At 43.4% G+C, this 144,179-nt stretch overlaps 6 protein-coding genes and 2 pseudogenes across 12 annotated transcripts; 4 read left to right on the forward strand and 4 right to left on the reverse strand.

Annotated features, from left to right (window-relative positions):
• The first annotated feature begins 1,577 nt into the window (after positions 1 to 1,577).
• On the forward strand, positions 1,578 to 17,199 carry LOC136508450 (TNF receptor-associated factor homolog 1a-like). Of its 5 annotated transcripts, none has more exons than XM_066503127.1 (12): positions 5,942 to 6,157; positions 6,686 to 6,863; positions 8,021 to 8,251; positions 9,596 to 9,707; positions 12,817 to 12,905; positions 12,993 to 13,061; positions 13,166 to 13,295; positions 13,421 to 13,579; positions 13,674 to 14,037; positions 14,471 to 14,583; positions 14,991 to 16,150; positions 16,982 to 17,199. In XM_066503127.1, the coding sequence occupies exons 3-11, from the start codon at positions 8,077 to 8,079 to the stop codon at positions 15,133 to 15,135; spliced, it is 1,356 nt and encodes a 451-aa protein (XP_066359224.1). In that variant the 5' UTR covers positions 5,942 to 6,157; positions 6,686 to 6,863; positions 8,021 to 8,076; the 3' UTR covers positions 15,136 to 16,150; positions 16,982 to 17,199. The 5 variants fall into 5 exon arrangements, with proteins under 5 accessions (XP_066359227.1, XP_066359224.1, XP_066359225.1 ...); XM_066503128.1 differs by having other exon boundaries at positions 6,750 to 6,863; XM_066503130.1 differs by lacking the exons at positions 5,942 to 6,157; positions 6,686 to 6,863 and adding an exon at positions 1,578 to 2,041.
• A 13,066-nt stretch (positions 17,200 to 30,265) lies between these two features.
• LOC136509553 (TNF receptor-associated factor homolog 1a-like) lies at positions 30,266 to 42,567 on the forward strand. Of its 3 annotated transcripts, XM_066504320.1 has the most exons (14): positions 30,266 to 30,538; positions 31,256 to 31,355; positions 31,485 to 31,719; positions 36,272 to 36,383; positions 37,535 to 37,623; positions 37,715 to 37,783; positions 37,889 to 38,018; positions 38,130 to 38,288; positions 38,374 to 38,737; positions 39,323 to 39,435; positions 39,776 to 39,923; positions 40,155 to 40,594; positions 40,694 to 40,829; positions 41,033 to 42,567. In XM_066504320.1, the coding sequence occupies exons 3-14, from the start codon at positions 31,536 to 31,538 to the stop codon at positions 42,437 to 42,439; spliced, it is 3,351 nt and encodes a 1,116-aa protein (XP_066360417.1). In that variant the 5' UTR covers positions 30,266 to 30,538; positions 31,256 to 31,355; positions 31,485 to 31,535; the 3' UTR covers positions 42,440 to 42,567. The 3 variants fall into 3 exon arrangements, with proteins under 3 accessions (XP_066360417.1, XP_066360416.1, XP_066360415.1); XM_066504319.1 differs by lacking the exon at positions 31,256 to 31,355 and having other exon boundaries at positions 30,267 to 30,538; XM_066504318.1 differs by lacking the exons at positions 30,266 to 30,538; positions 31,256 to 31,355 and adding an exon at positions 30,658 to 30,775.
• Positions 42,568 to 44,253: 1,686 nt separating this feature from the next.
• On the reverse strand, positions 44,254 to 45,465 carry LOC136507680 (protein ALP1-like). The gene is made up of 2 exons (XM_066502332.1): positions 44,883 to 45,465; positions 44,254 to 44,705 (listed from the first exon to the last, which is right to left on the reverse strand). Exons 1-2 carry the CDS (start codon positions 45,463 to 45,465, stop codon positions 44,254 to 44,256), a joined length of 1,035 nt encoding a protein of 344 aa, XP_066358429.1.
• Positions 45,466 to 49,124: 3,659 nt separating this feature from the next.
• LOC136506476 (L10-interacting MYB domain-containing protein-like) lies at positions 49,125 to 50,123 on the reverse strand. The gene is made up of 2 exons (XM_066501404.1): positions 49,795 to 50,123; positions 49,125 to 49,717 (listed from the first exon to the last, which is right to left on the reverse strand). Exons 1-2 carry the CDS (start codon positions 50,101 to 50,103, stop codon positions 49,145 to 49,147), a joined length of 882 nt encoding a protein of 293 aa, XP_066357501.1. The 5' UTR covers positions 50,104 to 50,123; the 3' UTR covers positions 49,125 to 49,144.
• A 1,343-nt stretch (positions 50,124 to 51,466) lies between these two features.
• LOC136506743 (uncharacterized) lies at positions 51,467 to 54,757 on the forward strand. The gene is made up of 2 exons (XM_066501633.1): positions 51,467 to 51,881; positions 51,999 to 54,757. The coding sequence occupies exon 2, from the start codon at positions 52,032 to 52,034 to the stop codon at positions 54,330 to 54,332; it is 2,301 nt and encodes a 766-aa protein (XP_066357730.1). The 5' UTR covers positions 51,467 to 51,881; positions 51,999 to 52,031; the 3' UTR covers positions 54,333 to 54,757.
• A 424-nt stretch (positions 54,758 to 55,181) lies between these two features.
• Positions 55,182 to 75,005, reverse strand: LOC136506414 (uncharacterized; annotated as a pseudogene).
• Positions 75,006 to 78,791: 3,786 nt separating this feature from the next.
• LOC136507682 (E3 ubiquitin-protein ligase ATL4-like) lies at positions 78,792 to 79,832 on the reverse strand. The gene is made up of 2 exons (XM_066502333.1): positions 79,025 to 79,832; positions 78,792 to 78,937 (listed from the first exon to the last, which is right to left on the reverse strand). The coding sequence occupies exons 1-2, from the start codon at positions 79,830 to 79,832 to the stop codon at positions 78,792 to 78,794; spliced, it is 954 nt and encodes a 317-aa protein (XP_066358430.1).
• A 31,449-nt stretch (positions 79,833 to 111,281) lies between these two features.
• On the forward strand, positions 111,282 to 117,289 carry LOC136506807 (flowering locus K homology domain-like; annotated as a pseudogene).
• The last annotated feature ends 26,890 nt before the right edge of the window (positions 117,290 to 144,179 follow it).

Genomic DNA, 144,179 nt, shown 5'->3' on the forward strand with positions numbered 1-144,179 from the left:
GTGGAGCTGACACTTGTGTGTGGAAACCTCCTGGTGGGCTCAGTGAGGTTTTCCTTAACGTTGTGGGCAATAGAGTTTATTTGAAACTTCCACCCAAAATATTTTACAATGGAAAAACTTATAATCTGTTATGATGTATATAACGGATCATTATGTTAATGTTTAACTTGTCATTTAATGATTTTATTTCCATTAAAACTCTGATAACATGGTTATATTCCACTGTTATAAACAATAAATATTATACTCTGATGTTGCATGAAAAGTGATGTAAGAATTCGCTAAAATGTTGTAAGATTTATTCTCCCATTTATGATCCTGTTGAAAAATATGGATTTTTTTGTTCTCCCATGGGGTGTGCTCGACAGAACTGTATAGTTTAGTGTCCTCCCTCGGGTATTTAGTGTCTAATGGAAGACAAGTAATCTTGGAAGGCATTAAATTAGGTGGTTCTGCCACACGGTCTCTGGGCCGAATAATTCAAGATGAATTAAGCGCAGCCAATACCTAGGACTCCATTACTTGTGTTAGGATCCTAAATGTATCTAAGATATGAATATAACAATTTTGCATAATCCATCATTAATTAAGAAACGTTTAATTAAGATGATCTACTGTTATTAAAACGCAATTTATTGAAAATTGCTAAATTAACAAGGTTAACAAAGTATAGATGTACTAACAATGTTAAAGTCATAAACTAAAATAGAAAACTTACTAAGCACATAGTGCTATAGTTGGCTAGTGGCATAACTATGTAAAATCTCGTAGGATCACAGAAAAACCACTTCCTATATTAGCCTCACTAGCAAAAATGGTTTGGCTGCCATTTTACTTTTCCAAACTAGGCCAATATGGGCCTAAACTCATCCATCATTAATTAACTATCTAATTAAGAGGATCCGATTTTGTTGCAAATAAAATCAATTGCCAAAAACAAAATCGACAAACTATGCATGTTTAGATATGAACAATTTTTTGGTCTTAAAAATAAATAATGTATGTAGGAGTAAAAACTCTATCATACCGACACAGAAAACATATCTAAACATTACAATAGTAAATTTATCTGCAATAGTAGTAATCACGATGCAAAATCTTAATGATCAATTGGTCTAAAAAATCTATTTATACTAGATAAATAATTTGCATCATAATTTGTTTAGACATGAGGTCTAAAACTAGCATTTATATGAGGTATAAATGCAATATATTGCAGTACAAAAATTTATGTTAAACAAGGTAGTTAAAACATAAAAGCATGCCCATAATTGATCAACAAAGACGTATTATGTGATTTGAATAAAATGATAAGGCTCTTTATGCAAAAAGGCATTGGCCTTATCCTCTCCCAAGGTGGAAACGGACGGTTCCAGAGTCCAGACTACGTCGTGAGTGCCGCCGCTCGGGGGCACGGGAGGCCGGCCACCGGGCGCTCACCAGCCAGCCACCGCCGTGAACCAGCCGGCCCCCGTAGGGGCGTGACACAGGGGCCGCTGCCGCGAGCATGTACGCCCCCCCCCCCCCCCCCCCCCCCCCCCCCCCCCCCCCCCCCCCCCCCCGCCGCCGCAGGCGCAGAGGCCGCCGGCCACGGGCGCGAGGCGGCGTGCGTGCCCAGCCGCGGGACACGAAGACGAGGCCGCCGGCCGTCGGCACAAGACTGCCGCAGTGGCTGCTAGCCGTGGCGTGAGGCCACAGGCAAAGGGGCCACGGCGCGGAGGCCGCCTTCCGCTGCACAAGGCCGCACGGGAGGCCATCTCCGGGCCGCTGCGGGTCCGTCGGCCGCGGCTCAGGGCCACGGCGCGGAGGGCGCGTGTCCTTCGAGCATAGGCCGTGCGGGGTCACGGTGAGGAGGCAGCCGGCCGCGGAGTCGCCAGCCGCGGGCTCTGCTGATTTCGGCCTTGGCCGTGGCTGTGGCTGCGTTCGTCGTGCTGCTTCGAATCAGCGAGCACGCGGCCACATATGGGTGTGCAACTGCCATCAAACCACAGCCACTGGGACTGGGACACCACTGCGCAGCGGCATCCATGACCGTAGAGAGGTAAAATCATGATAAACTGAAGAAGATCATACGATGGTTACCGTCCTTTATCTTCCTCCCGCTTGAGTTCGTTCTTTTCCTTGCCGGAGCCCATGACGGACGCCGATGTCTCCAGCGATTCCAGTGGCGAACTCGATCCATTGTTTGTTCCTTCTATCTCGATTCAGTGGAGGCCAATTCTTCGTCCTCCCGTCACAGCAACAGTGCCATCGAACTCGTCTCAGCGGAGAAGCAGCGTGCATTGCGGGGGAGACAGCGATGCCGGCGATCTTATCTCCGGTGAGTCCTTCAACAGCAACGCCGGCGAACTTCTCCGGCCTTGCTCATTGGTGGAGATAACGCCGACGGTCTTGCAGTGAAGACAACGTGCAACTGCATCACCAGCCGTCGACGTCTTCTTTCTTTCTGGCCCGTAACCAGCGGAGAGCAAACGTGCGTGATAACGTGTTAGAATTGAGAGAGCGAGAGACAGCGAGTTAGATGCAAATGATTCTCTAAAGCCCATGTGGGCGGTTACAAGGGTGAGAGAGAGAGGGATGAAAAGATACCCCTTGCATTAATCCTTAATTGATCACTAAATACTAATTCTCAACAGTAACATAACTCTAACACCAGACGATATTAACACTTCGCATCCCATTTTAACATTTTCAGCCACATCTAACTAAGCCGACTCTTTCTTTCAAAGCGAGCTAGATCTACAATAAATAAAGAGGTATAGATGCATTTTGTTAAATAAAACGCTAAAGCATCTCTAAGAGGTTCTTTATGTGATTTTTTATCATAAAATTTAGAAAACAAACAAAAATACATGCTCCAATAAACTCTAAAATCACGCTCTATTTTTTCGCTCTTCAAAATTACCCTTCTCGATCTACACTTTTGGTGAGGCTACGTGGCTTCTAAATGCAATATATGTTGTTTTGCATAACTTTTTCACACAAGAAAAATTGTAATAACCTATTGGAGTGTATAAAGAACAATAATTAGAATAAATTCCACCGACCACAATAGATAATAACCAGAAGCCTTGTTATCAAAATCACATAAGGTCTAATGCAAAAATACCTAGCACTTCCCAGCCACTGCCCACACCAAGGACACCGCTCGGTCCCCCTCTCTTCTAACCAGCGATCTCGTTGGCAGAGGAGCAAGGACCCAATTCCCTTCCCCTTCGTAGTTTTTTATTGGTTCGTGAATCCTTGTTGATCTAGGATTTGGTTTCTGATTTTATAGACGAGATGGTGGCGACGATGATACATTGGAATAATGTCTCTCCGGCCTCTCCCTACCTCGACGACGTTCGATCTAGCGGCGGCGAAAGGCCAATGAGAGTTTGGTATATCAGATATGTTGTTCTTCAAATTTGGCATTTGTTGTGGTTATCAGAGGGAGCAGTTGGTTGGCTTTCGACACAACGATGATGACCTCTTCTTTTGGTCGGTCCTACAGCAATGTCTGACATCTTCAACACATTGTTTTGATGGCGAAGGATTGTAAACTTGCGTTCTTTGGAGGATTCCTCTAGTCAATGTTATTTCAGTGGATACTAGATCTCGTTGTCAGTGGCGAATGGCTATTTCGGTCTTCAAAGCCTTATGTTGGTGAGGGTCTTTGCAGGTGTCCCTCTTCTTTGTTGTCTTCACAGTGTGATCTTCAAACTCCGGCAGGCAGTGGAAGTTCTAAGGAAGAAGACGACCGATTTGGTCTTTGATGTACTCTTGTTTTTTAAGGTCATTTTGTGTCTTTTTATTTATTTTTTTACCAGCCTTTATTTTTCTTGAGATATATTAGATGTGACATTGCAGCCTCTCCGCAGATTTTGCGGGGGAAAGGCTTGTCTCGGTTTATCCTTTCCCCAGACCCTACTCATGTGGAAGCCTCCGGCACTGGATCTGCCCCTTTTTATATTAGATGTGACATTCTTTTGAGTGTCTTTATAGAAAGAACAATAATTTGTGATTCCGTTTGAGATGAGACATGCAAAGAAACCATTACTTGAATGTCAACGCGAGATATATATATATATATATATATATATATATATATATATAGAGAGAGAGAGAGAGAGAGAGAGAGAGAGAGATTAAATTAAAATTTATATATTTTTGGAGTTACTCTAAGATCATTTTTAAAACTAAGAAGGTAGACTTCGGTGTCGCTATTCTCCGTTAAACACAATGCAGATAGACATATACAAAGAAACCATTCATTGAATGCCTCTTTATCAGAGATAGATAGAGAATAAAATTTATATATTTTTGAAGTTGCTCTAAGATCATTTTAAAACTAAGAAGGTAGACTTCGGTGTCGTTATTCTCTGTTAAATGCAATGCAGATAGACACGTACAAAGAAACCATTCATTGAATGCCTCTTTATTGGAGACATGAGAGATACATAGAGATTAAAATTTATATATTTTTGGAGTTGCTCTAAGAGCATCTCTAAGAGTTCCCTAAATCCCCTCATAATCCTTAGTTTTTAGAAAGATTAGAAAAATACCCTATCCAACAACTCCTAATACTTCTTCCTAAAATTTAGGCACTTGAGAAATCTTCCCCCGTTCTGCGTAACTTTACGCGGACGCGACCTCGCGCGGATACGGCTTCCCGCGCGGCGTCCTTCTTCCAGCGATTTCTTTTGCCGCGAGTCTCTCCTTCCCGCCGCCGCCGCCGCCGCCGCGGAGCCTCGTGAAGTACACGAACGATCTTGCACTCTTGCCCACGTCGCGGAGGCTCGTGAGGTACACCACCGCCTTCCGCTCGCCTCCCGGCGGCCACAGGGGCGACAACTTGGCGTCGCGGCCCTTGATTCGCGTCCATTTGATCTTCTCTTGGAACGCGATGATGTGGGCACGGACAAGGCCGGAAAGCTCTGGAACGTCGCCGGTGGCATGTCACATGCATCTGCGTCCTCCCGCAGCTGCTGCCTGGGTGTCTCGTTTTCGGCGGCGTGGTTGTTGTAGCTCTTCATCTACTCCACCGACAACGTCGCGTGCCTGCACGAGCCCGAGTGGCGGGCGCTGCCGGCGAGGCTGAGGGTGCCGAGAATAGATACGGTCCTCAGCCGCAGCCACTGGCGGTCGAAGGAGGGCAGCGGGAAGCTCCGGCGCGATACGAAACTATATTCAAGTACCATTTGCTCTTGTGTATATGTGTATATTCAAGTAATGCTTTTGGCCGGCTACACGCCTGCTTGCGTGCTCCTGTTTGCATGGCACTGTTTGCTGGCTTCAAGGTGAAGCTGCTGCTTGCTTGGTGCCGTCTCTGCTTGACTAGGCGGCAGCAAGCTGGCCGGGGTGGCCCGGTGGCGGCGGCGGCGGCTGGGAGTTGGCGGCGACGGCAGGGAGGTTGCGGCGTGAGAAAGGGTTTGGCGTACCCCTTGCAGTCCCGTGATAAAAAAAAGTCGGGAAAATTGATGTGGGACTCAAATTTATTTTTTTAGAAGTTATTTATTGGAAACTGTTGAAGATGCCCTTCTTTTTTCCTCCCAATACCTTCTTAGAAGTTTGAAAACTATATGTTTTTAGAAGAAAAAAATAAGGAACTGTTGGAGATTATCTAAGATCATTTCTAAAACAAGGTAGACTTTGTTCTCCGTTAAACACAATGCAGATACACACATATAAAAAAAGCCATTCATTGAATGCCTCTTTATCAGAGGAAGGAGAGATATATAGAGATTAAAATTTATATATTTTTGAAGTTGGTCTAAGATTATTTCTAAACAAGGTAGACTTTGGTATCGCTATTCTCCGTTAAACGTAATGCGGATATATAGTATGTTATAGAAACCAAATGCGGTGTGGGTAGATAATTGCCGAATATATAGCTGCACAATAACTGCCAAATTTTATATACTACTACTCCTATAAATAACCTCAACAGCTGACACGAGAGAACGAATTAGGCTTTAGGCTCGATCCGATTTGTTCGCCTCGACTAGGCGCTCACGCGTACGCCGCCGCGGCGCCGCCCCCTCCACCGCCGTCGTGCGGGAAGGAGGAGGGAGCTCTTGATCTCCGTGGGGCGTGTGGGACGCACGCACGACGAGCGGGGCGGCCTCCCCGGTCGGTTGTTGTATCCAACCTGAATCGGGGGAATTCCAGGAGACAGGTGAGCATTGCGCCGCGGTTCTTCCGTTTAGTCGTCACTGGGGTCGGGTTCCGGACTCCCTGTTAATTATTTCGTCCCGTGATGGTTTCGGTAGGCCTTTGCGTAGTAGGAAAATAATCCAGCGGTTTGGTTTTGTCCTGCGGAGGCTTACAGTTCTTCCGACACTGGACTATTGCCAGTGGCGGATCTAGGATTTCAATCATGGGGGTACGGATGAAAACGATATAGTCAACGAACATGGATACGACATAATTAGATCACTAAACGATGATAAAATAGTTGTGATAAGTTACATGTTTTCAACTTTCCATAATTCTAATATACTAATACAAGTTTCCAGCTAAAGCTTCACACGCCGTTCCGCCATGGCTTGAAAGCGTTTAATGATATCTTCATTGCTTACATGTCGAAAAAAGTCACGCTCAATAAATGTGACCAAACAATCATTTAAGTATTGATCACCCATCTTATTCCGAAGCTTGGTCTTCACATAGTTCATTCCTGAAAAGACTCTCTCAACACTTGCAGTAGCTACGGGAAGACGATCAACATCATAAATTCCCTCTTCTCACTGCATCTTGCTCATTGGCAGAATATTGGATGATGGGGATCCTCTTTCCAGGATCATGGGGAAGACGATCAACATCATAAATTCCCTCTTCTGTCTCTTGTTCCTCATGTATTTCTTCGTCACTAGGATTTTCAGGTTTTGCTTCTTGATCTTCCATTTCCATCTCCTGTGTCTCATGTATTTCTTCCTCACGAGGAATTTCAGGTCCTACTTGCTGATCATGAATAATTAGTTGATTTGGAGTGGAAGAAGACACCTTTTGTGCTTTCTGTTTCTGAGCATGAGCATTCCATAGAGATGCTGTTATTCCTCTTCATGCTACTTGATCCTTGATGTTCTGCAGTCTGCAATAATCGGTCAAATTAGAAGATAGAAGAGGGATTCCACAAACTAGAACTCATTATTGATGGGAATATTCCGGTAAAAAAATGATTGATCAGTGATCGCAATAGAACAAGATTGAATTTTTACCCTTTGCAACTTGTCAGTTTGGCAGTTCCTTGGCATATTGGCGTATCGTGTAGGACGGGCAGACGGCCGGAGGAAAGGTCGGAAATCGAAAGCAGGCAAGCAGCGCCTCAGCTAGCCAGCCGGCCGTCAGACAACGACCGAACGACGACGACGAGGGTTTCCGTCTTTGCAGCGGCGGCGGGCGGGGTTGAGGAAGGAGTTGTATCGCTATGAGCTGTGACGCGTCGTTTCGTATTCGACAGATCGGCAAAGTGCTTATTATACGTCAATATGTTTGGAAATGGGCTGATGTACGTTTGAAAATGGGCTGCAGCTGGGCCTAGAAAGAGCATTATACATATACAAGATATTAAAGAATATATATACTTGATTTTTTTCAGAAATTTTGGGGGGACAGCTGTACCCTCATGCTACTACTGTAGATCCGCCCCTGACTATTGCTTTGGGATTAGTTTGTTACTTTAGCTGGGAATCAGAGGTTTTACGGAAGGAATGGTGTTACTAAGATTCTAGTCTAGACAGTATTCCTGGTACCATGTGAACATATATAGTTCTCTGTTCTGGATGTTAGTTGATTGCGACACTGGAATATGTATGTTTCTTTTGTTCTGCAATGCCTGCCTGGTACCATGCATGTCTTACAGCCACTAGGCACTAGATGCCTGCAGCATGTACTCTACAGACTAGGGATTATGCGCACTGTCCACAAGACCACAAAACCCTTTGGAATTGTGTAGCCTTACTTTGGATGTCTCTTTTTTTTGTAACTCTGGCCCACTACTGAAACAGAGACTTATTATTCCAGTTTCTTGTCACCGCAGGAAGGAAAGGAAAAGTTGGGAGTGCTACAGAGCTGACTTCTGCAGGTGATAGAATAATGGCCAGCGCTTACAATCCTGGGGATGGTAGATCCTCATCAACTGAAGAGATGCCAAGTGGTCAACAGAATTATTCCGAGAATTCTCTATCTGAGTGGAGGTCCAGTCAGCAAGTTGAGAATAGAGTACCATCCACCTCACCAGCTTACTCGGACACTGATGATGATGATTGTGGTATGTTTTCTAGCTCTTCTCACATTTGTCTGTGTTTTACTTTGCAAATGCTTTTAGCTAGATCTTTGTAATCTTCCTTCTGATGTTATGACCTAAGTAGGCCAGCTAGATCTCTCCATTCCTAATTAAACCGTTCCATGAAGTTTCTAATTAAACTGATTTTAGTTATGCTAATACTTAACCCAAACCTGGCTGGAACCTTGTTCCATATCTAAAAAAACTTAACCCAAACCCATGTATGATTCAGCGGCTCAGGAAGTCTTAATAACAATTGCAAAATGCAATAAGATGGATGCCGACTTAGATATGTTACCTTCAGGGAGTTTAGTAGGTCACTGCAGTTTGTTTGGGTTACTTATATTAGGCTTAGGGTTATTATATAATGAGCTGCCTGATGAACCTGGGCCATTGTTGGAGCTTGTACCAATGGGCATTCACTGGTTTGGTGTGGGCAAGAACAGTGTGACTAGATATGCACTAAGAAGGTGATAACTGAAGGGTGTGTTTGGTTTGAGGAATTAACTTATCCTAGATGGAGTGATGCATCTGGTCCATTCCTCAAATTTGGTGGAATGTCCTCATTCCTCATACTAGTACTAATTATTAGCTTGTGAGGGATGGGGTGGCCATGGATCAACCCATTCTATTCCACAAACCAAACAAAAAACTAGAGAGTGAGATGGTGATCGACCACATCATTCAACCAACCAAACACCTCAGAAGTGCCCTGTATGATGAAGGTCCAAGAAAGTGGAACTGTTGGAGTGCATATGGACGTTGTTCTGACTTTTTGGTCGTGGGGTTTCTCCCCATATTTTGTCATTTAGATCAATTACGGTTACACCAGTTAAAACTTATGGGGTTCTCTTTTGGGCCTCGGTAACTAAGTAGTTAAGCTGCTTGGATATATGTCATATGTTAAACTTTTTTAGAGTACAAGAAGCATTACTCTTCCAAGGACTGGTGGAATACTAAATATGCAGCCCTATTTCATTTGTTACACTGGCAGCTTGTTCTGTTGCATTCAAGAACCTTTAGCATTATAATTTGCTGTCCTAAAAGGCTTCGACTTAGGCGATGCTTATTCTAAAAAGGTTTTTACATTATAAACTATGTAGCTTCTTGTATGGTGTGTGAACATGACTGAGTTGGACATTTCTTCAAATTTGCTTGTAATTGTGTGGAGATGATGATTACTTTTGCTTTCTTAATATTCTGCTGAATTACATGTTTCTGACAAGCTGATTTGTGTCATTTTTGCATTTCAATCATTCGCAATATTTAAGTCTTTGCCATCAGTTGGTGCTTGACCTGTTAATTCCATTGTCTTGTATTATTGTATAGGACCTAGGCCTTCTGAACTTTATGGAAAGTTTACATGGAGAATTGATAATTTCTCCCAAATCAACAGGAGTGAGCTAAGGAGTAATTCCTTTGATGTCGGCGGATATAAGTGGTATGGTCTTTTTGTTTGCATTAATTGGACTCACCATCTACTTTTTATATTTTTTCTACTACCAGCATGTTTCTACTATGCTGTATCTGGGCTTCTTACTTGCCTGCTGGGTGTGATTTGGCTATTAGTTTTCAGTGACTTTACAAGGAATAGCTGTTAAGTAGGGAAGTTGTAAACACAACAAGGTTTTAATATTCAGCACCGGTTCCACTATTTGCATTATTGCATATATTATTTGAACTACAAATTATGAAAGCTGACCACGCATTTGACAAGTGATTGAACAACTTAGGTGAAAATAATATGTAGCCTTGAGCACAGATGACCCTGTGAGTTGCCTGGTTGTTGAAAATAGGTTCATTAGGTATCACAAACTCACAGGGACCTTGCATCTGTTAACAATTTAACTTACTGGTACTACAAAACTTCCTAGCAATGAGATGCAACAAGTTCGGATGTCCTTGGAAGAGTCTGAGGAGAAGGTTACCAAACTTAAGAAGGACCGGTACAATATGGATTTAAAGATATAGCTTGAGCGTACCAAAGCTGCAATCAGCAAGAGAGAAGAGCAACATCAAAATGACAAGTACATATCGCTTCAGCGTGCCCTACTGGAGGCAAAAGAACGGAGAAAGCACAGATTGCCGTGCTGAACAAAGCGTTATCTGATCAGCGTGTTCTCTATGCCCAGAAGATAGAACAGGAACGTGATCTCGCAAATGAAGTCTTACAAAAGGCCTGTGAAGAAAAATTATGACAACATAAAGAACGAACGACAAAAAAATGACTCCATGATTAATCAGGCAAGGGCACAATTGGTTGAGTTGGAGAATGAGCGCTCAAAGTTGAAGTCTCTGATTGAGTCCTTGATCCAAAAATAGGAGGTCTGTGGCAAGATGAATGTCGAGGTAACTATGGTACTCTATTAATTTATATTTTGCATTATATAGACAGCCATCTGAACGCCTCGAATGTTTGGACTTTAAGGTACAAGATGGGATGATTTATATGCCATGGACGTACTTCACGATAGTAGTGGACAACTACAGTCGCCCAATATACGAAATTTTCGTATAATTTTTATGTAAGAACTCGTTGTGCTCAAATGATCCTTATTCGTGTAATCCCTACATGCAGGATGTGGTTATGAAATTTAAGTTTCACAAAGTGAAGGAACTTTATTCTAATCTATAGAAGTACGACCTTCGTGGTGAATTGAGAGAGTTTTCAATTGTAAGGTCAGCCATTACTGTTAAGTTCGCCACCTTCACAGAGGCCTTGAGATGGCATGGATACATAAGAGACGTAGAGGTATACTTCCTCAATCCTGCTCCTTGGAGTGAGCCATCAACTGGATTGGTAAAGATTGTCGGACCAGAAGAGGTAAACCAAATAGTGCATGCTCATGCTCAAGAGGGGACTAAGATTTGTCATCTGTACCTAGTGAGTAGATATGAAGATGGTGACCCGGACGTGAGTATTTGTTCCTCATGACAAATATCTACTAAACACAACCATTCATCAAGCACTGATGTTATAACATCTCATCGGACTCCTATGAAAGCGTTGATTCCATACCACACTCGTCCTGCATTACAAGTCATTAGATGTTATAACATCAGTGTTTGATGAATGGTTGTGTGTAGTAGATATTTGTCACAAGGAACCAATACTCACGTCGGGGTCACTATCTTCGTATCTGCTCACTAGTACAGATGACAAATCTTAGTCCCCTCTTGAGCATGAGCATGCACCATTTGGTTTACCTCTTCTGGTCCGACAATCTTTACCAATCCAGTTGATGGCTCACTCCAAGGAGCAGGATTGAGGTAGTATACCTCTACGTCTCTTATGTATCCATGCCATCTCAAGGCCTCTGTGAAGGTGGCGAACTTAACAGTAATGGCTGGCCTTACAATTGAAAACTCTCTCAATTCACCTCGAAGGCCGTACTTCTGTAGATCAGAATAAAGTTCCTTCACTTTGTGAACCTTAAATTTCATAACCACATCCTGCATGTAGGGATTACACGAATAAGGATCATTTGAGCACAACGAGTTCTTACACAAAAACTATATGAAAATTTCATATACCGGGCGACATTAGTTGTCCACTGCTATCGTGAAGTAGGTCCATGGCATATAAATCATCCCATCTTGTACCTTAAAGTCCAAACATTCGAGGCGTTCAAATGATTGTCTATATAATGCAAAATATAAATTAATATAGTACCGTAGTTACCTCGACATTCATCTTGCCCTGTTGTTGGATCAAGGACTCAATTAGGGAATTCAACTTTGAGCGCTCATTCTCCAACTCAACCAATTGTGCCCTTGCCTGATTAGTCATGCAGTCAAATTTTTGTCACTCGTTCTATATGTTGTCATAATTTTCTTCACAGGCCTTTCGTAAGACTTCATTTGCGAGATCACGTTCCCGTTCTATCTTCTGGGCATAGAGAACACGCTGATCAGATAACGCTTTGTTCAGCACGGCAATATGTGCTTTCTCCATTCTTTTGCCTAAGTCAGAATGCTCTTTCTGTACCGCTTTGTCCAGCAGGGCACGCTAAAGCGATATGTACTCGTCATTTTGATGTTGCTCTTCTCTCTTGCTGATTGCAGCTTTGGTACGCTCAAGCTGTATCTTTAAATCCATATCGTACCGGTCCTTCTTAAGTTTGGTAACCTTCTCCTCGGACTCTTCCAGGGACCTCCGAACTGGTAGTGGGTCAATGAAGGCGGTAATGGTTGTAATGTCTGCCATTGGCAATCCATATTTTGGGGAGAAAATTTGTAGGTTTTGCATTTATTGCATGGGAAAGGCTATTGTAATGGTAAAATGATGTATTTAATTTTGTGCCATATGTTGTTTGTTATATGGCCTTTCTTGGTCTGATATAATTTTAACATTTTTTCTCGAACGATGTTATTTGAACATTTACTGCCATGGAGAAGAAAAGCTATTGTAATGCTAAAATTATGCATTTAATTTTATATCCCTTTTTTGTTTATTATGTCCTTTTCGATCTATATATTTTAATTTGCTTTTAGTTTTATCGGCTGATACTTGTTGCATCATATTTTGAGATCTATCAGTTGAGTTTCAGGTATATCTTAATTTACCCACAAGGATGTGATGTCTGCAATCACCTCTCACTCTTTCTTTGTGTTGCCAACCATGATAAGCTACTCCCAGGTAGATGCATAATTTGATGCATTGTATTCGACTCACTTCAGTTTGTGACTCCTCTATATATCTTCAATATGATTTGCTTTTGTTCAGGATGGAATCACTTTGTGCAATTTACAATAGCTGTAATTAATAGAGACCCTAAGAAATCTAAGTATTCTGGTGAGTTCAATGAACTACTATCTGGCTTTCCTAGTGCCTACAGCTAAAATAGCTAGCTTTTGCTTGCCTTCTACAACTGTAGTTTACGGAAAGTAGCATTTCAGATACACTGCATCGGTTTTGGAAGAAAGAGCATGATTGGGGGTGGAAAAAGTTTATGGAACTGTCAAAATTACATGATGGCTTTATTGTTGAGGATGTTCTTACCATCAAAGTCCAAATTCAAGTTGTCAGGTATCTGTTTTCTTTGCATCTTACTCTTACATTCAATGGTAGCATCAATGTTTTTCAAGTGGGATTCTGGGAAGTATCTGTTAACTTTGCATAACCATGTCTGCTTCTGCATTCTAATATTTGAGGGAGAAGACAGACCGTCCATTTCGTTCCCTTGATGGCCAGTACCGAAGGGAACTAATTAGGGTGTATCTATCAAATGTGGAACAAATTTGCCGGCGCTTTATTGATGAAAGAAGAAGCAAGCTTAGCAGGTTGATTGAGGATAAACTGGGTTGGTCCAGGTTAGATAAACTTATGAACGGCGCATTAGTGTTTTATGACCAGTCTCATTTCCAAGCCATTTTTTATTTTTGATTTTTTTTTGGTGTATTGCAGTTTCAGTGGATTCTGGCTAGCAATGGATCCAAGTGTGCGTCGGCACATGACAACGGAAAAGACTGAAACTATATTGAAAGTTCTAGTGAAACAATTCTTTTTAGAGAAAGAAGTTACATCAACCTTGGTAATTGACTCACTGTATAGCGGACTTAAGGCACTAGAATACCAGAGCAAGAACAAAAAGGGGATACCTAAACTAACAGAGACAGATGCTCGGAGCACTCCAATGGTGCTTATTGATCAGGACATGTTTATTTTGGCTGATGATGTGATACTTTTGCTTGAAAGAGCTGTGTTGGACACACTACCACACCAACCATTGCCCACAAAAGATGATGAAGGAACACAGTACCACACAAAGGTATGCATGTTTCTTTGATCCCTTACACATTGCTTTATAAGGTAACGTGCATCCTAGATGATTCCATCTTGTGGGCGGTTGACTAGAACAGCTATTTGCAGATGTACTTTTTTTACATGTTCAATATCAAAACTGAAAGCATTTTCATCATGGTGTGCAAAGGCCCACAAATTTTGAAATTTTATTCGTATTACATTCAAAATTACTTTCACAAAATGAACTCAGCCGTGAAGCTATGGAGGAAATAAATGTTTATATGTACCATTTTGCTTTGGAATTGGGCCTGAACCTATGAGTCGTTTATGATTATTATCTTTCGTAGTTACAAAATGAGATATACTTATTCATCATTCATGTTTCCCTATCCAATTTATCTCTTTATGTGTTTTATTCTACTGTATGTATGGATCCCTAACAAATCCCCTTATTGTAGGATGACAACTCAAGTGACGAGTTCGACAAAGATTCTATCGAGCGTGATGATAGATGGCTTACAGAGTTAGGCTGGAAGACACTGGAACTTTTTGCCTTAGCTCATATATTCAGGTAAGCAAACTTTTCTAGTTGTTTGTTCCAATATTTTGCTTCATGAATAGATATTAGGTCAGCCACCCAAATTGTTGATTCATGGTTCACTTGAGGTGCGTGCCTTTTTTATGTTGCTTATTTTAATACTCCCTCGATACATTGCTTTTAATATGCAGATACATTGTAAAACTAGAAAAGACATGGAGGGGGTATATGCTAGTGCAGAGTTGCAGAAATTCTATGTCCTGTTTGTTTTGTGTCTAATTGTTTCAATTCATCAGGTTTTGGAAAAAATATGTTTCAAAAATCTTTTACTTGGATAAACATAAATCTTCTGATGAAATTCATAATTCAAATCCCACTTCAATTATGGTTATTTTGCATGCTCATCCTACTTTATTAAAGTCTCGAAACTCTTGAAACAGCCGAACAGAAGTGGCATACCAAGAGGCGATGGCTTTGAAGCGCCAAGAGGAACTCATTCGTGAAGAAGCATCTGAGCGAGCTGGAATTGGACTTAAGGCAAAGCGTAGTGCTGCTGATAAGAAAAGGCGTGGCAAGAACATGTGAAGTGCTATATTTTCTAAAAGAACACAGCAATATATAATTCATCAGATGCTATGCTATTGCCATATGCTGTAATCCCTCATTTGCCGTGAATAGACTTATATGCCACCGTTCTTAGATTCTAATCTCGTGCATTCTCTTTGAGAATTAATGTAAGAACCAGAACAAGAAAGATTGAAGTGTGTTTTTCCGTTGATTGATCGGGTTTATATACATGTTAAATCGCTGCCATGGTATGAATGACGTCGGCTCGGTAAAGCCTATCCCTGAACGGATGTAATCCTTGCTGGCGGCGTCGGTGATTACAATATCCTGATGGCTGGATCAATCTCTTAAAAGACGAAATCTGCACCAACAACTCTGGCCTATCATTTTGCCACGTTTCTGCACCCAAAGCAGGCTAAAACCTCGGGAATCTTCTCGACGCGTCCGCTCGCTCGGCTCGATGAGAAGGGCCGAGAAGGGCGGCAGCACGGGTAACCGCGCAGGCCACCGGCGAGGCGGGCGAGCTCACTGGCGAAGCGGCGAGGCGAGCCGAATGCGACCTTGGCCGCGGGACACCGGATGCCCGCAGAGCATCATCGAGCTGTGAAGCCGTGGACGAGCTGTGGGGGAGTCACGTGCGCCTGGAGCCGGCCGGGGCCACCTCGCCGCCACGCCGGTGGCCGAGTGGCCACCGTGCCGCGTTAGGGAGCGTGTCCGCCCCGCCATGGCCGGGGGCCTGGGCCACCGCACCGCCGCACCGTAGGGGCAGACCCTCCTTGTAGGTTTGTCTGCCGGATCGGCCGACGCGCACGCGGACACCACGAGGCAAGCGCCAGCGCCGGCGTGGCGTTGCGCTCTCTAACCTGCGGTTAGCTTTGCGCCGGCAGCTTCCTCGTGTCCTTCTCCTTCCACGAGCCCAACGCCGAGGAGGACAGCAGCAAGGTCCAGGCCTTCCTCGGAGATGGAGAGCGCCATCAGGGACCATCTGCTTTGGGCCAACGCCACCAACCAGGAGATCGACCACGCGCTCAAGGTGAAGCCCTGCCACACTGATCACATGTTTGTGTTTCAGACGCCCTGATGAGTTTTTTTTTCTGTTATCAATTGTTGTCATTGTACTGTCGTATATTCAAGAGTTGCTTGTTTTAATCATGTAATATCCAAATTTGAAATTATCCAAAATTCCCATAAAAGAAAACATTCCAGTGATCCAGCCAAAGCTTATGCTAACTATGACCATTCATTTTCTGCACATGCCACTCTAGCTTGCAGTGAAAGAATTGCAGAAGATTAATTCCTTCAAAGCACCACGCGAGAAGCTTCTATGCATCATGAGCTGTTGTTAAGTCATCAATAACTTGCTTCTGAACATATCAATGTCAAATGATCGAACATTATCTGAGGCTGATGAATTCCTTCCTATTCTTATCTATATTACTATCAAGATAAGGCCAATCCTCGGCTGCACTCAAATCTGAAGTTTGTTCAGATCTATTAGAAGAGAAACAAAGCTAATTCGGGAAGTCGAATATTGGCCCCGTTCGCTGGTCTGAAACTTGGCTGAAACTGACTGAAAAACACTGTTCCGGCTGAATTGTTGTGAGAGAAAAATACTGTTCCGGCTGAAAAAAGAAGCCGAACAAGCCATTTTTAAGACAAGCGAACGGGGCCAGACAAACCTCATTTCAGCAAAGATGTTTATAATAGATATCAATGCTCGCTCACTATCAGTAGTGGAAATCGAGTTTCAGAAACATATGGAATCACCAAGACTAGCTACTCAAACAGTTTCTAGCGGAGTATTTTTTATATTTTTATCTTTTTTATTCAATATTTTTATAATAACCACATTTTTTTTTTGCAGAGATGCTTTCCATCAGAGCCTTAAAAACGTTATCTCATCATGTAAAGTACCTAAGAGCCCAAGCGGTGAATTCAGGTCCATTCAAAACAAAATAAAATTTTCAGGCAAAAACATTATTAGTAGCACTGTTCATATTTGTTTTTTCTATATTAATTATCTTGTAATACTGCTATTTATTCTCCACAGAAGCTAAGTAACACTAAAGGCAATATAACGTACTCTTTCACTGCCACTTTTATCTATACAGCTAGCTCCATGATGCAAGCATCCCACGGGACCGCGCTTTCTAGTCTGTATGGATCTTGATCGGAGGGAAGAGATCACCCTCCTGTGGTTGGTTACTTGACATTAATCAATTGCATTTAATCCTCCAAAAACCTTATATGAAAGATATGATGCAATAATGTTGATATGACATTAAGCTTCTTAAAAACCCAGTGGAAAAATAGGGATAAATAATATAACACATTTATGGATTTGTATAAAAATAGGGAGAAATGATATAACACATTTATGGATTTGTATTGTTGTAATAAACTTATATGAGAAAACTTTATTAGGAAAAAAAACCACAAGCAAGTTCAACATTACATGTCTTAGATATTCCCTAAAAAAACTCTTAAGAGAATAAGTAAATGTAAGGCATTCTTGAGTTCATATTGTCTCAGCAAAAACCTTATATTGTACTAGTACATGTTATTATTTTTAGAGAGCATCTACCCCTGTGTTTACTGTGACAGAACCGTCCAATTTATACAAGATCAAGTACGGTTATCCCCGCTAACATGTTGACACACCGATACTTTCACTCATATAAACCCGGTAGTCCGCCGAGTGTCCCGAAAGACCTCGGTAAATCAACATCACAACCAAGATCGCGTGATTAAGCAAATACACATCACATACACCGGGTTGCAGCGAAAATAATATTACAAATGGGTTCATAAATAATAGTACAAGTTTGGGCTTCAAAACCATTTAGTGAAAACAACATAGCTTTCAAATGAATACATTAATATAAGTTCCAAATATATTGCTAGCATAGTGACATTATCCGACAAAAGCATATAGATGAGAAGTAAGTATAGAATCACCGAGCCCACCGGTGGTTAGCCACTATCATCAACAGGTCGAGAACATCACCTGCAACAAGGTGGGATAAACCCTGAGTACTCGAATGTACTCAGCCAGACTTACCCGTCTTAAACCAAAATAAAGCGACACCAAGGATTATGCACGGCTTTCTTTAGTGGGCTAGCTGACTTGTTTGCGAAAAGCATAAGCTATCATGAAGAAACCATTTTAAGTATTTTGCATCATCTTTATTATGACCTATCCATCTAGGTAAGCACCTGTACTATAGCAATCACTTGATTAACCAATAACATCCAGTTACCAATTTAGATTTAGCATATCCCATACCATCCAGATAACCATCATTGCTCCATAATAATTACTATGATGCCGTAACTCGAGTCAAGTGCTCACTATCCAGGAGCGATGGCGATTCGAATCGATTCCTAACTAGCTGGTGATTTATTCCTTACACAAACCTCACTCACCCGCTAAAGTGAGGTATCGATCACCGAGTCAACTATCCAGGAATCTCGAGTTTGCCAGGAACCACATGTACCCGGGGGCCGACCGACTGCCCTTTGGTCTTATCATCGCGCCCCCGTGTCCTACCACACCTGCTCCGGTACAGTGCGCTACGGGCAATTTACTCGGCCCGAATAATCTCCCAGCTTCGCGGTCGAATGGTACTTTCTTCGGCCAGCTAAATATAAGGCATGCGTTCAACATGACCCGAGGCCCAACAACGGTCGGTCCTTAATCGACACAGACGTAAACTAACAGCACCCCTAGAACCCTGTCTGGTTGCCTCCAACTTTTTCCGTCCGGTCTCCAATTATCCATCACACATGGTTCATTCTAGGATATCATTCTTTCCATAGCTAAACTCTTCCAGTAACCACCTATAATGTAGGTGACCGGATATCACCGATCGCTACCGGTCTAAGCAAGGCTAAGCAGTTATTCGATCCCGACCTAACAGGATAATAAGGTAATAAGATAGGCAAGGATAGTAATAAATGCATCAACAGTTTTAATCAACTACTACAACTTAATGCAACAATATATAACTCATATATAGAAAGAATTGCTTTTATAAAGTAGGAGACTTAGAATGCTCCAGGGCTTGCCTGGGATCCGACACAAGTCAGTTCAGTTAGCTTGCACCGTCCTGGGGATATCTCAGGTCCTAGCACTCGCTTAGTCCTTCCATCTTCGGGATAGATCCTCCATACATCGTCTTCGGGTTCGGCTCCAACATCATGTTCTTCACGTGGTTCATCTAGCGCACCTAGATGAGATGCAAGATGCATGTGTATGAATGTGATGAATTGTAACACAAGATGCATCACATAAACATTCCAGACAAACACAAGATTATGCGAGACATAGACACCAATAGATATTTAACTAACCTCACACAACTAACTATAGAGAGCAAGCTACTCACATCAACTCATATCAAGCAAACAAGTTATTCACAGCAATCACAGAGTCAAGGCTGCAACAACGGCAGCTAATTTTACTCATAACAGGAGTTGTACTAATCCAAAAGACATGCAACAAGACAATATGGAAAACTTATGGAATTTTCTACAATTCATCTTTAATTCTCTTAGCATGATTCTCAAGTTAACCAAGTCAATTATACCCATTTACAGAAACTGGTCCACAATTGACAGAAAGCAGCCATTTCTGAAACCCAACTTTAAACAGGCATAACTCACAAACCACAAGGCCAAATACCATCAAATTTTAACAGAAGCTAGATACATGAATTATCTACAGCTTTGTTATTCTCATATTAAGATGATTTTACAGTTAGAAGGGTCAACTAATGTAATAATTGCATCTCTATCCAAAACATAGATAGAAACTGTCATGCCACTTTAAACAGCTATAAATGGAGTTATATATGTCCAATAAATATGGTTCTAGACTTTTTAGAAATATTAGCAAATTCTAAACAACTTTGTTGTAAACACCTAAAGCTAATTATACTACCAAGAAGGCCCCACAATAAGAACAAGGAAACCCTCTCTGGTTTTGGGCAGAAACAGCTACAGAGATTTAAGCAAGTATAACTCAAGATCTACTTAGCCAAAAATCATGATATTTAACTTTTTGGAAAGCTTAAGAAAAGTACCACAACTTATGTATTTTCACCAAGTCATGATTCATAACTTAACTGAGTCAATTAATTCAAACATGCAGAACTGTTCAGAGTAGAAGCAAAGCAATACAGGGCATTTGTTATTTTTATAACTCTTAAACTATAAATCCGAAACTCCTGAAATTTTTACCAGACAACAACAATCACCTTAGTAGCACTCCACAAAAATTTCACATTTATTTGAGCATAAAAACTGCAGTTATGAAAAAGACAAGACATGGCAAGTAACAGGAACCTAGATGCATAGATCTATTTTTATAGCAAAATATTTAAACTAAAACATACCCTATTATAGATCTAGTGCATAGAAAATTTCACAAGGATTCCAAAAAGTCCTCATTTATTATTTTACGATTTTTCTACAAATTACTATGAATTTTCAAAGTAGAGCATTCAAATCTGCCAAAATCAAAAGAAAAGGAATCTAAATCTTGCACTGGGGTCCCTGAAGTTTCCACAAATAAAACCTGAACGAACAGATCCTTTACTGCACTATTCATATGAGTCTATAACATTGCAAATAGGACCCTCCCTTTCTCCTAATTGTTGCGCGAAGCCCTCCACGTGAATCAAAGCAGAGGAGGCACTGGAGCTTGTCGATGTCGGCCGGAGGAGACTCGTCGGCGGCGGGGGAGTGGAGGAGGAGCACTAGTAGCCTAACGCGCATCCATAGGGCTGCCTAGCTCGGCCCAAGGCGGCTTGTGGTGGTACGGCCACGGCAGCCAATGGCGGCGACGGCAGCAGCTCCGAGGACGAGCAGCACGGCGAGGGAGGGAGGTGGCTAAGGGGTTCGACGTGCACGGTAGGTGAAGGCGAGGGCGCTGAGGCTCATGGCTCTAGCCGAGGAAGGGTGGAGCGGCAGAACGCGGTGGCGGCAGAGCTCGGCCGGCCGACCATGGTGGCTTCGCTCTGGTGCGGCCAGAGCGCGAGCGAGAGAGCGAGAAGGGACGGGTGAGGGATGGGGCAGCTCTGGCACTCGATTATGGAGGAGTAGGGCGTTCAGCAGCGTGTGGCACGAGGTAGGACGCGCGTCGGCCATGGCGGGACACGCTCCGGTGCATGGCGTCCACGAAGACAAACTGTCGAGCACGTGGCGCGCGCCGGAGTTGACATGGTGGGGAGCCAATTTGGGCCGGCTCGGGTGTGAATTGGACATTGGGCCTAAAACGAAGTTTGAAGCCCACGAACTGCTCTTCATTTTTCATTTAGAGACCAAGGTCATTAGAGCTCTTCAACAGCGGGTAATTAAGCCACAAACTGCTAGTGTCAGCGTATTGACAGCGACAAGCAAACATTCAAATTGATGGTGAAAACGAGGTCAAACTGGTGCCATCTTTTTACATGCCCTTCTCCATGAACTTAGCTCCAACTTACATTTTGGGTTCAAGTCAAGTTACTTAACGAAATTTGGAGAACGCGAGACGTCAATGCCGATGTCGATGAATTTCTAGACTTAGAATATTTCTAAGTGCTGAAATCAGCAGCAGGTTCCAACTTCGAGCCTCTGTTTGACTTATTTCCAAGTTGATCTAGCTCTTGGTCCAAAAACAAAGTTTGTTCTACATGATATGGACTACAACTTTCATTTAAGGTCCAACCTCAAAACTAGTATAGAACCTGCTGTTCTACTTTGACCAAAGTAGGATCATGATGAAGCTTAAATTATCCTTTTTTATCCATTGGAGCATTTTCTTGGCATTTTCCCAATATGAACCTCTCATGACTTTTGTTGTAGAGTTCATCTAGAGTCATTTGGGCATGGCTGCAAGATTTGGTTGACGATCGAGAATTCCCTTCACTTTATAAAATAATTCAAGCAAGGACAGAACTCGTCATTTCATGTGACTTCTTGATTCCAAACTTCATGAAACTTTTCCATGAATCAATATAGATGGGTATTGATGTGAGACACATGAAGATATTTCAATAACACCAGCCAAGCATATATCTTGAAAAGGGCCTATATGTAAAGCAAGGGTGCAATATCCAAGTTTAGGTTAGGGCTCGTTTCTATAGGTTGGACCTTGACATCTTCATCATCACTTAATATGCCATGTTTGAGCTCAAACCCATTGCTTAACTGGTGGCAAACACCTGGGGTGTTACATTTACAAGTCTCAAAGTCGTGGCATACTAATACTATGAACAATTAAACTGCGGTAAAGACTTCATGAATAAATCTGCAAGAATATCACAAGACTTTATTGTAAAATGTTAATTCCCCACTTGGTTACAATTCATTTAACATATTTACACATGTGTAACACAAACAACATTATACGTAGATAATTCTTGGCGATTTAACAGAACCAATACCACTTTGTTGTATGTGGCTAATCATTCTTCGAAGCCATACACATTCGTGTTATGCTACATATAGTGCAATAATTTCAGAATGATTTGTAGAGGTTGTCACTAGAGTATGTTTACATGACTTTTATGTGATGGTTGTTTCTCCATATAAAAATACAAAGATTGTTTGGGATCTAGTATACTATGAAGATTTGACATATAGCCAGCATCAATATATCTATGTCTAATCGTAGTTGGGTATTAGTTTCTTTGGAAGAATAATCCAAAATCTTTTCTACCATTGACATATCTTAATATACGTTTATCTCTTGTCCAATGATGTTTTGTTGGAACAACACTATGTATAGCTAGCAGATTCACTGCAAATGCAGTATCAAGACTGGTGCAATTTTCAAGATACAAAGTGTTCCAATGACATCGAGATATGGAACCTTGGGTCCTAGTATCTCTGTCCTTATACCTTAGTCTAATTGGATCTTTCTCCATGTCTAGAGATTGAACAATCTGATTTAGATGTATATGATTTATCCATACTAAATTTTGTTAGTATTTTCTAGATGTAGGCAAATTGATACACTAAAACTCATGAGGGGAGGTGCTCAATTTGTGAATGTAAGGAAATGGCACCTACCTAGGGCCATATAGTTGATTTTGCTGATTGTCTGACAACATGATCAAATGGACTAATGTTGTTTTGCTAGTATACAAGGTATTTAATCTATTAGATGCAAGGATGGCTCTTGGACAAAGGCAACATGAAGACCAAGTGATCAACACCTTAAGAAAGAACAATGAGCTATTGTTAAAGACTTAGAGGACATGCAAGAAGTCCAAGACATCAAGTAGAAGAAGCTCGGACGAGAAGACACGAAGAAACGAAGCCAAATCGGCCGATCTACTATGCTTAGATTCACCAAAATTCTCCAGTTGTGCCTTGATAGAGGCACCGGAGCTTAGGCTCGGGCAAAGATAGTTTTGAAGAGGGTTTACAGACCCACCAAAATTCTCTGGTGGTATATAGGGGGAAGCATTGGAGAAAGCAGTGCAACCATGGAAGATTCTGTAGAGAAGTTGGAGGCCTCAGTGAAGGCACTGGAGGAATTTGGTGCTAGGCACTAGAGAAAAGATGGAGCTTACTGTGCTAAAAAAGAGCTCCTAGAGTCACCGAAAAACTCCAGAGGTCCCAAAGAGACCCTACTAAAGTTTAGACTACTCTGATTGTCGATAACGGCTAGTCCAACGACTAGCTGATCCAACAGGCGCTGAAATTCTTCGATGACCTCACCGGAGCTTTCTGATAGGTACTGCCTGAGGTCAATCCTTTTGCCAATGCCTCTTTAAGGGGTGGAGGCTATATATATACCTCCTTTGGCCGGTCATTTGAGTGTTGTTAGAGCTAGCTAAGTTTTGTTACCTATGAGTTGAGGCTCATCTCTGGTGCTCTAGTCACTAAAAGTGTTTAAGGAGAGATTAGGTAATTAGTGTAGTGCTCTATGGAGTGTTTAGGCTAGTTAGACAACCATATTAGTGATTTGCTCTAGGCTTAGCTTTAGTGTTTAGTGAGCTTTGCATACCTCTTGCCACTCAATGCTTGCATGCACCATTATTGTATACTAGGGACTTTTGTAATCTTGCAAGATCACAAAAATCACATTTGTGGTGTGGTCTCCTAGCTTGTAATGAAGGGAACAAGGCCTCAAAGCATTTGAGTCGAAAGCCTGATAGTGAAGATATATTAACGGGAGCATTCCAGCAGAAGACCCTACAAAGACCTACTTGCGTGTGGGGAAGGCTCATGGTCTCCATCGAGTTAACTGACCAGGAGCTTGACCCATGCGAGGGGCTCTAACGAGGATTAGGGAGAAGCTCGAGCTTCTTGATACCTCGAGTAAAATATATAGTCGTCAACAGAAGTTTGCATCTCTATCCCATTTAAGCTTCTGCACTTACATGCTTTTCTAGGTTGTGTGCTTTACATTCCTAGTTTAGCTTGCTAGGTTAGTGATAGGAATCAAACCTAGGATGTAAAACTCTTTTGTGGTAGAGATATCAACTCTTAGCAAAACCATAATGCACATTTAGATGGATATCTTGCATAGGTTTTAATAAGTAGAAAATAGAGTCCTATAGTTTAGTTTTAAGTTGCCTAATTCACCTCTCCTCATAGATGTCACAATCCTCACAGTGGACCTAAACAAAATTTGGTTTGTTCCAAATTCTTCACCTCAAACTGTCTTTAAAGGATCACATGCTTTGTTGATATCCCATGGGTTTACAATGGTATTTAAATCATACACATATCGTAATGCAAATTTGTGTTTGAGATTTCTTTACGAAAACACATGGGTAGTCATCATTATCAGTGTGTTCCTTTGGTAAAAGGAATTCAATTAGTCGATTGTGCTACATTTGTCCTAACTCAATTAAGCCATATAGTGACTTATTCAATTTTACATAATATGTGGTGCTAGTTGCATTATGGTCGCAATAGAGATTCCATTAGGAACCTTCACGTTAATATCCAAATCAAATGGCCCATATAAGTATGTCATCAATACATCCATCAACTGTACAGATAAATGATTCTAAAATAATAGTTGTATTGAATATAAGAATGTTATTCCACTCGTAACTGGAGAATAGGTTTGATTGAAATCAAACTCGAGTTTCTAGGCGAACCCTTGTGCTACTAGTCTTACTTTATATCTCACCACTTCATTGTTTTCATTCAATTTTCACATGAAACCCATCTGAATCCCACATGAAAGACTTTTAGAGGTGTATGTAATACCCTAGATTTTATTTTCCTAATTAGCAAATAATTTTCCTTTTTTATTCATTTTTTCATGTTTTAACATAGGCCAAATAATATGTTTTTATGAAATTAAAATTAAATATATGGCTTGGAAATATTTTTGTTGCATACATGAAGGTGCATGTTTGATTGCTCTGATAGGCTAGTTTTGCATGAAATTCAACTTGAAAACCGGTAAAAAGAAAAGGAGTTTTCTTTATCTTCCTTCCCTTTTTTGCTTTTCAAACCAACAACTAATCTAGCCCAACTTGCTTTTTTCTTTTACTTTCTCTAGTGTTCAGCTCTACCTGCTAGCTTAACCCATTCACTGGACCATCTTTTTTGTTTTTCCTTGCACTCCTTAGCTTGGCATGCCTTCTTGGTCCCGCCCACGCACTCTCCACCTCGGCCTAGCAGTGGCCCAACAAGCTAGCAGTTTCCTACGCTCCTCAGCTTGGCCTGCCTTTTTAGCTTGGTCCCGCCAGCACGCTCTCCTCCTCAACCTAGCAGTGGCCCAACAAGCTAGCTAGCTCCACATCTTCATTGCCCCGCTGGTAGCCTAGCCACACCCATCAGCATCCACGCCACTTCATCTTCCACCTCCCGTCCCTCCCTTAGTCAAAGCTGCAGTGATGGCGTCATCATAATAGAGCCTTATGTTTTTTCTCGGAGGATGCAATAGTAATGACAGTGCACCCCGCGATCTCTCTCCTCCTCTCCGTTGACCTATATAGGGCCATAGCCCCATGTCGTGTTGTTCCTTTTCATGAACCCTAGTAGCATTGTCACCATAGCACTCCACCGCCTCCTATGCTTAATTGACACCAATAACCCTTTCCAGAGCTACGCGGTTGAAAGGTCCTAATGGCTAGAGGGGGGTGAATAGCCTATTAAAATTTCTACAACAACACTTAGCAAACCGGTTAGACAAATATGAGGCGACACGAGTGTTGCACTAGCCTACTAAAAATGCAAGCCACCTACCACAATTCTAGTTTCCATAATCTCTATCCACACAATGGCTATGTCACTACACTAAGTTAATGTGCTCTCAAAGTCTAACTAAAGAGCCACACTAACCAAACTAACAAGCTCTCACTACTAGCTACACTAAAGAGCTTGACAACTAGTTTGCGGTAATATAAAGAGAGAGAGCAAGATGGTTATACCGCCGAGTCGAGGAATGAACCAATCAATCATAAGAATGAATATCAGTAAAGACCAATCACATCGGAATCAAATGAAGACATAATGATTTTTTATCGGGGTTCACTTGCTTGCCGACAAGCTAGTCCTCATTGTGGTGATTCACTCACTTGGAGGTTCACGCGCTAATTGACATCACACGCCAAACCCTCAATAGGGTGCCGCACAACCAACACAAGATGATGATCACACAAGTCACGAGCAATTTACTAGAGTACCTTTTGGCTCTCCGCCAAGGAAAGGTCATGAACCCCTCACAATCACCACGATCGGAGCCGGAAACAATCACCAACCTCCGCTCGATGATCCTCGCTGCTCTAAGCCATCTAGGTGGCGGCAACCATCAAGAGTAATAAGTGAATCCTGCAGCGAAACACGAACACCAAGTGCCTCTAAATGCAAACACTCAAGCGATGCACTTGGATTCTCTCTTAATCTCACAAAGATGATGAATCAATGATGTAGATAAGTGGGAGAGCTTTGGCTAAGCTCACAAGGTTGCTATGTCAATACAAATGGCCAAGAGAGTGAGCTAGAGCCGGCCAAATGATATTTATAGACACTCCCAAACAATAGAGCCGTTGGCTCAATTATTGGGCTAACTGCGGGACGACTGGACGCGTAGGTCGTGTGCACCGGACGTGTCCGATGTGGCGACCAGACTCATCCGGTCGCTCCATCCGGTCACTGCTTGACCACCACGTGTCCCATTCAAATGAAGTAACCATTGCCGCCCAACGGCCCTCTCTGACATGCTCCGATGCGATGCATCGGACGCACTGCAGTGCCCGACCGGACACAGGAGGGGCAGCGTCCGGTTGAGTCCAGCGAGCTTCTAGAGCTGCTCAACTACGACCGGATGCATCTGGTGTGGTCGACTGAACATAGGAGGGGCAGTGTCCGGTCGAGTCCAAAGAGCTCCCAGAGCCGCTCAACTATGACCGGACGCGTTCGGTGTGGCCGACTAGACGCACCCCTGTGTCCGATCCTCTCTAGACCAACACCTGCGCCCCACATCACCACAACCTGACGCTAAACAGTGATTGCTCAGCGTCCGGTCACTGCTATGAGCTAGAGTCCGGTCACCTCGGCAACTCTGCCCGTGCCTGGCCAGAATACTGGACGTGTCCGGTATTGATATCGGACGTGTCCAGTCACGTCAGGAACACTGTCGCCTGAGATAGTACCGGACACGTCCGGTATTTATGTCGGACGCGTCCGGTCATCCCGTGACCAGCGCATTCAACTCCTTTTCTTCACCAACTTCTTCTCCTTTGCAAATGTGCCAACACCACCAAGTGTACACCTTGTGCACATGTGTTAGCCTATTTTTACAAATGTTTTCAAGGGTGTTAGCACTCCACTAGATCCTAAATGCATATGCAATGAGTTAGAGCATCTAGTGGCACTTTGATAACCATATTTTGATACGAGTTTCACCCCTCTTAATAGTATGGCTATCGATCCTAAATGTGATCACACTCACTAAGTGTCTCGATAACCAAAATAAAAAAGCTCCTATCAAGTTTCACCTTTGCCTTGAACTTTTTGTTTTTCTTTCTTCTTTTCTAAGTCAAAGCATTTGATCATCACCATCATCATGTCATGATCTTCATTTGCTTCATCACTTGGAGTAGTGCTACCTATCTCATAATTATTTTGATAAATTAGGTTAGCACTTAGGGTTTCATTAATTCACTAAAACCAAACTAGAGCTTTCAGCGGTGAGGTAAGGAGTGGGTTGAGGCCAATCTTGTTTAGTTTCATCTTGTTTAGCGTGCACTATTGCTCGTCAGACCTCCTTAGTTTGAGCCGGGCCACCTCTACATACTAGTGGCCACCGTCGACCTTCTACTCTCGTCGTGAACAAGTTTGCACAATCATGTACACCTTCTTGGGCATCTCGCAAGTGTCATCGAGAGTTCACCAAGCCACACCACCACCAAAGCCATCTAGGTGATGTCGATCACAACAAACACAAACTCTCACTTGACCCAACCAAGCTTAATGAGAAGAGTAGATGCACACTTTTTGCTCTCTAAGCATTAATCCTTAATCTTCAATTAAGACTTCCTAATCATTCCAATAGGGCAAATCACTCTTGTGGACTCAAGTATGTGTAGCTATTTGCCCTGGCTTCCAAGAGAGCTTCAATGCACAAGAGGATGGAGTATATATAAGCCAAGCGCCCAAAACTAGCGGTTGGAACTCCACTCAGCTGAAAAACAAACACTAGTTTTCTCCAGTGAAGTACGCTAGAGAATTCAGGTGGCATCTAATAGACACAAATCCAAACCGTTACTATACGGACATTATCTGGCGAGAACTCCAGTGGGCAGTGGTACACTAGAGAATTCGGGAGACATTGTTTCACCTTGGCCTTAAATGGAAAATTATAATATGCGAGCATTGCTACGGGCATCACTATGGTAGTATTTTTGGAGGTCGTAAATGTTTCAAGTGTGGTCTATCGTGTTGCCGTCAACTTCAAGGCATTAGAGGTGGAATGATCTAAGTCTTGTTGACTTGAAGACTATATGTGGCACTAACTACTTCGGTTGTAGTTTGTGCATTGTTCTTGCATTTGCTTTGCGAAGGATGACAAACTCATGTGGAGTGATTTCTCTTGGTGCCACCTTTTGGTTCCACCACCTTCGGGTTTCATTCTGGTTTTTGTGAAGGTTCTGTACCGCTTCACACTAGATAGCTTTGATTGTGTCCTTGCTGATGGATTCATTCTAAGGAGGGTTTGGAAACTAAGTTCTTGGTAACTAATGCGATGAATGATTTCCTCTGTAAGATTGCTTCTTCACCGAACAAAAGAATGAATGGTGTGAACTTGGTGGCTCTTGACTCGGAGATATTGTGTGCCCAAACAGCAACTATGAGTTCTTCTGGCCATTTTCCCTTTGGTAGCTTCGACAATTTTTGTGGCAATGCCTAAGAGAATGACGTTGTTTGCCCCGTCTACTAAGGCGTTTGACTCTGGATCGCTTAAAGATTATGATGTTCTAGATTCTAGATAGTATTTGTAGAATCTAGCTATAGATAAAAAAAATAGACCCCCTAGAATAGTGGCCGAAGATGTTTAACGCCCAATATCTCTAAATAGTAGAGTGGAGGTCAGTTAACTGGATTCTCATAGTTTAGTGGTTAGGTTATAAGAATCCTCTCAATCCATATGTTTGGATTTTTAAAAAAAATTCACCTCAGTACCATAACTTTAGGAGATCTAAATAAGCCCTATCGTAGTAGCGATGGTTATCTTACTTTGCAACCATAGGTACTAAATAACTTGTTGCACGATTACCTCTGATAACTGCTCTCTTATTGCCACTACATTCCACAACAATGCGAGCCAACACATGGTGGCAGTAACGCTCTACAACCATATGACATTAACGCTCTAGAACCATTCGTTTTGATCCGTAATATCAGTATATACAATAGTCTATTTTCATTTTGGATATACCTATTCATCGCTGACTCGCTGTAAAAGGAGTAATCTATCACCACAAATAACTTCTAAAAATACAACCATCATCATAAATCATGTACAACCATCATAATAAATCATGGCCAAACCGCGAGATAAATAATTATCGATGGCCGTAAATGACTGTGAAAAAAAATGTAAATAACCGTGGAATATAGCCAAGACACAGAAACGAGCCAAACGTAGGCTAGGCTAGAGAGACGGAAGAAGGAAAGCAGAGGGGAGGGGAGGGGAGGGGGGCTAAACCTAAACCCGATCCGATTATTCAACAGCCACCCTCCCCCGACTCCATTTCACCACACCTCATCCCCCCCTCCCCCCTCTCCGACTCGACTAGGGCGCTCGCGCACGCCGCCGCCGCAGCCGACGACGACGAGCGGACGGGAAACAGGGAGAGCTCTCGATCTCCGCGCGGGCCGTGGGGGCGCACGCACGGCGCGCGTGGCGGCCTCCCCGGTCGGGGGTCAGATCCGAGCTGAATCGGGGAGATTTCCCGGCCAGGTGAGCATTGCGGCGCGGCGCCTCCCGATCTAGAGACGGCTCGTTCGGTCTCGTAGGCTGCGAGAACGGGTCCGGCGCGCGCTTGGATTGGATTGGATTGGATTGGGCTGGGTTACTCGGACCCTGTTCCTCACTCCCAGTCAATTCGTTCGTTCGTTCGGTGGTGGTTTCGGAGGCAGCTGCGGTATATAATTCTTGCGGTTTCGGAAAGTAATCCAGCTCCGATTCATGATTTATGTATGGTTTGATCCCGTGGAGGCTTTCAGTTTTTATGTATTGTTTGATCCCGTGGAGGCTTTCTGCTCTTTTGACGCTAGATTATTGCTTTCGGATAAGACTAGTTACTTCCTCTTGAAATTTGAGGAGTTTTTGCGGTCAGGAATGGTGTTACGGGGATTAGAAAGCATTCCTGATATCATGAGACATGACTTCACTCTTTTGGATGTGACTTTTGCTCCGGTTGTGTCTTGAATATGGATGTGATTCCAGGGGTTCGATTGCCATTTCCTTTTGTTGTCTCATTGTCTGCAATGCCTGCTTGGTACCATGCATGCTTTTGCGGCCACTAGGCACGAGATGCATGCGGGCATGCGGCATGAGTTATGTAGACTGGCTAGTTAGCAATTGTTTGTACTGTCTACAAAGCTTGTTACTTTTGCGACCTATCTCTGTAGCCTCACTTTTGGATTTCTCCTTTTTTTCTCTCTGGTCGTCTAGCGAACGAAGGGCGGGCCTGGTGCAAGCGGTAGAGTCTTACTGCCTGTGCCCGGAAGGTCCCGGGTTCGAGTCGCGGTCTCCTCGCATTGCACAGGCGAGGGTAAGGCTTGCCACTGACACCCTTCCCCAGACCCCGCACACAGCAGGAGCTCTCTGCACTGGGTACACCCTTTTTTTCTGGTCGTCTAGCGAAATAGAAACTTACCATTCTAGTTTCTTGAAACTGCAGGAAGGAAAACGACAAGTGCAACGAAGCTGTACTTGTTCAGGCGATAGGATAATGGCTGGCATTTTGACTGAGGACAATGGTGGGGATGCTAGATCCTCATCAACTGAAGAGATGCCGAGTGACCAACAGAGTCATTCTGGGGATTCTTTAGCTGAGTGGAGGTCGAGTGAGCAAGTTGAGAATGGAACACCATCCACTTCACCAGCGTACTCAGACACTGACGATGATGACTGTGGTATGTTTTCCAACTCTTCTCACATTTGTCAGTATCTCTTTCTTGCAAATTCTTTTAGCTAGATCTTTCTAATCTTCCTTCTGGCGGGCCTCGTGCAAGCGGTAGAGTCTTACCGCCTGTGACCGGAAGGTCCCGGGTTCGAGTCGCAGTCTCCTCGCATTGCACAGGCGAGGGTAAGGCTTGCCACTAACACCCTTCCCCAGACCCCGCACAGAGCGGGAGCTCTCTGCACTGGGTACGCCCTTTTTTTTCTAATCTTCCTTCTGATGTTATGATATTATGTGGACCAGCTAGATTTATCTATTCCTAGGTAATTTGTTCCATGAGGAGTCCCAACTAAATTGGTTAAGGTACTACTTAACCCATTTAGGTATGATTCAGTGCAGTCTAAATGTCTAATAACTTGCCCATGCAATAAGATGATACCTTTAGATACTTGTATCACCTTTAGGAAGTTTAGTTTTTCACTGCAGTTGTTTGGGTCAATCTTTTAGGTTTAGGATAACTAGCTTCTTGAGGAATCAGGAGCATTGTTGAAGCCTTGTACCAATGGATCATTCATTGGTTTCGCACAGGCAAGAACAGCAGATGTAGAGATGTACTAAAAAGATGATAGCTGTGATACTTGTCATGAATGGTCTTAAAAAGTGAGTGTTTATAGGGAGATTGTCCTGACTTGTGACTTGTTTGGTCGTGGGGTCTGTCTGTGGTAGATAAATCTTGATCACTAAATGCTTTTTCTTACCTATTAAAATAGTCCTGCTGCAGGAGACTATGAAGTCAAGTTGATTTTTTTTCCTGTTATCCTGTAAGTCAGTAGCAGGTGTTGACAGGAGCAGGCTAAGTACAATCCACTGAACTATTGTGGCAAAGTTAGGTTTGTAGTATCAAGTCGATTTGTCAAACCGACTTAATCCTCTGCACTATAACTATAAGCTAGTGTAACATAAAAGGCTGCCTTGTGAGTTGCAGGACCAAAAGCTATGTCTAGTGTGCAAGAGATTTCCAACAATCCCAATGTTCAGTTATTTAGATCAACTACACTCAAGCTTGAGGTCCCTTTTGGGCCTAAGTAGTTAAGCTGCTTTGAAATTTCTTACATGTAACTTTTTTAGAGCACCAGAAGTTGCATTCAAGAACATTTATCGTTGCAGTTCACTGTTCTAAAAGGTTGGCACCTGGTGCTTGTACTAGAAAACTATAGGGTTTCATTATATAACAACTCCCTACAGTCACAAATAAGTGACATTTTTGTGTTGTCCTAAGTCAACTATTCCAAACTTAGTTCTACTTTCTGTTATAATGCACAACAACAACAACAACAAAAACAAAGCCTTTAAGTCCCAAACAAGTTGGGGTAGGCTAGAGTTGAAACCCATCAGAAGCAATCAAGGTTCAGGCACGTGAATAACTGTCTTCCAAGCACTCCTATCTAAGGCTAAGTCTTTGGGTATATTCCATCCTTTCAAGTCTCCTTTTATTGCCTCTACCCAAGTCAACTTCGGTCTTCCTCTGCCTCTCTTCACGTTACTATCCTGACTTAGGATTCCACTGCGCACCGGTGCATCTAGAGGTCTTCGTTGCACATGTCCAAACCATCTCAACCGGTGTTAGAGAAGCTTTTCTTCAATTGGCGCTACCCCTAATCTCTCACGTATATCATCGTTCCGAACTCGATCCCTTCTTGTATGACCGCAAATCCAACGCAACATACGCATTTCCGCGACACTTAGCTGTTGAACATGTCGTCTTTTCGTAGGCCAACATTCTGCACCATACAACATAGCAGGTCTAATCGCCGTCCTATAAAACTTGCCTTTTAGCTTTTGTGGTACCCTTTTGTCACATAGGACACCAGACGCTTGCCGCCACTTCATCCACCCTGCTTTGATTCTATGGCTAACATCTTCATCAATATCCCCGTCCCTCTGTAGCATTGATCCTAAATATCGAAAGGTATCCTTCCTAGGCACTACTTGACCTTCCAAACTAACATCTTCCTCCTCCCGAGTAGTAGTGCCGAAGTCACATCTCATATACTCAGTTTTAGTTCTACTGAGTCTAAAACCTTTGGACTCCAAAGTCTCCCGCCATAACTCCAGTTTCTGATTCACTCCTGTCTGGCTTTCATCAACTAGCACTACATCGTCCGCGAAAAGCATACACCAAGGGATGTCCCCTTGTATGTCCCTTGTGACCTCATCCATCACTAAAGCAAACAAATAAGGTCTCAAAGCTGACCCTTGATGTAGTCCTATCCTAATCGGGAAGTCATCCGTGTCTCCATCACTTGTTCGAACTCTAGTCACAACATTGTTGTACATGTCCTTAATGAGCCCGACGTACTTCGTTGGGACTTTATGTTTGTCCAAAGCCCACCACATAACATTCCTTGGTATTTTATCATAAGCCTTCTCCAAGTCAATAAAAACCATGTGTAGGTCCTTCTTCTTCTCCCTATACCGCTCCATAACTTGTCTTACTAAGAAAATGGCTTCCATGGTTGACCTTCCGGGCATGAAACCAAATTGGTTCATAAAGACCCGCGTTATTGCTCTCAAGCGATGCTCGATAACTCTCTCCCATAGCTTCATAGTATGGCTCATCAACTTAATTCCCCGGTAATTCGTACAACTTTGAATATCCCCTTTATTCTTGTAGATCGGTACCAATATACTTCTCCGCCACTCATCAGGCATTTTGTTCGATCGAAAAATATGGTTGAACAGCTTGGTTAGCCATACTATCGCTATGTCCCCGAGGCATCTCCACACCTCGATTGGGATACCATCCGGTCCCATCGCCTTACCTCCTTTCATCCTTTTCAACGCCTCTCTGACCTCAGATTCTTGGATTCTCCGCACAAAGCGCCTATTGGTGTCATCAAAAGAGTCATCCAACTGAAAGGTTGTGTCCATATTCTCACCATTGAACAATTTGTCAAAATACTCTTGCCATCGATGTCGGATCTCATCCTCCTTCATCAAGAGATGCTCCCTTTCATCCTTAATGCACTTAACTTGGTTGAAGTCCCGTGTCTTTCTCTCACGAACCCTAGCCATCCTATAAATGTCCTTCTCTTATTTCTTCGTACTCAAATGTTGGTAAAGATCCTCGTATGCTCTACCCTTTGCCACACTTACAGCTCGCTTTGCAGTCTTCTTTGCCACCTTGTACTTCTCTATGTTGTCCACACTCCTGTCATGGTACAAGCGTCTATAACATTCTTTCTTCTCCTTAATAGCCCTTTGGACTTCCTCGTTTCACCACCAAGTATCTTTAGCCTCGCGTCCCTTTCCTTTGGTTACTCTACACACCTCTGAGGCTACCTTCCGAATGTTGGTTGCCATCTTGTCCCACATGTTGTTTGTCGTCTTCTTCCTTCCAAGAGCCCTCTTTGATAACCCTTTCCCTAAATACCTCTGACGTCTCCCCTTTCAGTTTCCACCACTTTGTTCTTTCAATCTTAGCTTGTTTATCCCTACGGGCACGCACCTGAAAACGAAAATCTGCCACCAAAAGCTTATGTTGAGAAACAACACACTCCCCTGGTATCACCTTGCAATCCAAGCATGCTCGTTTGTCCTTTCTTCTTGCGAGGACAAAGTCAATCTGGCTACAGTGTTGTCCGCTACTGAAGGTCACTAGATGAGATTCTCTCTTTCTAAAGAAAGTGTTGGCTATCATCAGGTCAAAAGCTACCGCGAAGTCCAGAACTTCCTCCCCCTCCTGATTCCTACTACCATACCCAAAACCTCCATGAACCGCCTCGAAACCTGCGCTTGTAGTGCCTACATGCCCATTAAGATCTCCTATAAAAAGCTTCTCACTACTAGGTATAGCTCTAACCAGGCCATCTAAGTCTTCCCAGAACTGTCTCTTAGCACTCTCGTCGAGGCCTACTTGGGGGGCATACGCACTAATTACGTTCAAGACCATATCACCAACGACAAGCTTGACTAAGATAATCCTATCTCCTTGCCTTCTCACTCCCACCACACCATTCTTGAGGCTCTTATCAATTAAAACTCCTACTCCATTTCTATTCGCGACTGTCCCTGTGTACCAAAGCTTGAAACCTGTATTGTCCACCTCCTTCGCCTTCTGACTCTTCCATTTAGTCTCTTGAACGCATAATATATTTACACGTCTCCTAGTCGCGGTATCAACTAATTCTCTTAACTTATTGGAAATGCATATTCAAATCTACTCATATCACTTCCAAACATTCAAATCCAACCTGGAAAATGTATTTTGTAGTCAAAGTTTGGAATGATTAACTTGAGACAACCCCAAAGGCACCCCTTATTTGTAACTGGAGTATTTAGCTTTTTGTGTTTTGTGTGAACATTACTGAGTTGGACATGTTTTTTTCTTAAAATTGGCTTGTAATTATGAGATGATGATTATCCTAGTTTTTATTTTACTGGATTACATGTTTCTGATAAGCTGATTTATATGGTCTGTGCATTTCAACCTTTTGCAATATTAAAGATTTTGGCATCAGTTGGTGCTTGACCTGGTAATTCCATTGTCTATTTGTCTTGTATAGGACCTAGGCCTTCTGAGCTTTATGGGAAGTTTACATGGAAAATTGATAATTTCTCCCAAATCAACAAGAGAGAGCTAAGAAGTAATTCCTTTGATGTTGGTGGATTTAAGTGGTATGGGTCTTATTGTCATTAATTGGACCGTTTCCTTTTTAGATTTTATTGTACCACAGACATGTTTCTACTGTGCTGTATCTGGTCTTCTTACTTGCCTGCTATTTGTGATTTGGCTATTACTCCCACTGTACCTAAAAGAAAGTCATTCTAGATTGTCTTAAGTAAAATATCCTATTGACCAAGTTTGTAGAGAAGTGTATCGACATTTATGACACCAAATAGGCATACACGAAAATATATTCCATGATATATCTAATAATACTTATTTGGTACCATAAATATTGATATTTTTCTGTTGTATAAATTTGGTCAAACTTAAGATGATTTGGTTTAGGACAAAATAGAATGACTATCTTATAGGGACGGAGGGATTAGTTTTTAGTGTCTTTGCAAGGATATAGCTGTTAACTAGAGAAGGTGTGAACACAACCAGTATGTTTAATTTTCAGCACAGGTTCCACTGTTTGCATGTTTTATTTGAACTATTCTGAAGGTTGACCATCCATTTGAAAAGTGATTGAACAGCTTATGTTGAAAAGAAACTAGTCCTGAACACAGGTAACCTTGTGAGTTGCCTGATTGTTGAATAGGCTCATTTGGTATCACAGACTGCATCTGTCAACAGTTGAACTCACTGGCAGCTGGTCAATTAAGCTGTAATTGGTGTTTGGCCTGCTCATGGTGATATGCGTTTTGCCAGCAAATCGTAATTTTAGCATTTATAGACATGGAGAAGGAATACCATTGTGATAGTAAAAGTAGCATTTTCTCTACTGGTATCCATCTCTGTTGACATGTTTCCTATGTCAATATTTTTTGGTTAACCGAAGCAAAAGTTACTTTCCTTGGAGTCTTGAGCATACTGTATTCTGTTTCCTTTTCAGTTTTTGTTTACCAAGTTCTTTTTCATGTTGCCCTTGTTCTTACATACTGAAGAACAAGAAGAAGAAAGTGCTGTTCTTGTCCTATTTTTATATTTAAGTACGCATAGAATAAGCTAATCGGGGACATGAGCAGTTATGCATATATTTTTGTAGCCATTTTTTTGTTTGTTACATCTTTTTCTTTTTGATATTTTAATTTGCTTTAGGTTTTTATGCTTATATAGTTTCTGCATCATATTTTGAGATATATCAGCTGATTTTCAGGTATATCTTAATTTACCCACAAGGATGTGATGTCTGCAATCACCTCTCACTCTTTCTTTGTGTTGCCAACCATGATAAGTTACTCCCAGGTAGATGCATAATTTGATGCATTGTATTTGATTGACTCACTTCAGTTTGTGACTCCTCTGTATATCTTCAATATGATTTGCTTTTATTCAGGATGGAGTCACTTTGCGCAATTTACAATAGCTGTAATTAATAGAGACCCTAAGAAATCTAAGTATTCTGGTGAGTTCAATGTGACTACTGTCTCGCTTTCCTAGTGCCTAGAGCTAAAACAGCAAGCTTTTGCTTGCCTTCTGCAACTGTAGTTTATGGAAAGTAGCATTTCAGATACACTGCATCGGTTTTGGAAGAAAGAGCATGATTGGGGGTGGAAAAAGTTTATGGAGCTGTCAAAATTACACGATGGCTTTATTGTTGACGATGTTCTTACCATCAAAGCCCAAGTTCAAGTTATCAGGTATCTGTTTTCTTTGCGTCTTACATTCAACGCTAGCATCAATTATTTTCAAGTGGGAAGTATCTGTCTACTTTGCATAACCATGTCTGCTTCTGCATTCTAATATTTGAGGGAGAAGACAGACCGTCCATTTCGTTGCCTTGATGGCCAGTACCGAAGGGAACTAATTAGGGTGTATCTATCAAATGTGGAACAAATTTGCCGGCGCTTTATTGATGAAAGAAGAAGCAAGCTTAGCAGGATGATTGAGGATAAACTGGGGTGGTCCAGGTTAGATAAACTTCTGAACGGCACGTTAGTGTTTTATGGCAAGTCTCATTTCCAAGCCTTTTTTATTTTTTTTGGCATATTGCAGTTTCAGTGGATTCTGGTTAGCAATGGATCCAAGTGTGCGTCGACACATGACAAGGGAAAAGACTGAAACCATATTGAAAGTTCTAGTGAAACAATTCTTTATAGAGAAAGAAGTTACATCAACCTTGGTAATTGACTCACTATATAGCGGGCTCAAGGCACTTGAATACCAGAGCAAGAACAAAAAGGGGATACCTAAACTAACAGAGACAGATGCTCGCAGCACTCCAATGGTACTTATTGATCAGGACATGTTTGTTTTGGCTGATGATGTGATACTTTTGCTTGAAAGAGCTGCATTGGACACACTGCCACACCAACCATTGCCCACAAAGGATGATAAAAGTTCACAAAACCGCACGAAGGTAGACATGTTTCTTTGATCCCTTACACATTGGTTTATAAGGTATTAAGGTTAACGTCCATCCTTGGTGTTTCCAACTTGTAAGCAGTGGACTAGCACAGCTATTTACTGATGTACCTGTTTTACATGTTCAATATCAAAATTGAAAGCATTTTCATCATGGTGTACATTTTATGTTGTGCAGACTGCAAAGGCCCACAGTTTTCAGACAGTTCATATTAAATTGAAAATTACTTTCAGCCATGGTGTGTATCTGCACTTTACTTATTGGGTTACTGCTGCTGCTGCTGCTGTGTGTGTGTGTGTGTGTGTGTGTGTGTGTTTCCTGCTTTGTTTTTGTATTAGTGTTTTCTTCCTTGATATAATGACAGGCAGCTCTTCTGCCTATTCGAGAAAAAAAACACACTCCTATGCAGTATTGCTCTGAAATGGGACCAGGACTTAGGAATCGTCTATGATTTGTATCTTAACGAGTTATGAACTAAACAAAAAAAGTATGCATAATCTCCATTTCCTTATCCAATTTATCTCTCCATGAATTTCATCCTACTGATGTATGGAGCCCTAACAGATGCTCTTGTTATAGGATGGCAACTCAGGTGAGGAGTTCAGCAAAGATTCTATTGAGCGTGATGATAGACGGCTTATAGAGCTAGGCTGGAAGACATTGGAGCTTTTTGCCTTAGCTCATATATTCAGGTAAGCAAACTTTTCTAGATGATTGTTCCAATATTTGGTCCACAAATACATACTCAAGTCATATATTAATGTCAGCAACATAAATTGTTGATTCTCAGTGATACATGGTTTGTTTGAGATTCCTTTTTTCTGATGTTGCTTGTTTTATATGTTAGCACATAGCTGCAGAAGTTCTATCTCCCGTTTATGTAAAGTAAATTGTTGTATCTGGTTATGATAGTATGTTTTAAAATTATTTTTCTTGGGTAAACATAAATCTTCTTGATGAAATCTGTGAATTCAAATCCCGCTCCAGTTATGGTTATGCATGCTCATCTTACTTTATGAAGTTTTGAAACAGCCGAATAGAAGTGGCACATCAAGAGGCTGTGGCTTTGAAGCGCCAAGAGGAACTCATTCGTGAAGAGGAAGCAGCTGGGCTAGCTGAAATTGAACTTAAGGCAAAGCGTAGTGCTGCTGAAAAGGAAAAACGTGCCAAGAAAAAACAGGTTAACATTTATTTTCTGGTGCAAGCATATCATGCCCATCCTATTAATAATACTATTTTTCTGCTTTCTTTTCTGGCATGTTTCATTTATTTTGTATGTGAAATTAGTGATTGCACTGTTCCTACTCCTCACTGTTGTCTTTAGTTTGTTTTTTGAATGTACTATGATAAGTTATGTAGTATCCTTTTTTATATTTGTTGAGGAGTTTTATAATGTTCTGTATCTCTCTAGGCAAAACAGAAGAAAAATAGTCGAAAAAGTAATAAGGGGAAAAGTGGCAAGTCCGACATCAATAAGGAAATACTTATGGACAGCAGTCCTGATGATAGAATCCTGGATGATTTTTCTGGACAAACGGAAGAAATGTCCTCAAATGCTGACAACCCTGAAGAAGTTTCTGATATATCTGACAGCAGAGACGATAATTCAGATGTGCTTCATGTTGATATTGAAGACCGGGAATCTAGCCCTGTTAATTGGGAGACAGATGCTTCAGAAACTCAAGCTACTGTTCCTGGAAGTAGTGAGGTGCAAAATGACCATGCAGGGAAGAGGACCTCTACTGTGGATGATAGCTCATCAACTTGTTCATCAGATTCAGTCCCTTCAGTTACCGTGAACGGATCATATACAGGCGGTGCCTGGACAAGCGTCAGATCCTCATCCAATAGGTTGGTATTGGTCATATACCATCTTCATGAACTCCTCTATCTTACTATAGGTTGGTATTGGTCATGCTGTAGTATTGATCATGCTGTATTGTGATTCAGAGGAAACAACCGGAGGAATAAGGATACTGAAGCAAGGGCAGGATTTGCACAAGGTGGATCAAGTTCAGCGCATAATGGTTTTATAGGATCTGGCAGCAATGCCTCTAGCCACTCAAAGGAAAGACACGAACCTGAGGTATACATCCCTTGGATATCTCAGATAATGCTTGTTATTCATCAAGGATTTATAATGTGCCATGAAGCAATCCTTTTTTTTCCCTAATTCTTCCTCAAGAAAAATTTGTGTTGTAGAAAAGTTTTCTCTTCCAGTTTTTTTTTCTTTAATCATCTATTGGTGTTCAACTTGGTTCAATAACCATAAAAATTAATTCCTTGCAGGATGATAAAGTTGTCTTGCAGAGGAAACAACATGCACAACGGCACATTGATGTCATTAGCCCCTCCAAGTCAAGGATGGCGGAGTCTTCATTTTCTTCTGTGAGCCCTATTAAGAAGCAACCTAACTTGTCTCATCAACCAAAATTTTTGCTAGAAAGCACCAATAGTTTGAATCACCGTGCAAGCGAAGTTTCAGGCCCGGCAGCAGGTGCCTCTTCAACCCCGGCAGCTCAGTTAGTTTCGAATAAAGGACCTGTATCCAGTGCTGCAACCCAGAATGAGAAGCCAGTTCCAGTTACAAGTAGACCCCTGCAGGTGCTTGTACCATCCAAATCTGAAGCGCAGAAACAGGCTTCCCTAACTGGCAGTGCAACTACTCAGGTTGTTTCAGTATCAAGGCCCTTGAGTGCCCCACAAGTCCCTGCAGCGAAACAAAGTGCACCAGTCACTTCAACAGCTCCGAATGCACCTCTTCTTTCTCGTTCAATGAGTGCTGTTGGGCGGTTGGGAACTGAACCCTCTGCCAGTGCTCCTAGTTTCATTCCCCTTTCACGAACATATCGCAATGCCATGATGGAGAAAAGTTCTGGTGGCGGAAGCAGTTTCACACATCAGCAAGGTTCATCTGAGCAAGCAGTTGCACCATCGCAATCGATGTTCACATCGCAACCTTCCATTCCGTTATCAGAGACCTTGTCTAGGAAAGAGGAAACATCATTGAGACCTGGGTTTACATTTGGAACCGTAAAGCCCGAGTCACTGAACCCATATCAGGGCAGAGAAGAGAACTCACAGCAAGCTAGCAGCAGCAGCAACAGTGGTGATTGTACACCATCGAGTTCGAACATCAGAAGCGAGATTGCGAAGCTCAGTTTGAATGGAAGATCACGAAGCAAGCAACTGTTGTCAGAAATTTCTACCAGATTTACTCCCTATCAGCCACAAGGCTTGGTCGCTGATGAGTTCCCACACCTAGACATCATCAACGACTTGTTGGATGAGGAGCAGAGTGACAGGAGAAGGGTTCTTCAACCTGGTTTTGTTCAACAATTCTCTATGCCTAATGGTGCCAGCACACCTGAGTATGGCTTGTTTGGTGAGCCATACCTGTTTGACCAGTCCGAGCAATACTTTGACGAGGAGCCACCAAGGTTTTATAGTCCATTGAGCAGTGCTCCTCGGAGGCTGAGGGACCGGAGCTATTCACACTTTGATCTCCCTTCATACTCCAGCAGCAGCCATTTTGATGATCTGATGATGAGTCAGTGGCCATACAGCCGCACTGACATCTCCATGCCTAGTTTTGGGTCAGATACAAGTGGCTACCCCTATCAGGCGCAGGATTTCCCGAGTTCAGCTAATGGAGCAAGCAGGTACCCATCGTATCGCCCTGCCAATGGGCATTGAGAGTTCTAGTGACTGCATTGATAATAATGTGTGGTCGAGTCCATGCTGTTCGTTTCTGAGCTGAGCGTAATTGTAATAGTTCCCCATAGCAGTGATATAAAGAATGGTTCCTCAGTTTCCTTGTTCAATCAATAGTTATATCCTTCTCGCCCCCCCCCCCGCCCCCCCCCCCCCCCCCCCCCCCCCCCCCCTTTCTATAGTTCAGTTTTGCCCAATGGTAATAAATCTAAGTTGGTTAAAATGATCTGGCTAATCTAGTCAATCGTGTTCTGAAATGTGTATGATGCAAGCAAATGGTATAGGGTGTTTTTAAGCCATGCCAGTGCTTCAGCTGATGCTTCATTGACTGGGAGTATTTCTTGTTTCTTCCTCTGACGAGTGGCAAGGTGTTATTGATCGTCTCATGTTCTATATCAGAGTAAATTCTGGGAATAGCCCATGGACATAAACTAATTATCTGCTGCACATTCTGAACTTTTTGGAGGTATGGTTGATTATTCCATGGATGGATAAGCTAGTGTAAAATGCGATAAGGTCAACTGCGTTTTGTGCCATCTTTTTATCTTCTTGAACTGTTTTGTGCCATCTTTTTTTCTGAATGATCATGCTATCTTTTTTTTGTACAATTTTTTTTTCGCTGTAACAAGCAGGACACGTAAATTCATAATTTCTGTTCCAATTTAGAAAGAATTATTATTGCATGCATATCTAAATGTTCTGTAGGGTACAATTGGTGTTGCTGATGCTTTGTGTGTTCCACGTCCACGAAATGAGAGCAACACCAGCCACATAATTTTTGTTCCAATTTAGAGAAGACTCATTATTGCTTGCATATCCAAATCTGGTGTACGGTACAATTGGTGTTGCTGATGCTGTGTGTTCCACATAAACTGAGAGCAACACCAGCCACCCAGGAATAGCGGAGAAATTCCCATTATCGGGCATAAAATAGTGATTGTAATTGATTCTTGTAACTAGATTGGCAAGACGGGGGAAATGACCTACATTGAGTTTGAAAGAAAGGATCTGCAGCGGATATAAAAAGAACGCTTGGTGAATCTAAAGAAGAAAAAAGTACTGCAGCAGGCTGCTCTTTTGCTAGTAGCAAATGGATTAGAGTTAGAGACCTAGCACGACACTCGTCAAATTGCCTGTCAATCCGATCGACTTCCATCTCGCATCGTGTTCGTGTCCTCACAACTGCAGTCGTCTACTGAGTCTTGTGCATTGTGAAAGTGGAGAGCCAATCCAAGGATAGGTCTTGACTCACTGGCAATGAGGGCCTTGCATTGTACTTGAGCACAATAATATCCAATGGAATTTTTTCTATAGTGAAATTCTTTACATGCAATTGGCATGAACCTAAATCTCTTATTATTGACCACTAAAAAAACGTGATTCCCATTGGCGCTAAACTTTAATCCTTTCCCTACCAAGATAATTGATTAAGGGCCTGTTTGGTTGAGCTGTGGATTTTAAAAAAGCTGCTGTGAGCTGTGGGCTGTGAAAAAGCTGCTGTGGGCTGAGAGCTATGGGAAAAGCTGAAAGCCGTTTGGTTAGAGCAGCTGTGAAACTGCAGGATGTGTAGAAATGTCTGTAATGCCCTTAAAGGCCTGAGGGACTATTTATATTCAAATTGCTTGTAAATAAATATTGTACTCACTTATTTGTATGTAAATGACTATTTTGGTAAGGAAAAATAAATTTGTTCTAAGTTTTTTAGTATTCAAAGTGATTTGGTCCATACAAATATAATAATATTAGCATTTTACAAAAGATAAGGGCTCATCAAATCATGTCATCCCTCAACATAACTATCTCACACTAAACAAAGCATCGGCTATTCTACTACGAATGATATTCATGGCATCCTCATTCTCCACATCTTCAATCTCATCTTCCGGTGTCGTGTCATCCTCTTGTACCAAGTATTCATCATCAGCATCGCATCTTTCGAACTCCTTATCATGCAAATTGCTATCACGAATAAAATTATGCAATGCCAAACAAGCAAGAATGATGTGCTTCTGAGTACGAGTTGAGAAACTTGGTATGCCCTTCAAAATACGCCACTTCTCCTTCAATACTCCAAAGGCCCGCTCAATGACATTTCGAAGGGATGAATGATTGAAATTGAACACCTCATATTTCCCTTGGGGTGGTCCAGAACGATTACGAAATTCTGGAATATGGTATGTGCTTCCTTTGAAAGGGGCCAGATACCCTGTTCGGTTTGGATATCCAGAGTCCACAAGATAATATTTCCCTACAAAGTAAAATCAATGTAAGCAAATAAATAATACAAGTACCTCACGTACTGCTGGTCCAACCATTAGGAAGCAAATACATAATACGTGTGATATGTGTATACCTTTAGGAGGCACAGGAAAATCATCAAAATTTGCCAAAGCATGATTGAGGATACGTGTGTCATGGGCACAACCGGGCCAACCAGCAACCGCAAAGATAAACCTCATGTTAAAGTCGCAAACAGCTAGCAAATTCTGAGATGTATATCCATGACGGCATGTGTGATTAACCGTATCCTCAGCTGGCACAACCACTGGAACATGTGAACCGTCTATTGCTCCAATAGCGCCTTTGAAGTATGGCCAGAAACGATCTTCTTTGATTCTTTCATGTTCCGAAGAAAAAGTAGCATCTTTTGGCTTAATATTGTCTTTACCTAACTTGCGCAAACACTTCAGCACCTCATGAAACTTAGTGTGGACTGTCCACAGTGAACGAGTGAAGCGATTTTCCACTTGTGAAAATGACTGCGGTCCTCCGACAATCCACAAGAACATCGCCAATGACTCAATGGATGAAACATTGTTAGTGGAGGTCAAACCATAGTTCAAGACTAGCAACTCATGCAGTGCCATGAAGACATCGGTGCTCATTCGAAACATCTTATAGAAGTACCTTGGACGAGAAAAGCACCTCATCACCCATTGCAGTCCAGTTTCTGGTGTTTCCCTATACTCTCCTTTGTTCCAATAACGATCAGTGTATTGTGCACCCATTTGACCAATAATGGCAGCATGCTGGGAAAGCTCAGCTAGGAGTAGCAATCTCTTCTGTCCTTGGGCTACACCTTCCAGGTTCTCATCCAACAACAACAACAAAGCCTTTAAGTCCCAAACAAGTTGGGGTAGGCTAGAGTTGAAACCCAACAGAAGCAATCAAGGTTCAGGCATGTGAATAGCTGTCTTCCAAGCACTCCTATCTAAGGCTAAGTCTTTGGGTATATTCCATCCTTTCAAGTCTCCTTTTATTGCCTCTACCCAAGTCAACTTCGGTCTTCCTCGGCCTCTCTTCACGTTACTATCCTGACTTAGGATTCCACCACGCACCGGTGCATCTGGAGGTCTCCGTTGCACATGTCCAAACCATCTCAACCGGTGTTGGACAAGCTTTTCTTCAATTGGTGCTACCCCTAATCTCTCACGTATATCATCGTTCCGAACTCGATCCCTTCTTGTATGACCGCAAATCCAACGCAACATACGCATTTCCGCGACACTTAGCTGTTGAATATGTCGTCTTTTCGTAGGCCAACATTCTGCACCATACAACATAGCAGGTCTAATCGCCGTCCTATAAAACTTGCCTTTTAGCTTCTGTGGTACCCTTTTGTCACATAGGACACCAGACGCTTGCCGCCACTTCATCCACCCTGCTTTGATTCTATGGCTAACATCTTCATCAATATCCCCGTCCCTCTGTAGCATTGATCCTAAATATCGAAAGGTATCCTTCCTAGGCACTACTTGACCTTCCAAACTAACATCTTCCTCCTCCCGAGTAGTAGTGCCGAAGTCACATCTCATATACTCAGTTTTAGTTCTACTAAGTCTAAAACCCTTGGACTCCAAGGTCTCCCGCCATAACTCCAGTTTCTGATTCACTCCTGTCCGGCTTTCATCAACTAGCACTACATCGTCCGCGAAAAGCATACACCAAGGGATGTCCCCTTGTATGTCCCTTGTGACCTCATCCATCACTAAAGCAAACAAATAAGGGCTCAAAGCTGACCCTTGATGTAGTCCTATCTTAATCGGGAAGTCATCCGTGTCTCCATCGCTTGTTCGAACTCTAGTCACAACATTGCTGTACATGTCCTTAATGAGCCCGACGTACTTCGTTGGGACTTTATGTTTGTCCAAAGCCCACCACATAACATTCCTTGGTATTTTATCATAAGCCTTCTCCAAGTCAATAAAAACCATATGTAGGTCCTTCTTCTTCTCCCTATACCGCTCCATAACTTGTCTTATTAAGAAAATGGCTTCCATGGTTGACCTTCCGGGCATGAAACCAAATTGGTTCATAGAGACCCGCGTTATTGCTCTTAAGCGATGCTCGATAACTCTCTCCCATAGCTTCATAGTATGGCTCATTAACTTAATTCCCCGGTAATTTGTACAACTTTGAATATCTCCTTTATTCTTGTAGATCGGTACCAATATACTTCTCCTCCACTCATCAGGCATCTTGTTCGATCGAAAAATATGGTTGAACAGCTTGGTTAACCATACTACAGCTATGTCCCCGAGGCATCTCCACACCTCGATTGGGATACCATCCGGTCCCATCGCCTTACCTCCTTTCATCCTTTTCAACGCCTCTCTGACCTCAGATTCTTGGATTCTCCGCACAAAACACCTATTGGTGTCATCAAAAGAGTCATCCAACTGAAAGGTTGTGTCCATATTCTCACCATTGAACAATTTGTCAAAATACTCTTGCCATCGATGTCGGATCTCATCCTCCTTTACCAAGAGATGCTCTCTTTCATCCTTAATGCACTTAACTTGGTTGAAGTCTCGTGTCTTTCTCTCACGAACCCTAGCCATCCTATAAATGTCCTTCTCTCCTTCCTTCGTACTCAAATGTTGGTAAAGATCCTCGTACGCTCTACCCTTTGCCACACTTACAGCTCGCTTTGCAGTCTTCTTTGCCACCTTGTACTTCTCTATGTTGTCCATACTCCTGTCATGGTACAAGCGTCTATAGCATTCTTTCTTCTCCTTAATAGCCCTTTGGACTTCCTCGTTCCACCACCAAGTATCTTTAGCCTCGCGTCCCCTTCCTTTGGTTACTCCACACACCTCTGAGGCTACCTTCCGAATGTTGGTTGCCATCTTGTCCCACATATTGTTTATGTCGTCTTCTTCCTTCCAAGAGCCCTCTTTGATAACCCTTTCCCTAAATACCTCTGACGTCTCCCCTTTCAGTTTCCACCACTTTGTTCTTTCAATCTTAGCTTGTTTATCCTTACGGGCACGCACCTGAAAACGAAAATCTGCCACCAAAAGCTTATGTTGAGAAACAACACACTCCCCTGGTATCACCTTGCAATCCAAGCATGCTCGTTTGTCCTTTCTTCTTGCGAGGACAAAGTCAATCTGGCTACAGTGTTGTCCGCTACTGAAGGTCACTAGATGAGATTCTCTCTTTCTAAAGAAAGTGTTGGCTATCATTAAGTCAAAAGCTACCGCGAAGTCCAAAACTTCCTCCCCCTCCTGATTCCTACTACCATACCCAAAACCTCCATGAACTGCCTCGAAACCTGCGCTTGTAGTACCTACATGCCCATTAAGATCTCCTCCTATAAAAAGCTTCTCACTACTAGGTATAGCTCTAACCAGACCATCTAAGTCTTCCCAGAACTGTCTCTTAGCACTCTCGTCGAGGCCTACTTGGGGGGCATACGCACTAATTACGTTCAAGACCATATCACCAACGACAAGCTTGACTAAGATAATCCTATCTCCTTGCCTTCTCACTCCCACCACACCATTCTTGAGGCTCTTATCAATCAAAACTCCTACTCCATTTCTATTCGCAACTGTCCCTGTGTACCAAAGCTTGAAACCTGTATTGTCCACCTCCTTCGCCTTCTGACCCTTCCATTTAGTCTCTTGAACGCATAATATATTTACACGCCTCCTAGTCGCGGTATCAACTAATTCTCTTAACTTACCTGTAAGTGACCCTACATTCCAACTACCTAAACGGATCCTAGTTGGTTCGACTAGCTTCCTTACCCTTCGCACCCGTCGACTCTGATGCAAAGACCCTTGCTCATTTTTCACTACACCCGGGCGCCGATGTAGCGCGCCACTAAGGAAGCGACGACCCGATCCTTGGTTACTTGACACCATGCCCAGATCACGACACGGCGCGTCACGGGGGTGACGACCCGGCCCTTGCCCATTTAACACCATACCCGGGTTCCGATATGGCGCGTCGCTAAGAGGGTTACGCCCCAACGATTTTCTTTCGGGTTTCATCTCCATTTAAATGGCTAGGTTTTTACATTGGCTCGCCACGCCTAACACAACCCTCCTCCTTTACCAGGGCTTGGGACCTGCTATGCTGGGACACCAAAGGCGCCCATCCATCTACAAAAAATATTAACATTTATTAAGCTCAGTACAAGGATATATATCTGACACAATGATAATAAGCTCACAGTACAAGGACAAAAATATATGTATACATGCACATTGATACTAATCTGACAGAAGGATAATAAGCTCACAATACAAATAATTTTAGTACAAATTATTCTCAGTACAAGCAAATTGTTCTCAGAGTACAATTTAAAATTGGTTCAGGTAGCCATACAACTAATAGTGCTCACAATACAAATTCTTAATGGTTCATACAGCAACAATAGAAATAAAAATTGGTTCACTAGCGCCTCATCTCCTTCTCATGCTCTCTCTCAAGGACATCCAGCCTTCCTTTATTTGTTTTCAGATGGCTGAAGACCTCTCTAAATTCAGGCTTCATGATCAGCATGGTGGCAGTGTGCATTAGAGGAGTTCCTTCTTCCACCCCACACTCTTCGACCATCTTCATAGCCTCTCCAATAGTGGGGACAACATTAGTGGGAGAAGCTGAGGTGGCAGATGCACTAGAGATCCTTTCTGCTGCACTTTCTATCTTCAAACATGTGTTTTTGTACATTCGATAAAATGGACTCTTTTCTTCTTTGCTTTCAGCAATAGTACAGGAGCTCTTGCGGTTCTTTTTCCCTTTTTGCTTCAAATCAGCCAGCTTGACATCATCTTTAGGTGGAGGTTTTGGCACCTCGGCCACGCAATCATCACTCTCATCCGAAGATATATCACCAGGACAAGCTGCAGTGGCCCCAGTCACATGTACCTTGCCGAAAATCAGATCAAGATCATCAAGGTACTTCGGTCCTTGTTTTCTGAACCTCACATGATTGCATTTAAGCCCTTTTTCACGATTATTGTACCTCTGAAATTGAATAAAAAATTTTAGCACGACACACCATATCATACTATGGACAAAATATCAACAGAAATAGTGCTTACAGCAAGGTGTTCATCCCACCAATCCTGGGGGCAATCAACAGTTCCCTTAGCCGCATCCCATCCAAGTCCAGTGGCATAATTTTTTAACTCCATGAACCAAACATATTCTTTTTTTAAGTTATCTAATTTGTTCTTCAATTGTATCTTTGTTCGCTTGTCACCAGTTTTGGCTTCAAACTTGGCTACAATATTTTTCCAACCAGTGCTAGTCCAAAGCCCCTGGGGCCTATTCCCAGCTTCTATCTCCCCTTTGCATACATCAATCAAATGCTTCAAAAAGAAATCACCCCAATCTGCCTTGTCACCCATTCTTGAATCAAACAAAACAAAATTTTCAGACATTCTAATTACCATAATATCATGCCATTATTTCTATCAAATACACAGTACACTGAACTGAGAATAAATAACATGTATCTGGAAGCGTAGATCGATGGAGCTTGGACTTGGTTTGCCAATGTCGTTGATTAACAGGCTTCTTATACAGTTAAACAGCTTATAGTTCCGTTTACAATAGGAATACCTGGATGACGGTCTTGGAGCCAACAAAAGCCTCTATCTTCTTCCAGTCACGGTGAAAGCTGAAAAGAAAAGAAACATAGTTGACACACGAATATTACATGCAAGATGTGGTCTTATATTTCACTGACAATTTTTTGGGCCAGGTGTATGGATTCAAGAACAGTAAATGGTGTGCTCTTGGGGCAACAAGGCACGTTATCATCACAATCATATGCAAAAGGCAGCGATCATACGCACCGAAAAGAAAGTTGTGCAGAGATAACGATAGTGTGAGCACATGAGGCTATGGGAGTTTGGGACCAAGAGTGGCATCATGACAACAAATCCTCGTGCCCGCAAGTCGGCTATGTGGGTTGCTCAGTGTAACGGGCGATGTGGGCCACGCGGTTGCTGGCTGGTACTGCTCGGTGAGCTAGCTTGCTGCGCACGTGCTACTGCTCGACTACGAATGTGGCAACGGTTGTGGAGGGCAAGTCTGCCAAATACTCCTCATACGTAACTAGGTCTCAAGTGAATACATCTTTCTGAAGTTCCAACTTCCAAAGTTGCATATTAGTGCACTAATCTTGTGTTTAGTTGGAAGGAAAAATGATATTTTTGATATATCTATTAGCCAAGACTATCAATATATGGGCCCGTTCGGATGGTATAGTTCTGGAGGAATTTGGATGGTTTGGAGGAATTTGTGAGAGAAAAACACTGTTTCGGATGAAAAAAGAAGCAGATCAAGCCGGGTTTAAGAGCACGCGAACGGGGCCATGATTAACCACCGTGTGAAAGAGATTAAAATATACATATAGTGGCATTGACAGGATTTGAGTTTTTATTAGGCGGTAGATAAGAATAGAAGTTTTAGTCAATGCCATATATACAAAAAATTGGAATAGATAAACCAACCAAAGTTCTATTTTTTTTTAAAAAAAGAGCAAAAATCAACCGAAGTTTAGTTTGAGCCGAGAACCAGATTTTGATGCTTGGCACGGAGCGACGGTTACTACCCAACGCAAGTTAGGTACCCAAAAAGCCCAATTCCATCGATGGCAAATCGGGAAATGACCCAGCGATCCGCAGCCCGGAGGCCCTGGCTTTGACCTAAATGCCCCTCCCCCGTCCGGGTCTCATCTCCTCCTCCCCCGCCGCCCCCCCGTCTTCCACCATTGCCCCTCGCGGCCTCGCCTCGCTTTCCCCCAATTTCTTTCCACGCCTCTTCCTCTCTTTGCCCTCGAGCCGCTCCCCCTCCCTGCCCCTGCGCGGCCTTCAAATCCACCCGCTGTTTCCCCGCCCTCCCCTTGGCGCGCAGCTCCGGAGCGCGGGGCGCCGCGGCGCCGTGCGGTGGGTGGGCTCTGCTTCTTGGATCTCGGGCGGGACTGACTGGCCCGTCGGTCCCGGCGCTCTCGCGGCGATTCCGAATTTCCGATTGCTTGCTTGCTGATGGCTGTGGCTACTCCCGGTGCGATGGCTGCGTGAAGGTTGGATTGGGTCTGTCGGCGACGGGATTGGATCTTAGCGATTTTCGCTGTTTCTGTCGGCACTGGACAGCCGCCGCCGCTGCGATTTCCTTCCCGGTGAGCTTTCGCGATGCTCCTGCCTTTGTTCTAGTCACGTGATTCGCTGCTTGTCCATGGGTTTCATCACTGATTCCTTTCGATTCGACTCATTTGGTTGATGCTCTGTCATGCCAGGCACTCTGTTTCTTGGCGCGGTGATACGCGGCGATGGCGAGCCACGAGCTGGTCCTTGGGCACGGGCAGGACGCGGAGCTGGCGCTGGGACCGAACCACCACGACTTCGGCCAGGACCACGGGCTGGGTCTCGGCCACACGCATGACCTCGACCTCGGCGGCCACGCGCACGACCACGAGCTCGTCCTGGGCCAGTCGCACGAGCACGACCACCAGCTGGTCCTCGGGCACCACCACAATGACGACCACCAGCTGGTCCTCGGGCACGACCATCACCACCACCACCACGGCCACCACGCCGGCGAGCTGGCTCTGAGGCAGGGCCATGAGGGGGACTCTGGGGCACTGGAACTGGAAGTGCAGGGCCACCGCCATGACGAGCTTGACTTGTCGGAGAGTCACGAGCTGACACTTGCCGAGACGCATCACCTGGGTGTTGATCAGAATCTCGACCAGCTCTCGCTCGAGCAGGCTCATGAGCTCGCGCTGCAGCCACACGATCTCTCCCAGGGTCCTCTTGCCGTCGCTCCTGTTGTCCAGTCACGGACCATGGTTGTGAGCCCTGAGTTTCAGCTCACAGTGGGGCAGGAGTTTCCAGACGTTATGAGCTGCCGCAGGGCCATCCGCAACACAGCCATCGCCTGCCATTTTGAGATACAGACAGTGAAGTCTGACAAGTCCCGGTTCACTGCTAAGTGTGCTGCCGAGGGCTGTCCGTGGCGCATACATGCAGCAAAGCTCCCTGGTGTGCCCACCTTCTCCATCAGAACTATACATGACAACCACAGCTGTGTGGGGATCAACCATCTTGGTCATCAGCAGGCATCTGTTCAGTGGATTGCAAACACTGTCAAAGAGAGGCTACGTGAGAACCCACAATGCAAGCCCAAGGAAATTTTGGAAGAAATCCACAAGGCCCATGGGATCACCCTATCCTACAAACAAGCTTGGAGAGGTAAGGAGCGGATCATGGCTACGGTTCGAGGGTCTTTTGAGGAAGGATACCGTCTCTTGCCGGAGTACTGTAGACAGGTGGAAAGAACAAATCCAGGAAGTATAGCTCGAGTGTACGGAAACCCAGATGACAATTGCTTTCGGCGACTCTTCATATCATTCAATGCATCAATATTTGGTTTCGTCAATGCATGCAGGCCACTTATTGGGCTTGATAGGACCCTTCTGAAAAACAAGTATCTTGGCACCTTGTTTCTTGCCACTGGTTTTGATGGGGATGGTGCTCTCTTTCCTTTGGCATTTGGCGTGGTTGATGAGGAAACTGATGAGAACTGGGTATGGTTCTTGTCTGAGTTACATGAGTTGCTGGAGAAGAACACAGAGAACATGCCAAGGCTCACCATCCTGTCAGATAGACGGAAGGGCATTACTGATGGAGTTGAATTCAACTTCCCAACTGCATTCCATGGGTACTGTATGCGTCATGTTAGTGAAACCTTCAAAAAGGAGTTCAACAATCCAGTGCTTGTCAACCTTCTCTGGGAAGCTGCTCATGCACTGACTGTGATAGAGTTTGAAACTAAGCTGCTGGAGATAGAGGACACGTCACCAGAAGCTGTTGTCTGGATAAGGCACCTGCCTCCACGTCTTTGGGCCACGGCTTACTTTGAGGGGACAAGGTACGGTCATCTAACAGCAAACATCACGGAGTCGCTAAATTCCTGGATACTGGATGCGTCTGGCCTTCCTATAATTCAGATGATGGAATGCATCCGTCGCCAGCTGATGACTTGGTTCAACGAGCGTCGCGAAGCTAGCATGCAGTGGAACACAATCCTCGTGCCCGCAGCCGAGCGTTGTGTGCAAGAGGCCATCGAGCGTGCACGGGGCTACCAGGTGGCCCGAGCCAACGAGGCGGAATTCGAGGTCATCTCAGCTCACGAGGGAACAAACATTGTGGACATTCGCAACAGGTGCTGTTTGTGCCGTGGGTGGCAGCTCTATGGCGTCCCATGTGCCCATGGTGTGGCGGCGCTCCTCTCCTGTAGGCAGAACGTCCACCGCTACACCGAGAGCTGCTTCACGGTGGCAACATACCGCAAGACATACTCGCAGACCATACACCCGATCCCAGACAAGACCCTCTGGAATGAAACGGCAGATCATGAAACAGCAGATCATGAAACAGCAGATCAAGGACAGGCTGACGAGATCAAGGCGCAGATGATCATCAACCCTCCGAAGTCACTGAGGCCCCCAGGACGGCCAAGGAAGAAGAGGGTACGAGTGGAGGACCGTGGGCGAGTCAAGCGGGTCGTTCACTGCAGCCGCTGCAACCAGACTGGACACTTCAGAACCACATGTGCTGCTCCAATATGAACAATGGCATGATGATGGTGTAAAATACCACTGCAACCACTTGAGAACTTCTTTGTTAAAGGGCGTACCCAATGCAGAGAGCTCCCGCTATGTGCGGGGTCTGGGGAAGGGTGTTAGTGGCAAGCCTTACCCTCGCCTGTGCAATGCGAGGAGACCGCGACTCGAACCTGGGACCTTCCAGTCACAGGCGGTAAGACTCTACCGCTTGCACCAAGCCCACCCTTCTTGAGAACTTCTTTGTTATTATTAATTATAGCTGCAGTATTCCTGTGACAAGTTAGTGTCTACTTGTGCAAGCTTCTTGCTTGCAGATGGTCTTCTTTGGTTATTATACTTGGCTACTGCTGTTGTTCTAGCATTAGTAGTTGAATAATGTCAATTTCAAGTTTGTTTCATAGCACTGGATATCTGCAATGGCTTTCTTTTTTTTATAAAAAAAATACCATCAAAAGAAACTGTGTGTAAAATGCTAGTCCAAAGATGGCATTGTCTTCAGTTTAGCAAATCCCAATTTTGGCAAACAGTTCCGGGGGAGGAGCAAGTGTCGTTTGCGGCCTATTATAAATAATAAGTAAGGCAAAATAATTGCTGCTTGTTCTTCTAATTTTGTCACCAAATTTCTTTTGCTCAGATCTTTCAAATAACTGTGGTTACTGTTATGCTGTATTTAATCCCTGACGAGAAAACTCCAGACAAAAAGTAAGCGCAGCAACATCAGATTCTGACAAAATTCCTACATCGATGATACATGTACATTCAATATACAAGTTCCTTGTAACAACCAAAAAAAGGAGAGAACAAAATCAGCTCACCATTTACAAACTACATCAACGATTAGTACAAAATCAATCATATGCTCGGGGTCAGCTGAGCTTCCGCTACTTGTGGTGTCTGAGTGTCTAACTCGGGAAACTGGTCGATATCATGTCCTTCAACTGCATTTAGGTCCTCGTGCAGACCAATCGCAAACTCTTCAGGTCGATCTCCGTTGCTCACAAAGTAGTCAGCTATCTGAATTATCATCGCAAAAAAGAAAGCTATCTGCATTAGCAATTGAACTAACATTTATTTTCTTTTAGTCAACTATAATAAGCTTCTTATCAGCGACAAAGATGTGCTATAGAATGTTCTAAAAAGAGCAAAGGATATCTGAATTTTACATGGTTTGCGAGCGACATCCCGCTTAAAACAGCCGCTTCTATGCTTGAACCACTAAGCCAGTCACCGCAGATGCCTGCTCGCCCTAGGGGATCAAATATGCATGATACTCCTGGAGTGTTCATGGGTAGAGCTGCACCCCTGTGATTTCAACGATAATTCATACTCGTGTTTTAACTTAATGGAGAAGTAGAAGTATAAAAGATATAAGGAATGGCTTTGTTATACCATAACTGCACTCTTGTGTAAATTGGTTGCTGAAGAGGTCCTTTGGATAACCCTAAAGCATGTTCTACTACTCCAAGCATGTCTTCCTTCACCTTTTCTGCCGCAACTTTTGGGATATTTTCCTGAAATTAACAGCTTAACCCATTTGAGACGTCAACTGATAAAGCCGAAATAACTTGGAATCTATATTCTGTCTGTCAAGCAATCAATGCTGGGGGGGGGGGGGGGGGGGGGGGGGGGGGGGCGGGGATGCAACAAAATGATATGACAAGAAAAATTGAAAAAATTCAGCAAACAAGACCTGTGGGACTTTGTTTCTTTTTCCATAAGCAGCAGTACTGAAAAATGTCCAGCACTCAGGTGTGCCTGTCTGCATTGGAAAAAGTTTGCGGGTATTGTTGCCCATCCAAGAGAGAGAATCGACATCTCTCACAAATGCTCCTTCAAATGCTCCATGAGAATCAATACATGGAACTGGAAGAGGATCTTCAAATGCCGCAAGGAGTGCCCAGACAGAACTGAGCTCTAGTCTCTGATCATTGATTGAATGAAACATGGTAAGAAATAGGAATTAAAGGATATATGTCTCATGAGTTCAAAATTATTGCAATAGTAAAACCATGAAACCTTCATTTGTTTTGTTAGTAATGGCAATCTGATGTAGAGAGCAGACGGTTGGCACATTTCCCTGATCAATGTGTAACAGAAGGATCAGGTAGGAATATGATGTCATTTAGAATGATTGGGTGAATGTACAAATATGGACGTGTCGCCAAACAAAAGGTTATCATACCAATGTGATAATTAGGCAATATTTTTTTACCATTTGTGCTATTTTATTCAATAATGTAGGTCATCGAGGTTGCATAAAACATGTGGAGCTATAGAGAAAGAACATAATTGAAAAGTCTGAACTTCAGAAATTTACTGCCTAACTTCCAAAAACTGAGCAAAAATATGTAACTATGTTTTGCCTACAGAAACAGTATTTTCCCCATTAGAAAGGAGTTTGTACTGACTATTATGAGCTATCACAATGGCATCGTATTCACCACGAGGCTTTTCACTCTCAAACAAGCGCCACAAACCATTGAACGGCTCAAGTTTGCTTATCCAACAAGGCCTCAAAACTTTGATCATATCAGTCTGCAGAATGTAACATGCAACTCAGCAATTGGATTAACTTTCATCAGCCAAGTAAAGAACTGAATATAGAACTTAAAGGTTCAGCAAACCATTGAGATAATAACTTCATGGTACTTGGATTGAACTCTCAGAACAAAATCAGGAGATTTTTTTTTAATTTTAACATTTTTTCGAAACTAATTTTAAATCTAACACTCTCGGTTTTTTTAAAACTAACACTTTTGGCCACGCCTATTGCCCTGGCGCGGCCAAATGCCTATGCCGCGCCATGCATGGTGGCGCGGCATAGGGCTGACATGGCGGCGACCAGAAGCGCTGACCGCTGACGTGGCAGAGCTCTGCCGCGCCACCGATCTTGGCGCGGCAGAGCCGGGTATAACCTCCGCCGCGGCCCGCGTGCCCGAGCAGTCGCCGTTCTCCGAGCAGCGCAGCAAGGCAGCCTGGCCGCCGCACCCGCCTTTGCCCGCGCCTGCCCGCCGCTGTGCACGCCGTCTGTCGCGGCCGCGTCCGCCCACGCCAGCCAGCCTGCCCGCGCCAGCATGCTAGCCGCGTCCGCTCGCCCGCTCCAGCCAGGCAGCCAGGGGGTCGTCCAGTACAAGAAGGGGGTCGTCGTACTCCACATCAAGAAGGGGGATCAGCTGGTGCGGCGTGGAAGGGGCCATCCTGTTACAAAATGATAAACAAAGGGTTGGAGTATTCAAATTAACAATTTTTAGATTAACATTATGTAGCATTGCAAAATTTGAACTACTTGTTATGCAATACGAACACAATATGAAATCACTTGCTGTCTTCTATGCCGGCTAGCCTTGTGGCCAGATTGTTTGCAAACGGAGCAAAAATTCCTGCCACGGGTCTCGTTGAAGTCTCCCCCGCCGTACATGTCTTCGCCGTACCCTCTCATAGCGTCCATGTCCTCCTTCAGTCGCTTTTTCTTCCTCCTACCCTTCCCTACCTTCATTAGATCCGGATGCGGCACGTAGTCATAACCATTATAAGGTGGCCACTGTGTTGGGTCAAGGTATGGCTCGAAGCTCATCTCCCAAATACTAACGGTGTTCGAACGGAGATACAAGGATGACATATATGGCAGATCCTCATAGTTGTACCCGCGAACCCTGCAGGTCGTGATCATATGAGAGCAAGGGACATGCATCATCTGAGGGACGTTGCAACCGCACTCTACCTTTTCAAGATTAACTTGGTAGTTTATGAAAGGATCAAGATGCCCAAGAGGGGGGGTGAATTGGGCTAATTCTAAATTTTCTTTCAATAATTAAATCCTACGGTTAGCCCAATTAACCCCTTGTGCTTAGAAAAATGTTTCTATTAATCTAACGCACAAATGACTTGCAACATATGTTCCAAACTTACTCTAGCATGACAATTCTATGAATGTAAAAACAAGTATTGAATTGCTCAAAGTAAATGCTCAAAGTAAATAGAGAGAGAGGGGAACGCGGCGATGTTTTGCTGAGGTATCGGAGAGTCGCCACTCCCCACTAGTCCTCGTTGGAGCACCCGCGCAAGGGTGTAGCTCCCCCTTGATCCGCGCAAGGATCAAGTGCTCTCTACGGGTTAATTCTTCGACACTCCGTCACGGTGAATCACCCACAACCGCTCACAACTTGAGTTGGGTCACCCACAAGCTCCGTCGGGTGATCACCAAGCTCCCAATCACCACCAAGCCGTCTAGGTGATGACGATCACCAAGAGTAACAAGCACGGACTCTCACTTGACCACGGAAGCCTAATGAGAATGGTGGATGCACACTTTGCTACTCTTGATTCACTAATGAGGCTACTCTCTTGGATTCTCAAATCTCAATCACCTCACTAGGACCTTCCTCTTTTTGGCACTCATAAATGTGTTTCTCAGCTGTTGGAATGAGCAAAAGTGACTCCACACACGAGTGGAGCTTCTATTTATAACAAGGGCTGAAAAACGAACCGTTATGTGCCTCTGCGGGTTGACCGGACGCTCCGGTCAGTTCAACCCGCACACCAGTGTTTAAGTGTTGACTGGACGCTGGAAGCGTCCGATCATCACCGACCGGATGCGTCCGGTCGCATTTAACCCTCACTAGAACCTTACTGTACTCGACCGGACGCTGAACCCCTAGGGTCCGGTCAGTACTGACCGGACGCGTTCGGTCGCAGATTTTCTCTTTTGGAACCTTATTGGAGTCGATCGGACGCTGGACCTCAGCGTCCAGTCACTTGACCACTCAGCGTCCGGTCACGCCAGACGCAATCTCCTTGGTCAAATGAACTGACCAGACCCTACGGCCAGCGTCCGGTCGCACCGGAGCCAGCGTCCGGTCAGTACTTGACCCTCCATTCACTTCCAACTCTCGATCATATGTGAATGAAGTTTGCTCCAAAGGATCTTAGGCATATGTAGGAGCTACCTAGTGCTAGTTTTAACAAGTGTGTACCACACCTAACTCACTAGACTCACCTAGGTCAAGCTACCCATCCATACCCCCCTTAATAGTATGACCAAAGGAAAAACAAAGTCCTAAACTACTCTAAGTGTCTCTCTAACTCCAATCGACACTTAGAACTAGTCATCCTTAACCTTGTCGTCCATCCTTTGAAACCGAAATGAATTCCATCGTAGGGGCATGACCACCTCGATTGCCCAATTGATCTCCATTACTATGACCTAACTTAAATCGCCTCTACAAAACACACGTTAGTCATAGTAATCTTATATTGTCATTAATCACCGAAACCCAACTAGGGGCCTAGATGCTTTCAATCTCTCCCTTTTTGATGATTGATGACAATACCACCTCGAGTATGTGAAAGAGTTGATGTTTTTAACATGCTTGGATCATATAAGCTTTTGTCAATAAGAACAAGAGAGTTAGGCAAGCTTATATGACCCAAGCCAACATAATGTACTCAAAGGATATGAAATAAGTATGAGTACAAGTAATAAAGCTCGTTTGCATCGGAGTAAAACACGGAAGCAAAGACAAATGAGCATAACACAAGTGATATGACATATAAATAGTTATGAAGTAGAGAGCACACATGTCAAATATCACAATCATGTAGATATCACTATCACATAGATATAGTTTAATGCATGAAGGTAAACACACGAATGCATAATAGTAATAGTGTATCACACAAATAAAACTCCAAATGTATATAATAGACTAATAGCTAACTAGGCTCCCCCTAAAAGTCGCTCCCCCTGAGTCTACATACTCGAACCCTCTCCCCCTTTGTTGTCAAACACCAAAACCTAAGGGTCGGTCGGCAGGGCTACAGCGGACGAGCCGGGCGCTGAGGTACGAGGAGCAAGCTGGAACTGGGCGCCATCATCATCTGACCCTGAGCTCTATACTGACTGACCCTCTGTGGCTGGAAGCATCACTAAAGCGGTCTAGGTCTGAGCTAGGGCAGGTGCAGCCTGTGATGCTGCTAGTATGTCTGTCGTAGGATCTAAAGATGTGACAGAAGAAGGGAGCCTCTGAGTAGTCACGGTGACGGGAGCTGCTGTAGAAGGACCTGGGGCATGCATATGTGGCGGTGTAGGCATCCCTGTCAACTCACTAAAAGATGCTCCAAGACTCCTGGAGACTGATGTGTCAGGCACAAATAGCGAGGAGGACTGATTCGGTGTGAAGCCCGTCTAAAATGGTGTGAACTGCAAGGCTACCACTGGTGAGGATAACCACTAGGACACCTGTACTGTGGGAGAAGCAAACTGAGCTAGAGGCTGTCCCTGACTCTAAGGCCCACTAGGCTATACTACTGGAGTCGTCATAGTGGTAGCACACTGACCAATCTAGGGTGAAGGCTGTGGCTATGGGGCCCCAATAGCTGTCACTACACGCTGCATGAATCCCAAAAGCTGCTGCTACATGAGTAACTGCTGCTGCTGGAGGACCTGCTGCTGTCGCTGGAACTCATCCTAACGAGCCTGAAACTATGCAAAGTTGGCAGCGGTCTCCTGAGCCTGTCTAGCCTGATCCTGCTGCATCCGCTCAAGGATAGCAATCAAAGCAGGGTCTGTCTGCGGTGTAGGTGGAGCGGAGCTGGAACTGCCAGCCTCTGCATCATGTCTGCGTGGAGGCATCCGAGGAATAGGCTAGTAGTCATCGTCTGAGCTGTCACTAGGCTCGCTCACCTCCTGCTGTGCCTCAAGCTCCTCCTCAGTAGCTGCTATGCCTCTAATGATCTCATCCTACTGAGCTGCAGACTCTAGTATATCTAGATGACGGCAAGGCTGACTGGGTGCCTGTGGCATGCTATGCCTGATCCTCTATGCCATGTTATAAGCAGGAAACTCAGTGGTGGCACCTCTGTACTCTGCGACCATCTCTGGTGACCTAACTATCACTGCCTTAAGGATAATGAAAGTGATCCAGTGAGCATAGGGTAGCTGCCTACGACCCTTGAAGCCCTCAGCTATCGTGTCCTCCATCTCAGACAGAAGAAGATCCCAAACATCAAACATTGTCTACTGCATCAGGGCATTGAGAAGCCATAGCTAGATACGTGTTAGGCCCTCCTTATATCCCATCCTGGAAAGCAGTGTCCTCCTCATAATAGCCTCTAGAACTCGAGCAGTCGGAGTAAGATAACTGGGGTTCCTACATGAGCCCTCGCCAAAAGGCTCCTTGAAGCAGTGGCGAACCAAGTCTGTAGGGGGCACATTGCCACCATGAGGACGCCTGGGAGGCTCTGTCTGTCCATAACAGACCTCATGTAACCTGATAGGCTGCTCCTGTAGCCTCAGTATCTCCCTAACCCTCTGACTCGTCAGTCGGTAGTCTCTGCCTCTGAATGCAAAGTGAATATATCTATGGTGCGGGTCAATATAGAGAGAAGCATAGAACTGACGAACCCAAGATGGAACATATAATCCTGTCCGTCCAATTAAATCTGTCAACCCCGATAGATATGCAAGGTAGGGGCGAATATGCTCTCCAGCTGCTGCTGCTATAGCCTCAATGCTATAGACTCTCTGAGATCTAAAGACTGCTCCACTATTCAGATATGCATTGTAGAAATCTTCCTAGAGCGGTGTGTAGAATCCCTCAGATGCTCTCTCATCCCTCCTCGGAGGAAAACATACATCAAACTCTACAAACCTCAGTTGTTGAACCTGCTTGGCCGTGGCAGCCCTCAAGTCAAGGTGGGTCACTGGAGGCGGACCCTGTGGTCTAGGCGGTGGACGCGATCCCCTCCGTTGTGTCGGCGGCCTCGGTGAGACTAGAACACGGGTACGACCAGAGAGGCATAGCTATGGCTGGGGTGCCTGCTCAGCCTCCTTGGCCTACTGGCCCTCCTGAGTCTGCTTTGTTGGCTCTACTGGTGGGGGCTGCAGCTATGGCTCCTGCTGTGACTCCCCCTGAGGCTGAGGATCCACAATGGGAAGACGTCGTCTTGCCATCATGACAGTCCTAGGTGGACTACCATGAAGACTCTCAATACGCTCAAGTCTGCCCTACACCTCTGGTGACAGATGATCTGCAATAACAACTCCACTACGAGCTCCTCTTCTCTCGGCACGCTCTGTGGCCTCAGCGAATGCAGCTGCTCTGGCTGTCTCTGCATTAGGGTACTTGCGCTTCTTTGATGCAATCTTCTTCGTCGCCTTGCCTTTAAGACCTGTAGGCAGGCGAGGCGGAGGCCTCTGATCATCATCTCCTGGACCACCACCAACATTCTTGGTACGAGCCATCTGATCTGACTAGAACCACTGCCGCTGACAAGATCAACTGTCCACTGACACTTTCGAGGCTTGGCCTCGATCCGTACTCGCGAGTTTGGCTCCGAGTTAACTGTCAACTGCAACTGACACCTCAACGACACCGACTCGCTGCACGATGGAATAGATAGATATACGAATAAATACGATATTTCTAATAGATGCGAAACCCTAAGAGAGCAAGCAATGTAGGTATGAAATTGAAGCGACTGGCTTGCTACCTGATGAACCGACGATCCGAGAAGAGAAAAGCGCCACGCGGGGGAAACACCAAATCGGCTAGGGTTAGGTTCCGGCGATGAAAGATTCGATGGCCAAGAGATACAATGGAGGCTCTAGGGTTCAATGCGATGCTTGAAGTGGAGTAGCCTCAGCAACGCTAGGGCACACAGGGGCACAGCGGCGCTGGTAAGCGAGCAAGGCAGCGTGGCTGCTGTTGGCGGCGTGCGGGCACGGTAAGGACACGCGGCGGCGCGGATGATGCGCGGGAAAAACGGCGAGGCGGAGCTCGGGCGGCGCAGATGAGCGGGGCGGCACTAGAGCACAACGAGCGTGTGAGTTGGCGGTGGCGCTAGGGCACAGGACCATGCGGCTGCGGCGGCTCACGGCGGTGGCGCGTGGGCAAGCGGCGGCGCGGAGCTCGAGCGGGCGCGGCGGAGCTTGCTGTGCAGCGGCGATGTTGGCTAGGGCACGGTGCGGGGGTATGGCAAGGACTGAGCGGCCTTATATGGGTTCCCCGACGTGATGAAGTAAGAAACGGATTAAGAGATTGAGATCCACATGATTTCTACTGACCGGACGCTCCGGTGGTAGCGACTGGACTCTACCACCCAGCGTCTGGTCGATTTCAGAGATGTCCAAATCCTCCGGAATCATGACCGAACACGTCCGGTGGACACCGACCGGACGCAGCCAGAGTCCAGTCACCTAGCCTTCATCTTCTTCCCACGACCGGACGCTGAGATGTCTTCTGACCGGACGCTGGACTGCAGAGTCCGGTGCAGCGTCCGGTCACTCTTTTCCAGCAAATCTTCAATGTTCCTTTGCGCTGCCTGTTCCCAATCAAGTCCCAACTCAAATAAGATCCAAATAAACACCAATTGGGACTGATGTGAGTGATCGCTTTCAAACCCTCATATTTTTCAAAATATTTTGCCTTAGGCTATAATTCTTTTTAAGAAAATAGGCAATAAGAGGGCAAATGGAACAAAACGACAAAACAACATCCATGCATATGCAATACTTGTAAGTAAATCTAGTTGCTTGTCAAGTTTGATCCAAGGTTAAGCTTCTTCACATGCTTTTCGGTGGTTATCTTAACCATGTTAGACAAGCCCTATATGCATTTTCAAAAATTAATCATGTTGTATATTACAATGAATGCAAGGGACAACACAAGCTCATCTTTTAGTGAAATTACTAAAATCAAGTACATTGAGCTCATTCCGCAATCTACAAAATGTAGCCTCATCTAGCGGTTCAGTGAAGATATTCGCTAATTGATCTTTGGTTCTTACACCTTCTAGTGATATATCATTTTTAGCAACATGATCTCTTAGAAAGTGATGGCGGATATCTATGTGCTTGGTGCGAGAGTGTTGAACCGGATTATTTGCAAGTTTTACCGCACTTTCATTGTCGCACAAAAGAGGTACCTTTTCTAGAACTATACCATAGTCTAGCAAAGTTTGTTTCATGTATAATATTTGTGCACAACAAGCACCCGTGGCAATGTATTCCGCTTCGGCGGTGGACAAAGCCACACTATTTTGTTTCTTGGAGGACTAAGACACAAGTGATCTACCAAGCAAATGGCACCCTCCGGATGTGCTTTTTCTATCAACTTTGCAACCGGCATAATCCGAATCAGAATAGCCAACTAATTCAAATATAGCTCCTTTGGGATACCATAGGCCAATGCTTGGTGTGTGCTTAAGATACCTAAGGATTCTTTTTACGGCAATTAAATATGTTTCCTTAGGATTAGCTTGAAATCTAGCACACATACACACACTAAACATGATGTCGGGCCTAGATGCGGTTAAATATAACAAACTACCAATCATGGAACGGTAGAGAGTTTGATCAACTGGGTTACCTCCCTCATCTAGGTCGAGATGTCCATTGGTAGGCATTGGTGTCTTGATTGGCTTACATTCATCCATCTTGAATCTCTTGAGAAGATCTTTTGTGTATTTCTCTTGAGAGATGAAGATGCCTTCTTTCATTTGCTTGACTTGAAAACCAAAAAAGAATGTAAGCTCACCAATCATTGACATCTCAAACTCCTTTGACATCAATTCACCAAATTCTTTGCATGAGTCTTCATTTGATGATCCAAAGATGATATCATCAATATATACTTGATAAATGAAGATATGCCCATCAAGCTTCTTGGTGAATAGTGTGGTGTCAACCTTCCCAATGGTGAAGCCCTTCTCAATGAGGAAGTCCCAAAGGCGCTCATACCAAGCTCTTGGGGCTTGCTTAAGCCCATATAGTGCCTTGGACAACCTATAAACATGATTAGGATATCTAGGGTCTTCAAACCCGGGAGGTTGATCAACATAGACTAGTTCATTAATAAAGCTATTTAAAAAAGCACTTTTCACATCCATTTGATATAATTTCATTTCATGATGTGATGCATATGCAAGTAGGATACGGATGGCTTCTAATCTTGCAACCGGTGCAAAGGTCTCTCCAAAATCCAAACCTTCAACTTGGGAGAACCCCTTTGCAACTAGTCTTGCCTTGTTCCTCACAACAACACCTTGATCATCTTGCTTGTTGCGGAACACCCACTTTGTTCCAATGACTCTTGCACCTTTTGGTCGCTCTTCAAGAGTCCAAACTTCATTGCGAGTGAAGTTGTTCAACTCTTCATGCATGGCATTGATCCAATCCGGATCTTTAAGAGCTTCTTCTATCTTGGTAGGCTCATAGCAAGAGACAAAAGAGTGATGAGCAATAAATGAAGCAACTTTTTGAGATCGAGTTATTACACCCTTTGATGGACTCCCTATGATGAGATCTTGTGGATGATCTTGTAGGAGAGGTGTATTTCTTCTATTGACCACTTGAGGAGGAGGTTGTGGAGCATCAACATCTTGTGCTTGTACCACCATTTGTTCATGGGAGACATGAGTATCTTCATTTTCTACTCTCCCATCTTTTTCACTATCTTGTGGCACACTTGATGAAGAAGGTGGTTCAACCACTTGTACATCATCTTCATCATCTTTAGGCTTGATGTCTCCAACCGGAATGTTCTTCATAGCCTCCCTCAATGGTTCATCACCTACATCATCAAGATTCTCATGTGCTCCTTGGGAGCCATTAGATTCATCAAATTCCACATCATATATTTCTTCAACCAAGCCGGTGGCATGATTAAATACTCTATATGCTTTGGACTTTGATGAGTAACCAACAAGAAAACCAATATCACAACATCTTTAAAACTTCCCTAGGAATAGGTGGTTGGATGCATAGCATGCGGTGTTGATTGCTTCTGCCCATAGAGCTTCGAGGGTGTTGTACTCATCAAGCATTGTTCTTGCAAGAGTGATCAATGTTCAGTTCTTCCTCTCAACTACACCATTTTGTTGGGGAGTGTATGTTGCAGAGACCTCATGTTTGATTCCAACTTCATCACAATAGGCTTCTATGTTTGTGTTGTCAAATTCTTTCCCATTGTCACTTCTAATCTTTTTGAGCTTCACTTCAAATTCATTTTGAGCTCTCTTGGCAAACTTCTTGAAGCAAGATGCAACTTTGGATTTGTCATGAAGAAAGAATACCCATGTATACCTTGAATAGTCATCAACAATCACAAGACAATAAAGATTTCCTCCCAAACTCTTGTATGTTGTTGGTCCAAATAAATCCATGTGAAGGAGTTCTAGCACTCTGGTGGTTGACATGAAAGCTTTGGTTGGATGAGTATTTGCAACTTGCTTGCTGGCTTGACATGCACTACAAAGCTTGTCCTTCTCAAACTTCACATCCTTCAACCCTCTCACCAACTCATTCTTCATTAGCTTCTTGAGTGAGCTTATGCCAACATGAGCAAGTCTTCTATGCCATAGCCACCCAAGTGTTGTTTTGGTGAATAGGCAAGTCTTTAAGTTTGCATCTTCAGAGGTGAAGTCCACTAGATATAGGTTGTTGTATCTAAATCCTTTGAATATCACTTGATCATCATCCTTCTTAGATACAACAACTTCCTTCTCGGTAAACAAGCATTGGAAGCCAAGATCACACAATTGTCCAACGGATAGCAAGTTGAAACTCAATGAAGCAACATATAACACATTGGAGATGGAATGATCATTTGATATTGCCACTTTGCCCAATCCTTTAACCTTGCCCTTTGAGTTATCTCCAAATGTTATTCTCTCTTGTCCATCTACCTCTTCATCTAGTGAGGTGAACATACGAGGATCACCGGTCATATATTGAGTGCAACCACTATCAATAACCCAATGACTTCCACCAGTCTTGTAGTTCACCTACACACAAGAGATTCAAGCTTTAGGAACCCAAACTTGTTGAGGGCCCTTCACCTTTTCAACAAGTGACTTAGCCACCCAAATCTTCTTAGGCCTATTCTTATTAGGAGGTCCTAAGAACATGACTTTCATCTTTCCACTAAAATCCTTTCTAAGCATGTAGTGAGCATTGAAGGCAAAGGGTCTAGCATGCTTGGGCAAGGGTTGTGGCAGTGGAGTTTGGCACTCATGAGCAAAGTGGCCTTCTTGTCCATACTCAAAACATCTCTTTGGTTTTGGCTTTGGCTTTGATTGTTGTTGTTGAACTTGAGCCTTCTTCTTCTCTACACTTGCCACATATCCAATGCCACTTCTATCCATCTTCATGATGGTGTTTATGAGTAGCTCACTTTGGAGATGCTTGCCTCTTGCAAACTTGCTCAATCCCATCTTGAGATGCTCTTTCTCCATCTTGAGCTTCTTGTTCTCTTCCTTGAGAACATCATTGTTCTTCTCTTCCTTGAGCTTCTTGTTCTCTTCTTTGAGCTTCTCATTCTCAAGGATCAACTCTTCATCGTGATCAAGAGTTTCTAGCACAATGGTGTTGTGGCTTTTCATCTCTTCAAGATCTTTAATGAGCTTTTCATTTGCATTCTTGAGCTTGACATATTCATCATAGTCATTGCACTCAACCACTTTCTTGCCTTTGCCACTAGATCCTTGCTCAATGCTCTCATCAATTAAATTATCACATGATGTAGCTATATCAATCTTAACAACATGGTTAGTAGCATCATGTGGCTCATTTGGTAAAAATTCTTGAGCAATAACAAGAGTATCATAATTGATCTTTAGAGTTGTATATTCATCTTTTAGCTTGTTGTGGCTAGTGATGAGCTCATTGTGCACCCACTCAAGTTTATCATGTTTATCTTTAAGCTCTTTCTTAGAAGATCTGAGCTCCTTGAGTTTGGATGATATAGCATCATTTGTTTCTTTAAGCTCAACATTAGCCTTTTCCAATGTATCGCATTTTGCTAAGAGTGAATCATTTTTAGCATCAAGCTTTTCATTTTTAGCTCTACTCTTTCTAATGATCTTAGTGTATTGTCTTAGTATTTTGACAAGATCATCATATGAAGGTGAATCATCATCATCGCTATCGCTATCATCATCACTAGCTTGCTCATCATCACTACTATCATCATTATTAGTTACCTTGTGTTCACCTTTGGCCATAAGGCATAGGTGTGTAGAGGATGATGGCGATGGTGGCTATGAAGATGAAAGATCAATAGCAATGGTGGCCACCTTCTCATTTTCACTATCATCATCGGATGATCCACTAGATGAATCAATGTCCGTGAGCCAATCACCGACGATGTAGGCCTTTCCACTCTTCTTCTTCTTGTGGAAGTCCCTCTTTTTGCCATCTCTCTTCTTGTATGGCTTGTTCTTCTTCTTCTCTTCTTCTTCTTCATTGCTTGAGTCATCTTTCTTACCCTTGACCTTGTTCTTGAACTTATCTTTCTTGGGCTTTGTACATTGGTGTGCTAGATGACCAAGTTCACCGCAATTGAAGCAATCCATTTCGGGCATTGGCTTCCTTCTAGAGCTTGTGAAGAACTTCTTCTTCTTGCCATCAAACTTGATGCCACTCTTGTTTAGCTTCTTTAGCATCTTGGCGGCTTTTCTCACCATGAGAGCAAGATTTTCATCATCATCTTCTTCATCACTTGAGCTCTCATACTCAAGTCTTGCTTTGCCCTTCTCTTGGCTAGCTTTGAATGCTAAGTCCTTCTCTTCCTTCTTGGTAGAGGATGAGCCATCTTGTGGTGTGATGTGCATGTACATCTCATGAGCATTGATCTTTCCCAAGATTTGTGTCGGTGTAGCGGTGGAAAGATCACCTTGGTGTAGCATGATCACAATATGCCCATATTTGTCAATGGGGAGGACACTCAAGATCTTTCTCACAACATCGGATGGTGACATTTGAGTAAGTCGAAGCCCATTGACTTTCTCTATAAGAACATTCAAACATGAATATATCTCATTAGCACATTCTTTGGGAAGCATCTCAAAAGAATTTAGCTTTTTAATTACAGGATGATAGCGTTCCTCACGCTCACTCTTGATTCCCTCATGGAGCGCACAAATGTCCGACCATAGTGCATGGGCGTCTTTGTGGTTCCTTACACGGTTGAACACATCTTTGCAAAGGCCTCTAAAGATAGTGTTTCGAGCCTTTGCATTCCACTTTTCATAATTAACCTCATCGCCTTGTAAGTGTGTAGCATCCTGAGGTTTTGGGAAGCCTTGTGAGGCGGCTCTAAGTATACCAACATCTAGAGCTTCTAAGTATGCCTCCATGCGGATTTTCCAATATGGAAAGTCATCTCCCTCAAAGATAGGAGGAGGTCCATCCCCGTGAGACATCTTGCTCTAAGCGATTAAGCTTAAAAATATGAGCACGAGGCTCCGATACCAATTGAAAGGATCAAGATGCAAAAGAGGGGGGGGGGGGGTAAATTGGGTTAATTCTAAATTTTCTTTCAATAATTAAATCCTACGGTTAGCCCAATTAACCCCTTGTGCCTAGAAAAGTGTTTCTATTAATCTAACGCACAAATGACTTGCAACCTATGTTCCAAACTTACTCTAGCATGGCAATTCTATGAATGTAAAAACAAGTATTGAATTGCTAAAAGTAAATGCTCAAAGTAACTAGAGAGAGAGGAACGCGGCGATGTTTTGCCGAGGTATCGGAGAGTCGCCACTCCCCACTAGTCCTCGTTGGAGCACCCACGCAAGGGTGTAGCTCCCCCTTGATCTGCGCAAGGATTAAGTGCTATCTATGGGTTGATTCTTCGACACTCCATCATGGTGAATCACCCACAACCACTCACAACTTGAGTTGGGTCACCCATAAGCTCCGCTGGGTGATCACCAAGCTCCCAATCACCACCAAGCTGTCTAGGTGATGGCGATCACCAAGAGTAACAAGCATGAACTCTCACTTGACCACACGAAGCCTAATGAGAATGATGGATGCACACTTTGCTACTCTTGATTCACTAATGAGGCTACTCTCTTGGATTCTCAAATCTCAATCACCTCACTAGGACCTTGCTCTTCTTGGCACTCACAAACGTGTTTCTCAGCTGTTGGATTGAGCAAAAGTGACTCCACACATGAGTGGAGCTTCTATTTATAACAAGGACTAAAAAACAAACCGTTATGTGCCTCTGTGGGGTGACCGGATGCTCCGGTCATGTTGACCGGACGCTCCGGTCAGTTCAACCCGGACACCAGTGTTTAAGTGTTGACCGGACACAGGAAGCGTCCGATCATCGCTGACCGGACGCGTCTAGTCGCATTTAACCCTCACTGGAACCTTACTGTACTCGACCGGACGCTGAACCCCCAGGGTCCGGTCAGTACTGACCGGACGCGTCCGGTCGCAGATTTTCTCTTTTGGAACCTTACTAGAGTCGATCGGACGCTGGACCTCAGTGTCCGGTCACTTGACCACTCAGCATCCGGTCACGCCAGACGCAATCTCCTTGGTCAAATGAACTGACCGGACCCTGCGGCTAGCGTCCAATCGCACCGGAGCCAGCGTCCGGTCAGTACTTGACCCTCCATTCACTTCCAACTCTCGATCATATGTGAATGAAGTTTGCTCCAAAGGATCTTAGGCATATGTAGGAGCAACCTAGTGCTAGTTTTAACAAGTGTGCACCACACCTAACTCACTAGACTCACCTAGGTCAAGCTATCCGTCCATACCCCCCTTAATAGTATGGCCAAAGGAAAAACAAAGTCTTAAACTACTCTAAGTGTCTCTCCAACTCCAATCGACACTTAGAACTAGTCATCCTTAACCTTGTCGTCCATCCTTTGAAACCGAAATGATTTCCATCGTAGGGGCATGACCACCTGATTGCCCAATTGATCTCCATTACCATGACCTAACTTAAATCGCCTCTGCAAAACACACGTTAGTCATAATAATCTTGTATTGTCATTAATCACCGAAACCCAACTAGGGGCCTAGATGCTTTCAGTTTCGTCCACCATAATTTTCGCCGCCCAGGCTTGTGCCACCCTTGCCCCATACACTAAAGATATGGCGGCGGGGTCCACACGGCTCGGTAGTGTGCTACTTGGCCAATTCCTTAGCCTCCTTCAAATGTTCAGCTCCAGCCTTGCCAAAACACCCTACTCAGCTATATTCCTCTGCGCAAGCTCCCACCTCTTCACAAAATATTTGTTGCACTTATGAAAGGAGAACTCAACAATTCTAGACACAGGCAACGATCGAACTCCGGTGAATACACGGTTGAAGGACTCCGAGGAGTTAGTGGTCATGATGCCATACCTGAAACCCCCCTTGTCATATGCTAACGCCCACTGAGCCTTCTGTTCCATCTGTGCCTCTAACCAAGTCTTTCCTGTTGCATTTACCATCTTATCTAGTTCTCTCTTTGTCTCCTTGAACTGGTTCTCTGTACGTACATAACATAGAGCCTTTACCTTGTCACATACCTTCTGCTTCCGCTGACGCCGCCAGAAATTAGCGGCAAAGTGTCTCATGCACCATCTATGTATTAGAGGTAGGAACCCATCTATATGCTTAGCTACAGCATTAAGAAGCCCTACGTGATGGTCGGAGATCAAACATATAGTGCGAGTTGGGCCAAGCACTTGTACACGTAGAAGCCACATGAACCATGACCACGATTCATTGTTCTCTCCCTCTACCAAAGCAAATGCCATGGGTACTATCTGGTCCTCAGGATCAACAGTAGCAGCCATCATCAAGGTGCCCCTATACTTTCCTGTCAGGAAAGTGCCATCAACAAGTATGACTGGCCGACAAAACTGGAATGCATGTTCTGTTTGCGCAAACGGCCATAACACATGATAGAGAACATGCCTCAATGGGTCCCAAAAAAACATCCCTCCGGTGTCCACAAACCATTTCAAGCCAGGGTTGTAATAATGCATTGCACATAAGATGCGGGGCACCCTATTGTATGCTTCCTCCCAAGTACCCCATTGAATTGCCAGAGCAATTTGCTTAGCACGCTAAGCCTTTCCGTATGTCACATCGTACCTAATGAATCTAGATATGGACTATTGTAAAGAAGACACCGAGATGTCGTTATTGTCATCGAGCCCCAATATACGATGGGCAAGGTAACGTGCAGTGAGCGGCTGATGATTTTCCTTCCCCCCATTGTCTAGGCAAGTGTGGGGTTCAACAACTTTAGTTATCCTCCACTTGCCATCACTCTATCTCCTTCATGCATTTAACCTCCACAGACAACCGTTTTTGCATATCAAGTGGTACCTCAACTCCTGGTCCGAATGAGTGACGGTGTACGGTCTATGGTGGTACACAACATAGTCCTGAAGGAAGAGTTTCATCTCTAACATTGTGTTGAATATCATCCCCTTCCTAAGGGTTTCTATCTCATGGTTATACAATGAATTCCTACACATCTAGAGACCGGTATCACAAACTGCCATATCCGTCATGCTGATATCCCTATAGTTTGGAATGCCCCTAAAAGGTATGTTCTTGGACCTTAGTTGCTCAAGCTCAGTCACTGTGTAAGATGGTGGTGGAACATACTGCTGTGCTTCGCTAATTCTGGCCCATGAATCATAGGGGATATCATCTGTAGCCAAATCTGTGACTAGTCTACCCTGAGCATGGACACCTTGCAAAACCTCAGTTGGTACTGGTAATGGCATAGTATGTACCAGTACTAGCATGGCATCAACCGTTGTTGCCATAGCATCTATACCTCCTTGGTCATCATCAGAATCATCGGAATCACTGCTAACTACATCATCAATCCTGTCATTCTCCTCCTGCTCCTCCTCTTCCCGTTCGAACTCATTCACATCGAAGTCATTGCTTATATTACCTACTGCAGTTGAATGAGACTGCTCCTACGTCAACTGACCATCCAAATCCATGTTATCCTGAGTTGCTTCCCCTTCGACCCCTAATTCTTTTTCATTGCCTCCAAAACCATCAATGGATGGGCTGTCCTGAACACCATGCATCCTGTACCCATTCTCCACCACTACCTCAGCCATGGGCACATTGGAACCTTGGAGAACACTAGTATAGCGAGACCAGTGAGCAGGGTCGCGCAAGGGCATGAGGACATAGTGTGCCCTAGTCTTCCCAGTATCAAACCTCCCCTTTAGTGTGAAATCACCGCCAAACTTTATATTCAAACGGACACAAAGGTCGTTGAAGCTAGGAGGTTCATCAAACCATTCCAATTCTTCTTCCATATCCTCAAACATACCATCCTCTCTCCTAACACTTCCTCCATACAAAACTCTAACACAACAATCCATCTGTAGAAGCATTTCAAGAAACTTCATTAAGTCGTCGAAATCATCGTACGTAATGTCCATACTAACATTAATATATTTTCTAACTATAACTATACTAACTAATCAAATATTAACATCTATACAAGGCATACTATAGCTATACTAACTAAACTACCTAACTTTACTACCTATACTAACTTATTATATTACGTATACTGACTAAACTAACTAACTTTACTAACTATACTAACTATACTTTAATAATTTTACTAACTTTATTAACTGTGCTAACTATATTAGTGGAGTACCTCGTTGTAGCGCGCAAGACCGGGCCAGGAGGCGCGGGCGCAGGGCAGCTACCGCGGCGGGCAGGCACGGGCGAAGGCGGGCGCGGCGGCCAGGCTGCCTTGCTGCGCTGCTCAGAGAACGGCGACTGCTCGAGCACGCGGGCCGCGGTGGAGGTTATACCCGGCTCTGCCGCACCATGGATCAGGGCACGGCACTGCCACGCCAAGATCGGTGGCGCGGCAGAGCCCTGCCACGTCAGCGGTAAGCGCTTCTGGTCACCGGCACGTCAGCCCTCTACCGCGCCACCATGCATGGCACGACATAGGCATTTGGCCGTGCCAAGGCAATAGGCGCGGCCAAATGTGTTAGTTTTAAAAAAACCGAGAGTGTTAGATTTAAAATTAGTTTCAAAAAAGTGTTAAAATTAAAAAAAATTCAATTAGGACAAATCTCTAGAGCAGGATATGTTGTGGAATGTTTGGTGAATTCATGGTGATGTGCAAGTAACTGGATAGCAATGAATATGGATGACTTCATACTACTACACAACACTTCCATGGAGCTTGAATAAGGTGGAATAAATCAGATATACCTCAGGCAACATTGCATCTGCAAGTGGGCGCATCCCATTCACCCCGATGTACCTTGGTGTCAACGAAGGTATGGGCCTGAAACGGCCACCGGCTTCGAGCTCACCAACCAAGCCACTCCACTCATGGATCAGCCCTCTGTCGAGCCACTCATCGACCAGCCTCTGGAACCTCTTGTCGCTCGCGGTGAAGAACTATGCCACGTGGTTGAACACCAGCTTCTCGCCACCGTCGACGAACCTAGTCGCCTCCTGCCCCCTAGGCCATGCATCCCCTGCATCAGCAGTGAGCCTGTGCGGTAAGCCTCCCTCCTGTGCTAGTGGATGGTGGGGATGCAGGGGAGGGGAGGAAAGGTGAGCATCACGAACCGTGTCAAAGACTATGGAGCGGACGCCGCGGGCGGCGAGGGCAAACACGTAGGAGAGGCTGGAAGCGCCGCCTTCGATGACGGCGACGGTGGGGTCGGCAGGGATGGGGGGGGGGTGGAGAACATGACCTGCTCCTAGTGGAAACTCTTCTTGATTGCCGAACGCCGCGAGAACCCGGGCTTGCCGCGCCGCCCCCGCCAAGGGGCCGCCCTCGGCGAAGTTGCACCTCCGCTACTGGAGACGGCCACCACCATGCCGAGGTGGGCCCTCGGGAGCGCGGCGGCGATGCAAGGCGGCGGCATCACACTGCTCGATGAAATGCGGGAGCGCTGTTGCGCGAACGGTGAACCGGACCATTATCTGTTTATTACGGGGCTGGATTTCTCCTCTTCTTCAATGACAGATTACAGTGGATGACGTGAACCATCCGATTGTAATCTAACGGTCTAAAACAGATGAACCAATATTATCTGTTTTGAAAAAGTCCATTTTGGTCCTCCAATTATGGCTGCAGTTTGTTTCTAGCCCTCTAACTCGAAAATCAGACACGCGCAATCTCTTAACTCTCTAAACCACTTAAAATTGACCCTGGACCCGGCGCGACGACGGTTTCCGCCTAGTCAACCCACCATGACCGCTGTATCGGCCCATCTACTTGTCTCGTGGCCCAACTATTCCCGCACTTCCCTTGTCTCATGGCCGAACTACTCTCGCACTCCTCTCTCACGCTCTCGTTCCTTCCCCAACCCTAAACCCTAACCCCCGATGGCGGCGACGGCGACGGCGGCGACGACGATGACGGCGGCGACCACGACGACGGTAGAGGGTGCTGGTGCGGGTGCGGCGCAGGTGCTCCATTGTTGAGGGTGCTAGGGTTGCAGGTCGACATCAGATGCGGGGCTAGGTGGTCCCCGTGCTGCGCCAAGGGCCAGGTTGTTGTTCTTTGGAATTCCTTGTTCTTTAGTTTGAATCGAAGCATTTTTTTATGGAATGGAAGTTTCTTTTTAGGGTTAAGGTGGTTGAAGTCATTTGTACCATTAGCCGACGTGGTATATGATTAGTTTAGGAATTCCGTTTGTTTAAGCAGACTTCGTGTGTTGTGTAATTATTTATGCGGTTGCAAGTTTGATGTTAATTATCTTCCTATTGCGGGTAATGTAGGACATTTTATGCACCATGGACCCTCTGGATACTCTTCCTATTCGGTTTCATTATGGAGGAGAATTCTTGAGAAGAGGAAATAATGTGTATTACTTGGAAGAACAAGTTGAGGTGTCATATATTGACCGTGATAAAGTCTCTCTCCCTGAGATTATGGGTCACCTTAATGATCATTGCACTGTTGAAGAAGGAGCATTGTTGCACTGGCTTGTTCCTGGAAGGCAGCTTTCTAATGGCCTACGTGTTCTTATGGATGATCAGGCTTGCATTGAAATGGCAAACAACACTGAGGAAGGAGATGTAGCAGAGATATATGTTGAAGGACATGCAGTTGATGATGAAGAGGAAGAGGATGATGAGGACAACAACTTTGAAGATGAGATTGAAGGTGAGCAAGAAGAACATGATGACAGTGAGTTTGAAGGTGGATATGAGGAACTGACAGATCCAGGTGAAGATGTCTTGGTTGCTCATAATAATAAGAATGAAAGTAGGGAAGATGTAGAGAAACAGATCAAATTGTAAGGAAGTGGTACAACCCTAGCAAGATGGACAAGGGGAAGCAGGTGGTTGATGACTAAGGGAGTCAGCCAGTTGATAGTCAACAAAATATTTCAAGTGTTTTGAATGACAAAGAAAATTTAGAGGACAACAGTGATAGTGAGTTTTTGCTTGGAGATGATAATTCATCTAAGAAAGGTGAAGAAGTTGTACATATTCAAAAGAAGTTCAAGGAATTCAAGAAGAGCATGAAGAGTGGATAATCGATTCAAAGATAGCAAAATACATCTTCAATTCAATACATCTTCCATACTTCTACACCACAAACTAACAACCATCCAACTACTACCATTGTCTTCAATCACAACTAAAAAAGCAAGAAACATCTACTTCCTAAAAATTATAGCAAGCACTAGAATCACACGGGCCACCAATACAAACTTCAACAAACCTAGTTCCTTCTCTACCATCCTGCATTTCAACTGAACATCTTCTGTGCTAGCTGTTTGCACCGTTGCTGCCACATCATCTATGCCTGCAAATCCTATTTCCACCATGACTCTTTCTTGCTGCCTTGATGCTTCTGCATCAACGAATGTTGCATCAACTAATGCCAGATCCATGTGGCCATTTCCCTGTCTGTTAGCCGTCCTCATTGCTCACACTTGGTCATGGATCTCAATAAGAACGGGTACAAGGTGCTCTGGGGTTGGTGGATCAATCCAACGAAAAAATTGACATGGCCGCATATTGCTCTGCAACCGTGATTACAACCGAAACCAAGACAACTTCAATCATGACATCCAACAAAGAACCAAACCCTAAACAAGTCATCGATCAAACTCACCTGAGATCCGAAGCAATTGTAGAACCTGCGGCCCGGATTATCATTGGTCCACGATGTCCACTTTGCCGCCTTCGCTCCGCAATAGCAAATCACAGGCGGCCAATAATCAAGAGGGCATCAGCAACACTGCAAGGGGGACGACCGAAAGCCACCACGGTCAGGCCTTCCTCCTCCCCTCCAGCTACTCGCGCTGCTCGAGCTCGCCATGCTGTCGATCCGCACCCGCACCAGCACCCTCCGTCGTCACCGTCGCCGTCGCCGCCGTCGGGGGTTAGGGTTCGGGGTTGGGGAAGGAGCGAGAGCGTGAGAAAGGAGTGCGGGAGTAGTTGGGCCGCGAAACAAGTAGATGGGCCGATACAACGGTCGTGGTGGGTTGACTGGGTGGAAACCGCCGTCGCGCCGGGTCCAGGGCCAATTTTAAATGATTTAGATAGTTAAGAGACTGCGCATATCTGGTTTTCGAGTTAGAGGGCTAGAAATAAACTGCAGCCATAGTTGGAGGAACACAAATGGACTTTTTCCTATCTGTTTTTGCTAGCTCTCTTTGCCTCTCTGGTCCTGTCGGTGCCACCTAGTTCAAATTCTCATCAATTCCATTTGGATGCTTATTTCTTCTAAACTAATATAAAAATTCACATAGTTTCTCTTAGTTTGTTTTTACAATGTCAAATCTTTCTTCCTCTTCCTGACATGTTCCATCATTGTACTCGCTTCATCATAAAGAGCATGATTCTCGCTTTCCGAGAAATCAAATATTTTTAACTTTGATCAAATATATATATAAATATTAATATTTATGGTGTATAATTATTATTTGATAAATCACTAAATGTATTTTATAATAAATTTATTTAAAAATACAAATATTACTAATACTTTGTATAAATCTATTCAAATGAAAAAAAATTGACCAAGGATGAACCATGTAGCGACACTTTGTTTTGGAAGGAGTACTCTTTGCCTCCAGAGCTGCCATCGTCATATTCCCCGTGGAACCTAGGGAACTGATGTGTTTTGATTGTTTTTTGTACTAGATTCGTTATGTGTGGCACCGTGGCAGTGGCAGTGACACTATTGCCACTCGTGCTTATCACTGTAATTTTTGTAAGGCTCTAAAGAAACCCGTTTGCCTAGAAGTTATTTGAGATGTGGATATTAATTTTAGTTTCTCTAACATAAAACAAGCTAGTATTTTTCTGAAATATATTTTTCTGAAATATAACGCTCGGTGTCAGATTGATTAATGGGGAGACGCCAATTCTTTGCCTTTCCAATTCAAGGGAGTGTTCGGCTGCCATTATAAACCGGTTTTTAAGATATGGTGTAGTATTTCTCTCTCTCAACAAATCAGCATAAGCGACTCTACGAGCAGCTAAACAGTGACTTCTTCCCCTTTTCTATACCTTAGTGTAAAATCGTGTGATGATTTGAACGACAAAGCATAACAGAGATTATACTGTAGCAGCTGACAAACTAAGCTCAATTAATAAGCAAAGAAATGCTTAGCCGTTGGGTTTTGGTTTTCATTCATAACCTAACCCGGAGTGACATGCTTCAACAATCACGATCATCATTACAGCTATAAGCCGAAGATCCAGCGGCCCAGGGCCACGGGCGCCGGCTCCTCCTCGCCGCCCTCAGCTCGGCGCGACGCGTCCGTGTCCCAGGGCTCGTCGCGCCGGTTGCCCTGGCTCCAGCGCCAGCTCCACCGCCCGGAGAGAGACGCCGACGCCGACTTGGCCACCGCCGTGGCCTCCGGATCCCACTGCGTCGGGTCGTCGTCGGGCCGGCGGTCAAGGCTCAGCCGCCGGGAGAGGGACGTTGCCGAGGCGGCGACGCGGTCGAGGTACTCGCCTAGCCACCCGCGGGACCCCACCGCCTCCGCCAGAGCTTCGCCGGGGGCCGCCGCCGCCGCCGTCCTAGGCCTCGCCGCCATGGGGCGGACGACGCGGGACACGATGGCCTCGACCTCCTCATCGACGCGGTAGTCGAAGAAGCCGCCGTGCGAGTAGGTGCAGCGCCGCTTGTCGCCGCCCGCGGCGGAGGAGCGGCGGTTGCTGACGCTACCGAGCTCGACGCGGAAGCTCTTCCTGCTGCGGCTGTTCGCCCGCGTGCCGAGTGGCTCCTGGTTTTGGTCCCCCGCGGCCGTGGCGGTGGTGGCGACGGGGAGGGGCGGGAGCGGCGGGGACGAGACGGCGCTGCAGCAGATCGGGCAGACCGGGTTGGTGCGGAGCCACGCGTCGATGCAGGCGGTGTGGAATGCGTGGCGGCACGCCGGGAGGAGCCGCAGCTCGGCGCTGGCGTCGAACGGGGAGTGGCAGATGGCGCAGTTCGGGGAGTTCTTCGGCAGCGCTGCCAGCGCCGACGCCATGGTGAACAAGGGCAGCGACGCGATGAGGTGCTCCGTGTCGGTGTCGGCGTCCGTGCCTGCCTCCGGCTGCTCCGCCTGCTCCCTCACTGGATGCACCTCCTCTACCTCCTCCTCCTCCTCCACTGCAACGGCGATCATCCTCGCCGGCCCCGCCTCCTGCCTCCCCGCCGTGCCGGCGTCCGCCCGATCATCCCTCTCCGCCGGGATGCCCGGCCGCCTCGCCGCCTCCCCCGCGTCGTGGATGCGCATGCGACGACGACGACGATGCGGCCCACCAGCGGAGGAGGCAGCGGAGCAGCAGGATCGCGGCGACGGCAACCACCAGCAAGGCCAAGACGATGAGCAGCGTGGACTTGAGCGAAGGCGCCGCCGTAAGGAACGGTCGCGCGGGCGGCGACGCCATTGTGCCGAGAACGAATTGGCGGAAGCGAATGGAAAAGGAATGCCAGTAGGGACTTAAATTTCACACGCCGTGGCTTGAGCCCACCGCCCCGGGGCCGCCGTGGCACATTTGGTTTGGAATTGGAAAGCAGAATTTCAGATTCCATCGGGAATTATCTGCTGCTAATATAGCACAAATTAGTTGAGTTAATTCAGGTGGTTCATGTATTGTTTCCCATCAAAATGCTCCTTCAAATACAGCAAGGAGTGCCTACACAAAAGTACTGTGAGTTCTAGTCTTAGATCATGGAAGGTGTGTAAAACTCGGCAAGGAATTGGAGGAAATGGCTACAGTCCACACCCCCTGATTTTGGGACTCGTGCAATAGAACCTTCATCTGTCTTGTCAGTCATCAACTCATTGTAAACCCACTGGGTTGGTTCGCTGAAAAGTCAGGTTAAAAAAATACCATTCGCTGATTTGTTGTGAGAGAAAAATATTGTACTATAACTTAAAAGGTTAACTGAACAGGGCAAATGTGTTTCATAAGTAGACAGATAAGATCACTGTAAACTAATCCTATCCCAACTGATTTATAAACTGATATTTAGTACAAGAACCAATCTCCTGTAGAAAAGCCAAACGCAATATTTTTTTCAGGATTGGCAGCAAAAAAAAGGTACACTGTCATGTGTAGCCGTCTGATGTGATAAATCAAAGATGACTGATGCCCTATGTAGTACTCCGTCCATCCTAAACGTTAGTTGTAAAGGTGGCAATGGACCTCGATCCCCGATTTTCTGCAGGAAATTATCCTATTAGGGGACGGCGATGAGATCAATTGAGCCCATGGGGATTTAAATGGTAGGAAATTAGTCCCCGTTGGGTCTGGCGGGTATGGGGATGGGATCAGTCCTCCCGTTCCCGATCCCCGCAAACCCGATCGGCTAAAAATATACAGTGTCGCAGTCGCAGGCATAATATCCACATCAATTCAACTCCTAAAAATTTGTGAGGCTAAAGAGCAGATTAGACAGTGGGCTGTTTGTGGCAATCCTATTATAGAGCAAATGTCATTTGAAATGATAGAGAAATTTGATAAGTACTAGAAGGAGATTCAAGGAACAATGGGCTTGGCCACTATTCTTGATCCTCGGTTTTAGACTGATTTCTTGATTGGGTTTCTTGAGACCCTTACTGGTCAGTCACATTTAGAGTGTTTAGAGAAAGTTAGTGAGGTGAAAATCTCTCTATATGAATTGATGAAGGATTATGAAGTGGAAGAGGATGAAGATAACACAAAATCAACAGCTGCTTCACTTGTAAATTCAGGTGTTCTATCTACAATTAGTGCACGAGTTGCTAGTAGGAGACCAACAACAGTAAGATTCAAATCTGAGCTAGATAGGTACTTGGATGATGAGTTGGTCCCAATCAACACTGAAAACTTCAATATTCTTGATTGGTGGAAGGTGGCTGGGACGCGTTAACCTACATTGAGGAAGATTGCAAGAGATATTTATGCTATTCCAGTTACTATAGTTGCATCTGAATCTGCTTTTAGCACAAGTGGAAGGGTCCTTAGTGAGCATCGCAGCCGGCTCACTTCAGAGATATTGGAGGCCTTAATGTGTTCACAAGATTGGCTTCAAAACAAATACAAAGGTTTATAAGTTGTTCTAATTATATATCATTATGAACACATTTTTCTATTATCATGATTGCTAATTCATGTTTTGTAATTATTTTTTAGGTGACAATGAAGAAACAACCACCTTTTGGACTTGTCTTCAAGAGATACAAGATGGAATGGAGGTATTATTTGAAAATTGTTAATTGACAATGCATTGTAACTCTCTTTGTTGCCACAAAATTGAGGATTTATATATCTATTGACTATTGTTGCTTGCTGTATGCAGGGACTTGCACTCCTGTGAGTTTGGAGCTGGAGCTGTTCTTTTGGCAAGGCTAAACTTCATGACGGCCAACTAGAGGTGGACTACTATGTTTGTTGTTGTGTGTATGTGCCTATGTGTATGCTTATGTGCTGGACACCTGGACCTGGACACCTGTGTTGGCGTGTGTGTTGCTGGAACTATGTAGCTAGATTGATTAGACTAATGAGTATCCCAGGATTTATGAATCTATGATCTTTTATGAATCTATGAACCTTGCTGTTAGATTTATGCAAGTGTGAATATGTGAACCTTGCAAGATTTATGCATGTGTGTGTTGCTGTATGCGGGGACGGGGATCCCCGCGGGGACAAAATCCTCGCCGGGGATCTGGGATGGTGGAGGAAGGCTCCCCGTGGTTGTTCGCGGGAACGGGGACGGGGAAAATTCCCCCCCCCCCACAGGGACGGGGATGGTGGCTTATTCCCCGACGGGGAATTCCCCGTTGCTATCTTTAGTTAGTCGTCACGATTTACGTGTTGATAACTTTGACTCAATTCATAAAAAAATACGTGCAACATTTCTATCTCTAAATAAATTTATTAAAAAAACTAAATTCAAATATATATCTAATGATACTAATTATGTATCATAAATGTTAATATTTTTAATATATATTTAGTCAAAGTTGTCGGGAAACAAAAACGACATACGTTTAGGGACGAATGGAGTACTTAGCAATACGTTTTTCACAATTATGCAACTTTACTCGACAACCCAAACAATTTAGGCGGTTCTAGATATGTAGAGCTATATACAAAAAGGGGACCACACTGCAAAAGGCTCAATTCTAGAATTTTGCTGCCTTCGTGGCAAGGATATTCACCAGCTATATTTCTACAACATGTTTTTGTTAAATGTTTAGCTCATATAAGATAGGAGTGACATTGGGAAGTAAAGATCACACCTGTTGATGCTTGGATTGTTGTTGAGAGTTGAGACTGCTAGATGCAGAATGCTTGAAGAAGAACAATATATTAGCGATAAGAACACGTGGCAAGCACTTCTTGGCTACTTCCTCATATATTTCACCTAAATCTTCTTTTTCAATTTTTAGAGAAACAATGTTGATGATGATTTACTAGATATCTTTACAAAGAACATAATTCAAATTTTCTAGTCAAGCGTCTAGCCTAATAATATGGAGAGAACATTGGAAGAATCTTTCATACAAAATCTTAAAAGAGAAAATTGCACAGCCAATCCTTAAAGTATTGGGCTGATTTCGTCTGGGTCCCCAAACTATGAAATCGCACTCTTGGCTCCCAAATCTACTTAATTCGCTCCATCTAGGTCCTAAATAGCCTAGACAGTGTCAAGCAGCCCACGTGGCTGTACACGTACGTAGGGGAGGAACGTGAGGCACACATGACCCTCGGCAGCTGCTGGCTTTTTAGCAAGAAGGCCCCCGAATGATCTCATCTTCTCCCACTCACTTCTTTCCTTTCTCTTGGACCTCGACGAAAGGGGAAAAGGGGCAAAGTGTGGCGACGCTAGCGACTGGTGCCGTTCACGGAGGCGACGCTGGCAGAGAGCGAGTACGACCCGACGGCCACCCCTTGAGGGCCCTCTAGGCGTGAGCGGTGGGGGAGATGTGTTAGTGAACAAACATGCAAATGTTATTAGTCATTGATTATGCAGAAAACTTTGTGTAAATGTTATTATACCTTTTGCTTGTCTGTCATGATAGTCCATGGGAATGTGTTGTCAATGCGGAGGTCATCTTTCAGGCTTTGCAGAAACCATTTCCAGGACAAGAGAGATTCAACTTCCACCACTGCAAAAGCAATTGGGAAGATGTAGTCATTTGGATCCATCCCTACAGCAGTAAGCAACTGCCCTCCAAACTTTGTCTTTAGGTGGCATCCATCCAAAAAGATGATTGGTCTGCATCCACTTAAGAAACCTCTTTTGCAAGCATCAAGTGATAAGTAACAACTACTAAATGCCCCTTCTGTTAGATTAAGGTAGAAGCTGCTACCAGGATTGGACCTTCTCAACTCTTGCCCATAATCCCACAACTAAGAGTATTGCTTCAACTCATCACAATATATAGTCTACAATGCAAATTTTCTTGCTCTCCACAGCTTGGTTCTAGATGGAGTAAGGTTCCATTCCTTTTGAACAGTTCTTGCAAAGTTAGGTAGGGTCATCTTGTTGTCTGTCCTAAATGTTTCCAAGTACTTCTCTGCAAGCCATTTGGAGGTACAAGTCTTGATCATCCACTTTTTCTGGTAGTTGTGATGGCCGTTGTATGTCTTCACTAGAAAATAATTTGTCCTACTGTCCATGGATGCATAGAAGTTCCATGGACACCCTTCAGCACAATGAGCCTTGACTCTCTTCCTATCATTTCTAGGTATTTTGATCTCTACCCTATTCCTAAGGCTGTACTCTATGATGGCCTTCCTCACAAGCTCAACTGTACCAAATACTTGCCCTACCCTGAATGATGGATTCAGCAAATCTTCCTATCAAAATTCCCTGAACCTGTTCCTATTGCTACCTTCATTAGAATATGCCAAGTCAATCTCTTCCTCTTCTGTTGATTCATCCTCATCTCCAACTAACATAGTCATAGATTGCTTCCTCTTGAGTTTGCTGCTCGCAACCTTCTTCCATTTGAACATTTTACAACCCTTAGTTGCCCCTTCATCAAACACACCAGCATCGACATTGTTAGCAAACATGTCATCATCAGAAAATCCAATCTCATAATCACTATCATTAAAGTCTGAGTCATCTGAATACTGTCATATGCCTCAATGCCATCATGTACTGGATCTTGGTTCCACTCAGTGGCCTTCCTCAAGTTTGTGTAAAACACTACCAATTTCTCTCCTTCCTTCCTTTCAGCTATCACAACCTTAACAGGACTAAAGACCTTGGGCAAACTACAGACAAGATTTGCTACAATGTCATCCCAATTGATATCAGAACAAATCATACATGATGATCAAGATAATGACCAGGTTCCTCACCCTATCAATCACAGACATCATGACCATTGTGTCACTATCAGTCTCTATAAGTCTCAAACCATCTGCTATTGTCTTCCCTGACAATAACAAATGCACCTTCAATGTACGTGATTCCTTATCATAACCTAACAATTCCACAAAGTCCTTTATCCATAGGGGTGACCAAGTATCAGCATCACATTGATCAAACCAGTCATTTTTTCCATCGAGGTAAGCACGACTCTCCTGAACACCAACAAAAAAACCACCATGATGCACCTCTAGACTGAACTGGTTAGACCTTGGACCTATATTTAAACCAATTTTTAACATTCAGTTCAAATTTTTTTCCCATCCATACCAATAACCCTAGAACACCGCCTTTCATGCCTACAAATCAACTACTTTCAAATGAAAATGGCCTAAATCTATCGTAATGTCCATAAATCCATAGCAAAAACTCAATAGAGGGTCCAGATCAAGATAGGGTTTCTTCAACTCAATCGTATTCAGTCGCCGGCTCTCCTTTCTGACGTAATCTGGTGGCCATCTCCCCCAACGCCTGTGCCTAGAGGGCCCTCTAGGCATGGCCATCGAGTCATCCTTGCTCTCCACCCGTGCTACCTCCATGAACAGCTCCAGTCACCGGTGTCACCACCCTCCGCCCCTTCTCCCCTTCATCAAGGTCTGAGAGTTATGGAAAGGAATGAGGTGGAGAAGGTGAAATCGTGTGGGGTCTTTTTGTCTAAAAAGCTAGCAGCTACCGAGGGTCACATGTGCCTCACATGCTCCACGTTGACTGCTTGACACCGCCTGGGTTGTTTAGTACCTAGATGGACCGAATTAAGTAGATTGGAGAGCCAAGAGTGCGATTTCATAGTTTGGAGACCCAGACAAAATCAGCCCAATACTTTAAGGACCGGCCATGCAATTTACTCTTCTTAAAAGTATTAAAATACCAGAATACCTAAGTTGTAAGCCTTATAGTTATATACATCATACACATTCTGCCTTTTATGCCCACATTAAATGCATGTTAAAATACACTACATAATATTATTATGTCCCAAGAATGAAGGTATAATTCACATGACTAAAAACAAAACAATATTATACAAATGCACCAACAGTGCCAACAACATCAACTGAATCTACTAGTGTCACAGCTATAAGCATCAATTTACACATGTCTTGGTATAGTTTAACTACCACCAAGACCTCACAGCTCAGGATATTTGTTCACCAAACTGGACCGAACTAGTGTGGCACTTACATAATCTGATTCACATGTGCATTGGGTGGTTCAGAGTGGCCTCTTAGACCTCTCCACTGTACTCTTTATTTTCAAACAAGAAACCTTCAAGTATTCATGACTCCCACTGAACCACTACAACGTCCAAAGCCTTTGTGTTGGTCGTGCATGCTTGCTTCTATTTAAAACATCTCCCTAAGGCTGGAATTTAAGGATTAGCTTTTTGGACTTTGGACATTTCCCCAAGGTTGGAACTTCAGCTTAGAATTTTTGGACTTCACTGGTCAGTAGATCTCACCGGTCAGTGGTCTTCATCTATCATTGGTTATCATCAGTTGATGGCCTTAGTTAGTTAGTGGCCTTTGTTAGCCAGCATAGGTTGGCAGATTTTGTTAGATAGTGGTTTTCATCAATCAAGCAGCCTTCGTTAGTTAGTGGCCTTCACTAGTTAGTGGACTTCATCAGTCAATGGCCTTCATCAATTAATGGTTTTTATCAGTCAGTAGCTTTCATAAGTCAGTGGCTCTTACCAGTCAGTGGATCCCATCAGTTAATGGTTTTCATTACTCTATGGGTTTTCATCGGCCAGCGGTCTTCACAGAATATTTGGCTTTTGCTATATACTTCTCTCAAATGGCTTTTGGGTATTCATCAATCGATTGTCTTCATTGGACAGTTGGTCTTCTCAGATATTGGTCTAATAGCATTACTCTTTATGCGCAGAGTTTAACCTTTGCTTGAGCACAACTATCATTTTTGCAAGGTGCATGATATGTTTACTCCTTTTAATATTTTCATGCAAATGCACTTTGCATCATCACATACATATATACATCGCATAAGCACATTGCACCGCATAGCCTAGGCCACCTAGAAGAAGTCCTAAAAATATACAAACACCAGGACTCAATGCATCAAAACCCTGGAAGAAGTCCTGAAAACACACGGGCACTAGGTACCTGGCAAATACTCAAAAAAACATGGGCACCAGGTCGCGAAGCTATGGCTTTCGCGCTACCCTCATATATTATATGAAATGACTAACCATATTTTGCAGCAAGTAGAAAGCTAGTGTCTTTTTGAGTGTCGAAAAACTTGCCAGCTAGTTGATATTCGATGAAGGTACAACGCTCAACCAAATTCTGCAAAAATGCACCCTGTCAACTCAGGTGTATTTTCCTGACACCTGCATCATCTACACCAACATAGCCAGTGCCGACACCTTCTCCATGATGGGCTTTGCCAACACGCGTGTCATCTACACTGGCATCGCCTTCGCCAAGCTCTTTGGCATGAGGGGCTTCGCCACTATCTTTGGTGACTTCACCAACATCGCCTCTGCCAAAATACCTTTGCAGGAGGGCTTCGCCAAACACCTTTGCTAGATGGCCTTCACCAACACCTTAGGCAAAATAGAAGCAACTCGCCTCTGTCAACACGTCAGCATGAGGGGCTTCATCGACACCTTTGGCATCTACACCAACATCGCCTCCACCAAACACCTTTTGCAGGAGGGTTGAAAGTGCATCTAGCCCTTTAGTGGGTTTTGGATGATTGAATGACAACATGATTAAAGAACTAACCTGTTTGCTAAGTGTGGACAGGTAATAGGTTATCTCACAGGTACTTAATGAAAGCCAAAATGATGTGTTGTTGTATAAACAATCTAGTTCAAGCACAAGACAACAATGCAAATGGAATTCATGCAAATGCTTGTTTATTGTGGGATTTCCATGTACTATGTGAAAGCAAGCTCATGAGTATTAGTTAATGAGACATGAGGGATTGCATATGGAATGGTCTCATATTTGAAGCTTGCTAAATTGAAATGAAAAAGATAACAATACATATGAATGGATGATTCAACACAAGATGTGACTTAATGGCTTGAGATGGTGAAGATAGCAAGGAAAGGCTTCGAGGTACTAAGCAAGGGTGAAGGGCAAGCGATGGCTTGGCGGCCGAAGAACCTAGCTAGGGTGAAGAAGAAAGTACTTGCATTTAGTTGAGGTACTAATCAAGCTAAGATGGTCATATTGATGTGAAGGATCAAATCTATATTGGACAAGTTGATTAAAGTGACTTGATGCATTTGGAGTCATTCATATTTGATGAATGGAATCAAGTCACGTGCTCAAGATGGCTATGCTCAAGTGACAAGATCAATATTGACATGTTGGCACCCTCACTTGATGAAGATTGAAAGACACAGCATCAATTTAAAGAAGATCAACTCAAAAGGTTTAATTTCTTTTTTCTTTTGATCTTGAGTTAATAGGTATGTCGTACTATTAAGAGGGATGCAAGTTTAGGTGGTCTGAGGAAGATAGAGTGCTCAAGCATAATAATAAAATCAAAAGAGAGACACTCTAGCACTTCACGAGCACATAGAATAATTTTCTGTGGCTATCGGTGTCGGAAGTCCCAACGTAAGCCGGAACTCCTGATAGTCGGAAGTCATGACTCTTACCGAAAGTGCTGACTCCCAGTCACAGCCTGTGCGGTGACTATGGATGTCGAAAGTCCCAACGTGAGTCAGAACTCCCGACAGTCGGAAGTCCTGACCCAAGCCGGGAGTCCCGACATCGATGGTTCTACTGACCTACTGACTGTGCACATCGGAAGTCCCAATGTTCGTCGGAAGTCCCGACGTTCGTCGGAAGTCCCGACGTTCGTTAGAAGTTCCAACGTTGGCTGTCTCGAGTGAACTTTGACCTCACATGAATAGTGTTTTCTTCATACGTCGGAAGTCCTGAGATCTGCGTCGGAACTCCCGACGTAGATCTGAACGGTTAGATTTTGCCTTGGAGTATATATACCCCTCTTCTCATTTCTAACCGTTGCCCACTCATTTCATTGCAACAAACACTCGGCCAAAACAGCCCCCAAGCATTCTAGGCTCACCACTCTTCTCTCCTTTGCCTCCAACTTCAATTCCTAAAGGGTTTGAGTGATTGGAGAGTGGATTGAGTGAGAAAAACACTTTGAGCAAGCTTGAGCACTTGATTTCTTCGTCAAGCCAGTTTGATTTGCATTTATTACTCTTGGGGATTTTTCCCTAGCCGGTGAGGTGTCGCCCAAGAGCTTCCATCTTGTGGAAGAGCCTTGGGAAGTTTGTATTACCCTTGATTTCTAGTGAAGAAACTCAAGTGACCTTTGTGGTATCCTTGAGTGAGGCAAGGAGGTGGAAGAGACTCCGACCAAAGTGGTCACCTCAATAACGAGGACGTAGGAGCTCCTTTGTGGGGCTGCCGAACCTTGGGATAAATTCTTGTCTCCCGCGTGCTTGTTGTTGTTGTGATTTGCTCGAAATTACATGTATTTGGTTGTCTTCTTCTCTCTAGCTATTTCTTAGGGTTTGGGACTCGATCTACGGAGTGGTGGCTTATCAATGTCAAGAGAGTGACCCAACACCTTACCTTACCACTAGGAAGTGGGTTTGTAAGTCATCGGCATCACAAAGTTCATTTTAGCACTTGTAGTTCATTTCCCATAGGGGTCGGAAGTGCTAACAGTTTGCGTTGGAAGTTCTGACCCAAACTGTCAGGACTTCTGACACATCAGAAGTTCTGACCCAAATATCGGGACTTCTGACACATCAGAAGTTCTGACCTAAACTGTCGGGACTTCCGACATTAACTGACTAGTGCATTTTGATTCAACTCTTTGGTTGCCGCTGTTTGGCTCCCTAAGTTTATCTAGTATCTTTTATACACTTTATGGCTAACTTGTGAGGGGTTGTATTACTCTGATTTGGAGTTTCCATTTTGGAAACTCCTATTACTAATCGTTTCCGTTTTTAAAGGTGTTAATTTTTCAGAAACGCCTATTCACCCCCTCTAGGCGACATCCTAGATCCTTTCAATTGGTATCAGAGCGAGGTTCTCACCTAAAGCTTCACCGACGTGAGAAAAGGATGTCGACACCTATCGAGTTGGAGCCGATGCTTCTCCAAAATGATGGTTCAAACTTTCTACCTTGGTTAATTCATGTATTCAATGCTTTTAGAGATATTAGTCCTCTTGTTGAGCATATTGTGTTTGCAAGCATACCTCTTCCTATAGTTGATTGGAGCAACTATAAGAATTTATCAAAAGAGGAAGAAATATGCGTGCAACTCAATGCTCAAGCTATTAATATTATTTTGAGTACATTGAGTGCAGAGGTTCAAGATGAGGCAATATTCAATGGACAACCACCTCCTAAGAGTGCTCATCTCATTTAGACCAAACTCGTTGAAAATCCAAATGCGATGATGCACTTGAGGTCGAGTCAATGGAAAATATGTCCATTATGTCTTCATGCGGCGAAGAAGCCTCACAAGACCTCAAGAGTGTCGAGCCAGAGCAAAAGGTGCAAGCCGAGGTGATTGCGCTGTCTACAAGCACATACCGGACGTGTTCGGTATCCCTACCAAACGTGTCCGGTATGGCTAAGGCAGCCAGACAGCAAGCAGTCTGTGATGATGAGGCTCAAGCCCGGTGGTGGCCAAGTGATGAGTCAACCTCAGTATCTCATGATACTCATCACTTGTGTCTCATGGCCAAGAAAAGCAAGAAGAAGGCTAGTAAGAAAGATCAAGCCAAGGAGATAGCACAAGTAGATGATCAAGAAGAGAGTGATATTGAAATTGAAGATAGCTACACTCTTGATCATCTAAGCAACAAAGACAAGCTCATTCTCATGAAGCTAGTTGAGAAGAATGATGAGCTAGAGGAAGAAAATGAGAAACAAGAGCAATCACTTCAAAATCAAGAAAAGTTTCTCATCTCCAAATTGCAAGAGCTAAAGGCCATAAATGAGAGGTATGAAAAATTATCAATTGAGCATGCTTTAGTTACTAACTCCTCTTCTAGTGTTTCACAACTAGAGAAGGAAAACTTTGAGCTCAAGGCAAAATTAGATGAACTCTCAAGCAAATATAATGTGTTACAAGCAAACTATGTTCATCTCAAGTGCTCTCATGAAGAATTAGTAGAATCAAGCATCATGCTTGAGGTGGCTCATGAGGTTGTGATTACAATGGTAAAATCATCTCAACCTCCCACTCACACACTCACTTGTACACAATCTCAATTGAATATTTCTTGTGCTAATGAGTGTGCTTCTCAAGCAAGCCAATCTTCGATTGAGCAAAAATTTATAGAAAATGTAGAGCTTAAGGAAGAAGTGGAAAGGCTAAAAAATGATGTGATTCGATTGAAGGGTAAGGAGAGAGCACAACCTTCTCAAGATAACCGTGTTAACATGGTGAAGAAGCTTGAGAAGGGTTCAAACCTTGCTTCCTCCAAATCCCAACAAAAGAATCACATTTCAAGTAAGGCCAACACAACCAAGAGCAAGAAACTTGGAAAAAGACTATGCTATGGTTGTGGAGTGAATGGACATGAGATTACCATGTGTCCACACAAGAGTTGGGCCGACAAGTGTGAAGTGGCCGATCAAACGGCCTCAAACAAGTTGGCCAACCAAAGGAAAAGTGATGGACAAAGCACTTATCTCATGTGCAAGAAGTTGGGGCATCCAACCAAGAAATGCCCAATGTACAAGGAGGCAAGAAAGGAAGCCCAAGTTGCAACAAGAAGATGCTATGGATGCAATGAGATGGGCCACAAGGTTGATGGATGTCCATACAAGCAAAACAAGCATAGGGCAAACAAAGGTCGCATATGCTATGCTTGTGGAATAAAGGGGCATCTAAGCTATGATTGCCCAAATGGTAACATCCCTAAGCTGAACACATTTGTTTATGATAATATGCTTAGGAAGACCACAAATGGAATTAGCACTAGCAAGGTGATGTGTTCACCACAAACTAGTACTAAGGCCATTTGGGTGCCTAAGCACTTGTTGACTAACCCAAAAGGACCCAACAAGAGTTGGGTACCAAAATGTGCTTAGGTTGATAATATAGGTACTTGATGGTGAGATGAAAGCTCTAGGGTGGTTGAGCAAGCAAATTGAAAATATTCACTCAATCTATCAATCAATTCTTATCATAATCTCATATATGGTTGACCCGAAGATAAATCAAAGACCATATCGTTTACTTCATCTCTACCATTGGTAACAAGTGCCTAAAGACCTTATAGGATAGCCACTTTTGTGTTTAGTGCTCAATGGCTCACAAATAAACATATTTGTGAAATAATTGGAAGTGACTAATTAGTTTTATTTAATCATTATCATATTTGCCATGTGATGTTTTTAATGGCTCTCTAGTAGAGAAATGCATTTGTTCAGATGCAGGCATACAAGAAGTACTAGAGCTAAAGCGAAGAATCACAAGCAGCGCTTCAATTGTTTCTGTCCTGCGCCTACCAGACATGTCCGGTATGGCCAGGGCAGAAAGGAAAAGTGTTTATGTTCTTCACATGCCGGACGTGTCCGGTATGTCTACCAGACGTGTTTGGTATGGCAGGAACCAGAGCACTAATTGGAATGCAATTGAGGTTTGATCCATATGATTTCATATATCCTTAATTTGCTCAGAAGCTTGTGATCTATCAAACCTAAGTGGGTTGTGAGTATGTCTCAATGAAATTTAAATATGGCAAATTACTTTGTGTTGGTCAAAATAGAAAATTGACTCCCAAATTCTTAAAAGAATAAAGTGCCTGTTGAAAGTCATTCAAATTACTTGTGGTACTTATTTAGGGGGAGCTCAGTTTCTATTTTGCACCATTGTGGACTAATAAATTTATCTAGCATTATTTGTAGTCCTTTAGATGTATGGTATGATTATTTGACAAGTGAGGTCAACATGATGTTGTAATGCCATGTATTATCTCAGTGGTGATATTGTGGACTAACAAATTTATCTAGCATTATTTGTAGTCTTTTGGATGAAAATTGATTTCATATATGGTATGATTATTTGACAAGTGAGGTCAACATGATGTTGTCATGCCATGTATTATCTCAGTGGTGATATTATGGGCTCAAGGCAAAGGTATGTATTTACATACATGCATTGTAAGTGCATCTAAGGCCCTTTATATGCTAGTGTGTGCATTTGTGTGATATAGGATAGATGTTTTTCAAAATCCCTAACTAGCATGTGTAGGTGGTGTGGTTTTTGAAAATCATGTGGTTTTTTTTGGGTCTTTGTGACCTAGTCATGTCATATTGTGATTATTGCTACCCTTGGTTGATTATTTGCCTAATCACATGTGACATGGTTCTCTCAAGTCCATAAAAATCCCTATGTCCCTCTAAAATCTCTCTCAAGTTTTGAAAATCATAAATTTGCCAAATATTCGAAAAAGAGAAAATCAATTCTTGGCTAATACATGTCCCCTAAGTGAGAATCCTAAGCCTATTTCAATTGATGCAAATATTATGCCTAGGAAGGTTTGTTATTATACCTTATTGGTTAGTATTGCAAAAAGAAAATTCCGCTATTCATACTAAGGCTATGCCTAAGTATATTGCGTCTAACATGAGAGGACCCAAACTAGTTTGGGTACCATCGAAAAGTGGATGATCGTTTGTAGGTACCATGACATTAGAGACTTGATTCAATGGAATTATTATTGTTCATCTTATGTTGAGTCAAGTATTGAAGCATAATGCAATTCTATCCCAATGCCAAGTCAAAATTGAGTGAAGTCCATATGCTATCAACATACAAGTGTCATATTCAAGTTGTGGGGATTTATTGATATATTTGAGGGCCTGCAAATAAGTGGAGTTGAAGCTTGCAAAGAAGATCATAAGCTATCAAGGTATATCTCTTGTTGATCAAAGTTTATTTGGGTGCATATGAGTTAATTGAATTGGATATATATGCATATGTTGCTTGCTATGAGATGTTTGAATGGATTAAATGCTTAAGTAATCAAGTTTGAAGTTGGTTTGATTGGATATGTTCATAAGATTTCTTCTAGTAAGTGGTTTGAATGGACATATGTCTTGTGAGAGTATTCAAACAAGTTGATTTCAAGTTTGGTTCAATTTGAAGAAAAATAGCTCAATTATTGAAATCTGTTCAATATTGAAAATCTGAGGTAGCAGTGATCATAGACATGTTTGAGTAACCAAATTTGTTTGTATTGGCTTGAAATTTGGTCTGCATGCTCTACACTTATGGTATTAGTTGCTGTGCAAATTTCATGAGATTTGGATAAGTGATACTTCGGATTTGGAGTAGATCTTGTCAGCTATAGTGCAGCAGTTTTCAGCATGTAGTAGTGTGGAAAGACGTAAAATCTGGTAGCAATATGGAAGTCAAAAGAAGCTCAAATTTTTACAGCTACTAGAAGACTTAGTGTGTCACATCTTCACCAAATTTCGTGGTTTTTGGATGTGTACTTTGGGAGATATGATTTATTCTTTGAAGAGTACAGAATCTGCTAGGAAAATGACAATTATTGGATTGATCAAAAGTCACTTAGATTCAAAGGTCCTCAAATTAGAATCATATCTATAAGTGATTGAGGTACCTATGTTTTGGTTTTGGTTTGAGATAGAAGCATGACAAATGATGAGTACAAGACAATTTGTTTGAAGAGTGTATCTGGTACACATTTGGTACTCAAGCTAGAGATCAAGACCAAGATCAAGATGAAGATGAAGTTTAAGTTTTAGTGATAATTGGAGATCTTTTGATAGAAACAAAAGGACTTAAACAAGTAGAAAGAAAAGGACTTAAAGAAGGATTCAAAGTCATTCATCAAATTAAGTCCAACAATATGGATCAATCAAACAAAATCTTTCAAGTGGATCAAGTGATTTTCTTTCAAGTTATTTCAAGTGAGTGTCAAGGATGGTTCTTTGGAGAGAGGTCACTTCGCCCTAGGCTTGGATGGCTAAAATCAAAGTGGTAATCTAAAGGGACATTTGAGGTACTTGGTTGAAGAAAATCAAGAGATTGATCTAGAAAGCAAGCAACACCCAAAAGAAAACAAGTCATGAAATTTTAAGTGGTATCATGAAATTTCAAGTAATATTACAAGTGATGCATTTTTAGTTCTCTCAAGCAAGCAATGATCAAAGAAGAAGCAAGCCAACCACAACAAGAAGAGTACACTTCATCATTAGTGATTCTCAATTCATATGGGTGAAGAATAGGAATTCAAAGAATTGGTACCTATTGGTCTTCACTAAGCTTATAATTGGACTTTATGGTGCTATTGGAGAAATGAATTGAAATCTATATGACTATCTTCCTCTCCAACATAGCAAAGGTATCATTGTATTGTGCATGATCATTTTTCATCCCTTACTAGTATGCGGTTAGTGCATATAGTACATGCTTATAGGATCATGCATTACAAATGAAAATTTTTAGATTCATAGACTACCACTATTGCTTGAATGATTATATAATCTAGTAGTTAGTGTATGAGTTTGTTCATGAGCTAGTAAACCCATATACTTGATCTATTTTGAATTGCAAACAAGTTACAAGTAAAACCTCTTTAAGATAACAAAGGGGGAGAGTTTAATACAAAGGGAAAGATTAGTACAAAGTTTGAACCTTAAGCACCCTTTGTGCTTTGTGTGACAGCTTGTAGCCCCTTTGTCCTTAGTATGTCATTGTTGGACCTTTGTGGTGATAGATGACAAAGGGGGAGAGAGACTGATTAAAGCTTCAGGATAGTTTCATTCACTTTTCTTTGTACCTGAAGATATGTACTGCAGGCTGTCGTTTCTTGTTTTTGAGCTTCATTGATGTATCTTGGATTTGAGATAGATTGTATCATGTGAGAGATGAGACTTACTTATGCTTTATCTATGTATCTCTTGAGACATGATCTTTATTTATATTTTAGTGGCTTGTGGACTTGAGAAAATGTGTAATGAGTGCTATGTGTGAATTACATGTGTTATTTTTATTTTCATAAGGACTATGCATGCTAGAATGAAAATATTTGATGTGATGCCTTTATATTTATTCTTGTGTGATATATCTTGTCATATGCATCATAGTTTCACTTTGTCATACACACATGCACCCCATGGATGCAATGATTTAGGGGGAGTCTCCTATATGTTTTAGTATGTGCAATTGACATTTGAGGTCATTTTGTGAATTCTAATCATAAGCACATATTAAGGGGGAGCCTCTCATAAATCATTGAACCCAAAAGTTTAAATGTTTATATCATTTTGTAAGCTTTAATCAAGTTATCATCAATCACCAAAAAGGGGGAGATTGAAAGTGCATCTAGCCCTTTAGTGGGTTTTGGATGATTGAATGACAACGTGATTAAAGAACTAACCTATTTGCTAAGTGTGGACATGTAATAGGTTATCTCATAGGTACTTAATGAAAGCCAAAATGATGTTTTGTTGTATAAACAATCTAGTTCAAGCACAAGACAACAATGCAAATGGAATTCATGCAAATGCTTGTTTATTGTGGGATTTCCATGTACTATGTGAAAGCAAGCTCATGAGTATTAGTTAATGAGACATGAGGGATTGCATATGGAATGATCTCATATTTGAAGCTTGCTAAATTGAAATGAAAAAGATAACAATACATATGAATGGATGATTCAACACAAGATGTGACTTAATGGCTTGAGATGGTGAAGATAGCAAGGAAAGGCTTCGAGGTACTAAGCAAGGGTGAAGGACAAGCGATGGCTTGGTGGCTGAAGAACCTAGCTAGGGTGAAGAAGAAAGTACTTGCATTTAGTTGAGGTACTAATCAAGCTAAGATGGTCATATTGATGTGAAGGATCAAATCTATATTGGACAAGTTGATTAAAGTGACTTGATGCATTTGGAGTCATTCATATTTGATGAATGGAATCAAGTCACATGCTCAAGATGGCTATGCTCAAGTGACAAGATCAATATTCACATGTTGGCACCCTCACTTGATGAAGATTGAAAGACACGGCATCAATTTAAAGAAGATCAACTCAAAAGGTTTAATTTCTTTTTTCTTTTGATCTTGAGTTAATAGGTATGCCATACTATTAAGAGGGATGCAAGTTTAGGTGGTCTGAGGAAGATAGAGTGCTCAAGCATAATAATAAAATCAAAAGAGAGACACTCTAGCACTTCACGAGCACATAGAGTAATTTTCTGTGACTGTCGGTGTCGGAAGTCCCGACGTAAGCCGGAACTCCCGACAGTCGGAAGTCATGACTCTTGCCGGAAGTGCTGACTCCTAGTCACAGCCTGCGCGGTGACTGTGGACGTCGAAAGTCCTGATGTGAGTCAGAACTCCCGACAGTCGGAAGTCCCAACCCAAGCCGGGAGTCCCGGCATCGATGGTTCTACTGACCTACTGACTGTGCACGTCGGAAGTCCCTACGTTCATCAGAAGTTCCGACCGTTAGAAGTCCCAATGTTCGTCGGAAGTTCCAACGTTGGCTATCTCGAGTGAACTTTGACCTCGCATGAACAGTGTTTTCTTCATACGTCGGAAGTCCCGAGATCTGCGTCGGAACTCCCGACGTAGATCTGAATGGTTAGATTTTGCCTTGGAGTATATATACCCCTCTTCTCATTTCTAACCATTGCCCACTCATTTCATTGCAACAAACACTCGGCCAAAACAGCCCCCAAGCATTCTAGGCTCGCCACTCTTCTCTCCTTTGCCTCCAACTTCAATTCCTAAAGGGTTTGAGTGATTGGAGAGTGGATTGAGTGAGAAAAACACTTTGAGCAAGCTTGAGCACTTGATTTCTTCATCAAGCTAGTTTGATTTGCATTTGTTACTCTTGGGGATTTTCCCCTAGCCGGCGAGGCGTCGCCCAAGAGCTTCCATCTTGTGGAAGAGCCTTGGGAAGTTTGTATTACCCTTGATTTCTAGTGAAGAAACTCAAGTGACCTTTGTGGTATCCTTGAGTGAGGTAAGGAGGTGGAAGAGACTCCGACCAAAGTGGTCACCTCAACAACGAGGACGTAGGATCTCCTTTGTGGGGCTACCGAACCTCAGGATAAATTCTTGTCTCCCGCGTGCTTGTTGTTGTTGTGATTTGCTCGAAATTACATATATTTGGTTGTCTTCTTCTCTCTAGCTATTTCTTAGGGTTTGGGACTCGATCTACGGAGTGGTGGCTTATCAACGTCAAGAGAGTGACCCAACACCTTACCTTACCATTAGGAAGTGGGTTTGTAAGTCATCGGCATCACAAAGTTCATTTTAGCACTTGTAGTTCATTTCCCGTAGGGGTCGGAAGTGCTGACAGTTTGCGTTGGAAGTTCTAACCCAAACTGTCGGGACTTCTGACACGTCGGAAGTTCTGACCCAAACATCGGGACTTCTGACACGTTGGAAGTTCTAACCCAAACTGTCAGGACTTCCGACATTAACTGACTAGTGCATTTTGATTCAACTCTTTGGTTGCCGCTGTTTGGCTCCCTAAGTTTATCTAGTATCTTTTATACACTTTGTGGCTAACTTGTGAGGGGTTGTATTACTCTGATTTGGAGTTTCCATTTTGGAAACTCCTATTACTAATCGTTTCCACTTTTAAAGGTGTTGATTTTTCAGAAACGCCTATTCACCCCCCTCTAGGCGACATCCTAGATCCTTTCAAGGGTCTTCACAATTCGATGAACCACAATGATGTGTCTCCGCCAACACTTCAGCAGGAGGGGCCTCGCCAACATCTTCAATGGGCCTCCATGACTCACCTCTACCAACACTTTGGCAAGAGGGGCTTCACCATCATCTTCACCCACTACAATAGCTCAAGAGCCTTCGTCGATACCTCTGACATCAACGCCTATAATGACATGCCACCATCACCAAGCTTGAGAGGCTACATCAACTCCTTCGGCACTAAGGCCTACTGCAACTTCGTCAACCACTTTGGCCCGAGGGGCTTACCGACAACTTTGATATGGACATCTACTTCTACTACTACGACTATGTTGACTACACCAAGCATGATTGAGGATTTGGTCATGAGCGTTCCACTACTACGGCTACATCGACTACACCAAGCATGGCTGAGGATCCGATCACAAGCGCCAACCAAGAGGGGATATGGGAGCACACTGGAGCACCAGCCACTCTAGAGTGTGAAGTCTTTTGCCCTATGCTCTTGAGACAAAGGCCTCAGAGTCGAAGGCTTATGCATCAAGAAGTCCTCGAGGACAAAGACCTACGCGCTAAGATGGTACCGGAGGTGAAGGCCTCAGAGACAAAGACCTACACATCAAGGAGGTCCTGGAGGCAAAGACCTATGCGCCGAGCAAAGCCAATGAACCATGTCACAAAAGCAGCGAAAGGAGCTAAAGCTCAAAGATGAAGACATCGGGAAAATTAATTAACATCAAGGCACTTGGAGCTAGAAGCTTAGGAAGTTAGAACATGTATATGCTATAGTCATGTGTGTGCTCTTTTCTCCATGCCCTTTTTTCCCATAGGGTTTTTGGGATGGAGCTTTTAGTGAAACGCACACGAGTAGGTTGCGAAGAGCGATCCTCGCAACCAAGGTTCGAGTTGTATTGTGTCTCTTCTTGTATGAGCATCTACTAGGTCATATAGTACTAACCATAACCTAGCAGCTGAGGGGCTACTGTTGGGGAAGCCCATATGTGTAACACCCTCGGTGTTACACCCTAACAAACTACTGAACCATGTCATGAGCATCATGTTTATGTGATAATGCATGTGATAAAGTGTGTAGATAAATTTCTTGTAACCTAAAATGACTACTAAAAATGCTAAATGAAAGTTGATTCAATAGCACATGTATATCAAGTAGGGTTGAAAACTAATTTTTATTGAGCAAAAATACTATAGAACATATATGTGGCACCTAAATAAAGCTTGAAGTACAAACTTTGTAGATGGCAATACAACCTTTGTTGTAGAAAAATAACATTGCTAGTTAGTGTTTCCAATAGCTTAGAAATGGAACTTGAAATCAAAACTAGCTTAAAAATAGTTTGACAGCACCGGGTTTGCGAATTTATTCCGAGAAATCTAGTTAAAGAGTAGTACTATGTTTTAGTTCTTAGGGGTAGCCTAATATGCTCTCTTGAGCATGGTGAAGGTGGCTTGGTTCCAAGTTTTTATGGGTCCTTTCAAATTTGTGCACGCACTCAGGCTCGGGCCGTCAGGCCTGGGCGTGTGGTCATCGTGCGTGGCTGCACGCAGGCCGGCCAAGGCCGCGCTCAGCCTAGCCATGTCTTGGCCGCCCTTGGCCACAGCACCTACTGCTAGTCGCTAGCCTAGCTAGCCACCGGCCACCATGCCCTGCGACCACCCTGCCCCACCTGCTGCTGCTCACACGCCCGGGCGGCGCTGTAGCCTGCCTCGTCGCGCTGCTGCACCGCTGACCCACCTCGTGCCACGACACAATCGCTACCGGTGTTGTCGCATCACCGTCGTGTCCGTGCCAGTCCCTTATGCCTATACCTCGCTGCTGGCCTGGTTATATGCCGAGCGCACGTGGCCAAGATCATTGTTGCCTTGCCATTAATGGCACTACGCCCATACAGGCCATGTCAGTCAATGGACGCATGCGCCTGTCTAATTGCGTCCACGCGCGTAACACCTAGATCATGCCAGCCACATCCCACCAAGGTGAGACCAAGACGAGCCCACTTGTCGCCTCGTCTCTCTCTCCCTCTGCTGCCGCCGTCGAGCTGCGCCATCAAATTGGCCACCGAGTGATCAATTCCATTTAATTCAGCACGTCTGTGGCTTCACCACCAAGTTCTCTCACTGCTCGACCCCACCCAGGCATGAAGAAGGCACTGCCAAGCTTCAATTTGGTGCTTTTTCTACCATCGTGCTGATAAAGGCCGCGTCTGGCCGTGGACGAGGGCAGCCCTCCTACCGTCCCTCCTGAGCCAATTCACCTACACCACCAACTTCACCTTGCCTCCCTCTCTACCTTGCGCACACCAGTGAAACCGCTACCGCCTCTCCGTCATCGCTGACGCGACCACACCACTGCAGTGCACCGCCGTATGACTCGTCTGCATGTGGCCACACCTCCTCCACCATCCTCCACCCCAACTGTCACCTTGGCTAGGTCCATGGTAGTCTACTCATGGTCCCTCGCTAGCTAGTTAGGTTCTTAGATGCTCTGGTTCACTGGGGCAGCCGTGCCACCGTCGTGGATGGCCACGTGCCGCCGCTAGCTCCAGCGAGTCCTGCCACCTTGTGTTGTCGCTTAGCGTAGCCGCTTGAGTTGGGGATGGTGACCGACCCGATAGGTGGGCCGACGCATGTCCCAGGTGGTCGGTGCGACCGTGCTGTGTCGCCGTTCGCCATGTCGCCATGCACTGAACCACCGGGGGTGCACACGGGTGAATTAGGGAAAGGACAGGGGGTTAAGTGAGAAGGTCTGAGAGAGGGGGAAATAGTGTTAGCACTTAGTTGTGATTTGGGAGAAGTGTGAGGCCTCTTTTGTAAAAGCGCCAACGTGCACGGGACTTCCCCGCCGTGGGCCGCGCCAGCGGGCCACTGCGTGCGCGCTGCGTGTGTGGGCCGCGCTGGGCCAGTTCAGTTTCTCTTTTTCGTAAAGAATTAGAAATAGCTTTATATTTTGATTCGAGAGCCAGTTTTGTTTAATTAATATAAAATCTTGTAGATGCCCAAAAATTGTGAAACAAATTTTGTTAGGTTTCTAAAATTGTGATCTATCTGTTAGTGTAATTATTGTATACATATACATGTTGATACTAGTGCTATTAAATCATTTTAGAGTGCTTAATATTATTAGGTTAAATATTGTAGGAATTTTTGTGATAAATTGGTGATAGCTTTAGTCCTGAAATTTTTATGCTAGCTTTATTGTATTATTATGTGCTCACTATAATTTTTGTGACCTTAGAATAGACTAGGCATTAGGGTAGTTAAATGCTTTTTGTTTTAATATACATTAAATCATTAGTAGAAATAAAGATATATCCTTAATTTATAAAGCTAGGTGTTTGTTAGTTGAACCCAACACTTTGCTTGGTAAAGATGATAGTTAGCTTAATATCTTAGTCATTAGAGTTAGCTTAGTAGCTTTATATGCGTATTGGTATTTTAAGAGTTGTTGTTGCCTAAATACTAAATAGCTGTATAATCATCATCGCATGCATATAGAGAATGAGTCGGCGAAGATTATGACCACCGGCGAGCACGAGTTCAAGGAGATCGTCGAGGAGTACAAGGAGATTCTTGTGTAGGAGGAGGTTTCGGAGCCACCACCGACTGACTCAATTGACACCGTACCTGTCCAAAGCAAGCCCCGGTGCATAACCCTTATTTTTTATAATCGCTGAATATATATATATATATATATATATATATGATGTGCATTTACATTATAGGAATTTTATAGAAACCACATGCATAGATAAATCTATCCTATGAGTCCTACTAGTACAAGTTTGAGTAGCTGCTATGCTTAGGTTTTCGGTAGCGTGAGTGACCTGCCGTTACTCACAATAGGTGATTATTATAATTACTCTCATGATAAAAATGATGAAAGGAAAATGGAGACCGGCCACGGGGCTTAGCTTGGTTACACTATTTTCTCTGTCCATGTCGATTGAGGACCGTCCGTTGCTGTGGATGGTAGTCAGGTCATAGACTTACTATCTTGAGCACATACTTACTTATGGGAGCGGGAAGGCTCGTTACGCTCTTGTCGTGGGTTCTGGCTCTTTTCGGATCGACTGATTGGAGGCAGAAAAAAGTGGAGGTCTAAGCACCATATTGAGACCGGGTCTCAAGTGTGGGGGCTTGGAGTCCAAGTTTGGACAGGAACCTAGACCCCGTGACAAGAGTGGAATGGGTTAGTCTTATTTGTGCCTGGGGTACAAACGGGGCGTGTGTTTCAGGGTACCCAGCTGGGATACATTGTGATGAGGACATCACTACTTCATCGCATACAAGCCAAGGAGAGGAGGAGGTCCAGCATGGGCATCCAATTCATCTTTTTCATAGTGGAAGTCCAGTCCAACTCAAGTTTAAGTCCGGCTCAGGCTCTAGGACCAGTCTGCCTTAAACTGGTCACCCAGGACGCATCCGGACTCTATTTTCGATGATCCACATATGGATGGAAAGATAATTGGATAAGGAAGCCAACCCAAATGGTTTCACGTCAAAAGCTCTTCGGAATCAACGGGAATCGTTGAAACAAGTTAGCATCCAGAATCTGTAAGGGTGCTGCGACACCGTCTTTTGGTCCGTTGGACCATGTATCGTGTTTGGGCTCATTAGGGGGCGCGTCCAGGGGGGTGACGCCCAAGACTCTATAAATATCAGCCGTCACTATCCTTAGGGTTTGGGTTTTGTTTAATTCTTGATTTTCTCATGAAACAGACATTGTTTTGCTGCAACTATCGCCGCCAAGGCCGCTTGCTGTGAACCAGGGCCCCAGTTCTTGATCTTGTTCGCCTGTGGCGATTAGTCCTTTCGAATAAAAACTTAAACTCCTTCTCGTTATCTTAAGCCTCATATTTATTTGTAATTTCAGATTGCGTTCATCCCGTTCTTGCTTGTGTTCTCGATTCGCTTGTAGGACAGCCTTCTCGACGAGGTCAATCGCGTTCGTGTGGTTGATAACCAATGGAGCAGTGGTGTAACGGTTGCGGGGGTCCGAATCAATCTTGGTTCGAAGCCTAGATCGTGAACGTCGAGTCTCCACCAATCGACGCTATCATACCTTTTGGAAGATCAGGCCTAGTCTACATCAAGTGGTATCAGAGACCTTCTTGCCCGTTAGGTATAACTTTGTTTTCCCCTTTAGATTGTTATTGTTTTTGCATTACCTATAGTCCATAAAAAGACAAAAAAATATATACATCGTCACATATTCCCTGTCCTATAGCCTCATTGTGCCATGCAATTTCGTCTCTGTTTCGTGTTGTTGAGTTTGTGCCCTAGGTCAAGTTCTTATTGTTGGTTTTATATAGTTTTTGAGTCCAGTTTGTGTTTCCCCTTTGTTTTTCATCATAATCCGTGAACATCTCCAAGTCTTGTTGAGTTTCCTTTGTATTCATCAAACTCTAGTCCACGTCATCTTATTTGTTACACTTGTCTTCACTGTTCCATCAAATCCTTGCTACCGTGACCAATTTTGCGCGCATTGTTCTCGTTTTGTCCTCTAATTCGGAGTCTATTTTTAAAACTGGTCTAGTTTTCGCATACGAACTCGGATTTCGACGTTCCATATATCAAAATCGATTAGAAAAAAATTTCAGATCCATCCATCTCTGGCTTTGCCGAGATCAGAGATTTTTATTTTGGTCAAAAAGTAGTCACAAGATCTTCTTTTCGTGGTCACAAAGTCTTTGTCAATTTCGAGCACGTCTTCTAAAAATTCCACAGGCCACGTCTTTCACTTGTTTAAGCTCATATTTTCTGTGGTTACTTCTTTTGTGCTCCTAAGTGAAGAAAAAATATAAAAAAAATAAAAAGAAAAAGTCAAAGAATCCAAAAAAAAACAACGACAGCCCAAAAATAGAGAAAAAAGAGAGGGGCAAAAGTGGAACAATATCTAGAGGAGCACATAGAGAGCACCATTTGAGCTGTGTTTACGTGTGCTGATTTCTACCTTGTTTCTAATCATATTCTTGTTGTTCACATCACTTGATACATCTGGTACTTGGAACGTGAGTAGGCCAGCAACTAAGACAAGTACTTGGGATACTTATTTAGCTTTGCTATTCAGTTGCGAATATTGTTTTTCCTTGCTACTATATTGTGCCTGTCCAAGCTCCACTTTCTTCGAACCAAGTACAGGTTCACCTTGCAACTATTACACTCAAGCTACAATGGTATCACAGTCACCGACCGATTGCACCGCCTGTTGCTTTGGTAAGGACACTTGTAAGACCGTGGTAAGACGCTTGAGAGTTGAGTGCCTTATTTTTCCTTGTCCACAACCTAAGTAGTTGGTAGGGATAATACTATTTATGTTGTCTTTTTCTTTCTACTAACCATGTCAGGAAAAGCCGGAGGCAGCGGCCAAGGAAACAAGGACGCACCTACAGATTTCAATGACTGTGTTTCTAAGAATGAGCTTCGTGCTGTTCTTGATGACAAGTTCAATGAGATCCTTCAACAAATCACCAATTTGGTCAAGATGATTGAAGATGTTGAACAACAACATCCTGAACCACGTCCTGAAGAAGATGATGATCTCTCTGAGGAGGACATTGGCGACGCAGAGGCTGAAGCCAAAGCTCAACGACGTGCTGAGGATGCACGTAACCGTAATCGGTTGAACTTTAACCAACGTGGTATGGGAGGTAACAACTAAGGTAATAATGATCCTTTCTCTAAAACTAAGTTTAAGATACCCCTTTTTCTCATTCTGCTGATCCTGAAGCATATTTAGATTGGGAGATAGCTGTAGATAAAAAATTTGGCTCCCATCAAGTACCTGAAGAATATAGAGTTAGACTTGCTACTAGTGAGTTTACTAGTTTTGCTCTTTTCTGGTGGAATGATATTTGCAATAATGCTAATGCTAATGCTCAAATACCTTAAACCTGGACTGTACTTAAACGACGAATGAAATCAAGATTTGTTCCTCCATACTATCAACGTGATCTGTGATTAAAACCGCAATGTTTAAATCAAGGTAGTAAAACTATTGAGGAATATTATCAGGAGCTTTTAATTGGTCTAGCACATAGTAACATACAAGAGGATGATATGGATAAGTGTTCTAGATTTTTTGGAGGTTTACGTCGTGAAATACAGGATGTTCTTGACTATAAAGAATGGACTAGATTTTCCCAATTATATCATTATGCTATTAAAGCTAAAAGGGAAGTATAGGGACGACAACCTAGGCGATCCACGATTCCATCCGTGACTCCATCCATTCATTCATGTCCAACCGAGGTGAGTAAATTTTCTAATGTGCAGACACCACCAGCGCCTGTAAAGAAGAATTCTCCTATCACACCTTCTTCCAGTGGATCTGCTACACCTTCCTCTAGCAGCTCTTCTAAAGTTGTGTGCCACCACTATAAGGGCATGTGACATATTGCTAAAGAATGCCCCAGCAAACGCGCATATATTGCTATTGATGATAGTGGGTATGCTAGTGCTAGTGATGAAGAGAATGAATTTGCACTTGCAACTGATCTTTATGCAGATAAATTTGTGGATAGTGCTGAAGATCCTGATGAGGTAATTGATAGTGTGGCATGCACTGCAGACTACAAATCAATCATTGTTCAGCGTGTTTTGAGTACACAAGTTGAGCCAGTAGACAAGCTACAACGCCATAATTTGTTTTAAATGTTCCTCATTGTCAATAATTTCTATGTTCGTGCTATAATTGATGGAGGGAGCAGCAATAACTTGGTAAGTTCTAAGCTTGTCAAGACTCTTGGTTTATCTACACGTGTTCTTCCATATTCATACCATGTTCAGTGGTTCAACAATAGTGGTAAGGCAAAGGTAACACAATCTGCTCATGTGCAATTTTCTATCGGGTCATACCATGATTATGCTGATTTTGATGTTATGCCTATGCAAGCTTGTTCACTTTTGTTAGGCCACCCTTGGCAATATGATAATAATGTTGTACATCATGATAGGCAAAATAGATATACTTTTATGTTTAAAGGAAAGACCATTGTTTTACTTCCTTTAACACCTGCTAAAATTGTGCAATATGAAAAGGAACTTGCTGAAAAGAAAAAGAAAGGCCATGATAAAGACTTTAGCAAACCAACAAATGAACCATCAAGTAACATGAAAGAAATTTTATTTGCTCTTAAATCTGTTCTTGCTGATCATGATGAACCTTGTTATGCTTTAACTTGTACATCGCCTATATATCCACTTGGTCCTACTCCTAGTGCTATGCTTCTTGTTGGTACTAACCTTTTATAGGAGAAGGAGAATGAATTCCCAACAGGGAAGCCACCTTGGCAGCCGCCTTTACAAAGGATGGGGCGCTAAGATGAATGTCTTCTTCCGGAACCATCGTTGTTGTCATCCAATGGAGGAGACGATCTACTTCAGTCAAGGACGACTTCAATTCAAGAAAGAGAGGATGATGAGGACATCACTACTTCATTGCATACAAGCCAAGGAGAGGAGGAGGTCCAGCATGGGCGTCCAATTCATCTTTTTCATGGTGGAAGTCCAGTCCAACTCAAGTTCGAGTCCGGCTCGGGCTCCAGGACTAGTCTACCTTAAACTAGTCACCTAGGATGCATCCGAACTCCGTTTTTGATGATCCACATATGGATGGAAAGCTAATTGGATAAGGAAGCCAACCCAATTGGTTTCATGTCAAAATCCCTTCGGAATCAACGGAAATCGTCAAAACAATTCAGCATCCAGAATCTATCAGGTGCTGCGACACTGTCTTTTGGTCCATTGGACCGTGTATCGTGTTTGGGCCCATTAGGGGATGCGTCTACGGGGGGTGATGCCTAAGACTCTATAAATACCAGCCGTCGCTCTCCTTAGGGTTTGGGTTTTGTTTAGTTCTTGATTTCCTCGTGAAACAGATATCATTTTGCTGCAACTGTCGCCGCTAAGGCCACTTGCTGTGAACCAGGGCCCCAGTTCTTGATCTTGTTCACCTGTGGCGATTAGTCCTTTCGAATAAAGACTTGAACTCCTTCTCATTATCTTAAGCCTCATATTTATTTGTAATTTCAGATTGCGTTCATCCTGTTCTTGCTTGTGTTCTCGATTCGCTTGTAGGACAGCCTTCTCAGCGAGGTCAATCGCATTCGCGTGGTTGATAACCAACGGAGCAGTGGTGTAACGGTTGCGGAGGTCCAAATCAATCTTGGTTCGAAGCTTAGATCGTGAACATCGAGTCTCCACCAATCGACGCTATCATACCTTTTGGAAGATCGGGCCTAGTCTACATCACATTGGTTCATGAATCACCATTTCTGTGAGACTGTACGACTTGGCTATGGTTTAGCACCGTAGTAAGAACTAGAATATGAAAGATGGTAAATTGGTTCTGATTGCTAAACCCTTGCTTGAAAGTAGAACAGGTGCTTACCTAAAACAGTTAGCTAATGAAGTAATCATGACTGCCAATAAAACTTGACTTAAGGACGTACTATTAATAATGCTTTTTGCAAACAAAAAGAAAACATCAAACCATATTGCCTATCATACCCCTTGGAGTCGGGAAACTGTTCCCTCTAGTCGTGTAAGTCTTGCGAGTATATTGTGTACTCAGGGTTTATTTACCCCTGTTGCAGGTGTAGCTTGAGGAGTAACTCTTGTGTGGAGGATTCTTCTGGTGGGCACAGACGGATCCTTGTATCATTTCCGCTAGATGTTATTTTAAATTCCGCTATTTAATTATCGCACTCTGAACTCTGGTATTGCAATAAATAATTTCCAAGAACTCTTGTTGTATGAAATGGACTAAGTATTGTAAACTTGTACTCATTATTGGATTCTGGAGGTCAAACGTGGATTGATTCGAGTTCTCCCTTGGGGTGGGCTCGACAGAACGGTCCGATGTAGCTAACTTTCGAGGTGCTTAGTGTCTAGTGGAAGACGAGCACCTCTGAAAGCGTGTTATTTTGGGCGCTTCTATCACAATATGGTATCTAGGCCAACTCCTGCTTTGAAGAGGTCCAATAGGGGTTAGTGAAGTGACTTGTTAAATTCACCCCCACCGAGGGGTCATCTGTAAATTGCCATTGCCTATATATATGGTGCCAAGAGCATGAGGACAAGGGGACTCTCTCTCTCACTCATTTGGCAAACCCCAACGTATCCCTCCTATTTAGCCCCTCTCACTCATGTTTGGAAAACACTTCCTCAACACTAGAAGAACTCATTAATAGGTCGATGGGGCAAGACATGCTTGACAAAATCCTAGAAGATATAGCACATTTGTTTGACTTAATGAAATCTAATGGATATTGGTATCACTATTGGATTCAAAACCATATCTCATCATTACAATGTTACCCTAGAGAGCAAATTAATTGTGTTCTGGATCCTTTTTACTATATTGTGGCAGAATCGCCTGAAATAACACACTTACGGAGACGCTTGTCTTCCACTAGACACTGAGCACCCCGAAGGTGAGCTACATCAGGCAGTTCTGTTGAGCACACCCTGAGAGAGAACTTAAAAATCCACATTTTTCCATCAGGATCATAAATGAGAGGATAAAGCTTACAACATGCTTAACCATTTCTTACATCTCTTTTAATGCAACATCATAGTATTACACCAATTGATTATAATATCAGAGTTTTCAGCGGAAACCAAAATTTAGGTAATGACAGTTCAAATGATAACATAAGGAGCATCTATATACATGAAATAATAACATATTGTAATTCTTTCCTTTGTGAAACATTTTTGGGTGAAAGTTATAAATAACTCTATGTCCACATCGTAAGGAAATCATCGCTAAGCCCACCAGGAGGTTTCTACACACAAGTGTTAGCCCTAGCATTCACCTGTCACCTGTAATAGGGGGAATAAAACCCTGAGTACTCGATTGTACCTAGTAAGACTTACCCAACAGGAGAAAAATAAAAGACTCCAAGGATATGCAAGGCTATTTGGCTGGTGTGTTATTGTATTGCAGGAAGCATTACTAAACGTGTATCCTTATATTCAATTTTATTAGAAGCCATCATTAGTTCATTAACTAACCATTCTATTTAAGCACCTATGCTACTTTCAAACAGGTGGTAAGCAATCAGAACCATTTTATCATTTTTCATGTTTTAGTTCTTACTACGGTGCTAAATCATAGCCAAATCGTACCGTATCACACGGCGTTTCACGAACCAATGTATCCTAGCTGGGTACCCCGAAACACACACCCTGCTTGTATCCTAGGCACAAGCAAGACCAACCCACCATTCTCCTCTCAAGGGGTCCTGGTTCCCGTCCAAACTTGGACTCCAAGCCCCAACTCCTAAGTCTCAGACTCAGTATGGTGCTTAGACCTCCACCAAATACGCCTTCAATAAGTCGGTCCGAAAAGAGCCGGAACCTATGATAAGAGAGCAACGAGCCTTTCCGCTCCCATAGGCAAGTATGTGCTCAAGATAATAAGTCTATGACCTGACTACAATCCACTATAACGGACGATCCTCAATTAACATAGGCGGGACAAATGCAACCAGAGCCTCGCTCGGTTACCTAACCAAGTCCAAATCCAAATCCAAAGTATGGTCCCGTCCGGTCTCCAATTATTATCCATATATATTCTATGTGATAGTAACAATAATATATTTTCTATTTCTCATGAGTGACAGTCAATCACTCGATTTCTACCGGAGTCCTATAGCATAGCAATCTACATGATCCTATCATACTAGTAAGACTCATAGGATAAGGATATATATGCAAGTGTGTTTCATTCAACTCCTTAAAACTTAATGCACAAGCATAAAATTAAGACCAGAATAATAGGGGTTATGCACCAGGGCTTGCCTAGGTAAAATATAACCAAGTTAGCTATTCGTCATGGTGGCATGATCATCACGTCACCATCTGCTTCTGCTACTCCAGATGTCTTCGCGATCCAACATCGCTCCTATCATGAAATACGTAGATGCAACGCAGGGACGTAAATAATCAACGGCAACTGCCACTCTAAAATACGATTACGTCTCACAAGCTAACGTGCTAGCTCTAATGACTAACATACTAAGCTATGTATCCATGTTGTTGGGCGAGGCATTACTTCCCAATAAGTATTTTAGCTACAAAATCCCTAGATATATCCTTAATTCATTTTATTGATTTAATATATTTTCAAACCACGGCTTAATAGGTATTCTACCAAGCTAATTATTCTGGAGCTGCAAAAATTACACAAAGCACATAATAATATTGTGAAGCTACTGTAAATTTTTCAAAGCTAACATTATCATTATTTTGCCACAAAAATTTCTACAAATTTATACTTTAATAATTTTAGAGCATGTTAAAACATTTAAAGCATGCGTGAAATATTTTAGAACCCTGCGTGTGCAACTGCACCCTGTGCGTGCAGGTGTTCGTTTGTGGCTTCGTGCAAATAATCTGTTCTGCCCTGCTGGGAATCTGATGGAGCAGAGGATCCTTTGGCCCCTCCAGGATCCGGTTCCGTGGGACCCACGTATCAGGGTTTGGCCCAAAATCGGCCCGTGGAGAGAAACACTAAGAAGAGCCCAAGTATTCTCGGCCCATGGGCCGCGCGCACGGCAGGACAAGTAAACGCAAGGCCGCGGCCAGCTTAAATCAAAACCGAGTCGCACGAGCACTCGCGTATCCGGACAAGTCCCGTGCTCTCCCGGCTCAAAACCCTCCCCTCCTCCTCCGGCGGCGGCGGCCGGGCGTGTTCTCCGGCAAGGTCTCCCCCTACTCACGAGGTTCGCGCTCACTCTTCCTCCTAACCAGTCCCTTTTCATCCGTACGCGGTCCCGTGCTCGCGCGGCAGCCCTAGCGAGCGGCGAAGAGCTCCGAGGCTCGCAACTAGGGTTTGAGTGCGCGCGCAGTACCCATGTGCTCGTGCGCGTAGTCTGTCCTGCTTGATGGATGCGACTGCGTATGGGCGTTTGGATCGATTTGTGTGCGCCCGTTTGGGGTCTCGTGGTGTGAGCTCACTGCTCTGCTGCTGATTAGGGTTTGCTGTCTGTGCTCTTTCCCGTCTTCTAGTTGCCGAGGCGTTCGCGTTTGTGCTGTTCCGGGATTGGGATTGGCGGATCTGCGCGGGGAATGTGTTTTGTGGTGTGCGGTGGAACGAGCTCTAGTAAATTTGGGTACTAAAATTGTGTGGTTATTAGTTCAGCTGGTTTTGTGTGGTGCCTGCACTGCCTTAGCCTTTTCTCCTACTCTTTTGACTCCTGCAGAGCTCATATTTGAGAGCTACTATGCATCTGTATAGTTAACTTGAGCTTGGTTGCTTGTTTGTTTCCAGAAAATATGGATGGACCTGTTGATGACCCTGTGGAGAACAACTTCACCGGAAGTCCTAGTACCCTTGGCAATGAGGAAGAAGCCAATACTTATGCTGATGTGCAAGTCAAGGAGGAACCAGAAAAGCTCTATGACGAGGAATCCAAGGACCCAATGCAAGACGAGTTGGGTAACCAAGAGCATGCGAACATGAACAATGAAGATGTGGGAGGTCAGAACAAAGAGGACCAAGCTACCCCCACAGAGCACGGTGAGGAAGCTGGGGTGAAGCAGCAGGATGCTACAGTTCCTGATGACAAGAAGTGGCCTGGGTGGCCTGGAGAGTGTGTGTTCCGTATACTGGTTCCTACCACAAAGGTGGGTGCTGTCATTGGGCGCAAAGGGGATTTCATCAAGAAAATGTGTGAGGAATCCAGAGCTCGCATCAAGGTTCTTGAGGGACCACCAGCTGTGCCAGAAAGAGCGGTAAGTCTTTCACTCTCTTCTTTAACTGGTTGCATTGCTAATACAAATGATTTCTCAGTCAGTATGCCATGTGCGAAGATCATTTTACTTGTTGCCTACACCGATAAGTATGCTATAATGTTACTTTAAAAGACCTAGATTAGACATGTATATAGTTTGTATCATATTGGTGATTAATTTCTTTTAGACGTGTTGAAGATTGAATCAGCTAGGAAATGTTTCCAAGCATATAAATTGCTATTATATTTCCCTGACCACTGATACTATGCATTCTATCAATTGATGCTTCGTGAACATGGTTATTTATCGATCTGCAATAGTTTAGTTGTTAGTGTGTGTATATTATCTGGGAGTTCTTGAGTTGACTTTAACAATGTAAACTGTTATTTAGTCGTGATAGCCTTGTTGAATATGGAAAACTTGCTGCAAGTTGTAGAAATGAATAGGAACTAGTAATTGAAATTTTGTATTGTACAATGTAATTTGACATACATCTGCAGCTGCAGATTACTGCCTCCTTTCTGAAGTGAATGCTCTTCTAAACATTTTTTTTAGAAGTTCAAACTGTTTAGCTTAGCAATCAGGTGCATATAGTGCTCCTGATAACTGGACTCCTGTCGTCATATTAACTCCAGTGCAATTTTATATTAAGATGAGATTTGATCATCCAAGTTACTACACTGAAAGTTGTATACTAGTAAAAAATGAGTAGCTGCCCATAGATAATGGCTATGTGCTTGGAGTAAATAGTTTATAAAAAAATTGAACATAGATTTCAAGATAATAAGTGAAATCCGTTTTAAAGTTTGCAGTGGAAATAATTATGCATAATTTTGGAGTTTTTTACAATGATCACAAAACTATTGGATGCAACCAAATGACAGGGAAAAGAATCTCTCTTCTGTAAGAAGTATGACTCTATAATTGACGATCAGACAGAAATAGTAGCTTGGCCAAATTATACATCATTCTAAAGATATATATTGTATACGCTAGTGAATTATCAATAATGTTTGATGTCTGCATGGATCAAATAGTTATGATTGCATACATGAATGTCCTCCATTCTAAAAGAGATCGAATCAGTTATCAAATGGTACACTGATTTTGACCAACTCAGTAGTTATTTATGTGAATGCGGACTAAAATAAAATACTATGACATGGTTCTTTGGTTAACTGTATATTATGAGGCCTGTTGACACATATTCTTGATGCTAACTCTAAAAGTTAGTGCGCAAATAAAGGCACTCAAACTAACAAGGAACAGATTATCAGCAAAATGGCTTTCAAGCACGGAACATAGTAGTTTTGTCAAAAATAACAAACTAATCTTTGCAGGTTCTTACTGCTGTCTAAGGCCTCAAGTTGAGTCGTTTGTGTATCCAAATTCCAAAATAGACGTACAATCATGGTTACCAAAGTACAGTCTTGTGCTCCTCTGCTGCACATGTGATTTAAGTCTTTTGAATATTGGATGAAGATCCCTGTGAAGAAGCTGCATATATTGTCGGGTAATTCCATGACCTGTTTGCTTTGACCAAAAAGGCATCAGTTAGTTAACAATGGAAGACTAAAAGATTGCACAGAACCTTAATTTTAAGTCCTAATAATTTCCTAATTAATGCTCTGATACTTTTATAAAGAAATGAGAACTGCAAACGAAGAATATGAATATATAGTTTTCAACTCGATGCTTGCTCTTATATTTTGGGGGAATTGGTTTTGCTGAACCAATATTGTAACGTAACATCATCGTTTGTTAATGTCATCAAACAATACGTTACACTGACTAAATAGATCTATTGTTTTTGCTCTTGGGAATTAAGAATCGCATATATGATAAAATAAACATTCAAATTGAAAGTAGATTGCCTGTATCCGAAATACCATTATACATACCCATAGAAGCAACAGTCTTGACACATGTACAATAGTTAAGGAAAACTATTGATGCAGTTAAGGACACGTCTGTTGCTTTAACCAGGGGGCATTGCCTCAGGTATCTTGGTGAGTGACTGCATGCAAATATGTATGTTTGTCTGAGAAATTGTAGTTGATACCCACCTAAACGTGTATAAATATAACCATTACCATTTCGTCTACCTACCGCAGGATGGAAATATTGTCCTTATACCAGTATTTCCTTTCATAAGTCTTTGTGCATGTTGCTATAAACTAATCTTTCTCTGTCTAATATACTTTTGTTCCTACTTGCTGAGATCTTTGATACTGCTTTCCTGTTCGAAGGTAATGATTTCAGCAAAGGATGAACCAAACACAGTGCTACCTCCAGCTATTGATGGGTTGCTTAGAGTTCATAAAAGGATAACAGATGGTTTAGATGGTGAAACTGATCAGCCTCAACGAGCTACTGTCGCCGCTGGGCCGACAAGGCTGCTGGTCCCGGCTTCCCAAGCTGGCAGCCTGATTGGGAAGCAAGGAGCAACTATTAAATCAATACAGGATGCTTCAAAGTGTGTTCTCCGGATTGTTGGTAAGATTTTACATTTTTCCCTGCGTTGACTTTGTTACGGCAAGGCTTTATGATCTCATGTCCTGGCAGTCCTGCTGATAATACGGATTTCTATAGTTTTTTGCAATTCCTTTTGATAGCCAAGGATCAATCCGTAGATGGCAAATGTGTGTGGGTTATTTGTTCTAGGAGTACTGTCTGCTTTCACATGAAATGTATTTTTGCACATTGATTTGTGCACTTAGTTACTAGATATTGATGTTTTGATGATCTTTGATAAGCGGACTTGACAAATTGACCGATTAGTTTACCTGTTACCTTTGTGCATGCATGTGTATCTGTGACAGAAGTCAGCCTTAGAATTCCACTCTTCTGAACTGATAGATGTTCTGTGGAGTATGATTTAATTAACCGCATCCAAAGGTGTAGCATTTGCTGCTCCCCTTTGCTTTATAGGCTATCTAATCTTTTATTTTTATTTTTTTAGTATTTTCTTTCTGGATCATGTTTGATCATTTGTACTTTCTACCCTTACTTCTGCAAGTAATTTCACTGGAATCCCGGCATTGCATATATTTGCATGGTACATCAGCCATTTCACTAATATACTATTTTTCCATCACAGAGAATGTTCCACCTGTTGCATTAAATGATGACAGAGTTGTAGAGATACAGGGTGAACCTCTTGATGCTCACAAAGCCGTGGAACTGATTGCAAGCCATTTAAGAAAATTTCTTGTTGACCGCAGTGTCCTCCCTTTGTTTGAAACACAGGCAAGTTGTATTCTACTATGCAGCATATCAGTTATTTGCATGAAGTATTTGGTAATCATAAAACATAAATTTCCTTGACAGATGAAAGCGCACAATGTGCACAGAGAGCAACCTATGCCTCCTCCACAGGCATGGGGCCCCCCTCCGCCCTCACCCTGGGGTCATCCACCACCAAACCTTCCTCCTGGTGGCCCAGGTTATGGTGGGAACCCTCAGTACATGCCTCCACCTCCACGGCCACAAGAGAGCTATTATCCTCCTCCTGATGTGCCCCCTGTAGAAAAGCAACCACATTATGGAATTTCTTCATATGGACGCGATGCACCTCCGAGTGCTCCCCCAGGGAATCAAAACCAAGCACATGGGTCTTCTCAGGTTAGTTTCTACACATTTGACTGCTATTAATACGATGAATTATTTGCATGCCTATCTCATGATCAGTTGTACTTACCTTTTTTTTTGTGATTTTATATGTCAGGTGACACACAGCATTGGAAGTTCCTCTTTCCTATGCTGATGCTGTGATAGGGTCAGCTGGTGCCAGTATCAGCTACATCCGCAGGCATAGTGGAGCAACTATAAGTATTCAAGAAGGTGCTCCTGGGGAGATGACAGTGGAGATAACAGGAAGTGCTTCACAAGTACAAACTGCTCAACAGCTAATCAAGGTACTTTTCCTCCTTATTAAAGTGCATCAGCAATTTGGTTAACACATATGATATTGCTACAATCCATTTCCAACCTTCTGATATTGTCGCACTTCACTAAATCGATGCCACCTCTCCAACCAAGTATACTCTGCCAATAATTGGATGCTTCCTGGATTGGTACAATGCTTGGGGGATACACAACTATCGCATGAATAGGACCAGATGTACCATATGTTACATATAGTGCATTGTGAAAAGACCTGGCATCATATCTTGTTACTTTAACCAGCATAGATGCTTGTTGTCATTTTCCAATGTCAATATTCACGTCACTGGCTTAATCTGCCATCACGTCACTGGCCGCCAATGTTGGGAGTTACCATGCTGCCCCACTGGGAGTACTTAGCATAGATGACCTTTTCATTTGGTTGGCATGTTCTCTGTCCATCACACTTATGTTTTCCATTAACTGATTCGTGATATTATCCTCTTGCAGAATTTCATGGCTGAAGCCTCTCCCCAGGGACCGCCAGCTCCAGCTCCATCCGCTCAACCAGTGGACACGGGTTACAGCTCGTATCCACCTTACGGTGGAGCATCATATGGGTCTCCTCCCGGCGCGCCAGCTCCAGCGCCTCACAACGGCGGAAGCTATGGCGCTGGACCATACCCGCCGAGCTATGGATACTAATCTGGAGCAAGAGCTTGCTTCAGACTTAGGGAAGGAGGGGGTTATGTTCTGGGTTTGCTAGTCTGTTACTCTGTTGAGAAATCAAGCTCGTTAGTACTTCTGTACTTTTGGTGTTGTAAGCTGTTTTCCTGACGCCAGTGCCGATTCTTCCCTTGATACTCTCTTTGCTCTATGGTTGCTGAATTTATCTTTAACCTAGTATTTTAATATTCCAGAGAGAAAAAAAAAATCAAGACTCCAATGTTATTTTTCCCCCTTTCTGTGCGGGGATTGAAAGAACTTACTAGCTTATTTTGTTAGTGGTGTCATGTTGCCTGCCACTTCGTGTCACAGATCACAGGACACAGGTCCTGATTGCTCTCTTATGAGCGCATCACGCTCAATATTGGAAAAAACGTGTGATGAGATCAATATTCGAGAACGTGTAATAAGAGAGAAAAAAAAGGTGATGGCTCGATGCATAACTAGTAACTGGGTAAAGACCTACCCAAAATGAAATGAAATAACGGGCCTCCAACAGTTGGCCGGGCTGCGGCCACGCCCAGCCAGCTGCGGCCTGTATCCTGTAGGTAAGGTTGGAAGGCCATTTTAATGGTGACTCCGACTTCGGAGAAGCACAAAAATCTGTTCCCTACTTTTTTTGACCACTTGGAATGATCAATGATTAAACAGGTAGGTTCAATATCTTTTAAGGAACTCTTGGAGCTCTAAAAGGTTAAGGTTCAATACCCTGTTGCCAACCATTTGTCCATTTCATCATTTAGTCTGGAGAAATTTGAGCTCTACAAAGATGTACTCGATTTAAAAATCTAACACCAAATCGAAGACAGTTTGATCTCTGATGTGGCTATATAGCCTAAAGCTGGACTAACCTATAAATCTGTCATGGAAATGGAATTCACGTGCTCAGTTTGGAGATTATTAGGTGCTACGGTACATCATAGTGCTAATCTACTCCCTCCGTTTTTTATTAGATGTTTTATTAGCTTTGTTCTAAGTCAATTGATTTCAAAAAAAATATATAGATCCATATCATAAGATTTATGTTTTTAAATTTACTATGAGTAATACTTTCATAATATATAATTCATATCTTGTAAAACTATAAGATTTTTTTTTAAAATAGTTGATCAAAGATAATAATATTCGACTTATGATAAAACTAGCGTGACATGTAAAAAAGGAGTAGGTTCTAGCCTTTCGTTTTAAAGGCCTTATACATGAAGCGCGGCTATCAACGCGTAGACGGATTTGAGTCATTTTTAATCTGGATTTTCTACAAGTTTGCACGCAAGGCTTGACTTGTGCGAAACTGCTACCGACCCCAATTGACTTCCTTTCAGTGGACTGTGGGCCCCAAGCTCAGACTTTGGCGGCACGTTATTGGAAAACTTAGACCCAAAGCACTATAGGATAGGACTGCTAAGGACAACAATTATTTTTGTGATCACTGGCCACTGCTCGCTTAAGTAGAGGCATGCAACGCCCCACAGGGGCACATTTCAGTAGCCTCCGTAGCCACCTCTATTTACGATAATTTTATATACTAATTTACGATAATGTCAATACATATTTACGATAGTTGGGTTACTATAACACATGGAGATATTTACCATAACGTTACAGTAAACCACTTAGTATGAAGTTACTATAATCTCATAAATTAACATGGTAATTATCGTAACTCAAAGTGGCTACAGAATAAGTTATTTTATAGCCAGCTACATGGTAGTATATATATATAACTACTAATAACTTATTCTGTAGCCACTTTGAGTTACGATAATTACTATGTTAATTTACGAGATTATAGTAACTCCTTATTAAGTGGTTTACTATAATGTTATGGTAAATATTCCCATATGTTATAGTAACCCAACTATCATAAATATGTATTGACATTATCGTAAATTAGTATATAAAATTATCGTAAATGGAGGTGGGTACAGAATAACTTATTTTGTAGCTGGCTACTGAATATACTCTCCATATATATATATATATATATGTATGTATGTATGTATGTATGCTATAGAGAGCTTAGGGCTTCTAATAATTACAGGAAGCCCTAGCCCAAATTGGTGTTTTCTGGTTCCACCAAACCAGGTTCCACCCCACCTTCCCAGGCCCTATGCCCCTATATATTCTCCAAAACCCTAATCCCCACCTATCCATCCTGGCCGCCACCCTGCCACCCGCCGCCACCACACTGGAGCGTGGCTCACCGTCTCGACCCACGGGTCGCTCGTTACCAACAAGCGGTGTGGCCCCATCCCTTCCTCGGCGTGCGGCTCCCTTCCCACAGCGGCGCGCGCGGCCTTCTCCCCCCATGGCAGCGTGCGCGGTGAGCCTCCCAGCTGCGACGGTGTCGGCCCTACTCCCTCCCGACGGCGCGCGGCCTCTGTAGCAGAACCGACCAATTTATAAGAGCACAATGTAATACCCTCGGTGTTACACCGTAAATCATTTACTAAAATATGTCATGAGCATCATGTTTATGTGTTAATGCATATGATAAAGTGTGTATATCAATTTCTATAACTCGAAACGATCAACTAAAATGCAAAACGAAAGTTGATTCGATAGTCATGTTATATCACTTAGGGTTTAAAATCAATTTTTATTAAACAAAAATGCTATAGAACATATATGTGTTACCTTAATAAAGTTAGAAGTACAAACTTTGTAGATGACAGTGAAATACTTACGGTCGAAAAATGATATTACTAGCTAATACTTCCACTAGCTTAGAAATCACAAATGGAAATCAAATTCAGCTAAAAAACTTAGAAATTTTCAACTCTGCCAACAGTTCGACACTGCTATGTTTAACAGTTTATTGTAAGAGATTGGGTTAAGGAGTGTAGTGTTATAGCTCGATTTGGTAGTCTCATGTGCCATCTTGAGCATGGTGAAGACTGTTTAGGTTTAGGAGCAACCATTTGGTCGTGTTGATCGCTTTAAAATTCGTGCACGTTACCGGTTTTGGGCTGGTTGGTCGCATGGCCGCGATCACCATGCTAGGGCGCTCGGCGTCACAATGTTGGTCGCGTGTGCGCGTGCGCGCGCTGCCGCGCGCGGCTGGTCATGGCCGCCTCTGGCCTGGCCATGGCCTGGCTGTCGCTGGCTCACCGCGCGGAGCCATCGCTGTTGCCACTTGCCCCGCCACGCGAAGCCGCCGCCGCCGCTACCACCAGCCCCGTCTCGCGCTATGCTCCTGTCGCGTCCGCCACTGCTCCTCACGTCGTGACGCTACCGTCGCATCGTCGTCGCGTCCGCGCCGGTCCGCTGCATCTCTGTGCTGTTGCCGGCCCTATGCGTGTCGACTCTACCACGTGCACGTGGGCGAGTCGCTGTCGCCATGCCATTTATGGCACTGTGGTGCACGGGCCACGCCGGTCGGACATGGGTAGACGTTGTCCATAGCGCCAGCGCGTGGGCCTCTCGAGCTCACCGCTCACAGTCTGAAGGGTCGAGATGGCGACTAGAGGGGGGGGGGATGAATAGTCATTTCTTAATTGCATCGGCTAACCAAAACAAGTGCGGAATTAAAACTATCGTTCTAGCCAAGACTACACCCCTCTATCTATGTTCTCTAGCACCTTGCAAAGATCCTAATTAAGCAACAAAGGTGCAGGGCTAACTAGAGCTCACCTAACCAATTCTAGGAGCAAGGTCACACAAACCTATGCCACTAGTATTTCAAGCAATGAGGGAGCTCCTACACATGCTAGTAAGCAAAAGCACAAATCTAACTAAGCTCACTAGCAATGCTCAATAACAAGGCAACCAATGCATAATGTATATAAAAGTAATTACAAGCTTGTGTAAGGGGATTGCAAACCAACGGGAAGAACAAGGTTGACACAGTGATTTTCTCCTAAGGTTCACATGCTTGCCAACATGCTACGTCCCCATTGTGTCGACCTGCTCACTTGGTGGTTCGGCGGCTAATTGGCATCACCCGCCAAGCCCGCACGTTGGGCACCGCAAGAACCTACCCCGAAAGTGAGGGTAGCTCAATGACACGCTCAACTAGAGTTGCTCTTCGTGGCTCCCACGGGGCGAGCACAATGCCCCTCACAAAGCTCTTTTCCAGAGCACCACACAAGCTTCTTGCGGGCTTCGACGGAGACCACCACCAAGCCATCTAGGAGGTGGCAACCTCCAAGAGTAACAAGCACCACCGGCTTGCAACTCGATCACCTAGTACCACTCGATGCAATCTCACAATGCAACACACTAGAATCACAGTCACTCACAATCGTTTCGCACTCTTGCAAGCACAAGTGAGTTAGAGGGCATTCAAGCACCCCTACACAAGCCACATAGGCGTGAGGGTGCTAAGCTACCAGCCCAAGGCCGGCCACACACTCCTCCTTTTATAGCCCTAAGGGCTAAAATAGACATTACCCCTTCACTGGGCAAAGCGCGTACTGGCTGGACGCGTAGGTCATAACGACCGAACGCTGAAACCCAGCGTCTGGTCACTTACAGAGAGGTTCCAGCGATGTTTTTCAGTGACCGAACGCGTCCGGTCATCACTGACCGGACTCTCCCAGCATCTAGTCGCTTCTGGACACGCTAAAAACACTGACCGGACGCTGTGACCGGACTCGCAGGTGCTGACCAGGATGCTAGAGCCCAGCGCCTGATTGTTTTTCGCGCCAGCATCCGGTCACAGACCTTTCAGCGCTAAAACGGCTATAACTCTTAGCTCCGAACTCCGATTTCGATGATCTTGGACATTTTGGAAAGCTTACTCAGAGGGATACACATCCCACATGCATAATTGATCCAAATCACAATGGATCAAAACAGTATTCCAATCCAAGGACAATCCTATAGTTCGGAGTACACCGAAAAACCTTTTTCTCTTCTCTAAGTTGATTCACGACAACTCTAACTTCTTCTCCTTTACAAATGTGCCAACACCACCAAGTGTGCACCACCATGTGTATGTGTGTTAGCTTTTCACAAACATTTTCCAAATGATTAGCCACTCAACTTGCCACGCCACTCGATCCTAGCGATGATTCAAAGTTAGATCACTCGAGTGGCACTAGATGACCGATATGCAAACAAGTTTGCCCCTCTTGATATTATGGCCATCTATCCTAAACCCGGTCATCAACTTCTCTATACACCTATGACCGGTGAAATGAAATGCCCTAGGTTATACCTTTGCCTTGTGCATTTCATTCCATCTCCTCCAATGTCGATGCAACACATGCACCAACATGATCAACAATGATATGATCCACTTCATATCATCACGTGATCATATTGGTTCATCGATCTTGACTTCACTTGCTTTTCACTATTGCCTTAGTCCATCGGCGCCAAGTCTTGCTCAAGCTTCACCGCCACGCAGGTCCATCGCTCCAAGGCCTCCAACTTGCCCTTCACACTTGCAATCGGTCCATCAAGCCAAGTCTTGTCTTGATCTTCTCCACCTTGATCACATGACTCAATGTCATGTCTCATGTGCAATAAGCTCCTTCATCATCACATGTGTGAGCTTTGCAACATCTCCAAACCATTTTCACCTTCACGGCATATGTTGCTCACATAATGTACTTGTGGACTAATCACCTGTGTATCTCACATAAACACAATTAGTCCACCTAGGGTTGTCACTCAATTACCTAAAACCACACAAGAACCTTTCAATCCCTCCCTTTTTGGTAATTGATGACAACTCTACAAAGATATGGAAATTAAGCTCTTTTGGATTCATGTTGCTTGCCCAAGCAATTTTACCATGTGTAAATGATTTTGGACAAGTACCACAAACCCGAAATGGTAGTATTAGCTCCCCCTACATATGTGCTAGAGTGTTTGTTTTGAAGCTCGCACATATGCATAGATTGAAATTGTGGGAGAGTAATTACTACTAAATGATGCTAAGGTGTATAGAGTAAACCTTTGAAGCGTGATACTAATCGGAGTTGCACCTTTAAGTTCATCCTTAGCACCATGGTTAGCTAGATATCACTTGGAAATAAAATCACTAGATACCTCGTGAGATCAACATTAAAACCAAGATACTAGCATTACTTGAAAAGCATACCAAGTGTCTAGCTATCATCCTATGCATGCTAGTTTTTATTTCACCAATCAAATTCTACAACTAGCATACTTCACACAAGCATGCATATTGAATTTAAGAACTTATGCAATGCAAGCAAACACATGAATATGCACATATCAAATGCAATCAATCAAAGTTCATGAGCTTGCTCTCCCCTATTTGTGTGCTTCTCTTGTCCAAGAATTTTGATCCATCTCTTTTCTTCAATGTTGCTCCCTCTTTGTCCATGTCCATGTCTAACCTCTACTTCTTTGTTTTAATTTCTCCCAAAGCTTTCATATCTATAATCTCAATCTTAAAGCTTTTATATCTTTGTACAATCTCTCCCCCTTTGTCATCAATTTTCATAAAAGGTGTGCTTCTCATTGATGCAAAGGTATGCATTTGGGGTAGATGGTTGAGGCTTGAATCTTGCATTTTTTATGGACATCACTTGATTGTTGGAATGACACCACTTGAAGATACCACTTTTAACTTATACCACTTGTATCTTGTGTAGGGCTTCTTGAGATACCACACATAGGATCTTTGATCTTGATATCAATTTGTGTGACACCTCCCCCTATGTGATAGCATGGGTCATCCATTTGATACACTTGAGCTCTTGTGGGTGAGGGATGCATTCTTCATTTGATGATCACTTAAAGTTGAGGATCACTTGTGGAACCATCATCCTGTTAGTGCTGTGGCTCATCGGAATGTGGTTGCTGCTGTTGTAGGTCACCTACCATCGGGGAGAGCCCACTGTGCTTCACCCCCATTCAGTGCCACCACCACCCATTGCTTCGCGTCGAACCCAAGGTGAGTGTCAGCCTCATAGATAGGTCAGCGTGGGTCCTATGTGCCCGGCGCAAGCGCCTAGTGCCACCGCTCATCGTGTCGTTGCGCACTAGGGAGGGCTAGGGGCCTTGCCGTTGTAAAGAGGAGAAAGATCCGAAGGTTCTGTTGCAAAGTCGTTGTCTGTAGAAATAGTACATGTAGTGTTTGCGCTATTTTCTAATAACATGAGGGCATTTTTGCTAATGTGCCAGCACACGCGGGCTTCCTCACCATGGGTCGCCTCATGTGCGTGGGCCGTTGCCACATGGGCCACACCGTGGGCTACCGACGCTCTCACGCGCACGTGCTGCATCGTGTAACACCCTTGGTGTTACCGCTTAAACAACTTGCTAAACTTTGTCATGAGCATCATATTTATGTGTCAATGCATGTGATAAAGTGTGTAGATCAATTTTCATAACTCAAAATGATCAACAAAAATGCTAAACGAAAGTTGATTCAATATTCATATTATATCACTTAGGGTTTTAAACCAATTTTTATTAAGCAAAAATACTATAGAACATGTATGTGACACTTAAATAAAGTTGGAAGTACAAACTTGGTAGATGACAATGCAACTTTAACTTTTGGAAAATAGATGTTGTTAACTAGTGTTTTGGGAGCTCTAAAATCAAACTTGACGTTAAGATAAGCTCTTTTTGTTAAGTCGGCAAACACTTGAATTTATGTTTAAAGTACCATTTTGGCGAATTATATTGAGCAAAATAGTTAAATAGTGTGTAAATATCTTGCTCCTATGGGTTGGTATTTCGTGAAGTAGGTGTTGGTTAAGGTTAATAAAGTTTAGACCTTTTAAAAATCATGACAAGAGTGCTAGTGGTTGCTAGTTCTAACCAAGCCTTTAAATTTTCTAAGTCTAAAATGGCCTTAGGCAATGCCATTTTGGCATTTGAATTCCGACAAAAATGATTAAGCACTAAAATCATGTTCTTGTATCATTGGTTGCTTCTAACTTAGCACTTGGGTGAGGTGTAGGTCGTAGTTGAGTTGGATGTCAACTTGAACCCTTAAAAATTTCCCAAAACTCCTTAGAACGTGCGGTGAATCACGTTCCAGTGCCATGTTCGTGAACTAGAGTTCGGCGTGACGAGCCCATGCTGGCATGCAACCATCTCCTCCTTGAGTTGCTCCTTGACCTTGGTGATTGCTTCGCCTGGTAGTTGATACTACTGGCTTTAGGTTAGGGAAATTAGTCGAACTACATCCAAAGTCGTTAGCGGTCTTTGTGACGCTTTAAAAAGCGTGTTCATCACCGTTTCAGCAATTGGCTTCTATGGCCGCGGTCACCATGCGCACAGGCGCTATGGGTGTCAGGCTCACGCCGTGGCTAGAGCGATGGTCATGGGCCAATCTCGGCTAGTTGCGGCTAGGGCCGTTGCTGCATGTGCGCCATCCTATTTGGCTAGCCACCTGGGCACGGTCGCTGCTGTGGGTGGTGCGGGCGCGCTGCTGGCCGTCGATTCGTGCCATGGTTGCGGCTATAGTGCATGGTCGACGTGGGGCTTGCTCCACCCCTTGTTCTACCTATCACATAGTCCATGTGTTGGAGCCCTGCCGCCATGTCGAATAGGTGTCTCGATCAGTAGAAGTGATGGGATGCTCCCCTACCCTGCCTTGTCCCGCTAGCCACCATGGAGAGCCCAGCTCGGGTCCAGGTCACTCTAAGTTAAGCACGGTGAGCCAATGCCTCCTATTTGCTAGTCACGTGCACATGCTCTATGTCATAGTAGGAGATTTGGGTTGGCCATCTTAAGTTCGTCCGCCCACATGCGGGTGCTTCTCCATGACATGGCACGACCAGAGCTCATCTAGTCACCCTCTAATCTGCTTAAGCTCCGATCCTCCATGACCCGATTCTTTGCGCTAGTAGGTGGCTCTGGAAGCCCATTAAGCGCTTCATCTTTCCCATCCCCGACCAAGGGCTATCGATAGCCAATTGAGAATTTTGCCATTGTGGGCCATGGTTGCCGCCGTGACCGGGAACTGGGAAGAGAGGTAGGATTGGAGCGATAGAAGTTCGATTGTTTGAGACCATAAACTTGCATTGACCCCTCCACTCGATGCTCATGCTGTTTTGTCTAGGAGGCTCACCATCGGCGCAGGTGAATGCGCCGGTGCCACGCTCAGTGCGGCACCATGTGGTGCGGGGACACATGGCCAGCGCTGTGGGGGCCATCTCCAACTTAACCATCACCTTGATCATGTTTGTTGTAAGCTACTGATGCTCAATCACCACCCTTTAGTCTGTTAATGGCTGGTCCGCCACCATGAGCAGCACGATAGAAGTCACCAGTTAGCCTCCCAACCATCACCTAGGAATGCGTGCTTAGCGGTAGGCAGAGGTCGGCTCCTTTATCCTCGTCATAGCGAGCTTTGTGTGCTCAGCACAGCCGCCCATGCTGCTAGTCGTTGTGTTAGCAAACGCGGGGTAGAGCAAGGGGTCTCCCTGTGGTGAAGGTGGCATGTTCTAGGGTCCTTAGTGCAAAGCTCTTCTTGGTGTAATAGTGTTTCGTAACGTCGTGCGATATTCTATGAAGCTGGGGGTTCTTCTACAAATGTGCAGGGTGTGCACAGTGGGTTTCCCATTGTGGGCTACTTGTTGGGCTGGCCTGCTACACGCACTGACCATTTCTGCCCGAGCCACCTGGGCTATTGGACCGAATCGGTTGCCGCCGACCCTTTTCGATTTCTAAAGCATTTTCTAATTTAGCTTCTAAGGTAAATTTGTAAATTCAATATAAAACTGTATAGTTAACCAAAAATTATGAAACCAATTTTGTCAGGTTCTTAAAATCATGATCTATCTGCTAGTATATTTTATTCACATAGTTTTATAATATTCTTAGGAGCTATATAGTTAATTTGAGATACTTAATATTGTTAAAATATAAACTTATAGGAATTGTTGTGATAAATTGGTGATAGTGTTGGCTCTGAAACTTTCACAGTAAATCCCTAACATTATTAGGTGTTCATTAGTAATTTTTGTAGCTCCATAATAATTAGTTTGCTAAGCTAGCTAAATGAGCCCTAGTTTAAGAATATATATTTAATCAATTAAATGTCAAAACACCTTGGGATTTTAGAACTAAAACATTTTTTTGGAGACAAAGCCTTACTTGATGACATGGATACATAGACCAACACTTTAGTCATTAAAACTAGCTCATTAGCTTGCGGAGCGTAATCATATATTTAAGAGTTACAATTACCGTTGATTAATTACGTCTCTATGTTGCATCCACGTATACCATAATAGGAACAACGATGGATCATGAAGTTGACCGAGGTAGCAAAAAATATGGTAGCCTTGATGATCATGTCACCTTGATGGAATGCTAACTTTTGGTTATATCTTACCCAGGCAAGCCCCGGTGCATAACCCCTATTATTCTACACTTTATCTTATGCTTGTGTATTAAGTTTTAAGGAGTTGAATGAAAACCACTTGCATATATATATATATATATATCCTTATTCTATGTGTCCTACTAGTATGTCAGGATCATGTAGATTGCTATGCTATAGGACTCTGGTAGAAGTCGAGTGATTGCGTGTCACTCGTGAGAGATAGGAATATATTATTATTACTATTATCATGTTACTATCACATGGAATATATGTGGATAATAATTGGAGACCGGGCAGGACCATACTTTGGATTTGGATTTGGACTTGGTTAGGTAATCCGAGTGAGGCTCTGGTTGCGTTTGTCCTGCCTGTGTCGATTGAGGACCGACCGTTGCATTGGATTCTAGTCAAGTCACAGACTTATTATCCTAAGCACATACTTGCTTATGGGGCCAGGAAGGCTCATTGCTCTCTTGTTGGGGGTTCTGGTTCTTTCTAGACTGACTAATTGGAGGTAGGGATGGTGGAGGTCTAAGCACCACAGTGAGTCCTGGACTCAGGTGTGGGGGCTTGGAGTCCAAGTTTGGACGGGGACCTAGACCCCTTGATAGAAGAGTGGTGGGTTAGTCCTGCTTGTGCCTAGGGTACAAGTGGGGCATGTGTTTTGGGGTACCCAGCTGTAATGCATTGGTTCATGAATCGTCATGTGATACGGTATGACTTGGCTACGATCTAGCACCGTAGTAAGAACTAGAATATGAAAGATGGTAAAATGGTTTTGATTGCTTACCACCTACTTGAAAGTAGCATAGGTGCTTACATAGAATGGTTAGTTAATGAACTAATGATGTCTGCTAATGAAGTTGGATATAAGAATGCACGTTTAGTAATGCTTCCTACAAATGCAATAACCCACAAGGCAGATAGCCTTGTATATCGTTGGAGTCTTTTCTTTCCTCCTAACGGGTAAGCCTTGTGGAGTACAATTGAGTACTCAGGGTTTGTTCTACCCTATTGCAGGTGATAGGAACATGTGGTGCTGACACTTGTGTGTGGAAACCTCCTGGTGGGCTTAGCGAGGATTTCCTTAATGTTGCGGACATAGAGTTTATTTGAAACTTCCACCCAAAATGTTTTACAATGGAAAAACTTATAACCTATTATGATGTATATAACGGATCATCATGTTAATGTTTAACTTGTCATGAAATAATTTTATTTCCACTGAAACTCTGATAATATGATTATATTCCGCTGTTATAAACAATAAATATTGTACTCTGATGTTGCATGGATAGTGATGTAAGAAATGACTAAAATGTTGTAACCTTTATTCTCCCATTTATGATCCTATTGAAAAATATGGATTTTCGGGTTCTCCCAAGGGGTGTGCTCGACAGAACTGTTTAAATTAGCTCACTCTTGGGGTGTTTAGTGTTTAATAGAAGACAAGCACCTCCAGAAGTGAGTTATTTTAGGTGGTTCTGCCACATGTCACGTGTGGGTCGTGTTGGGCCAAAAATCAGTTTAGCCTTTTCATGGAGAATATAAATTGCTTTTCATTTGTATTTCTGAGCTGATATTTGGTAAATCAGATAAAATCATATAGGTATCCAAAAATTATGAAACCAATTTTGTTAAGTTCCTAAAATTGTGCTCTATCTGTTACTGTATTTAGTTCATATATATACATGTTGATACTAGGAGCTATTAAATCATTTGTGAGTGCTTAATATTATTAGGTTAAATATTGTAGGAATTTTTGTGGCAAAATGATGATAGCTGTAGCTTTGAAAATTTTATAGTAGCTTCATGGTATTATTATGTGCTCACTGTAATTTTTGTAGCATTAGAATAGACTTAACATAAGGGTAGTTAAATGCTCTTTGTTTCAAATATACATTAAATCATTAGTAGAAATAAAGATATGTCCTTCATTTATAAAGCTAGGTGTTTGTTAGTTGAACCCAACACTTTACTTGATGAAGATGATAGTTAGCTTAGCACTTAGTCATTAGAGCTAGCTTAGTAGTTTACTATGTGTATTCTTATTTTAGGAGCTGCTGTTGCTAAAATACTAAGTGTTGCATCATCATCGCATGCATGTAGAGATCGAGTTGGCGGAGATCGTGACCATCGGAGACCACGAGTTTGAGGAGGTGATCAAGGAGTATGAGGAGGAGATCCTTGTGTAGGAGACCCCAAAGCCACCACTGACTGACTGACTGAGCTGACACTCTGCCTGCCCAAGGCAAGTCCCGGTGCATAACCCTTATTTTGAATAATCATTGGATATATATATATATGTGATGTGCATTTATATTATAGGATTTATATTGAAACTACATGCATAGATAAACCTACCTATGAGTCCTATTAGCATAGGTCGAGTAGCTGCTATGCTTAGGCTATCGGTAGCGTAACATTCCGTTACCCATAATAGGTGATTATTATTATCACTCTCATGATAAAATGGTGAAAAGGAAATGGAGACCGGGCAGGGATATGGTACGGGTATTGGTGGGTGTAATAGGTGTCCCACAGCCAACGGGGCATAGCTTGGTTACACTATTTTCCCTATCCATGTCAGTTAAGGACTGGCCATTGCATTGGATTCTAGTCAGGTCACATACTTATTATCCTAAGCACATACATGCTTATGGGAGCGGGAAGGCTCATTGCTCTCTTGTCATGGGTTTCGGCTCTTTCTGGACCAACTGATTGGAGGCGGGGATGGTGGAGGTCTAAGCACCACATTGAGTCTAGGACTCAGGTGTGGGGGCTTGGAGTCCAAGTTTAGACGGGGACCTAGACCCCTTGATAGGAGAGTGGTGGGTTGGTCCTGCTTGTGCCTGGGGTACAAATGGGGCGTGTGTTTCGGGGTACCCAACTAGGCTACATTGGTTCACAAATTGCCGTATAATATGCTATGACTTGTCTACGATTTAGCACTGTAGTAAGAACTAGAAGATGAAAGGGAATGAATGGATCTGATTGCTCAACTCTTGCTTGAAAGTAGGACAGGTGCTTACCTAGAATGGTTAGCTAATGAATTAATCATGTCTACTAAAAAAATACATACATAAGGATTCACTACTAGTAATGCTTTTTGTAAAAAGGGAACCCAGCAAACCATAAAGCTTATCATATCCTTTGGAGTCAGGAAATTATTCCCACTAGTCGGGTAAGTCTTATGAGTATATTGTGTACTCAGGGTTTATTTACCCCTGTTGTAGGTGCAACTTGAGGAATGACTGTTGTGTGGAGAATTCTTCTGGTGGGCATAGATGAATCCTTGTATCTTACCGTAGATGTTTCTTGTAATTCCATTGTTTAAATTCCACACTCTGAACTTGGTATTGTAATAATGTATTTATAAGAACTCTTGTTGTATGAAATGGACTAGGTATTGTAAACTCGTTCTCATTATTGGATCCTAGAGAAAAAATGTGGAATATTCGAGTTCTCCCTTAGGGTGTGCTCGATAGAACCATTTGATGTAGCTTACTTTTGGGGTGCTTAGTGTCTGATGGAAGATGAGCGCCTCTAGAAGCGTGCTATTTCGGGTGGTTCTGCCATAGATGGTATCAGAGCGCCAATATTGAGTCTATGAGTTTCATAACTCTTTTCAAAACCTAAAATTTGACCAACAAAAGTTTTACGAAATGTAGGATGCGATAAAATTATGTAAATAAGTATAAGCCCTAGCAATATGGTGTATGTAGGATAGCGGCACTAGTTTTATCTAGTCAAGTTTCTATAGGTACACTAACTTACGTTGTGTAAGAATCATTTAGCATATGTAAAGTGATTGTGCGATGTGCCGAAAATTTTGAGAATGCCGCTATATTCTAGCTTGAGTGAACGGGTAGGCCGATGCACGCATCATGAAAAGAGAATCTTGCTTAAACTAAATTCCCCCCCCACATATAATTTGGATTAGTGAATTGATTGGATTACCTAAAAGAATGCTTCATCTAAAAGTCTTATAATTTCTCTAAGTCTCTTGTTCCTAATCTGGGGGGTTGTTCCTAATAGTTAGTTCCTATCTGCTTACAGATGAACCTAAGGTTTGGTCATAGGAGCACTAGTGCTGGGATGGGCCATGGTCTTGGTGAAGACTAGAGCAAAAACGATTACGGTGAGGACAATGGACACACCAATGGGGACAGCCACGAGGCCCCACTTCTGGCTCCTCCTCAGCCACCACCACCTCCGATGACCCATGTAGAGATGATGGCAAAGATGCTGGCTGCTCAGCATGAGTTAGCCCATGCCTTGGAGATGCTAGCCTAGGTGATTGGTGGCTTCACTCGTGGGGCCATGGAGGCAATGGAGGGAACGGGGGTGGTGCCCATGGTCCTGAGGGGCCCTATTCTTACCAAGATTTGTTAAAGATGCACCCACCCATGTTCATGCCGACTGCTGAGCCTCTAGATGTGGAGCATTGGCTTCGTATTCTAGAGCAGAAGTTTTAGCTGCTTACTGTAAATGAAGAACAGAAGGTGCGCTTTGTAGCGCAACAGCTGTTGGGTTCTGCCAGTGCATGGTGGGACACGTTCAATGCCATGCAGCCGGTGGACCACCATGTGACTTGGTTGTTGTTTACCGCTGCTTTCAAAGAGTACTACATTCCTGCTGGTGTGCTGAATAGGAAGTTGACGAAGTTCCTAGACCTAAAGCAAGGGAGCATGTCCGTGATGGATTATGTAAACAAGTTCAACCATCTAGCATAGTATGCTGGGACCCATGTCGATACTGATGAGAAGAAGAGGGACTATTTCTATCGCGACCTCTCTTGTAGTCTGTAGAAGGAGCTATACATAGGGAACTACCAGACTTTTGGTGCTATGATGAATGCTACTATTGCCATGGAGGGACTTCAGTGTGACTCTTAAGCTAAGTGGAAGCACAAGCAGGTGATTACTGGGTCTTCTAGTCACCCTAGGCTTAGAAGGTACACGTTGTCAAGCGGGTGCCCTATCAGTCTTTGGGTGGGTAGTCATTTCGTTAGCTATAGTAGACTTACCAGGCACCTCCCACCGAGTATCGTGCGCCTACTCAGCAGGTGCAACAACAACCTTAGGGACAACAGCTTTTGCCTCATCAGGGGCAGGGGAACAAGCCTGTTGCTTGTTTCAAGTGTGGCAAGGAAGGTCACTATGCTTGGGAGTGTCCACAGAACTAGCCTACGTAGTCCTCCCAGTCTTCCGCCAACTCTCATCTAGTCAAGAGGACGATTATCAAGAAGAAGGATGGTACTCTATGGATGTGTGTGGATTACCACCCTCTAAATACAGTAACCATTAAGAACAAGTATCCTTTACCTTGTATTGATACTTTGTTCAATCAGTTGGCTGGTGCAAAAGTGTTTGCAAAGATTGATCTTCGTTCTAGGTATCATCAAATTAAGATCCAGCCACAAGATATACCAAAGATAACTTTCTCTACTAGGTATGGGCTGTATGAATACCTAATCATGTCCTTTGGTCTCACCAATGCTCCTACATTCTTCATGTATCTCATGAATTCAGTCTTTATGCCAGAGTTGGATAAGTTTGTAGTGGTGTTTATTGATGATATTTTGATATACTCCTAGAACAATGAAGAGCATGCACAACATCTTTGGATAGTACTGACTCGATTAAGAGAACACAAGCTATATGCCAAATTTAGCAAGTGTGAGTTTTGGTTAGATCGAGTGCAGTTTTTGGGGCATGTTCTGACACCTGAAGGTATCTCTATGGACCCAAGCAAGGTGCATGATGTGTTAAATTAGAAATCTCCCAAGTCAGTGCATCAAATCTGGTAGTTCCTTGGTCTTGCTGGTTATTACCGGTGCTTCATTCCTGACTTCTCCAAAATAGCCCAACCAATGACCAAGTTGCTCTAGAAAGATGTCAAGTTTGTATGGAGGCCGGCTTGTGAAAAAGCTTTCCAAGCCCTGAAGAAATTTCTTACCACTGCTCCTGTTCTTGCCCAACCAGATATTGGTAGGCCATTCGATGTGTATTGTGATGCCTCAAGGACTGAATTGGGATGCGTGCTTATGTAGGATGGGCATGTGATAGCTTATGCTTCACACCAGCTGGAAAAGCACAAGGTGAATTATCCGACCCATGATTTAGAGCTGGCTGTTGTGGTGCACGCTCTAAAAATTTGGAGGCATTATTTGTTGGGAAATAAAGTGCATATTTATGTGGATCACAAGAGCCTCAAATATATTTTCACTTAGTACGAGATGAACATGAGGCAACAGAGATGGTTGGAGCTAATCAAGAATTATAATTTGGAGGTTCATTACCATCCTGGAAAAGCTAATGTGGTATCTGATGCTTTGAGCCAGAAGTCGTATCAAGTTGAAGAAGCACCTATGTCTCTCAACCATGCTGAGGTGCTAGCCCATATTGCTCTAGTCTTGGATTTACTTGAGCAACTTATTATAGAGCAAAGGAAAGATGTTTCAGAAATTCTGAGTATCAAGAAGTTAATTGCCGAATGGCGTGGTCCTCATTTCAGTGTTGATGATCAAGGTGTAGTGCGGTTCAAGAACCGATTGGTGGTTCCTTCAAGTGATAAGCTTAGGAGAAAAATTTTGGATGAAGCTCATAACTCCAAGTTGTCCATCCATCAAGGAAGTAACAAGATGTATCATGATTTGTGTCACTTATATTGGTGGCCAAATATGAAACAGGACACTACCAAATACATCTTGGAATGTGACATTTGTGGAAGGGTTAAGGCGGACCATATGCGTATGCTTGGATTTCTACAGCCCTTGCCTATCCTTGTTTGGAAATGGGAGGGTATTTCCATGAACTTTGTTGTGGGTTTGCCCCGCACGGCAAAGGGGTATGACTCTATTTGGGTCATTGTGGATCGCCATACCAAATCCGCTTATTTTCTTTTGGTGGATACAAGGTATTCAGCCAAGAAGTATGCCAAGTTGTATTTTGACTGGATTATGACCCTGCGTGGAGTTCCTCTTACTATCATCTCTAAAAGAGGGTCAGTCTTTGTCTCTCGTTTCTAGGAGCAACTTCAGTAATGTCTTAGTACTAGTCTCCTTAGAAGTTCAGCTTATCATCTACAAACTAATGGTCAGATAGAAAGAGTCAATCAGGTACTTGAGGATATGTTGATAGCTTGTGCCATCTCTTTTCCTGAAAAGTGGGATGAATGCTTGACTCTAGCTGAGTTTTCTTATAACAATAGTTATTAAGAAAGCATTCGAATGGCACCATTTGAGGCCCTGTATGGCAAGAAATGTAGAACATCACTTAACTAGGTTGAAGTAGGTGAGCGTGGATATTTTGGGCCTGATTTTATCAAAGAAGCTTGAGAGCAAGTTAGTATTATTTAGAGCCATTTGAAGGCAGCTCAAAGTCATTAGAAAACTTATGCGGACAAGCGAAGACGGCCCTTGCAATTTGAAGTTGGTGATCATGTGTATCTCAAAGTGTCACCCATGATTGGGGTGCATTGCTTTGGTCTCCATGGAAAGCTAGCCCCTCGGTATGTTGGACCTTACAAGATTTTGGCCCGGTGTGGTTCTTTTGCCTACCGTATCTAGCTCCTGAATATTTTGTCAGCAGTGCATAATATCTTCCATGTTTTCTAGTTGAAGAAATGTTTGCGGGTTCCCGATGAAGTGGTGGAAATGAAAGGACTCACTCTCCAGCCCGACTTGTCTTATATTAAGCATCCTGTCAAGATCTTAGATGAAAAACAAAGAGTGACTAGAAACAATGTGATGAAGTTTTATAAAATTTAGTGGCAAAATCACTCGGAGGACGAAGCAATGTGGGAGCAAGAAAGTTACATCTTGAAGCAGTATCCCCACCTTCTTTCTTGTTCACTGAGGTAATTGTTTAGATTAGAATTTATTTCTTATCTCTTTACCCACACTAGGCACATGAAATCTCAGGATGAGATTTTGTTTAAGGGGAGTAGATTTGTAACATCCTCGGTGTTACATCGTAAATCATTTACTAAAACATTTTATGAGCATCTTGTTTATGTGTTAATGCATGTGACAAATTGTGTAGATCAATTTCTGTAACTCGAAACGATCAACTAAAATGCGAAACAAAAGTTGATTCGATAGTCATGTTGTATCACTTAGGGTTTAAAACCAATTTTTATTAAGCAAAAATGCTATAGAACATATATGTGTCACCTTAATAAAGTTGGAAGTACAAACTTTGTAGATGATAGTGAAATACTTATGGTCAAAAAATGATATTACTAGCTAATATTTCCACTACCTTAGAAATCACAAATGGAAATCAAATTCAGCTAAAAAACTTAGGAATTTTCAAGTCTATCAACAGTTCAACACTGCTATGTTTAGCAGTTCATTGTGAGAGATTGGGTTAGGGAGTGGTGTAGTGTTATAGCTCGATTTGGTAGTATCATGTGCCATCTTGAGCATGGTGAAGATGATTTAGGTTTAGGAGCAACCGTTCGGTCGTGTTGAATGCTTTAAAATTCTTGCGCGTTATTGGTTTTGGGCTGGTTGGTCGTGTGGCCGCGATCACCATGCTTGGGCGCTCGGTGTCACCGCATTGCTTGTGCATACACGTGCGCATGCTGCCATGCATAGCCAGCCATGGCCGCCTCTGGCCTAGCCATGGCTCGGCTGCCGCTGGCCCACCGCATGGAGCCACTGCTACTGTCACTGGCCCCATCGCGTGAAGCCGCCGCCGCTGCCACCTGCCCCATCCTACGTAGTGCTACCATCGAGTCAGCCACTGCTCCTCATGTCACAATGCTGCTGCTGTGGTTCGCATCAGTTGTCGCATCCGCGCTGGTCCACTACATCTTTGTGCTGTTACCGTCCACGTGCTGTGTCGTCTCTGCCGCGCGCACATGGGTGAGCCACCAGTCGCCATGCCATTTATGGCACTAGCGGTATGATGGGCCATGTCAGTCAGGACACTGGGCACAAGTTGTCTATAGCACCAACACATGGGCCTCCCAAGCTCAGCCGCTCAGTGCCGCGCCAAGGCAAGGATGAGCCGAGCCCACTGCCACGTTCCATTTCTCTCTTTTCCCACTGTTTCCACTGCCTTCATGTCACGTCATGGTGAGCCCAAGAGGGAGCACCTCTCATCAATTCCTTGTGCTCAGTTTCTCCACCTTCACATCCCCTCTCTAGCCGACCCCACCCTGCTTTGATTACTGCTTGGTCGAGCTCCAATTTTGGAGATTTGCCCACCATCATGCCGTTAAGGTTCCGTCACCACCTACGTCGTGGCCAACCACCACCACTTCACCCCATGCTAATTCCTCTGCACCACTAGCTTGCTTTGGCCCCCTCTCCACCATGCACATGCAAGTGGGAGCGCTACCACCTCCCTACTACCACTGACATGGTCGTGTCCTTCATAGTTTGTCATCGTGCTCATCGTGCACATGTAGCCAGCACTGCTTAGGTTGTCGCCGGTTGAACCACCACTTTGGACTGGATCGTGGTGTGCCCCTAGTGCTTATCCCCTATCTCTACCATCTCGTTAGCACTGTGGCTCAACAGAATGCGGTTCCCGCTATTGTAGGTTGCCCGTCGCTAGGGAGAGCCCGCTCTGCTTCACCCCCGTTCATGCCACCCTTGCCCATTGCTTCACGTTGAACCCTAGGTGAGCATCGACCTCGTAGATAGGTCAACGTGGGTGCCATGTGGCTGGCGCAAGCGCCAGTGCCACCTCTCGCCATGCTAGAGCACACGAGAAGGGTCGGGGGTCTTGCAGTTGTAAAGAGGAGAAAGATCCAAGGGTTCTGTTGCAAAGTCACTGTTTGTAGAAATAGTACATGTAGTGTTCGTGCTATTTTCTGATAACGCGAGGGCATTTTTTGATATCGCGAGGGTCTCCATTCAACCAACATACAACCAAGATCATACATGATTCAACATACATGTCACACGTTACATAAAGTTCATAAATACAGTTCATCCATGAGAGTATAAATTAAAGTTTTTACAAACCATGTTTAGGTAAGATAGTAGCAGAAGAAAATTAAAAGTTCGAAACCAACATCTACAACATTGTTTAAATATAGTGCTAGCTCATGATCATACTTCCACAAAAGCATAAGAGATAGATTAATAAGAGATGTCCTGCCCAAGGCTTACTCCTCATCCACGGTGGGACAGAAGCAGTTGTTGCAACTAGCCATGATAAACATGTACCATTTGCAACAATGGGAATAAAACCCTGAGTACGAGAAGGTATTCAGCTAGACTTACCCATCATGAACTAAAAATAAAGTGACTCCAAGGATCATGCAAGGCTTTATAAGTGGAGCTAGCTTGACAACATTTTGCATAAAAAGCTTACCAATTCAAGTATACAGTTATAATTCGGTCATCAAGTTAATTATAGCTATTCATCTCTAGATTAGCAACTAGCCTATGCCAAACATGTGGTATATCATTTAGTAGCATACAGTAGTAACCATAGCCTGGTATAATAATTCCATGTTCATCATAACCATCATTCCATAATACAGTTACTATGATGTTGGGACTAGCCAAGTTTCTCACTATCCGGGAGAGACGGTGATTCGAAATCGATTTCAAGCAGCTGGGAATTTATTTCTAACACAAACCCAGAGAGACCTAGATCAATGGTCACCTTAGGTCACCTTTGGTACAACTTAGGTCCACATTTCATGGGTTCGCCCTAGCGCCGTATAATCAGGGACAACTAGCTACTAGGACATTTCGGGCCCGGCCTACCCTTGGGCTCACGTCTAGCTCTCCGCACATCCTTACTACCATCTAGAGTGTGCACTTTTATAGAATAGGGCCCGGCCTGAGTTGAGCTACTCAGCTTCGTGGTCAGAATGAGTTATCTGGCCAGCTAAGTGAGAGGCATGCGTTCAATCTCGACAAAAGCACCAGCAATGGTATGATTCCTTAATTGGCACAGACTAAATCACATGAGTCAACCTACACATAGACTCCGCTGACCTCCAGTTATATTACCCAATGGTTCTATTCCACAATAGCAAATATAGCCAACTGTGCCTCAGTGTCCACCTATATCTCGCAAGTGACAGGAAATCACTTGACTTCTACCAGTCTAAGCGTGGCTAAGCATATATTCGATCCTAGAGCTACATAGGGTTAAAAGGTATATTTATCTGTATAAGGTAATTCTATGCATCAAGTGTTCCCAATCAAATCTTATAACCTAATGCATCAAACATAAAGAACTCAAGTGAAGTTTTGTAAAATGTAGGAACTTAGAATGCTCCAGGGCTTGCCTTTGAAGAAAGAGGTTGGCCTATGATCCTGGGCACTTAGGGAGGTCCTCAAGAGTTTACTCCTCTTCTTCTAGAGCTATGGCCTGAGTTGTTTCCTACTAGTTCCTCCTCATCTTCTTCATTGAACTCCAAAAGAGTTATCCCTTTGGACGATCCTAGATGCATGAGTATGAAATAAGATATCACGAATGCATATATAATGACATGTATAATATGATATGATGTGATGAATGCATCCTCCTAAGTGTTTTCAACAGCATTGCATTAAGGTGATAATAAGTTATATTTAATTTTACTGAGTAGGTGCATATCTCTTCTCTAGTAACTTAAACAAACACTTATGTAAATCATTTTCTGGAGTACTAAGATAACAACCACTTGTCTTGATCATAACTAGCATTATGCACATCAAAATAATATGGTTGTGGACACTCTAAAAATCTTATAAAATTTCCTACAACTTTCTTTTAATCATCTCAAAGTGATTCAGTAGTTATATAGGTCAAACAATTCAATATTTCAGATCTCTTAGAGAGCAAGCATTTTTGACAGTAGAATTCTAATAGCTATAATTCTTAAACCATAAGGCCTATGATAATCAAAATTTAACACAAGGTAGATAAGTATGTTATATACAACTTTGTTATTAACCATCTTTACAGAAAAGATCATTATCATCATGAAATCATCATCACAACAGAAACTATATGTGCAACCATCTAGTCAAATTATAAGGCAATAATTAAATAGTTGCCTATAAAAAAATACTTCTAAGCCTAACTAATAATATCAACAGATCATATGCATCATAAGTACCACAAAAAACATCATGGTTAATTCATAAATAATTTATTTATATTCATTGATTAATTTCCTTAGATAATAAGGTGATTTAAAGGATAAATATTTCTAGTGCTTAATTAATTCTAAGAAAATTACAATAGCATAAAAATGACCTTAATAGTCTGCTATACAAATTTCATGCCATTTAAATAAGTGTAGCTACCTCTACAAAAATGACAAGTTACATAGGCTTATTTTAGCAAAAATAGTTTAGCATAGTGAAAAGTGTCAATCAATAGATTTAATATTTTTGTTATTTCCTCCTAGCATTAGAATATTGTGGAAAAATCTGTATGCTCACATGTTATATATTTTTACCCTAATTAATTTCACTAGAAACTAGCAAATAATTAGGATTAAATATGAAGACCCTATTATAAGTATGTTTACTATATGTTTAATATTTTTCCTATCTAGATGATGTAGACACAAGACCAACAAAATTAGAATCACATTTTTATCACTTTCATAGCTCAAGTTATGCATTTTACAAGATATAAACTACTTTAAAAGCACTTATCTTGTTCAATTTAATTCACCTAGAAAAATACCATAAATAATAGACTTTATATTTTTCTCAAATAGTACACTTCATGATGAATCCAACAAAATTTGGTTCACCCCATTTGGACACTCCTAGCTCAAGATATGAATTTTTGAAGTTTGTAACTAAATCCATGAAAAAAATTAATAAAGAAAAATCAAATTTCAAATCAGAACGGTACTGCTAGGTGCACCCGGTGTATACACCCCGCTTGTGACTGATGACTGGGACCCGCAGGTCAACGAGACCCACACAATAGAGAGACAGAGCAGAACACCGGCTTGACCGATGGTGAACTCATCGACGACGAGGTCTCCGGCGGTGCGGTCAGGGACTAACGTGTTGCCCATCACATTCCACATCCTAGTGAGCTAGATGGTAGAACCTCTAACGATAGTTGACTACGGCAGGCGACGCTAATGGTGGATGGCAGCGCTGCGCTGCAGCGTGCTTGTCATCTCTGGCGATGGCAAGCCAAGGAGAGCACTACTATGGCATCTACAAACCCTAGCAGAGCTCTACGGTGCGGATTGAGCCACGATGAAGGAGCGATGAGCTCTGGCCACGTGCATGGTGGCACGGTAGCGCATAGAGCACGACTGGTGGTGTCATCGTTCTAACGAGACGACGGTCAAAGGTAGGTCTCCATCGTCGGAGAAGGTGCAACACCTCTATGCGACATGGTAACGGGTAACAAATTGGGCTAAGGGCAGGCCGATGAAGTCAGCAGTGGCTAGCACGTGCTTGTAGCCATGGCGGATGTGCATGGCAGCGTCGTGCATTCCCACGTGATGGCGGCAGTAGCGGCTAAATAAACGACGACGTGAACATATATGACGTAAGGCAATAATGGAACTAGGGAGAAGGAGGTAGGATGAGCGGTGGATAAGGTTGGCCACGGTGAGCTCGGATCTCAGTGGTGCTCCATGGCCATGGCAGCGATAGCGATGGTGACACATAATGCAGCCTTACCCTTGCTCAAATGGTGGTGCTAGTGGGTTGGCAAGGTGGAGGAGGTGGTGGTGGAGTTGTGTGCATGAGCTATTCGACAATGGCGTAGTGGTGGCAGTGAGCGAGCTCGGTGGACGTGCGGCGACAACAATGGTGCTAGTGGTTCTGCTTTGGCGAGCACGAGAGCGAGAGAGAGAAAGAGAGTGAAGGGCACGAGTGAGGGTATGGACACGCGACGACCTCTTCAGCATGCGCCTGGCCATAACATGGCCTAGCCCCATTGCATGTACACCACTGCAGTGGCCAGAACCTATGGCTGGTCGGCCATGATGCCTCACTGCTCTATCCAGTTCTAGGCCTGTAATAAATAACTAACAGAGCAAGTTCAGTGTACATGTAACTCCTAATCCATGGTGAATCAGTGAAATTGGTATTAGTGAAAGTTGTAGAGCTATGCGAGTACTATAACTTTGCTTTAATGATCGTGGTCTAATTCAAAATGGTTTATAAACTACATTGCTCCAAAGTGGGCTACATTGAAACTGAAAACCAGTTAAAGACGACGAAATTTCAAGTTTTGAAAATAGCATTTTGTTGATACTTGTGAGCTCTATTTGACCATGTTAGACACTGAATTAGCTCATGATCCTTAAATAAAGTTTGTTACCCATGACAAGAACTACAACTTTTATTTAGGTCACATAGCCATGCAAACACTCTAAGCTACTGTTCAACTTTAGTCAAACTAGCATCATGAAAATGGCATTTCAAATGAAACCAACACTTAGAAGCAAATTTGGTCTATGTCATGAATATAAACATTGTTCCATTTATCATTCTAGATGTACCTAAGGTGTTTTCATGACCTCACCTCCATCTCATACATTGATCATATAAGATTACAAGCATAAGCATATATATAAAATCAACATTTCATGTGATAAGGTATAAGAATGAGATGAAATTTCATATGCTCATATTCAGGAATGCTTGGATGATGCTTGTGCTCATGAAATGCAAGAGCCAAATGCAAAGCCTAACACTAGGGTGTTATAGCCTCCTCCCTCCTAGCGACATACATGGCGGCCCTTGAGGCGATGCTGATGGGCCCATGCACATAGCTTCGATCGGTAGTGGCTCCTCTCCTCGGTGGCACCATAGGCCCGGAGTGGTCTTTCTTACCCTAGTGGCAGTGGATCCAGTCTATAGCAGCCTGCCCCACCACCAGTAGCGACATCAGCGGTGGCCCTGCTCCCTCTCAGTGCTAGACCTACGCCTCCCAGCTGTGACGGTAGCCAGGCCATCCCCACATGGTGAAACAACCCCAATTTCCGCGAAGGGAAATCCACAGCGTCGAAGTGTAATAAGACCGTTGTAGATCATATTACCCAAATTCTAGTCGAATATCACATCCATACAATGATAATATCAGAGTACAAATAGTGCGGAATTACATACATTATTACATCGCTGCATTGGCAGAATCAATCATAGCATTCATTCAGTATAGCTTGAAGATAAGATAGCCAAACTCGAGCATAGGCACGAACCCCTCAACCGTCAAACTCCTCGGAGCTATACTCCTTAGCAGAACCTGTGTGCCAAAATTTGTCAGTACGATTTGTACTGGCCACTCCCAACCCTATGAGCAATGCTTTGTGGAAATTGGATGTAGGTTGGATATAATCAAAAGGAACCTATAAGGCTAGAGGTTTCCTATGCAGTAGCATATCAAGTATATATTAATAATTGGTCAAGTTTTAACATCATTCCCACACACATTCCACCCCATTTCCATCCTAGAGCTAGGTTTCGATCCTAGGATCGATATACCACCATCTCCACACTATCACCATACCATAACCATACCCTCACTCAGTCGATAGGCCAACTCCCTCTCGGCACTGTCTCAAGGCCCGTAGCCCCTGGCTATGACCGACACTCTCTCACGGGGGAAGAAGAGAAGGACTCATCTCACTATCTAGTTTAAGCGAAACCCAGGAAAGGTCCATAGCCGACAAGTCGGCACATGTATCGATTGATCAACCTTACACTTTGCAGAGGTTTTACATAACCACAAGATCCGCCTTCCTCGCTGACCGTCGTCAACTGGGCTGATTCTGGCCGCTTGCTAGCCTAGGATAATGCCACTCTACCATTCAGCCCTGGTACACCCCAAGTCTAGTCTAGGGTGGCTGAAACTGTGAGTCATGAGCCAAGGTCCACAAGGTCTCCATGAAGTCTCAGAAGGGTGTGGGGAAAATCCTCCATGCCCCGTACCTCCTTACACTATCCGCTATCAACCTAGCAGTAGTGGCAATATCCTACCAAGTAGTCCGGCCGTCCCGCACCATATAGGGCGAGTGGTACGTAAGGCTTCCCGGTGAATCTGAGTACTAGTAAGTCCTTATGGATGACCAAGCGAGAATGTCTTCATCAGGGTCTCCATTTTCCGTGCCACCACAGCACCTCCATCCCAGGCTCCTCCCATCATAGGTTCACACCTAGGACCACCTCATATACCATTTACCCACCACAGGTATCCATTCCAGGGGTGCCCAGGTAGCACCCCATGGCAAGACTTGCCCTAGGCTCATCATATACTCCAACTTGGTCGACACAACCCTTACCCTCCATGCACCCAAGTCACACATGCAGCACTCTCCCCATAGTCCAGTTAACATCAGTTTCCTCCACGCATTAATGTAGTATAAGCAGTAGTAGAAGTAATAAGCAATATAGCAGCAAGCAGTGTGTCTAGCCTAATAGCAGGGTGAGCAGGGTAAGGTTGCAGTCAAGGTAAAGGCCATCAAGAAAGCATACTACCACGCAAGTCCTATCACAGTGTGATTTACAACTATAAAGTAAAGCAATAGTGGTTCTATATTAGCCATGCAGTAATAGGTGCTACAAGATTGGGTGGGATGTGGCACCTTCAGTGTAGTCATCTCCGTACTCCTCACGGTACTCACGATCCTCGTCTGTCTAGTTCTCCTCCGAGTCTACAAACGATCGCATTATAGTCGCATTAGCGACAGTCTATAGAATAGCACAAAGAAACAATGAAAATTCAAAAGAGCCAAATGCACTCAAACATGGGTTCATTGCGTAGAGTTCGATTTTAGATGAATTTTGGTCCTGGTTTCAGTATTTTTCTGAGGTCATATGAATTAGTTATGAATTTCTGAAGTTTAAATCATTTTTGAAAATGGAAAAGGCTGAATTAACCCTGGGCTGACACGTGTTACGCAGTGGCTAGTCCATGTGGCATGCTGATGTCAGCATGACATCA

Source organism: Miscanthus floridulus, chromosome 15 (genome assembly GCF_019320115.1).
Source record: "Miscanthus floridulus cultivar M001 chromosome 15, ASM1932011v1, whole genome shotgun sequence".
NCBI lineage: Eukaryota > Viridiplantae > Streptophyta > Magnoliopsida > Poales > Poaceae > Miscanthus > Miscanthus floridulus.

Excerpts from the sequence above, each read along its gene's own strand:
- LOC136508450 (XM_066503130.1), top strand. The coding sequence starts at position 8,077 with ATGGCCAGCGCTTACAATCCTGGGGATGGTAGATCCTCATCAACTGAA. Across the intron at positions 8,252-9,595 it reads CACTGATGATGATGATTGTG|GACCTAGGCCTTCTGAACTT; the intron begins GTATGTTTTCTA and ends ATTATTGTATAG. Across the intron at positions 13,062-13,165 it reads TAAGAAATCTAAGTATTCTG|ATACACTGCATCGGTTTTGG; the intron begins GTGAGTTCAATG and ends GTAGCATTTCAG.
- LOC136509553 (XM_066504318.1), top strand. Across the intron at positions 36,384-37,534 it reads GATGTTGGTGGATTTAAGTG|GTATATCTTAATTTACCCAC; the intron begins GTATGGGTCTTA and ends GCTGATTTTCAG. Across the intron at positions 40,830-41,032 it reads AGGAAAGACACGAACCTGAG|GATGATAAAGTTGTCTTGCA; the intron begins GTATACATCCCT and ends AATTCCTTGCAG.
- LOC136507680 (XM_066502332.1), bottom strand. The coding sequence starts at position 45,465 with ATGGGTGCACAATACACTGATCGTTATTGGAACAAAGGAGAGTATAGG. Across the intron at positions 44,706-44,882 it reads TGCGGTTGCTGGTTGGCCCG|GGAAATATTATCTTGTGGAC; the intron begins GTTGTGCCCATG and ends TTTACTTTGTAG.
- LOC136506476 (XM_066501404.1), bottom strand. The coding sequence starts at position 50,103 with ATGGGTGACAAGGCAGATTGGGGTGATTTCTTTTTGAAGCATTTGATT. Across the intron at positions 49,718-49,794 it reads GGTGGGATGAACACCTTGCT|AGGTACAATAATCGTGAAAA; the intron begins GTAAGCACTATT and ends ATTCAATTTCAG.
- LOC136506743 (XM_066501633.1), top strand. The coding sequence starts at position 52,032 with ATGGCGAGCCACGAGCTGGTCCTTGGGCACGGGCAGGACGCGGAGCTG.
- LOC136507682 (XM_066502333.1), bottom strand. The coding sequence starts at position 79,832 with ATGCGCATCCACGACGCGGGGGAGGCGGCGAGGCGGCCGGGCATCCCG. Across the intron at positions 78,938-79,024 it reads CGCCTCGGCAACGTCCCTCT|CGTCTCTCTCCGGGCGGTGG; the intron begins CCCGGCGGCTGA and ends AGTCGGCGTCGG.